General features: G+C 36.2%; 10 protein-coding genes, 1 long non-coding RNA gene and 1 other non-coding gene across 19 annotated transcripts; 4 read left to right on the forward strand and 8 right to left on the reverse strand.

The window, feature by feature from the left end:
- Window positions 1-11,304: 11,304 nt before the first annotated feature.
- On the forward strand, window positions 11,305-16,522 carry LOC110819588 (Transducin/WD40 repeat-like superfamily protein). Its single transcript, XM_022048828.2, has 10 exons — window positions 11,305-11,708; window positions 12,003-12,108; window positions 12,631-12,691; window positions 12,806-13,089; window positions 13,790-13,929; window positions 14,401-14,475; window positions 15,168-15,258; window positions 15,593-15,796; window positions 16,010-16,054; window positions 16,131-16,522. Exons 1-10 carry the CDS (start codon window positions 11,496-11,498, stop codon window positions 16,214-16,216), a joined length of 1,305 nt encoding a protein of 434 aa, XP_021904520.2. The 5' UTR covers window positions 11,305-11,495; the 3' UTR covers window positions 16,217-16,522.
- Window positions 15,956-19,131, reverse strand: LOC110819441 (methylsterol monooxygenase 1-1-like). Of its 2 annotated transcripts, none has more exons than XM_088219840.1 (5): window positions 18,768-19,131; window positions 17,652-17,974; window positions 17,432-17,579; window positions 17,281-17,313; window positions 15,956-16,870 (listed from the first exon to the last, which is right to left on the reverse strand). In XM_088219840.1, exons 1-5 carry the CDS (start codon window positions 19,092-19,094, stop codon window positions 16,829-16,831), a joined length of 873 nt encoding a protein of 290 aa, XP_088075966.1. In that variant the 5' UTR covers window positions 19,095-19,131; the 3' UTR covers window positions 15,956-16,828. The 2 variants fall into 2 exon arrangements, with proteins under 2 accessions (XP_088075966.1, XP_021904318.1); XM_022048626.2 differs by lacking the exon at window positions 15,956-16,870 and adding an exon at window positions 16,918-17,195 and having other exon boundaries at window positions 18,768-19,130.
- TRNAK-CUU (transfer RNA lysine (anticodon CUU)) lies at window positions 16,702-16,774 on the reverse strand. The gene has a single exon. It is a non-coding gene; the product is annotated as a tRNA-Lys (tRNA).
- A 4,115-nt stretch (window positions 19,132-23,246) lies between the features above and the next one.
- On the forward strand, window positions 23,247-26,018 carry LOC110819440 (Tetratricopeptide repeat (TPR)-like superfamily protein). The gene has a single exon (XM_022048625.2). The coding sequence runs from the start codon at window positions 23,330-23,332 to the stop codon at window positions 25,979-25,981; it is 2,652 nt and encodes an 883-aa protein (XP_021904317.2). The 5' UTR covers window positions 23,247-23,329; the 3' UTR covers window positions 25,982-26,018.
- A 56-nt stretch (window positions 26,019-26,074) lies between these two features.
- LOC110819442 (glutathione S-transferase 2-like) lies at window positions 26,075-29,150 on the reverse strand. Its single transcript, XM_022048627.2, has 10 exons — window positions 28,960-29,150; window positions 28,703-28,802; window positions 28,538-28,594; window positions 28,005-28,090; window positions 27,640-27,711; window positions 27,209-27,262; window positions 27,050-27,125; window positions 26,877-26,938; window positions 26,453-26,512; window positions 26,075-26,356 (listed from the first exon to the last, which is right to left on the reverse strand). Exons 1-10 carry the CDS (start codon window positions 28,975-28,977, stop codon window positions 26,258-26,260), a joined length of 684 nt encoding a protein of 227 aa, XP_021904319.2. The 5' UTR covers window positions 28,978-29,150; the 3' UTR covers window positions 26,075-26,257.
- Window positions 29,151-29,924: 774 nt separating this feature from the next.
- Window positions 29,925-36,859, reverse strand: KU80 (Ku80 family protein). 2 transcript variants are annotated; one of them, XM_022048763.2, is made up of 12 exons: window positions 36,676-36,859; window positions 35,973-36,065; window positions 35,768-35,819; window positions 35,307-35,438; window positions 33,786-34,189; window positions 33,197-33,483; window positions 32,899-33,094; window positions 32,565-32,771; window positions 32,230-32,397; window positions 31,809-32,141; window positions 30,462-30,592; window positions 29,925-30,208 (listed from the first exon to the last, which is right to left on the reverse strand). In XM_022048763.2, the coding sequence occupies exons 1-12, from the start codon at window positions 36,688-36,690 to the stop codon at window positions 30,145-30,147; spliced, it is 2,082 nt and encodes a 693-aa protein (XP_021904455.1). In that variant the 5' UTR covers window positions 36,691-36,859; the 3' UTR covers window positions 29,925-30,144. The 2 variants fall into 2 exon arrangements, with proteins under 2 accessions (XP_021904455.1, XP_088076123.1); XM_088219997.1 differs by lacking the exons at window positions 35,768-35,819; window positions 35,973-36,065; window positions 36,676-36,859 and having other exon boundaries at window positions 35,275-35,414.
- Window positions 36,860-52,127: 15,268 nt separating this feature from the next.
- LOC148253689 (uncharacterized) lies at window positions 52,128-54,276 on the reverse strand. Its single transcript, XR_015819055.1, has 2 exons — window positions 53,333-54,276; window positions 52,128-52,352 (listed from the first exon to the last, which is right to left on the reverse strand). It is a non-coding gene; the product is annotated as an uncharacterized LOC148253689 (long non-coding RNA).
- A 1,347-nt stretch (window positions 54,277-55,623) lies between these two features.
- Window positions 55,624-57,274, forward strand: LOC110825819 (DUF1499 family protein). Of its 2 annotated transcripts, XM_022056337.2 has the most exons (7): window positions 55,625-55,826; window positions 55,930-55,986; window positions 56,101-56,226; window positions 56,395-56,467; window positions 56,585-56,677; window positions 56,758-56,871; window positions 56,971-57,274. In XM_022056337.2, the coding sequence occupies exons 1-7, from the start codon at window positions 55,636-55,638 to the stop codon at window positions 57,022-57,024; spliced, it is 708 nt and encodes a 235-aa protein (XP_021912029.1). In that variant the 5' UTR covers window positions 55,625-55,635; the 3' UTR covers window positions 57,025-57,274. The 2 variants fall into 2 exon arrangements, with proteins under 2 accessions (XP_088076036.1, XP_021912029.1); XM_088219910.1 differs by having other exon boundaries at window positions 55,624-55,826; window positions 56,758-57,068.
- A 204-nt stretch (window positions 57,275-57,478) lies between these two features.
- On the reverse strand, window positions 57,479-61,478 carry PBF1 (N-terminal nucleophile aminohydrolases (Ntn hydrolases) superfamily protein). Its single transcript, XM_022056338.2, has 7 exons — window positions 61,295-61,478; window positions 61,099-61,206; window positions 60,311-60,392; window positions 59,278-59,407; window positions 58,990-59,132; window positions 58,815-58,901; window positions 57,479-57,851 (listed from the first exon to the last, which is right to left on the reverse strand). The coding sequence occupies exons 1-7, from the start codon at window positions 61,339-61,341 to the stop codon at window positions 57,777-57,779; spliced, it is 672 nt and encodes a 223-aa protein (XP_021912030.1). The 5' UTR covers window positions 61,342-61,478; the 3' UTR covers window positions 57,479-57,776.
- Window positions 61,479-63,156: 1,678 nt separating this feature from the next.
- Window positions 63,157-65,117, forward strand: LOC148253690 (protein cornichon homolog 4-like). The gene is made up of 4 exons (XM_088219828.1): window positions 63,157-63,228; window positions 63,327-63,508; window positions 63,786-63,908; window positions 64,982-65,117. Exons 1-4 carry the CDS (start codon window positions 63,157-63,159, stop codon window positions 65,115-65,117), a joined length of 513 nt encoding a protein of 170 aa, XP_088075954.1.
- Window positions 65,118-73,467: 8,350 nt separating this feature from the next.
- Window positions 73,468-80,597, reverse strand: LOC110825816 (AT-hook motif nuclear-localized protein 7-like). Of its 4 annotated transcripts, XM_022056332.2 has the most exons (7): window positions 80,497-80,597; window positions 80,259-80,352; window positions 79,332-79,737; window positions 78,244-78,311; window positions 77,321-77,452; window positions 74,473-74,634; window positions 73,468-74,108 (listed from the first exon to the last, which is right to left on the reverse strand). In XM_022056332.2, exons 3-7 carry the CDS (start codon window positions 79,672-79,674, stop codon window positions 73,824-73,826), a joined length of 990 nt encoding a protein of 329 aa, XP_021912024.1. In that variant the 5' UTR covers window positions 79,675-79,737; window positions 80,259-80,352; window positions 80,497-80,597; the 3' UTR covers window positions 73,468-73,823. The 4 variants fall into 4 exon arrangements, with proteins under 4 accessions (XP_021912024.1, XP_088075843.1, XP_021912023.1 ...); XM_088219717.1 differs by having other exon boundaries at window positions 74,473-74,580; window positions 80,259-80,529; XM_022056331.2 differs by having other exon boundaries at window positions 80,259-80,527.
- A 2,237-nt stretch (window positions 80,598-82,834) lies between these two features.
- Window positions 82,835-88,780, reverse strand: MAP65-4 (microtubule-associated protein 65-4). 2 transcript variants are annotated; one of them, XM_022056335.2, is made up of 13 exons: window positions 88,623-88,780; window positions 88,087-88,179; window positions 87,730-87,927; window positions 87,361-87,612; window positions 86,966-87,175; window positions 86,726-86,881; window positions 86,431-86,590; window positions 85,772-85,923; window positions 85,601-85,688; window positions 85,260-85,333; window positions 85,076-85,150; window positions 84,745-84,997; window positions 82,835-83,359 (listed from the first exon to the last, which is right to left on the reverse strand). In XM_022056335.2, the coding sequence occupies exons 2-13, from the start codon at window positions 88,156-88,158 to the stop codon at window positions 82,920-82,922; spliced, it is 2,130 nt and encodes a 709-aa protein (XP_021912027.2). In that variant the 5' UTR covers window positions 88,159-88,179; window positions 88,623-88,780; the 3' UTR covers window positions 82,835-82,919. The 2 variants fall into 2 exon arrangements, with proteins under 2 accessions (XP_021912027.2, XP_021912026.2); XM_022056334.2 differs by having other exon boundaries at window positions 84,724-84,997.
- Between the last annotated feature and the right edge of the window lie 17,332 nt (window positions 88,781-106,112).

The following is a 106,112-nucleotide window of genomic DNA, read 5'->3' on the forward strand; positions in this document are numbered from 1 at the left end:
TGTCCAACAAAATAAGAGGCCCAGACCGGTGATCCAGGCTCCCCCTCAAGCTCCAGGGGCAGCATGTTGCAGGATCTATCAGCACTGTGGCAGGGATCACGGGGACCGACCATCTTATCGTCTCAACAACACCTATCGCATATGTGGTAGTGCCCAACACTATGCGAGAGAGTGCCCGAGGAACCAGAACCAAGGAAGACCTCCTTTTCAGGGCAGGGTTTACAACCTCACACAGCAGGATGCCGATGTCGACCCGGACGTGGTACAGGGTATGTACACTATCTGTGACCATATTGCTCATGTTTTATTTAACACTGGTGCATCGCATTCATTTGTTTCACATGTTTTTGCATCTAAACTTAATGTATCATCTAATAAACTTGATTCAATGTTGTTTGTATCTACTGTTGGAAGTGAAACACTATTAGGGAAAGTTGTCTACAGGGCTTGTGCCGTGGAGATAGTAAATAGAAAACTGAGTGTAGACCTAATAGGGTTAGACACGGGGAATTTTGATATAATTTTAGGGATGGATTGGCTAGCGGCGTATCACGCCACCATAGATTGCTTTAATAAGAAAGTTGTATTTAATCCTCCTAATGAGGAGCGATTTACAAATTAATAAAATCATTTGATACTTATTCCTTGATGGCAAGTTTCCTTAATTTTAAAGTATTTTAACCTTGCTATTTTCTCTAACTAGGCAAGCCCAAAAAGGAAATTTGTATCCAAGAGATTCCAGTAGTTTGAGACTTTCTAGATGTGTTCCCGGACGAACTGCCTGGATTGCCAGTGGACAGGGAAGTTAAGTTCACTATAGACCTACAACCAGGCACTCAGCCCATTTCGGTTGCTCCTTACTGCATGAGCCGCGTTGAGATGGAAGAGCTGAGGAAACAGATCACTGAATTACAAGACAGTGGTTTTATTAGACACAGTGTGTCTCCTTGGGGTGCCGGAGTCACGTTTGCCAGAAAGGGAGATGGAATGTTGAAATTGTGTATTGATTACAGAGGACTGAAGAAGATCACAATCAAGAACAAATATCTTCTTCCCAGAATTGACAACCTCTTCGATCAGCTGCAGGGTGCGCAGGTCTTCTCCAAAATAGATCTACAATCAGGTTACCATCATGTGAAAATAAGAACAGAAGACATCCCCAAAACGGCCTTTCGAACTAGGTACGGACACTATGAGTTCCTAGTCATGCCATTTGGGTTAACCAATGCTCCAGCCATCTTTATGGATCTGATGAACAGGGTCTTCAGAGAATTCTTGGATCAATTTATTATTGTGTTCATCGATGACATCTTGGTATACTCAAAAAGCAGAGAAGAGCATGCTTACTATCTAGCCCAAGTTTTGCAGGTCCTCAGAAAAAAGAAGCTATATGCAAAGTTGAGTAAGTGTGAATTCTAGCTTGAGAAGACCGCCTTCTTAGGATACATCATATTGAAAGAAGGAGTATTAGTGAATCCCGAAAAGGTTGAAGCAGTACTTGGCTGGAAAAAGTTGACATCAGTTAAGGAGATCCGTAACTTCCTAGAAATGGCAGGTTATTACCGTAGGTTCGTCGAAGGATTCTCTAGTCTAGCAGCTCCCCTAACCCGGCTCGCAAAGAAGAATGTCAAGTTTGAGTGGAATGAGGACTATGAGATTAGTTTTTTAAAATTAAAGGAGTGGCTGACCACTGCACCCGTACTGACTTTACCGAGTGGATCGAGGGGATATACATTTTATAGTGATGCCTCCTATCTAGGTTTGGGTTGTGTCCTGATACAGCATGGGAAGGTCATAGCTTATGGGTCTAGACAGTTAAAGAATCATGAGAAGAATTACCCCACCCATGACTTAGAACTGGCCGCAATCATACACGCCTTGAAAAACTGGCGCCATTATTTATACGGAGAGACCTTTCAGATCTATACCACTCATAAGAGTTTGAAACACATATTTACCTAAAAGGTTCTCAACATGCGTCAGAGAAGATGGATGGAACTCCTTAAAGACTATGATTGTGATATCTTGTATCATCCGGGTAAGGGCAACGTGCTGGTAGATGCCCTCAGTAGGAAAAGTACAGGTATCTTAGCCCATTTAATGGTATCAGAACGCAGGTAAATTGGGGCCACACAATAGGTTCAGCTTCAGGACCTGAAGAGAGTCGCATGTTTGGCCATCTGACCGTCCAGCCCGAGTTAATACAGAGAATAAGGGAAGCCCAGTCAATTGACCTCGCCCTAATAGCCCGCAAGAATGATGCAGAACAGGGAGTGAGCTCAGAATTCCGAATCTCTGCCGATGGGTTACTCAGGTTCTAGGACAGGGTGTGTATCCCAGACGACAGTGAGTTGAAGAGAGACATCATGACAGAATCCCACAGCTTGAAGTTTGTCATACATCCCGGAAGCACCAAAATGTACCAAAGCATGCGACCCCGATTTTGGTGGAATCGAATGAAGAGGGACATAGCTGACTTTGTATCTAGATGCTTGGTATGTCAGCAAATCAAGGCAGAGAATCAATGCCCATGCGGGTTACTTCAGCCCTTACCGATCCCGGAGTGGAAGTGGGAACATATCGCCATGGACTTCGTAACGGGATTACCCAAAACACGTTCAGGACATGACGCCCGTCTGGGTAATTATTGACCGGCTTACCAAGTCTTCCCACTTCCTAGCTATCAGGATGACCGATCCCTTGGACAAGTTGGCAAGAATGTATATCTGGTAAATAGTCAGATTACATGGAGTTCCAGTGACAGTGGTATCCGACAGGGACCCCAGGTTCACTTCTCGGTTTTGGAGTAGCTTTCAGCAGGCCATGTGAACAAAGCTATCTCTCAGTACTGCCTTTCATCCTCAAACGGATGGACAATCATAAAGGACAATCGTACACTTGAGGATATGCTCTTAGCTTATGTTCTTGACTGTGGAGGCCATTGGGACGACCATCTACCCTTGATAGAATTTGCCTACAACAACAGTTACCAAGCGAGCATTGGCATGGCTCCGTACGAGGTATTATATGGGCGCCCATGCAGATCACCGATTTATTGGGAAGAAGTGGGCGACAGAAAATTGTTCAGCTCAGAGTTGGTGGAGGAGACCACGTCTAAAATAGTTAAAATCAGAAAGAACATTCAGACGGCTCAGAGCATGCAGAAGAGTTATGCGAACACCCGGAGAAGAGATTTAGCGTTTGAACAATGCGACTGGGTGTTCCTTAAGGTCACTCCTTTCAAAGGAATTAGTAGGTTTGGCAGGAGGGGAAAACTGAACCCCTGATTTATTGGACCATATGAAGTCTTAGACAGGATTGGTACTGCCGCCTACAGACTAGCACTGCCTCTAGAGCTCTCCAAGATCCACAATGTGTTCCATGTATCCATGCTACGTAAGTACAATCCGGACCCCCTCTCATGTCTTGGTTCATGAACCGCTTCTACTCCAAGAGGACTTATCTTATGAGGAAGTACCAGTCGGTATCATGGACCGAAAGAGCAGAATACTCCGCAACTGAAAAATATCATTTGTAAAGGTAGTGTGGCAGAACTACTCGCCAATGGAGGCTACCTGGGAGCTAAAATCAGACTTTAGAGCCCAGTATCCCCATTTATTCGACCAAGAGTAAGAGGTAAATTTGGGGGACCAAATTTCTTTAAGGGGGGAAGAGTTGTAACGCCTAAAACTTTTTTTTTTAAATTTTTATTGGAATTTTGTTTTATTTTATTTTATTTTAATAATCAATTTATAAGGTTTTAATTTAATTTAATTTAATTTAATAGAAATAAAAATAATAATAATAATAAAACGGGGTAAAATTATTTTTGAGATTTAATTGAAATTTATTTTGGGAACAAGGGGTGAAACTTTAGATTCTGAGGGTGTTTTTTAAAAAAAAATCGAAAATCGGGAGTCAAAATGCAATTTAAAAAAATAACACCACGTCAGCAGCTACGACAGCAACCCGGTCAGTAGCCCCGGCCAACCAGGACACGCCACGTGGCAGGGATGCTGACACAGGGAGCCACGTGGGTGATCTGCGTGCGTGCGATTGGACGACCCAGATCCGTTCCCGCGCGCACGGACGGCCTAGATCAAGAGCGCGTGCGAACGACCCAAATTCATTCTCAATTTAATTGTGATTGGACGGTCCAGATTAGATCATGATAGACGGTTCAGATTAAAAGGAGAATGTTATAAATAATCGCATACATACCCAACCCCAAACCTTAGCCTCCAGAACCCTCACCGGAGAAGACGACCTAGCCACCGGAGCCACCCGCCGCTGCACCGAAGGATTTTTCGGCCGCCAAACGAGGTAAAATTTCTTCTCTTGGCTCGTTTCTCGATGCTGAACCTCCCTGTGGCCAAATCAGAGTCAAACCACCGATCAATTGGCCAGAAAACACCGCCGAAGTCCAGCGGTGCCGCCGCGAGTTTCCTCAATTTTTGCCTCCGATTAGGCCCTTCCTGGTTCCCGTTCGATGTAATTTTTATACCACTGTGACCACCGTCCTTTTCTCTACAGATTGACCAGAGCAAAACACTAAATCGCAACTCGCGCCGGAGGAGCCACCGCACCCGAGAGCTTCGCCGCCGGTAAGTCTCGGTTTTCTATAATTTTTTGGCCCATCGAGGGCCCTAGGGGTGTTTTATCATAGGAACCAATGCAAGTTTGACCGAATTCAGCCAAAAAAGGTCGAAAATGGCCAACCTGAGGCGGATCGCCATCATGGGCGAGGCTACCGTCGCCAAAGCACAACGGAGCCGCCGTGCCGGAATTCCGAAATTGGCCTAAAAGGCCCTGGGTCTGATTTGGGATTTTTTTGGGGATATGTGCAGGTACCAGAAGTGTGTTTCAGTTTCCGGAGAAAAATTCAGGGAATCTAGGGACTGTCTGTAGGCACAGTGAGAACCCGATTTCAGACTCCGAATTAAGTAAGGATCCCTCTCTCTATTTTCTATCACGACATTAAAGCTTAATAAATGATAAAACGATATTTTATGAATTAATAGATATGTATAATTAATTAAGATTGCTAATGGGGCCCGAACCTGATGTATTCGTCGGTCTGTTCTTATTTGATTTATTTTACAGTTTTAAATGCATTACGGTATCTGATCTATTTATTTTATTATTTTGAATGCATAAATCACGGTTTCATTTATTATGATTTGAATTATTGTAAACCCGATGTTGTGTTGCCTTGTTGGTGCCCATTACTGGTTTACGTATTTGTGTTTGATTAGATAATTGAGATAAAGAAAAATAGAAAAAGATTTGTGAATTGATAAATGGATAATGTCGACAGCCTAACTAGATATCTTGGGAGGTGGTGGACAGACCGGGTCCATAGGGAACCTTACCGGGAATATGGTCTCTCATATCGGACGGGGGTATGGAGACTTTATGTGTTTTGGTGCTCATACCGGACGGGGTATGGGGACGGCCCGTTTCACCCTCATATCGGACGGGGTATTGAGGTTTATTGTAACACCCAAAGATTTTTCTTTTATTTTTTATTTTTATTATTTATTTTTATTTTTATTTTATTTTAATTTAATTTGGAATTTTGTTTATTTTATTTTATTTTAATAATTAATTTATAAAGTTTTAATTTAATTTAATAGAAATAAAAATAATAATAAAATGGGATAAAATTATTTTGGGATTTAATTGAAATTGAAATTGGAAAAAAGGAGTGAAAATTTGGATTATGGGGGTGTTTTTGAAAAGAAAATTGAAAACCGGATGTCAAAACGCAATTTAAAAAAATAGTGCCACGTTAACAGCCGCGTCAACAACCCCGGCCAACCAGGAAACGCCACGTGGCAGGGACGCTGGCGCGGGAAGCCACGCGAGACGGAGACACGTGGGCGATCTGCGTGCGCGCGATCGGACAGCCCAAATCAAAAGCGCACATGGATGGCCCAGATCTTACGCGTGCGGACGGTCCAGATTCGATCACGCACGGACGGCTCAGATCACATCGCGATAAACGGCCCAAATTTATTTCCAATTTAATCGCGATTGGACGGCCGATATTAAATCATGATGGACGGCTCAGATTAAAAGGAGAGGGTTATAAATAATCGCATCCACACCCAACCCCAAACCCTAGCCGCCAGAACCCTTGTTGGAGAAGACGACCCAGCCATCGGAGGAACCGGCCGCCACCACCTGCCGCCACACCAGAGGATTTTTCGGCCGCCAAACAAGGTAAAATTTCTCCTCTTGGCTCGTTTTTCGATGCTGAACCTCCCTGTGGTCAAATTAGAGCCAAACCACCGGCCAATTGGCCGAAAAACACCGCTGAAGCCCAGCGGCGCCGCCGCGGGTTTCCTCAATTTTTGCCTCTGATGAGGCCCTTCTCGATTTCCATTCGATGTAATTTTTATACCACCGTGACCACTTCCTTTTCTCTACAGGTTGACCGGAGCAAAACACCAAACTGCAACTCGCGCCGGAGGAGCCGCCGCACCCGAGAGCCCCGCCGCCGGTAAGTCTCGATTTTCTGTAATTTCTTGGCCCACCGAGGGCCCTAGGGGTGTTTTATCACAGGAATCAATGCAAGTTTGGCCGAATTCAGCCGAAAACGGCCAACCTGAGGTGGATCGCCACAGCAGGCGGCTGCGCCGTCGCCGGAGCACGGTAGAGCCGCCATGTTGGAATTCCAGAATTGGCCGAAAGGGCCCTGGGTCTGATTTGGAATTTTTTGGGGACATGTGTAGGTACCGAAAGTGTGTTTCAGTTTCCGAGAAAAAATTCAGGGAATCTAGGGACTGCTCGTAGGCGGAGTGAGAACTCGATTTCAGACTCTGAAACAAGTAAGGATCTCTCATCTTATTTCCTATTACGGCATTAAAGCTTAATAAATGATAAAACAGTATTTATGAATTAATAGATATGTATAATTAATTAAAGTTGCTAATAGAGCCCGAATTTGATGTATTTTTTGATTAGATGTTGTTTGATTTATTTTACAATTTTAAATGCAGTATGATGTCTGATGTGTTTATTCTATGGTTTTGTATGCATGAATCACAGTTTCATTTATTATGGTTTGAATTATTGTGAACCTAATGTTGTGTTGCCTTGTTTGGTGTCCATTACTGGTTTATATATTTATGTTTGATTAGATAATTTTGATTAAGAAAAGAATGGAAAAATGTATGTGAATTGATAAATGAATAATTTCGACAGCCTGACTAGATATCTTGGGAGATGGTGGACGGACCGGGTCCATAGAGAACCCTACCGAGAACGTGGTCTCTCATATCGGACGGGGTATGGAGACTTTATGTGTTTTGGCGCTCATACCGAATGGAGTATGAGGACGGCCCGCTTCACCCTCATACCGGACGGAGTATTGAGGTTTATAGTTTTGGCGCCCATACCGGACGGGGTATGGGGACGGCCCTGGTATTAAGTTATTAATCTGAATAGTTCACGTGTAGCAGGGACCCCTTATGGATCCCCATGGATACTAGTAGGCTGATAAAAGAGGAAATTTATTGTCTGATGATTGAAATACAAAAGTATGATATGTGTTATGTTACAGAGTGTGCATGATCTTATGATATTTATGATATTATTATTTCTCATAAGTTGTTTTCATGAATCTCACTGAGTTAAGTGGATAGTAAAGATTTTTATTATTGATAAATGAGTTTATTATAAATTATGCTCCATTGGTCGTTTTGTTTTCTACCCACCTTTACTTCTGTGACAGTGAGATAGTATGATGTTTTTACTGGGCTAGTGTAGCTCATTCCTTACTTAACCATTTCAGATCAGGAGGACTTGGTTCTTGAGCCCGTTCTGCAGGAAGACGGCGAGTAGAAGCCAAAGAATTTATTAACTTTCCTTATAGCATTCATTCATAATATTTTCTTTAAGGTAGTTTATTCTTTCATACGTTAATTTGTTTTGCTTATTGTGTAAGGGATGTTAATCATAATCTATTTTATTTCACTTCCGTACTTATAATAAATATATACATTTCCTTTTTATTTCCGGGGCTGTTACATTTATGGTTTTGGTACCCATATCGGACGGGGTATGGGGACGATCCTGGAATTAAGTTATTAATGTGAATGGTTCACGTGTAGCGGGGACCCCCTATGGATCCCCATGGATACTAGTAGGCTGATAAAAGAGGAAATTTGTTACCTGATGATTGAAATACAAAAGTATTATATGTATTATGTTACAGAGTGTGCATGATCTTATGATATTTATGATGTTATTGTTTCTTATAAGTTGTTTTCATGAATTTCACCGAGATAAGTGGACAGTAAAAGTTTTTATTATTGATAAATGAGTTTGTTATAAATTATGCTCAACTGGTCGTTTTTATTTTCTACTAACCTTTAGTTCTGTGACAGTAAGATAGTGTGATGTCTTTACTGGGTTAGTGTAGCTCATTCCTTACTTAACCATTTCATATCAGGAAAACTTGATTCCCGAGCCTGTCCCGCAGGAAGACGGCGAGTAGATGTTTAAAGATTTCATAGTTTTATTTATAACATTCATATCTAGTATTTACTTTATTTAGTTTATTTTTTCTTACGTTTAGTACGTTTGAATTATTGTGTAAGGGATATTAATCAAAAATTTTATTTCGCTTCCACACTTAGAATTTTTCTTATATATATACATTTTCCTTTAAAATTTCGGGGCCGTTACAACATGCAACAACAGGAAACCCAGTATTCCCATATGCACCCTATCTATACAACCTAAGTCCTACTTTAATACCACCCTGGGACTACATCGAATCAACTTGTCCCGGTAAGTTAGTTATATTGCATATCAAATGTAACCGCCTTCCGAAGTCACCCCATGAGTACAAATGTTCTCACTCGTCACCAATATCGGCGACCAACACTCAATTTTCTACCTCTCGGTCCCTAATAGGCCACACACACGCACACAGATACTAACCTCTCCTGTCACCAACATCGGCGACCCAACCCCTTGCCCGTCAGAGTCTCCCGACCATCACCACTATCGGCGATCAATATACTCTTTCTAGGTAGCGACCTCCAATATCGGCGTCCCCCAATGCTTCCAACTCAAGGACCATACCATCTCGTACTCGCTTCACCATGTTATCTTGAGGCTCCTCCTATTCCTTTACCCGGTATATCGACCTTACACACATCTCCCCGTATAGTACACACTAACATTTTAAACATACGCCGATAACGTTCCCTCGCCAACCCTTAAATTTACAGCAGCTATACTAACCTACATACAACCCACACTCTCACACCACACAACTACCAACACACCTCTACTCCTATACCTTAAACCACGCCTTACAGGCCTCTCTTTTTCTTTCCTAATGTCTAGCATCTACACTCTCCTCCCCTTCTATACCTTCCTCTCCCTACGATCATACCGCGCCTCCCCTCTTACCCGAAACTCTTCACACAAACCGAACTCCTCTTCCACAACCCACTCTAAATACTCCTTGCACATTCATGAACTCTCCTCTCTCTCACAGACCTGACACCCCGCTTTCCTTCTTCTTCTACCTCCCATGGCCTGTTCATAATATCACAACTCACACACTCACCATCACAACACTCATCTCTCTCACAGAACACTCACCGAATGTATTCTTCCTTCTCTCTCCTCCCGCAGCCTCCTCCGCGCACTTCGCTCACACACACACAAACTCTCCTCACCATCACGAATCTCACTCACTCATCGACCTCCTTGGTCACTCTCTCTCTCCATGACCTTCACCATGTGCTTACACTCATTTTACACAAAATATCCACCCTCTCTCACAGACCTCTCCGACTCTCCAACATCTTCATTCTCTCTCTTCCTGTGGCCTCCTCTGTGAACGCCTCCACTATTCAACCTGCCATCCACACCCACCTGTCTCTACATCTTAGTTCTATTACTCTACATACTAACAAAAACCTAGATTTCTCAACCTAAAATCACAATCTCGAAATCGCTCCACACCTATACAAGAACTCAAAATTTTATTGTACTTTCCATCTCCATCTTCCTTCCTCCCGTAGCTCGCACTATTCCGGTCTTCCTTCCTGTTCACTCTTTTTTCTCGTTTCTCTCCAATCCAGCTCCTCTCTCTCTCGAACCTTCTCTTCCCGCCCCCGATCTCTCTCTTCTTTGTTTTCTTTCTTTTTCTTTCTTTTCTTTCTTTTCCTTTTTTTCTTTTTTTTTTCCTTTCCCGTCTCCTATTTATATCCCACCAGCCTCTCATCTTGCTCGTCCATCTCACCTCATCCCAACCGTCCACTTTTCCCTTCTCCAAACAATGTCATTTCCTCATCCACTTCTCCAAACGACGTTGTTTTCCTCCCCCTCTTCTCCAAACGATGCCGTTTCCTCCCCCTCTTCACCAAACAACGCCGTTTCACCTCTGAAATTCTCACCCTACCTATACATCTATACATACATGCCAATTTTCTTTTTTTTTTTTCAATTATTACACAGACAAATGGCATTGACTTATGACGCTGTCATTGCAGAAGTCTTTTTTATCTGTGGATGAAGTAATCTTTCTTTGATTTTATGCTTTAAATTTTTTTATTTTTAATTTTATTTAAAATAATTAAAAATAATTTAGATATCATATTATCATATGCTTAATATTTAATATAAATATTAATCTGATTAAAATATGTTATACATCTAATTTTAATTTACATAACACTTTTAACAACAATTTTAATGTGCATTAACAATTAAAGACTAATTATAATTTTTTTAAAAAAATACAGGCTAAATTTATAAAAAAATATAATATAATAATTAATTTAAATATTTAAAAATTGTATACGACTAATTTAAGTTTTATCTCATAATTTTTTTGGAAGTAATATTATTTAATTAGAGGATATAAGAGCAGAATAAAAAATCAACATTAAAAGTTTTAAATATTTTTTCCCTTTCTTTCTCCTAATTTAAGAGAATGGAAAATTAATTTTTTCAGAAGGAAAAAAAAAACTAGATGCTCAATATTTTTTTAATTTATTATTTTTAAAATATTTTTCTCAAGTAAATGGACTTTTTCTTTCTCACTATTCTCATTCCAAATATATATATATATGTATGCGTGTGTATAATTTTCCAACTATTTTCAATTTTTACATTATATTTATTTATTAAAATTAATGATTTAATTCAATTCGAATTTTAATTATGTGAATAAAAATAACAATATACAAATATTAATAAAATTTTAAGTAACTATTGTAAATAATTTAAATAAAAATAAAATAATTTAAGCCGAGCTTCAATTTTTATTCATAGCTAATTCTTGTCTTGGCCCCAATGAATGATCTCCGTCCGCATTTCCCTCAACCTTTCTATCGTCTACACCCCGCCATTTCGATTCCCAGAGCTCTTTCTATAACTCAAACATCCTCATCATTCAACTCTCTCTTTTTGACGAAAAGAAAGTAGAAGCTCTCTCTAAATCCTCTCTGGTTACTGTTCGAGAAATGGATCCAATTCTTCCGGTTACGGTGCTTTCGCTTCTCCTCGGTTCTTTGATTGCTTTCATTTTCCTGCAGAGCTACTTTCGCAAGAGAAGATCCGAAGTTCAATCTCTTTCCAACCCGGAGCTCCACGCGGATCCCAAGAAGCCTTCAAAGCCTCCTCAGTCTATCTCCAAAAGATCTCACTCCAAACCTCATTCTCATGCTTCTGATAAGGTTCTTGATCTTAGGCACTTCTTGGGTGCAGAGAGAAATAGTAATTGTGAAGGGAGACGAATTTCTTGTATCTTTATTCTTACTGAAATTATGAAAGAAAACCTGGAACTTTATAATGAAGACATCGTACTAAGCTATATTCCCGAATGGGGATTTTTTTTTTTCATTTAATTTCTAATTACGTTTTCTAATTTAATTTTCCTACTTCACTTGGTTATGAAAGAGGATTGTTATGGTTTAAGGGAGATTTTTATAGTGGATTCCGTTGGTTATAATTTGCTGATGGAAATGCAGGATCATAACAAGCGGCATCACCCCTTAGATGTGAACACTCTGAAAGGCCATGGGGATTCGGTCACGGGTTTATGTTTCTCTTCTGATGGAAGGAGCTTGGCTACTGGTAAGAAGTTCTTTTTTTTTTATCTTTTCCTCTTCTATTAAAATGCACAAATAATAGTTTCTGCAGCTCAAGTTTCTTCTCTAGCTGTAACTGTAGAAATGATTTGTTCGTTGACGGAGACTTCTGACTGGTTAAACCTGTTTTCTTTCTTTACTATGCTCTGTGATCGAGTCACCATTTTGAGTTCTACAATTTTTAAATGAAGCACAATAACCAGATCCGTTGAATGGCTTAGTTTCCATCAGTTTAATGAGAGATTGGAACATGTTAGTTAAATGGCTAGCCGTAGTTTGTAACACGGGCTTCTTCCAAATGATCAGACTTTGAGGTTGCATAATAAGCCTAATCACATTTACATTATGCATTTATGTAATCTCAATATTAATCAGCTAATACCTTCTTCCCACTTTAAAAGCAGCTCTTACATGGAGCATACATCTAGTAATTTTTGGTGATTTATTTATTATGATGTGAGTTTATTTCTACCCTACCTGATTATGATTTTTTAATGTTTGTCAACAGCTTGTGCTGATGGAGTGATCAGGGTGTTCAAGTTGGATGATGCTTCAAGTAAAAGTTTCAAGTATGCAGTGGAAGAATGCTTGTTTCAATTTCACGGCAGTCATAATGCTAGTAGTGCAAGTAGATTACCCTTGCATTTATTCTCATTTTATTTTCTTTTGTTCTTCTTTTTCAGATTTCTTAGAATAAATGTGCCTGCTGGGGGTCATCCAACAGCTGTTGCATTTTCTGATGGTCCATCTTCCGTAGTTGTGGCTTCTCAAACTCTATCTGGTAGTTCTTTGTATATGTATGGAGAAGAAAAACCCAAGGCAAATGAACAAGGAAAGCTTCCTCTTCCAGAAATCAAATGGGAACATCACAAAGTACATGAGAAAAGAGCAACGCTGACGCTATCTGGAGCAACTGCCAGCTATGGTACTGCAGATGGCAGTACTGTCATTGCCTCTTGTTCAGAAGGTATATGCTGTTAGTATATCCTGCATTAGATCTTATATTTGTTTTTCGCTTAATAAAATTGGGATTCTATAAATTATTTTAGCTGTTTGCTAATACATTATTTGTTAGGGATTGGGCTTTCTTTAATTGTTAGAAGAATTTATTACTGTAGCTTACCTTATAGGTGGCAGTTTATTGAGTGTACGGGCAGGGATACAGTGTTGGCACCGCAACAAGCGAACCAGATACCAGAATCTTTTTTCTCCCTTGGCTTAACTAATGTCAGAGAAACTTTTCTGTTTGAGTACTGATCTGGCATGTCACAAATTGCCATGTCACTATTGTAGATTTGGCTATAAAACCCTCTAGCTCAGTTGCAAGGCCTCACTACATTTTTGTGTTATCACTGAATGTTTTTTTAATGGCAGAGTTAACATCTGGGCTTTATAGCAATGTGTTTATTTTCTTGGCCTCTGTATTAATGGAAAAACATAAAGTTTTTCTATATAACATGATGAACATGAAATGTTTTTTAATATAAACAATCGTGAACATAAAAATTAATCATCACATTTCTCTCTGGAGATATGGCATCTTTCTTTTTTTTTTTAAAGGTATTGAACTCAAAATTACAGACTTTCTCCTCTGAATTGCATTTGTGTCTTCAGTTTAATGGAAGAGTACATGTTTTGTGTGCCTCAAATCTTTTCTTATTTTCTAGGGACCGATATCGTGCTTTGTCATGGGAAGACTGGAAGGATTTTTGGAAATGTTGACACTAATCAGTTGAAAAATCACATGGCTGCTCTATCACCCAATGGACGTTTTCTTGCTGCTGCAGCTTTCACCGCGGATGTGAAGGTGATTTCCCCCTGCACATCAACTTTGGTTATGAGTAGTTGCTAAATTCATATTAATAATGGAAAGTCTCTTGAAATCCTGCCCCCAGGAAAATCGGTGCTGATTGTGCTAACTGGTTGTTTGGTGCACATGGAAGGAAAAATACATAGTAGTTTGGATTGGTTGTGGTGTTTCTAAGAGATGGAATTTTCTGGTCGTTATCTTTTGGGGTTCCACCCTTTTTTAAAATCTTTTATATTTGTATCTGATCACACACTTTTCCTTTCTCTAATACCAACTTGGTTTAGTAATCCGTCTCCTTCAACAATTATATTTATTCAATATCTTTCGTCACTTATTCAAAGTCTTCAACATTTCCTTGGATTCTCTGCTAACTTCATCTTTAGCTTCATATAGGCAAAAGTAACTGTTTTTGCTTGAAAGTATTTAAGTCTGTGGAAAAAAATTTACTTTCTATTTGCGATTTACCAGATTTGGGAGATCGTATATACAAAGGATGGTTCTATCAAGGAGGTTACAAAAGTTATGCAGCTTAAAGGACATAAGGTATCATATTTACCACCTATAGAGTGTTTAGAATTGGTTTCAACTCCTTTCCAAACTTTCTTTTGTGTGCCTTATCTTGCTTTTTTTGGTTTTCCTTTGCTTGGGCATTTCCAAAAAAAAAAGAAAAAAGAAAACATGTGTTCATTTAGTTAATCATTCAATAAACGCTTTGTACAGTCTCAAGATATCAAAAAATGCTCCTATAACTTTTTTTTTTCACTCTATTCCAGCTATTATGCTGTATTATATCAAGTGGAATATGGCTAGAGTATGTGTAAGGTGGTGTGCATGTTATATACGTATATATAGATAGATAGATAGTGAAGGTAGAGAGAGAGAGAGAGAGAGAGAGAGAGAGAGAGAGAGAGAGAGGGAGAGGAAGAGGGAGGGAGGGTCGGAGTATGGTTACCGAGAGAGAGAGAGAGAGAGAGAGAGAGAGAGAGAGAGAGAGAGAGAGAGAGAGAGAGAGAGGGAAATGAGGAGGTAGGGAGGGTCGGAGTATGGTTACCTCATTATTGCACTTATCATTAATTCAAATTTTTGCTCTCAATAAATAAACAAATATCTTTTGAACTTTTGGACTTTATTAGCTTTTGTCCTTTAATTTATGTCTTTAGTAACTGATTCCTGGTGACCTGGATTTTCTTCTAATGCAAAATTCTTCACTCTCTCTCTCTCTCTTCTATGTCCAGAGTGCTGTGACTTGGCTGTGCTTCACTCCAAACTCTGAGCAAATCATCACCGCATCAAAGGATGGTTCGATAAGAATTTGGAATATCAATGGTTTGTGTTCTTGCATCTTTTGGCTTAACTGCTCCCTTCCACCTGTGTCCTCGCTTTCTATTCATATATGGAAGTCATGCACTGTTGTTTATATTGCCATCAAAATGGCAACTCATAATTTCTTCTCTGAATTGAGATTTGGAAGAAAGAAAGAAAGAAAAATATAATCGTGATAACTAAAATTTGAACATCATGTATTGAAAATCTTTTATCTGTCTTTTCAAACTTGGCTTCATCGTTGAGTTGGGTTTGGATTGCTTTTAAATTAGACTTCTGGAAGTTTCAATTCCAACAGTGTTATGCCTAACCCTTTTTCTACATGCAATCTTTGAAGTTCGCTATCATCTTGATGAGGATCCGAAGACTCTGAAGGTGTTTCCAATTCCACTTACGGATATAAGTGGCACTGCTTTCCACTATGATCATCTCAGTATATCTCCTGATGGAAAGATATTGGCAGTAACCCATGGTTCAACATTGCAGTGGTTATGTGTTGAAACTGGAAAGGTTTTGGATACAGCTGATAAAGCCCATGAAGGTAATCATGATTTTCTTGAGCTATAAATATTTACTTGTGTCTTTTTAACAGAATGGCTATAGCTGTCTACCCTGGATTACCCTCCGAAGGGAAAAAACTACTTGTTTAGTTCTTCCTTCAACAATATATATTGTGGGGTCTATTTTCGAAGTCCAGATATGCACGGAATAATTGCTTTTCAGGTTCATTATTGACAATAACCCATCTGTGCAGGGGATATTACATGCATTTCGTGGGCACCTAGGACCATTCCAGTTGGTAAATATCCTTGCTTGAAAGTTTATTATCTTATCTTTTCTATGAATAACGCGAGCTTTATCATGTTGTTCTACAGGAGATGGAGAAGCCTTGCTTTTAGCTACGGCCAGTGTTGACAAGAAAGTCAAGTTGTGGGCAGCGCCGTCCCTAGGTTCATCATAGAAGAGTGGTAGGTCTTTCAGTTCACTGATGCGAAGCGTTTGCATAACCATTTGACTAGAAATCAGGTGTTTGTGACTCGGAAGTCCTTAATTGCGGGAGCGGTAACCTGAGAAAAGATGTGTAGCTCTTTCAATACAGCCAAGAGTTATATAGCATGTAGTACTAGGTCTTTGCGGGCAAGACTTTCTATAGAAAAAAAAATACTATGTTGGTATTTTCTTTGAGAGTGATGTTATAAAAATTTTGTAGACTAAAGAAAGATTCATAGCCGTATAATGTCAATGGTTTTTTGCATGATTTTATTAATTTGATAACGTTATAAAGAACATCTAAAAGTTCAACTGGTTAAGCAAGGAAAAAAAAAAAAAGGAAAGGCGTATGCATACTCTTGTTGATTATTTAGATAAAATCTGTTGTTCTTAGTCATCGCAAAGGGTGCAAGAATTGCAAAAAGAATACGTTGGCTTGAGAAGTATTGCAAAACACGCCCACCGTGGGGCTCGAACCCACGACCACAAGGTTAAGAGCCTTGCGCTCTACCGGCTGAGCTAGACGGGCTGATGATTGCATGTTCCCAATTATTCTATTTGATGGTTGTTTGTTATTTAATTTCTATTTCCGGAAATCAAGCAGTCCCAGTAAGCCCTGCCAAAACTAAAGTTTATATAAAATAAGAAAAGAGGGAAGTAAATTAGAGGATGTTAACCATAAACTTATAAATTATTCAATCACATTATATATTTAGTACATAGAAATAACAAACAACTTATATAAATTGCACAAAGCACATAAGTTTTTGCAATAATACTCGTAGAAAGTAGTTCTGATTAGCTTTTATTTTAGAGAGCCAAAAAAATTTCCAGAAAATAAATACTATGTCATGTCATGTTATTTACTAAGTAGTAGCAACAAAATGATATTCAGTTTTTGGGCTTTGTTTGGGAAGTTTGCTCTTCATTTCTCACAGTTTCTCCTTCGCCTGTCACACATCACAAATTAAAAGGCAAATATATATATATATATAGATATAGATATGTAATTACATGAGAATGGAATCGTCAAACCTTTTTGAAGATAGCCTTTTGATAACGATAGCCCTGTGAAGAGAGATCATAATTATAGGTGAATTTAACTTTAATTCAGTGAAAACCAAACAAAGCCTTTAAACTTTTGTTCATATATACAAATTAAAGGTGTTGGGTTATGATAATGTACTTTGTCGGTTCCATAGATGTAATCACAGTAGGTGAAGACCGATGCGAAATTGTTTCCACATTGAGCTCCGACGTAGTGATGATAATCATGATACTCTGCTCCTCCATAAAATGGAATGAACTTTGCAGGACTCCATGGAAACTCATACCTAATCGTACTTAATTTAATTATGTATTTAATAATTTCAATTCTAAAAAAAAATTATGTTACTCTGACTGACCCGCTATGCGTTTCAATTGACTCAATTTGTCGTAAAACGAACCATAGCCAGAAGGTGAGGATGTGGCCGGGGACGATGGCGGGGCCGAGAAACGAAGGAAGGCCGAGCAGTAAAATCTCAGCCCAGTGAGCGTAGGGTGCGGCGAGCGCCATGGGAGAACTGAACTCGTGGTGCATTCTGTGGATCTTATCGTACGCCCATTCACAATGCAGTAACCGGTGGATCCAGTAGTTTGAGTAGTCCTCTATTAAGAAGTATACAAGTATTTGACATGACATTTCCCACCCGCTCGGCAACTCTAAATTGGTTCGGATCCCAACCCACTAAAACCGCCCAATCGAAACACAAATCAACATATATATATATATATTGTATTAAAAAAATATATAATTATACTATGTATATATGTTTAATTATTGTATTAAAAAAATAAATTAAGGTATTAGAGATAAATTAAATCTCATACGGATAGTAAAATAAATTATGTATGCTAATAAATTAGTGAGAAAATTAAAACAAGAATAAAAATCTCATAAAAAAGAAAAAAAATCTTCAAAATCGGTCAGAGCACCGCCCTGTCAAGGCGGAAGCTGCGGGTTCAAACCCTGTCAGTCCCGATCTACGATCCGATAAATCGATCAACTTAGCTCCGTCAAAAAAAAAAAAAAATCAATTTTTTATTCTGAGAGTGGTAAGAGAAAGATGAATTAAACGGTCATCGAAATTTTTATAAAAAAAAAAAAAAAAAATTACTTAAAATAAAATATAATTTTTATGAGATCAAACATCACTATTCTAATAATCTATTATATTAAATTATTATTCGTTAAAAATTAAAATTAAATTATTAATAATATGTAATCTTTAGATTTGAGTTCAATTTTTATATAAAATTTAATAATTATAGAGTACAAAAAAATTATAAAGATATGAGACTTTTGAAACAATTGGTAACAAACAATTTATTAAAATAATTTTATAGCTGGAAAAGTTTATAATACATTTAAGTGTAATTAATTTTAATTTTTGAAAAGAAATAAAAGATTGTAATAAATAATTCTTAACAAAACAAAATTGAACGAATTAACTAATTTTATCCGAATAAATTTAATTTACCTTCACGACGGGATAAGAGAAGACTTGCAAGAAGCCGACGGTGAGGAGATAAGTTCGAATAACACGAGTGTAGCAGGTGAGCATGTCCGAAAATGTGTAATTCTTGGGTTGAAGCTTGTAAATTTGTGTCTTTTTGGAGCAGAGGAGATGGACGAGGATGTAGGGGAGAGGGGCCAAAGTGTAAAATAAGAAAAATAAGGGGAGGTTATGGTAATAAAGAAGAAAATCGGGTTGTTTTGCAGAATATTTGAACCATAATTTCTCAGCTCCACTTAGCTCCCTCCCAAGAGCTGTCTCTGCTTCTTGTAGATTGGCGTAAGGTAGCATCTTCCTTGTTTGTTTCTTGTATGGGGAAATGAATGAGATGATATATATATATATATTTATATACTCATGAGGGATACATACATACATATATATATATATATATATATAGTGATTAAAGTAAATTATAGTAAACACGTTCTTCATCAATATATTATTTTTTTTTTTAACAGATTAAATGTATTTTATAAAATAAATAAATAATTTTTTGAATAAAAATTAAAATATTGATAAATTAAGTGGTGGACAGACATCAATTATAATAAAATTGATAAATATATAATTTAAAAAATAAGAATTTATTTTTTTCTTCAATTAGTTATACTTACTTATTTAGTACATTATTTTCTAAATTGGTTAAGTGTTTTTTTTAAAAAAAAAAAAAAACAAACGTGCAATTAATGAAAATTAATTTTCTAATATTTTGAATTTAGTTCAATTCTAAAATTTGCACTTATTTACCATATTTAGTTAATATAATATGACAAACCGCCTTCGTAAATAAACAAACAAATTTAGTACACGTAATTAATATTTATTTTAAAACTTAATACACACATATATATATATATATGTTACGATTAATTATTTTTACCATGTTTTAAATATTTTAGTTAATGAAAATATGATACATTCAATAAAAATTTAAATACAATATTTCATGCTTCAAAGAGTCTAAACATTTTCCATTAAGTAAAATATTGGATTTAATATATACATATATGTATGGTTACAGACCGGAGGAAGCAGGATTTGGTTGCATGACCATTAGTAATTAAGGATGAAATCTTAGAATCTACAATCAGTCCTTCCCATATCTTCCCCATACAATATTTAATGAGAGTTTGGTCACTCACCCACTTCAGCCTTCCTCTTTAATTAACTCAGTACTTATGGTCCAGATTCCTATCCTCTCATAATTCTAAATTTTCAATTACTTACCACAATTTCTATTCTTTTAGCCAAAATATATATAATTAAAGTTTGCTGTCTTATATTTTTGTACTTAAAAAAATAGTTTATTATTTTAAATATTTTATTATCTTTCGTATCATAAGATTAGATTAATTGTGTTATTTGAATTATTACTATTTAATTTTTTAATTTAATTAAATATATATATCATCTAATTAATAAAATATATAATTTTTTATTTTTAAAAATATTTTTATTGTTATCCAAATTTATCCTTTATAACTCAATAATTTTTTCATATTCATTGATTAACTCATTATTTCGATTTAGAGTTTACATTTCTTACACAATACTTTAGAATACCTAATAAAATTACGAGAATGTTCATTCTAAAAAAATCAATGAAAATTAAAAAAATAAACGAAAAACAAATAACTAAGCAATCCTAAGACAACCTTCGGTAACTTTTGAAGGAAGTTCAAATGGTGAACTATTCACAACCCTCTTATTGATCGGGATCTGAATGTTGGTCATCTTGATCTAAAATATTTAATGAAGGGATGAAATACACTAACCCAGTAAAAATATCACATTAATCACATATACGGAAAACTGAATATTGGTAAAAATCAAAAAAATAACAAACGGAGCCTTTAATTTAATGTAAATTCATTTATTATAAAGAAAGTCATTTATTCTATATTTGTGTAACAAGTCATTCCCAACAATAATTTATAAAAATTCATATTCATACACTATTATTTATCACATATAAGATAACAAAAAATGATCATTTTATATTTTTACCCACTTACCGGTATCTCTAAGGGTCCATATGAATGTCATCCTACTCGTGGACCCAATATCCAATTAAATAATTAATCGGCCATCCTCATACCCCATCCGATAATGGACATCAAACATTCTACCACTCGATATCCCGTCCAATATGAAGATGAACCATATCTCCCAAAACTTGTTGGTAAAGGATTTCTCAGCCCCATCTAACTGAAGTAACGTTCGCGGTAGGGTTCTCTATATACTGGATCCGTCTGCCATTTTCTGGATACCTAGTAAGTTTTTACCATACAAATTTTCAACCATGCAATAACTATATCTCATTTTATACTCACAATTCACTTAGACAACAATATAGTTTAACACAATTAAATTACCAATGACCGAAATATCAATATACAATGCAGGGGAAATAAATAACCAAAAAGACCCTAAAAATCATCAAATTTAGTTATGCATAGTATAATAGTAACCAAATATGGATAATACAGGAAAATAAATAGGAAATCGAAACGACCATGAACTAATCGATTTCGACTCTATTAGTGACCTATAATTATTTTTAAGGTTATCTAATTTTTTTATAAAATACACAATTATTAATTATTAAGCCTTAATTTACAATAACAGAGAAAAGTGTGAGGGATCCTTACCTGAATCGGTGTCCGAAATTTCAAATTTTCTATTGCACCTACTAATGGTATTTGGGTTTCATGAATTTTCCTGCGGAAATTAAAACACGCTTCACGTACCTAAAAATACCTCAAAAAATCCAAAATCGGTGTTAAAAATCCTTTCTGACCAATTTCAAAGTTCCAGCAGGGGGGCACCGCCGTGCTCCGGCAATGGCACCACCGTCCTTGGCGGTGATTTGCCTCGACCTGACCGTTTCCAACCAATGTTGGCCGGTTTCGGCCGCCTTTATACATATCCCTACGAAAACACGCTATGGAGTTTCGATTGGTAAAAAAAAATAAGAAAACGAAAACCTACCAGTGGTGGAGTTTTCTACGTGCGATGGCTCCTTCGGCTCACCTTCGCGGTTGGAATTTTTTCTTCGGTCAACATGTAGAAAATAAAACGATGAACATAACGGTAAAAAAATCGCACGAAACAGAAAACGGGAAGGGGCTCACCGAAGGAAGTTGTGGGTTTTTCTGCGACGGCGAAGTCGGACTTTGTCCGCGATTTTTGCCTCACCCGCATTTCATTTTGCTCCGATATGGCCACATGGGTGCTTGGAATTGAATTCTGAATGGGTATGATAATTTTTATATTTTTTAGCGGTCGGAGGTGGTTTCGGTGCAACGGTGGTCGGCGGTCGGCGGTCGGCTCTCTTCTCCAGCAACTGGTTCTTCTCCGGCGAGAGGCTACGGCTAGGGTTCGGGTTCAGTGTGATGCGAAATATTTGTACTCATATCACATTAATCTGGGTCGTTTATCGCGTTTGATTTCAATCGTTCGATCCCGCATAATGAGGAAACGAATCTAAACCGTTTATTGCGTTTAATCTTGACGATCCAATCGCGCCTAAGGAGGAAATAGATCCGGACTGTCCATGCGTGTGGAATCGCTTCTAGGTCGTTCGATCGCGGAGCACGCAGATCACCAGCGTGGCCTCTTGCATAGCACCGAATCAGCATGCCTTATCACATGGTATGCTCCAATTCGTCGGGCTTGCTGACTAAGCAATCTTATGTGACCAAATTTTTCTTATTAGCATTCTGACATCTCAATTTCTTATTTTTCTTTTAAAAATACCATCTGAAATTAAATTTTTATATTTTTTTTAAAAAAATTATTTTTAATTTCATCTCTAATATATTTTTTCATAATTTTACATTAAATTAAAATTTATTAATTTTAAAAATAAATTTTTTTATATATTTTAAAATGTTAAAATTAATTTTAGGTCTGGATATTACAACTACCACTAATTTCTAAATTCAAAAATCTTTTCCAACGTATTGAAATATTCAAATTTAACATGTTTTAAGATAATACAAGAATATGTACAAATTAACTTTAACTATTGAATTCATGATTAATTTATTAATATAATACTATCTTGGTTATGTAGTTGACATCATATACGAACTGATATTAAATTTAAATATCGTATTTAAAATTATTTGTAACAATACATTGAGTTATAAATTATTTGGAAAAGTATTGTATAGGAAGATTCCAAATAAAACAGGTAATTTACCCATACATATTTTCTCCTTGTATGTTTTTAATTCTTTTTAATCTTTTTAGTTAATTTTGGAATTATATGTTATTTAAGTATTTAATCTAACCTACAGAGAAACGATAAATGTTAAATCTAATATCTAAGAATTCACAATTATATTTTTGCTGTAATTTAGATTAAAAAATTAATATCAATATCTATTTTTCTTTCATTTTGCTATTACATATATATATATATATATATACATATATTCCTCTGTTAGTAAGTCAGCAGGGTGGATCACTTAAATTTGGATCCATCATACGCACACAGAGAAACTGGTAGCTGGGTTATGAGCTTCTCCCTGTTAGCAGATGGAAGCATGAGCATAACCCTCAGTTTCAGAACCCTAATAACAAAGAAGCAAACTCTTAAAACTTTCAAAACCTATTTATCCCCTAACCATCTTCCTCTTCGAATTCTCTCTTCACGTTATTTCACTTCCTACGCTATCCAAAATCGTCTTCCATCACAAGCACATAACCTGTTCGATGAAAGTTCTCAACAAGACCTTGGGCAATACAATCGCTTACTTTTTGATTGCTCTCGCAATTACCGCAACCAAGAAGCCATTAAAACCTTCTTGGGTATTCGTCGTTTGAATCTTCCTATAAATGCGTCGACTTTTTCATGTGTGTTTAAGGTCTGTGGCAGCCTGTTTGATGAGGTTGTTGGTAGGCAGGTTCACTGCCAATGTGTCAAGTTTGGTTTTATGGAGGATATCAGTGTTGGTACATCTCTTGTTGATATGTATATGAAAACAAATAATGCGGATGATGGGAGTAGAGTTTTTGATGAAATGGGGGAGAGGAACGTGGTTTCATGGACTTCGTTGCTCTCTGGATACGCTCAGAGTGGATTGAATCATATGGTGCTTGAGTTGTTTTCTAAGATGCTAATAGGAGGATTTGAGCCAAACCCATTTACGCTTGCAACTGTTGCAGGAGCTTTGGCCCATGAAGGGATGGGTGAATATGGGGTTCAACTTCATTCAATTGTCATAAAGAAGGGTTTCCAGGCAACCACCGAAGTGTGCAATTCTCTCATTAATATGTATTTAAAGTCGAGAATGGTTGGAGATGCTAGAGCTATTTTTTGGAGCATGGTGGATAAGAATGCAGTTTCTTGGAATGGAATGATTGCAGGGTATGCAACAAATGGCCTTGACTTGGAAGCCTTAAAATTGTTTTACCTTATGAGACTTGATGGTGTAGAATTAACTCAATCAAGTTTTGGCCCTCTTATTAAGATGTGTGGTAACCTTAAAGAATTGGGTTTTGCAAGGCAGCTCCACTGTAAGGTTCTCAAGGATGGGTTTGGATTTGATCAAAGCATCAGGACGGCGCTCATGATAGCTTACTGTAAGTGCAGAGAAATGTGTGATGCCTTGAAACTGTTCTCCATGATGCAAGAAGTACAGAATGTAGTGTCAAGTACTGCTATGATTACTGGGTACTTGCAGAATGGTGAAAAGGGAGAAGCAGTTAATCTATTTAGGCAAGTGAACAGGGAAGGCATTAGACCAAACCACTTTACTTATTCTGCAGTTCTAACAGCCGTACCTATTGTTTCTCCTTTCCAAATACACGCCCATGTTATAAAAGCTAATTATGAGAAGTTTCCTACAGTTGGAACTGCTCTCTTAGATGCTTATGTTAAGTTAGGAAATACCAAAGAAGCTGCAAAAGTTTTTGAACTAATTGACGAGAAGGACATAGTGGCATGGTCAGCACTATTGTCGGGCTATGCTCAGATAGGAGAGACTGAGGAAGCTGTAAAAACATTTATCAGGCTGTTGAAGGAGGGGATCAAACCCAATGAATTTACCTTTTCCAGTGTCATAAATGCCTGTGCTACTCCTACAGCAGCCGTAGAACAGGGGAAACAATTTCATGCATGTTCAATCAAATCAAGACTTAATAATGCTTTGTGCGTCAGCAGTGCTCTTGTCACAATGTATGCTAAGAGAGGTAATATTGAGAGTGCAAATGAAGTTTTCGGGAGGCAAGGGGAGAGAGATCTAGTATCATGGAATTCAATGATCTGTGGGCATGCTCAACATGGGCATGCAAACAAAGCTCTGAGTGTATTTGAAGAGATGAGGAGACAAAACATGGAAATGGATGGGATAACATTTATTGGCATCATAACTGCCTGTGCTCACGCTGGATTAGTGGTTGAAGGTGAAAGATATTTTACTATAATGAGGAAAGACCACCAGATTGATGCTAAAATGGAACACTATTCTTGCATGGTTGACCTGTATAGCAGAGCTGGAAGGCTAGAAAAGGCCATGAACATCATAAATGAGATGCCATTTCCTGCAGGAGCAACTGTATGGCGAACAATTTTGGCTGCTTGCCGCATTCACCTTAATTTAGAGCTGGGAAAGTATGCTGCGGAAAAGCTAATTTCACTTCAGCCACAAGACTCTGCTGGTTATGTCCTTTTATCCAATATTTATGCTACAGCGGGAAAGTGGCAGGAAAGAGCTGAAGTGAGGAAGTTGATGGACAAGAGAAAAGTCAAGAAAGAGGCTGGGTACAGTTGGATTGAGGTGAAGAATAAGACCTATTCATTCTTGGCTGGGGATGATTCACACCCTAGTTCAGATCAAATCTATATGAAACTTGAAGAATTAAGCACCCGCCTAAAGGATTTCGGTTACCAGCCTGATACAAATTATGTTCTTCAGGATATTGATGATGAACACAAAGAAGTCATTCTTTCCCAACACAGTGAGAGACTGGCAATAGCATTTGGGTTGATTGCCACTCCACCTGGAACTAGTCTCCAGATTGTTAAGAACCTTAGAGTTTGTGGAGATTGTCACACTGTAATTAAGTTAATAACGATGATAGAAAGAAGAGAAATAGTTGTAAGGGATACAAATCGATTCCATCATTTTAGGGGAGGCATTTGCTCTTGCAGAGACTTCTGGTGATGTTCTATTCTCGTTATATACTGAAGCTTTTACAAGAGGAATTCTAAAACTCATGCCAAGTCTTACAGATATCAGATAAGGGCTAATAGAGAATAAGAAAACACAACAAGAACTAATTGAACTCGGTTAATCATCTAAGTTACAGAAGAAAAATTAGCATAAAGTTACAAATATCACGCACGGACTTTAACTGCTGCAATTTGTTGGTATTGTCCTCATTTTTAACAGTTATGACAATATTGTAGTTGGTACTTTCTGGGGAAACCAACAAAAAATTTAGTGCACAGCATCAGGTTGTCTTTCTGGTGTTGAGGCTAGGAATTCTGGTAACACCTTGTATGATTCATAGATCCGACCTAATGTAGGGAACTTAGACTGCATAAATAGTTGGATTATATGAGCAACGAGCACTGGTATAGATGCTTAGACTGAAAACAAAAGTCGAAAACAAAAATCACTAATATGCTTTACCATATCAATATTAAACCGCACAGTTGCTATAGCAATCTGTGGAGCCAAAAATACATCAGCCTGCAAATGACAATTACCCACAAATGATTAGTCTTCTCCGAAGATCCCTGGCATATAGTCCTGTATATCTACCGATATTGCTTAAAACATCATATTTCTCATCTAGACGAGCAACATATTATATAAAGCTGAAAGTAAAGAGTTAGAGAATTATGACTTGTAACACAAGTAAGTTTGTCAATAGGCAGAATAAACAAAGAATAACATATTGTATAGATGTATTGGACGATATGTATATATGTAGACATGTAATGACAGTATATAATCCCCAGTCATACTAGACTGTCATTGCTGAATAACATAGAACTGAAACTAGTCTAACTGTAGTAAGGGATAACTGAGATATAGAGCATTATGAACAAACCATATACACTTCATCTCCTGTAGCATATCTACTGGCAAAATCTTTAACCAACAACTCAAGAGCTGCATAATTGCATTAAGAAGCTCAATTAAGTATATATCAGAAACCAACCTCCTGAAATTGAACACAGACGCAAAGACAACAACATTTAAGAATAGAAAGAGTTCACACACCTCGAAAACCTCTTTCTATACTCGATTGAGCCCACAACAAGCTCTCTTCACGGCCAACTTTTTCCTCGAGTTGTTTCTATCAAATACAGAAGAAGTGACACATTTAAATTTAACAAATGTATGCAAAAACAAGAATATAATGCAGAAAACGATATATACCAGCACAGACAACATATGAAGAGGCTGTATGCTAGAGCTGATAATGCTGGAGACCTGCCACACGTTAAGCTAATTAGTATTGCAGCCCGTGAAGAACATAACAGTGCAGAAACTGCACTTACACCAAAATATTCTTCTTATTACAAAAGTTATAAGGTATATGACTCCATAAATCCCTCCAGAGTCCATATTAAAGTATGAATAATTGATTGGACTCTTTCTTATCTATTTAAATTTTTGGAATAATTGGTTTAATATATTATTTAATAGATCATACGCTTTCACATCACTTTAAGCTTTTCTTCTTCTAATAGATTTAGAACAAATAGCTTGAACAAGAATTTCTAAGGTAATAATCTTATTGAAAAATCCACCAAACATTATCAAGAGTCCAAACCAAAATTCAGAACAACTGCTGGCCGGGATTTTACCTGAAGATTCAGGGCTCTTCTTTGTGGATCAGTAGGTAAAAGGGCTCTTTGTGGGTACTTCTCTTCCAAATACTAGGCAAGAATAGGAAGAATAAGTAAATTTTTTAAGCTTAGACATTGAAACAAGTAAAGAGATATATTTTAAAACATTCCCAGGCCACAAATACCAGACAGCATTTAAGAAATGATATATAGTGTCCAGAAATGTCGTTATGGTTAATTATTAGAGACTCCTGAATCGAAAGCCTCATTGCGGAAAGACCAACCCGACATTTTCCTCATGATACAAATTCAACACTATTATTGGGGAGTGTTTGTTTTGCTTAAAAACTTATATAATGGCTTTTCCAACAAAGAACACCTACCAGCAAGATTGCATAAGAGTCTGAGATCACCACATTGCCATCAACTAACACGGGCACAAAGTGCAGAGGATTTAACTTTTCAAACTCTGCAACTCAAACTTACTTTCCATTAGTTCTTCCTTTTTGTATCAAGATGACTTAATTACCTTCCGTTAGTCATTCGTTCTCATATTAATAGATATATAAGTCTCCATACCTATGCGCATAGACACAATCAAATTATAAGGTAGAAACAAAAGTGACTATGATAAATAACCAACGTATAGTCACAAACAAATACATGTCTTTATACCAGTCATCACTTGAGTAGATGATTGGTACGTCTCTTCTTTTATAAAAAGTTATAGGTTCAAAATGATACTTGCATTTTTAAGGTATTTTTGTAAAGAGATTATATTATGATTGATGTGTATGTTTCATCTAATTAGTGAAATGTATGAATCTGCGTCAGTTCGTGATTGGGCTGTTATAGTCTGATTTGAATTAAAATTTAAGAGACAGCACAAGATACATATTGTGACTTCCAAACCCACCTGGACTGAAGTGCTCCCCTTTTGCAAGGTTCACTGCTTTGTACTCATAGGAAAGCCCTGAAATTGATCAAACCCAGATACTCTTATTCATCCAAAGTAACCGATAAATTATGACGACAAGCACAAAAAGGAAAAGGCATCGGATGGAGGAACGCAATTGTCAACCTTTTAAGTTAAAGGCGAATCGAACACGCCATGAGCAGGAGCTCTGCCAGAAGGAAAACAGCACAAGCCTTGAATAACCTGAATCTTCAATATCTTTACTCTGCAAATTCAAAACCCAGCAGTAAAGAGCTTGAACAATATCTAAAGAGATCAGTTAAAGAAAGGAATCAACAGGAAAACAATTATCTCCTAGCTTCTGTAAGGAGATAGTTGAGATGAATTTTCAGAGTGAAACCCTAATTGGAGAAGATTAATACCTGGGTGTCGGCATCCATGATTGATGGCTTATCAAATATGGCGGAGTGAAAAGCTAGACTGATCTCAGTTCCAGGATCGTCTACCTTCTACTTTAAAATATTAACGAAGAAGAAAAGAACAAGACGAAGACCAAAAGTCGTTGACTTTACGTCTTTGTTGACCAACCAATTACCATCCGCCATCTTTGGACTAAGTTAGTCGAAGACAAAATTCAAACATGAACCTGTAAGGACGTTGACTTTTGCGTCAGTTCTTCACTTGTGTCTTATTTACTTCTAATGATATCAATTTATTATTTTTATTTCATTTACTTCATTTTATATAAAATTAAATTACAATAATTAGTTCGGTATTTGTCTTTAAAAAACGAAATTATCTGGTGGTGCATGTATTTTTCGTAATTCAAATATTATTTTTGTTACTTGTGATTAAAATGTAACGTTTCCCCCCAACCCCCCCCAACTAAAACTGATAATGTGGTATGTTGGATTTATTCACAGTTAGACTATAATTTTTTGTTTTAAAAATAAGAATATAATCGAACTAATTTTTAGTTTCTTGCACAGATTTTAATAAAATACAAAATAGAATTTACTCGGTTAATATACAAAAATAATCAGTATTTTTGTTTCTATAATAAACTCAAGACTCACAAAATTAATAAACATGTTCTAAAATTATAATCTACCTCAGGGTAATAGTAATTTTTTATTTAAAAAAAAAAAATATTTTTTATCAATTAATAGTGGATTTATATATTCAAATTCAAATTTTATATGTTCTAATGAAATTTAAAACGTATTTTCTCAGTTTGACTCAAAATTGTTTGTAATATTAATTTTATCATTTTTAAAAATTGTACAAAATAAATATAAATTTCCAAAAATAAAGTTCATTTGTGGCAACCGTAGCCTTAAAAGTAAATGGCCAATGCAAAAATGCCTAAAGGGCCTAACACAAACTATTAATCATAAATAAACATGGCCTTCCTTACTCATTAAGGATTTTCTTTTTTTTTTTTTTTTTTTTTCTTCCTTAAGTTGGTTCATTTTGCCAAACTAAGTATCGAAAGAAAACCTATACCGTTCTTGAAAAGTTTACAGACCGACCTGAACCAACCCCAATTCTGCCAAATTTAAGCTATCTACAATCTTCAAAATTCTATATTTATAGATGGAAGTACCCTACTGCTCGAATTTTGGCTCAGTTTTAACCAGAAAGCTTCTAGCCTCCTCCTCTGAAACATCACTGTTCAAGAACACAAAACATAAAAATAAACAACTGCTGGAAACAATGCAAGCAAAAACAATGCATGTTACTGAATGCTACAGTTGAAACAGCTTGGAATTGTTCGGGATGCAATTTTTATCATTTTGTAAGGAACTTGCATCTCTCATGCTTAAGAAATTGTGAATTTTTAGATGAATTCTATAAATAAAATTCTCTTGTTCTGAACTGAGCATAAAAGGAAAAAAATTTGTAAAATGTAGGGACATGGAACCTGTCTACAGCTTCTGTCTTGGAGATCAAAGTGACTTTTGCCGATGCCAGAAATTCCAAGAAAGCACCATGGCCTTTTGCCAAGCAGAGTTTCTGAAGATGGTGTAGGAAATCATTGAACTCCCCTGGTTCCTGCAAAGAAAGAGATTTACAAGTTAACTAATTCAATCTGAGTCAAATTGTCACTAGGGTCACTTAAACAATTTCATAAGCACACAAAGAGAAGCTACATCACTTCACGGTTAATAGGATAAAGAAGAATTCTTTTGTACATAAGTTTTTTTTTTCTAATTTTCATTTTCTTTACTTGACATGCTCATACAGAAAATTTTCTTAATTGAAAATCAAAACAATGTTTAGAAAATAACAGTTACAATGTTATATGAATTTGAAAAATATTAGAAAGCTATTATTTATATATTTTATGAAATTTCTATTTACAATTGAGTAGCATATATATGCATATTAACGTACCTGTCTATGCATAAACATATAGGTTGAGAAATGAAAGGTAGAAAAAAAATGTAACTAGAAGACTAGTATCTTCACTTTGTTCACTCAAGAGTTTTGTAGGCTACAGAAAATTTTGATTGTTGTAAAACTACCTGTTCATATATTCACGCATGTTTTTTACCTTTGATGTGATACATGATACTAAACTAGTTTTGATACATATCATTCCATTAAACAACAGATTTCAATCTCCAAATTCATTCAATTAAACAACAAATTTCAATCGCCAAAATTAACAGTTCATGAAAGATTAGCACCAAGGTTGAAGATGCTCAAATCCGGAGTCGGGGAAAAAATTTCAAAAGCATTTGGATCAGAGTTAAAAGAAAAAAAAAATTGACAGACTGACTGAGTTCAAATATCCAGCAGTGGATAAACTCCAAAATCAAAGTTGACCAATATGGCTTATCAAGAACTACAACTTGATAGTTGGATGAGGCCATGAGAAGAATGTTCATCATTTGTCTCCAGCATATAGTTCAAGGGCTTATCCAAGGAAATTATTAAGCCTTCAAGCAATAAAATGAGACCACAGAAAGATTGAGACGACCATCAAAACTTTTACCAAGACATTTTGGATCCCAAAGCCAAAAGATAGGGAAGGCGAAATTTGTGTGGGTGTATACAGACATACATATATCTATATATATATATATTAAATGCCAAAAAATTGGTACCTAAGTTCATTGCAGCCTACACAAAGGCAGAAGAAAATAACCAGAGAGAAGCATGTCAATTATCCATACCAGAAGGTAGCAGATTAGCAGCAATTATTCATGGAACATTATTTTAAAAAAAATTATAGTGAAGCATAAATCTAAACAGATAAACATACTTGTTCAAGGATGCAGCCTTTGCGAAGGGCAACTAAACACTCCATAGCTATAGCAAAATAATTATTTCCTTCTTGGGAGTTTTCCACCAGGTTAACTATTTTATTTTGCATATCCTTAAGGGCTTTAGCAATCCAATCGGCACTATCTCTGCGTGACATCATTGCTTCAAAATCCTGAACTGGGGTCATATCTCCAATTTTCTCAATCTTGGCCAGAGGTTCCTTTTCAATTGAGTTCACAACCTTAAAATCAGTTGGTATATCTTCATAACCATCTTCTTCATCTGACCCAGATGGCTTTTCTCGCAATAACCGCCTAGCCGATTTCTTCAGCTGCAAGGGAAATTACATTTTAGTACATGATATAACTGGAAGCAGCACAATTATCTTGCTTTTCTTCAAGATAATACAATAAAATCACCTTTTGATTCTCCCGAAGTTCAAAGCACTTATAAAAGGCATCAATGGTGGACTGACTTTCAGAAATAAGTTCGGGATCTGGTTCAACAATTTTCTTGAGAGCTTGGTCAAGTGGAGGTACAGCAGAATCTGGGTGCTTTGATTTCAACTCAAGATGACGATAAAATCGCTGGTTACATGTAACATGTTCCGTTAAGTCAGAAGCCGATAAGCAGTGTTAAAAGAAGCAAAGACTAACTTTCACCATTATTCAAACAGAATGGGGAACAGATTATCTACAGGGAACAGACTATTTTTCTCCATTTTTCAAACATAACCAGTGAAAACAAAGTTTACCTCTAAAACAGGATTTGGTGTAAAGTCAGGCTGCAAATATTCCTTTTTTCCAGATGTTGTAAGATCCAACATCATTACCAAGTTATCTGCTGCTTCTTGTTGCTGTTCGTTGGGCTGCCATGAAGCAGGAAAGTTGCTGAAAGAGGTGAACTGAAACTCTCGAACATCCTCCGCAAAAGGAAGTGCATTGAAGTAAAAGGAACCAGGCTGCGCAGATGAACCAGCAAATAAAACTTCACAATAATACAAACTGAAAAAGAACAAAGAACTGAGAATGCACAAATTAAGAGTGATAAGCAAACAATCCACCAAGAGACTTAGTGATGAAACCTACAACATCATCTCTTTCAGATGCATGGGGTGTCAAGACCCCCACAACAACATTCCCCTGCCCTTGTCTCCAGACGCAGCGCAAAATTCCAACCTTGTTCATTTCCTTCATCGCCCTCGCAATGGCAGAAACCGCAGTGATAGCCCTTACATTGCCCGGTTCCGCAATAAAAATATTGACATCTTTCATGTAATGGTGCCTTTGATTAAGATGATGGTAAAGAAAAAATCTCAATTAGTTTACCATTTTGATAAATATCAACCAAATATGCATATATATGACAGAAAGCATCTATGTCTACCTCATCACGTTTGAAGCATTAGTAAATCCCAGAAGCTTTACACCCTTCTCTGTCTTAAATTTGACAGCATCCCACTCAGCTGATGATATAGGAACTACTTGAGGTCCATAGCGATAGCCTTTAATCCTTTGCTCAGGGGGTACAACTTTACCAGAGTTTTCAACATTCTTATATTCATAATCCACTTTAACTTCGTGTGTGGCAAATTTATCAGTTGTAGGTGCTCTATCAGAATACTTTTTCAGGGTAGGGAACTTCTCCTCAGATGTTTTCTTGTAAACCCATACCTACCAGGAGTTGAAGTCATAGGAATATAAATTATTATCCATAAGAAACTAAAAATACTAGCATATAGAGATTCACAAGAGTTTTGACACGCATAAAAATACTAATTTTAATAAGAATATGAAAGATGCAAATTAGGTGCCACTTCATAAACTAGAACATTTAAAAAAGATACTTTCCTAAAACAGAAAGGAAGCAAACAAAACTACCTATATGCAAAAAGTAACACTTGTAATTAATCAACTACATGAAGTCATAAGAAATAAAAGCCAGACAACTACAGACATAACAACAGAAAGCTTACCTTAATCTTCATTTTTGGGGTGAGTTCAAGGTCACCCCTGAATATTGTAACTGGAGAGATGTTTCGAGTTCTAACTGCACCCAGCAATGAAGTTGGGTTGTCAACGTACACTGTTTTTCCACGTGCTTTTTTTGGAAACAAATTCAAAAGAAAATAATTTTCATTAATTGTTGTAATGTTAGCATTCTCACTTAACTTTCCCCTCATAATGATGCTCTCCATTCTTATGCCTTCAGCACTCATTCTTTCAGCTAGGATACTTGCTTGATCTTCTTTTGTTCCTTCATATGGATCTTTGATAGGACATAGTGCATTTGTGATCAGACACAGACGTTTCTTTCCTTTGTTTGTTGATCCATATTTCTTTATCAGCATATCCATCCCGACAACAAGTGCATCAAAGACTAGGAAAGTTAAGATATGTACCATGCAATAAATAAGGTATGCCATGATAAACAAAAGTCAGTCAATTAACTATTGAGAGGATTTCAATTCTTAGTGAATATCTAGTTAAACTTAGAAATGGTTTTAAGCAATAGATTAGGATGAAACTTTTCAAAAGAAATTGTCAGACTAAAACCAGCAAGAGAGCTAAGTAATACAGTATTCATATATTGCAAGACTTTTGCCAATGTTAAAACTGGGGCTGCAAATAAAGCAAGATGTTAGTCAAAAGACTCACACTAAGCTTAAAATGAAGCTCCACTCAGTATGAACTGCTGCTTAGTTCTAAACAAACCTACTTCACGTCATCATGTAAGCTTGCTTCCTATTCATACACGTACTTAGATCAATAGAACATTATGATCAATAGGTTCAATTTCTTTCAAATTTAATGTTTAAACTTTTTTTTGTTACAGGCAAGCAATTGCCTGTCAGGAGTTGAGCTTGAGTCACCCTGTGGGAGACCAGAAAGTGATAGATGGGACCAAATCCCAAAGGTCACAATCAGTTTAGAGTTAAATTTGATGCCCTTGAATGTTAACTATTTTACTTATGAGTAATAAGTGTCAGTTTTCATTAGATTAATAATTCAAAACTTTTTAGTCATTGTTTACAATAGCTTTTGAGCCAGTATTTAGTTTTCATTAGATTAAAAATTCAAGACTTTTTATTCTTTGCTTGCAATAGCTTTTTGGTTAGTATTTATTTATTCAAACCTGAACTTTAAGGAATCAGCTTACAAGCTCAACTCAATATGTTTGCATTAGTTGACCCATTCTAGTCGAGCGCAAGTAATTTCACATAAAATAAACTGAAGTTAAACAGCAATATCAAAGATTCTTCAACCTTAAAATTCAAGATAGCGAAAGCATCAAACCATGTCCAAGCAACCTAAATATTTGGTCAGCTTAATTGTTAGCGTCCCAAGCAAAAATTAAACACTAACACAAATCCTACACCAGCAAGCATGTACTTTTTGGTTGACAAAAAGGAATAAAATTGTCAATATATTATAACACTTATGATCCATTTGCAGAGCACAAACCTGAACAAGGATAAAGTGAAATTATAGGATACAATCCCCATCAACAGTTCCTTGAGGAAGCTGTTGCATAGAATCAAGGAGGTCTCCATCAACAACTTTGATATTTCTCAAGACCATAATATTGCCATATCCACCCACTTCCTTCGTAAGCTCATTGTTAGTCTCTAAAGATTGCAAGAGAAGATTGTCAACAAGGATTCCTTCAGATCTAATTTAACAGGAAAATATCCTCATCCTGAAAAATATGAAGCACTAAATCCACCAAAACTACAAGAAAATAGGAAACCTTTTTCATTCATTGTAAGGCATGTGAAGATGGGTACCCTAAACAATATGGGTAATCAACAAATCCAATGCCAACATAGAACACAGTATTAGAAAGAATGAAAGCAGTTTTTCTCTTTCATAATTCAATCGAAGAGTTCCAAATGATAGGGAAAGAAAGTGACAAAATAATATCACAAGCAGTATTCAGTAGAATAGTAAGATATACCTTCAGTTCCAAATATAACGATTCCAACTTCATCACTTTTGCTGTATATTAGCTGCGTATAGAAAGGCAATTAAAGTAATCATTGATAAAAACAATAAAACACCCCAAAAACACATGCACCGTCCAAAGAAAAGGGAACAGCAAGAAAAGGAGCAAACATAAAGGAAAGAAATGACTAAGGAATTGAAAACCCAAAAACAGATACCTTCTTCTCTATTAGCATGGAGCAGACTTTTTCAACCTCCGGAAGAATCCCATGCATTGAAGGACCAACATCAAGCAATAAAACAAGTGCCTCCTGTTCTCAAACATGTGCATAAAATCCATATTCATTACCTGTTCGTATAATTTCCTAACCAATGGACTCTACAAAAAAGAAAAAGGAATTGTGTGTTTGTGTTGGGGAGGATGCTGTAACCGCTATTTTCTTATTTCGAACTATGAAAAGAAGAAATCCTGGATATAAATGAAATTCCATAGTTGGCCATTCTTATCACCATTTCCCAAAGGACAATCTAAGGTCGCCTGGTTTTAATCTATCGAAGCATTTCATAATTTCAAACCCTAGATGAGAGACGGCTAACTGATGCCATAAACGATAGACTAAAAGTCCTAGGTAATAATAACATAATTTTGGAGCACGAGAACATTCGAAGACGCCAAATTAACAAGAACAATTAGCTAAAAATTCACCTCGCAATGAAACAAGAATTCATTGCATCATTTAAATAAAAAGAAAAAAAAGAGACCAATTTAGCGTCATGACGAACATGAAACCAAATGAGTAAACAAAAAAGAAAACGAGTACAAATCACATAGAAGAACATCTGGACACCTGATGAGAAACTAAACTAGAATAAACTTGTGACATGGGATAGAGAATGAGAGAACCATAATCGTTTTCTTACTCTATTCCGAGCCATGGAGAAAGGAGAACGAGAGCAGACCAAAACTTGTTGCAGAAGCTGGTGGTAGCGGGGGTTTGCACTTTTTTAAATGGTTGACGATGCTGGACACTTACTTCCTTTTACTTCTTCCCGCCTGGGGTACTAGCTTCCCCATTGTGAAACGACGCGTATTGTCACCTTCTGATTTTCTTTCCCGGAACACAGAACACCCCGTGAATTAACGGTCGTTAGATTTCTTGGGTCAGAATTTTTATATAATTTAAAATGTTTAATAATATAATAGTTTTAATTTTTTATTTTTTTAATTTATTTCTTGACTTTTTAGTTACTGTAATTAGTTTTTTCATCTTTATTTTTTGAAATTATGTATTGAATTGACTTATTTTAAAACGTCTTATTATTAAATTTACAATGACCCGGAGCAAATTTTTTAAAAGTAAAAATATATATTTTATAATTAAGCAATATATATATATATATTTATTATTATAATATAACATCATAACATATATATACACGTATAAAATACAGTACAATTTGAATTTACAATAAAATGTATTAGTTACTAAATTAAAAACTTTATTAATTGTTCCAATAAAAATTAAATAAAACACCTTTATGTAATATGAGTTAAAAGACAAAGATAGTAAACTTATAAGAGATTATCTTCAAAATAATATATATATTATTTAAAATATGAGAAAATTAATGATTTAGATTATATATTATTTATTTTTGTTTAAATTAATTTATTTCTCAATTTTTGATAAATTAATATTTATATTTAAAAAACTAATTTAATCTATTTATTTAATTTTCATATATCAAATTTAATAAATACATAGTTATTTTTTTTTTATAAATATGTAAGTTAATGTCATATAACATGTGTAACGCCTCATAACTGAAAGGAAGATAAAGACATGAATTGAATATGAAATGAAATAATAAAGTTAGAGTTTACATTACTTACACAAAATTTTAAAATAACCAATAGAGTTATAGGAATGACTTTTCTAAAACAAGTGAAAAATTAAGAAATAAATAAAAAATAAAAAATTAGATATCTTAGAACAACCTTCACTAACTTTTAAAGAGGGTACGGGTGGTGAACTATTCACAACCCCCTTATTGATCGGGATCTGGATATTAATTCGCTTGATCTGAAATGGTTAATGAAAAGGTGAGCTACACTAGCACAATAGGAATATCACACTACTCACCGATACAGAAATAAAAGTTGATAAAAATTATAAAAATAACTAATTGAGCTCTTAAATTAAATAAATTCATTTATTGCATATTTACCGTAGCGAAATTTTCAAAACCGACCTATAGAGACAATACCACAAACAACATCATAATCTCATATTCAATTAGCCAGAACAACAATTTTTTATTTATTTGTTTACTGGTATTCCTGAGGATCGATAGAGATGTTTAATCACGCGTGAACCCATAATAAAACTTGTCAACTAATCGGCCGTCTCCATATCCCGTCCGATATGAGCGCCAAAAGTATCTGTAATACCCATAATTAATTTTAAAATTTTTAAATTAATGTATAAAATATAATTTTTTTAATTTATGAATTTTATTTAATGTAAAAATTAGGAAAAATAGGTGAAGGAAGAAATTGAAAATAATTTTGAGAAAAATGGGTGAAAATTTGGGTTCTGGGAGTGTTTTTGAAAAAAAAATCAGAAACTGTGGGGTCAAAATATAGTTTAGGAAAAATGTGCCACGTATGACTGCCCAGTCAGCAGCCCCGACGAAGCAGAGCGTGTCGCGTGGCAAGGCACGTTGACACAGTGCCACGCGGGAGGCCACGCTAGCAATCCGCGTGCTCACGATCGGACAGCCGGGTCCGTTCCCTCCTCAGGGGCGATCGTACGGTCCATATGAAATCACAATAAACGGTCCAGATCATCTCTTATTTAAACGCGATCGGATGGTCGAGATCGAACGCGATGGACGATCCAGATTAAAGCGAGACGGATATAAATACCTCACTTCACACCAAACCCTAATCCTAGTCGCCAGCCCACCCGCCGGATAAGAAGAACTAGTCACTGGGAGATAGAGTCGACCGTTGTCCGCCGCCGTGCCAGAGCCACCTCTGACCGCCAAAAGAGGTAAAAAATTTCTCATTCCTCGAAATTCGATTTTGAACACCCACATGACTAAATCGAAGCAAAAGGACTGGCGAATGAGCCAGAAATCGTGGGTAAATTCCGGCGCCGCCGCCACGAGAAAAATAAAAAACCACCTCTGATGAGGCCCTTCTCGATTCCCCTTTCATGCTATTTTTCCACTATTGTATTCACCATTCTATTTTTCACAGGTTGACCGAAGAAAAATGATCAACCGTAAAGGTGAGCCAGTGGAGCCACTGCACCGAAAAACTCTGCCGCCGACAAGCTTCTATTTTTTGACTTTTTTTGGCCAACCAAGGCCTCTTAACGTGTTTTCTCGCAGGGATGAGTACAAAACTGATCGAAATTGGGCGATACTTGCTGAAAATGGCTAGTCCGAGGTAAACCGTCACCACGGGTGGTGGTGAAGTCGCTAAAGCACGGCGGTGTCGTAGTGCTGGAATTTCGAAATTGGCTGGAAGAGGGTTTTAATATCGATTTTTGATTTTTTTAGGATATTTCTAGGTAGTTAAAACGTGTTTTAATCTCTGAAGAAAAATTAAGGGAACCTGGAGACCGCCAGTAGGCGCAGCTGAAAGTTTAACGTTCCGACACCAATTCGAGTAAGAATCTCTCACCCTATTCTTTGTTATGGAATTGAAGTTTAGTTATAAATAATGTAATATTTTGTACAATTTAGAAAATTTCGATAATTAATCATATATTACTAATGGAGCCGGAACTGGTTATTATTGATTGTTGATTCTGTTTGATTGATTTTATTATTTCAAATGCATAATATTACACTAGAGTTGATATGATGATTCACTTGTGCTTTCTTGATGCATGTATTGCTTGTTTTGTATAATTTACAGTTAAATTGTGAAACTGAAAATTAAATGTAAATAGAAAATTGTTTGATTAAGTGAGTAAATGAATAGTAGCCTTACTGAATATCTTGTGAGATAGTGGATAGACTGAGTACATAGAGAACCCTACTGTGAACGTTGCCTCATACCGAACAAGGTATCGAGAATTGGTATTTTGACGCTCATACCGCACGGGGTATGGTGACAGCTCGTTTCGCCCTCATACCAGACAGGGTATTGAGGGATGATATTTTTAGCGCTCATATTAGACGGGATATGGGGACGGCCGATTAATTGATAATATTGAATAAGGATTCACGCATAGTGGGGACATCCCTGTGGACCCACATGGATACCAATAGGCAGGTAAAAAAAGAAAAGTTGTTATTTTGATTAATTGAATATGAGATTATGATGTTATTTGTGTTACTGTCTCTATAGGTCGGTTTTGAAAATTCCTCTACGGTAAGTATGTAACGAATGATTTTATTTATAATAAATGAATTTACTTAAATTAAGAGCTCCATGAGTTATTTTTATGATTTTTACCAACCTTCATTTCTGTCTCGGTGAGTAGTGTAACATTCTTACTAGATTAGTATAACTCACTCTTTCATTAACCATTTTAGATTAAAAGGACCAAGACCCAGATTTTAATCCACAAGAGGGTTGTGCATAGAATGCCTAGTTGTTTACTTTTCATTTATTTTTTTGATTTTTTCGTTGTTCTTTTAAAATATTCCCGTAGCCCTATTGGGAGAATATAAATTCCTAACACTATTATCTCACTTTCGTATTCAATTTGTAATTTATTTTCTTCTATGTTCCAGGCCGTTACAATTAGTATCAAAGTTGCGTTCTTCAGAAATATTCCTTACACAAAAATCCTAGGAAGCACCAAAGAATGAATTATCACTTAATCATTTCTTGTGAAATGCAGGTACAGATAGATTAGTAAAGGAAGACCCCCACTAAATCGAGCAACCTGGGAAGGTTCAATTCGAGAGGATGTTGACCGATTATTTGAAATGCTGGAGAGATTCATCACTGCCCAATAAGCTTGGGAAGAAAGGAGGGAGCTACCTGACCCTCCCCCACTACCATAGGTTGAGCCACCCCTGTAGTGGGAGGATCTTGAGCCACCCCGGTATGACTCTGCTCCTCCACAGTACCATCCGATACCACCACAGTATGATCTGGTGTTTTAACCACAATACCACCCGACACCACCACAGTATAGTCTGGTGCCCCAACCGCATCACCCGACACCACCACAGTACAATTTGGTGCCTCTATCGTATTATTTAGTACCACCACAGGGCCATCCAATCCATCCCTACCATAATCCAGTCCCTCTTCCACATGACTCAATTCCTCTCATGATGGACCAAGACTACATTGAGAGATATAAATGACTAAATTTATCTACTTTTACAAGAGGATCTTCTTTTGAAAAGGTCGAGTTTTGGTCAGCTGAGACAGAGAAGGCTTCCACGACTCTTGGGATAATTCCCGAACAGAGAGTCATACTTGCCATCTACATACTAGTGGGAGAGGTAGACCGCTGGTGGCAACTCAAGTAGGCCACCCTGTCCGTTCCAGTCACTTGGGAATAATTCTTGATGGCCTTTAATGTAAAGTACCTCTTAGAGTATCTCTTACATCTAAAGGAAATAGAGTTTGCACACCTGGTCCAGAATGACATGACTGTATTAGAATATGCTTGAAAGTTCCTAGAGTTGGGTTGGTATTTTCCTGAGAGCATGATGGATGAAGTCAGAAAGGCAAGAAAGTTCGAATGGGGTCTCCGTCCTGAGATCAGACAACAGTTATATGTGTTCGAGCTCAGTACTTACTCGGTTGTTCTGGCCAAAACATAGCTAGTAGAGAGGAACCTTTACATTTTTCCTCTAGTAGTAGGGAACCTCAAGCCCTCGGTTTCACACCACAGACTAGCACTTAGTACACATGTTCAGTAGAACAAGAGAACTAGCCCGATGACTCAGGCTCCTCCTTAGATTCCAACAACAAGATGCGGTAGGACTTATCAACATTGTGGCAAAGATCATGGTGACCTGCCCTGTTATCGCCTCAACAATAGTTGCATATGTGGGAGTGCCCAGCATTACGCGAGGGAGTGCCCGAGGAATCAGAACCAGACCAGACCTCCTATCCAAGGCAAGGCTTACAACCTCACTCAGCAGGATGCAGAAGCCAACCCAGACGTGATACAGGGTACGTACACCATCTGAAATCATCTTGCACATGTTTTAATTGATACTGGTGTGTCACATTCATTTGTTTCACATGCTTTTACACCAAACTTTAATGTATTACCAGAAAGACTGGAATCTGTGTTGTTTGTGTCTACTCCTGTGAGTAGGACACTACTGGGGGAGGTTATTTACAGAGCCTATGTCATAGATATAACGGATAAAAACTTGAGTGTAGACCTTATAGAGATTGACACAGGAGATTTTGATGTAATCCTATAAATGAACTAGCTAGCAGCATATTACACTACTGTAGATTATTTTCATAAGAAGCTTGTATTCAACTATCCTAATGAAGAGTCATTTACATATTAATAAAATTCTTTAACATTTATTCTCTCATGATAATTTTTTCTATTATTAAGTGCTTTAACTGCGTTGTTTTCTCTAACTAGGCAAACCTAAGAAAAAAATTTGTACTCAAGAAATTTCGGTAGTTTGAGACTTCCCAGATGTGTTTTCAAATGAACTACCTATATTACTAGTGGACAGAAAAGTTGAATTCACTATAGATCTTCAGCCAGGCACCCAACCTATTTCAGTTTTCCCTTACCGCATGAGCCGTGTTGATATGAAGGAGTTGAAGAAACAGATCAATGAATTACAAGATAGTGGATTCATTCGATATAGTGTGTCATCTTGGGGTGTTAGAGTCACATTTGCAAAAATGGAAAACGGGACGTTGATGTTATGTATCGACTACAGAGGTTTGAACAGGGTCACGATTAAGAACAAGTACCCCTTCCCAGGATCGATATCCTTTTTGATCAGTTGCAGGGTGCCCAAGTCTTCTCTAAGATAGACCTACATTCAGGTTACCATCAGACAAAGATCAAGGCAGAAGACATTTCCAAAACAGCCTTTTGAATCAGGTACAGACACTATGAGTTCCTGGTCAGGCCATTTGGACTAACCAACGCACCAGCCATCTTCATGAATTTGATGAACAAGGTTTTTAGATAATTCCTGGATCAACTCGTCATTGTATTCATCGATAATATCCTGATCTATTCAAAAAGCATAGAGGAACACGCTCACCATCTGACTCAGGTTTTGCAGGTTCTCAGAGAAAAGAAGTTATATGCAAAGTTGAGTAAAGATGGGTTCTGCCTCGAGCAGACTACCTTTCTAGGGTACATCATATAAAAGGACGGAGTGTCAGTGAACCCCAAAAAAGTTAAGGCAGTGCTCAGCTGGAAAAATTGACATTAATCGAGGAGATTCATAGCTTTCTGGAGATGGCAGGTTATTATCACAGGTTTATGGAATGGTTTTCTAACCTAGCTTCTCCTCTGACTCGGTTCTCAAAGAAAAACGTCAAGTTTGAGTGGAACGAGGATTGTGAAAGAAGTTTTTTATAACTAAAGAAATGGTTGATTACTGCATCTGTGTTGGTTTTGTCGAGTAGGTCAGGTGGATATACAGTTTATAGTAATGCCTCCTACCCAGGGTTGGGTTGTGTTCTGATGCAATATGAAAATATCATAGCCTATGGGTCCAGACAGTTGAAAAGTCATGAGAAAAACTACCCCACCCATGACATCATAACAGAGGTCCATATCTCAAAGTTTGTCGTGCATCCCGGAAGTACTAAGATGTATCAAAGTATGCGACTCCGATTTTAGTGGAATGGAATGAAAAGAGATGTAATCGACTTTATTTCCAAGTGTTTGGTATATCAGCAAGTCAAGATAGAGCATCAACACCCAGGCGGGCTACTTTAGCCATTATCAATTCCGGAGTAGAAATGAGAACATATCACAATAGATTTTGTGATATGATTGCCTAGAGTACGCTCAGGACTTGATGCCATTGAGGTAATTATTGATCGATTTACTAAGTCTTTCTACTTCTTAGCTATTAGGATGACCGACCCCTTAAACAAACTAGCAAGAAAGTATATCCGGGAGATAGTCAGGTTATATGAAGTGTCAGTGACAGTAGTGTCCGATAGGGACCCCAAGTTCACTTCTCGATTCTGATCTAGTTTTCAGTAAGCCATGGGAATGAAATTGTTCATTAGTACTACATTTCACCTTCAGACCAATGGACAATAAGAAAGAACGATCCGCACACTAGATGATATGTTCCGAGCCTGTGTTCTTGACTTCGTGGGCCATTGGGATGATCATTTATCTCTAATAGAGTCCACTTATAATAACAACTACCAAGCTAGTATTGGCATGACTCCGTACGATGCGTTATATGGTCGTCCATACAGATCGCCGATCTGTTGGAAAGAAGTGGATGATGGAAAATTGTTCGACCCATATCTTGTAGAGAAGACTGTATCCAAAATTGTTAAGATCAAGAAGAATATTGAGACGGCTCAGAGCAAACAAGAAAGTTATATGGATACCCGGATGAGGGATTTAGAATTTGACAAAGATGATCGGGTGTTCCTTAAGGTCACTTCTTTCAAAGGAATCAGTAGGTTTAGCAAGAGGAGGAAACTAAATCCCCAATTTATTAGGTCATTTGAAATTTTAGACATAATTGGTACCGCCACCTACAGGCTGGCACTGCCTCCAGAACTATGCAGGGTCTATAATATATTTTATGTGTCCATGCTACGCAAGTAGAATCCAAACCCCTTTCACATCCTGGCCCACGAGCCCTTTTTTCTCAAGGAGGATTTGTTCTGCAAGGAGATACCAGTGGGTATTGTGGATCGAAAGAGTAGAGTACTCCACAACCGAAAAATTTCCTTCGTTAAGGTCCTATGGCAGAATCACACATAGAGAGAGGCCACATGGGAGGTAGAAGCAAACTTCAGAGCCTAGTATCCCCAAATGTTTGATTAAATGGGAGAGACAAATTTGAGGGACCAAATTTCTTTTAAGCGGAGGAGAGTTGTAATACTCGAAATTAATTTTAATATTCAAAAGTTATGTATAAAATTTAATTTTCAATTTTATAAATTATTATTTAATGTAAAATTATGAAAAAATAGATGGAGGATGAAATTGAAAATAATTTTGAGAGAAAATGATGAAAATTTAGGTTCTAGGGATGTTTTTGAAAGAAAAATCAGAAACTAGAGGTCAAAATACAATTTAAGAAAAATATGCCATGTAGGACGCCCAGTCAGCAGCCCGACGAAGAAGAGCGCACCGCGTGGTAAGGCACGCTGACGCGGTGCCACGCGAGAGGCCACGTTGGAGATCCGTGTGCCCGCGATCGGACAGTCCAGATTTGTTCCCGCACGCGTGAAAAAACCAGATCCGTTCTCTCCTCAGACGCGATTGGACGGTCACAATTAAACGCGATGAATGGCCCAGATCCACTCCTATTTAAATGCAATTAGACAGTCCATATCAAACGCAATAAACGGCTTAGGTTAAAAAGAGACAGATATAAATACCCCTCTTCACACCAAACCTTAATTCTAAGCACTAGACCCCCTGCTGGAGAAGAAGAGCCAGTAGCTGGGAAAGGAGCTGACAGCTATCCACCACCGTGCTAGAGCCACTTCTGACCGCCAAAAGAAGTAAAAAAAATTTCATTCGCTCGAAATTCAATTTTGAACACCCCCATGGCCAAATTGAAGCAAAAAGACTGGCGAATGAGCCAAAAACCCGGGGTAAAGTCCGGCAGCGCTGTCGCAGAAAAAAGCAAAAATCGCTTCTGATGAGACCCTTCCCTATTCCTGTTTCGTATAATTTTTTCACCATTTTAATCACCATTCCTTTTCTATAGGTTGACCGAAGCAAAACACTGAACCGCGAAGGTGAGCTGGTGAAGCCACTGCACCGAAAAACCTCGCCGCCTATAAGCTTTAATTTTTTGACTTTTTTCGGCCAACCGAGGTCCATTAACGTATTTTCTCGCAGGGAATGGGTATAAACTGGTTGAAAATAGCCAAATCGAGACATGATTGCCTAGGGCATGCTCGAGACATGATACTGTCGCTGGAGCACGGTAGGGCCGTCGTGCCGAAATTCCAGAATTAGCTAAAAAGGGTTTCTAACACTGATTTTAGTTTTTTTTTTTTGTATTTCTAGATACTTGAAGCATGTTTTAATCTCCAAAAGAAATTTCAGGGAACTTGGGGACCACTAGTAAGCGCAGCTGAAAGTCTAGTATTTCAAACATCAATTTGAGTAAGAATCCCTCACGTTATTTCTAGTTATGAAATTGAAGTTTAATTATAAATAATATAGTATTTTGCATAATTTAGAAATATCAATAATCAAATGTTACTAATGGAGCCGAAACCAGTGATTTATTACTGTTTATTATGTTTCATTAATTGACTAATTTTACAGTTTCGAATGAATGATAATACACAGAAATTTATATTGTAATTTGATTGTGTTTTCTTAACGCATGTATTGCTTGTTTTATGTGATTTATAGTTAATTGAAAAACTGAAAATTAAAGATAAATGAAAAATTATTTGATTAAATGAATGGATGAATAGTAACCTTACTGGATATCCTGAGAGATGGTGAACGGACCGGGTACATAGAGAACCCTACTGTGAACGTTGTCTCATACCAGACGGGATATCGAGAATTAGTAATTTGGCGCTCATACCGGACGAGGTATGGGGATGACTCATTTCACACACCGAACAGAATATTGAGGGATGGTATTTCTTAGTGCTCATATCGGATGGGGCATGGGGACGGCCCATTAGTTGAAGATGTTGAAAAAATATTCACACATAGTGGGAACATCCCTATGAGTCCCCATGAATACCATTAGACTGATAAATAAGAAAGTTGTTGTTCTGACTGATTGAATATGAAATTATGATATTATTTATATTATTGACTCTATAGGTCGATTTTAGAAATCTCGTTACGGTAAACATGCAGTAAATGATATTATTTATGATAAATTAATTTTATTTAAATTAAAAGCTCTATTAGTTATTTTTATGATTTTTAACAACCTTCATTTCTGTGTCGGTGAATAGCGTGATGTTCTTACTGGGCTAGTATAGCTCACGCTTTCATTAACCATTTCAGATAAAGATGACCAAGCTCCATAACCCGAACCACAAGAGGGTTGCGAGTAGGACGTTCAGTTTGTTTACTTTTGCTGTATTTCTTTGATTATTAATTATTCTTTTAGAATGGTCATTCCCATAGCTCTATTGGGTATCTTGAATTATTGTTTAAGGAATGTAAACCTTAATTTATTATTTCACTTCTGCATTCAATTTATAATTTATTTCTTTTTAAGTTCATTGGTTATTACATATTTACTCAAAAGAATTTCAACATGCGTCAGAGAATATGGATAGAACTCCTCAAAGACTATGATTGCAACATCTTGTATCACTTGGGTAAAGGCAACATGGTAGCCGACGTACTCAGTCAAAAAAAGTGTAGGTATATTAGCTCACAAAATAGTTTCAGAATGCAGGGTAATAGGGGCCGCACAATAGGTACAACTTCAGGATTTGAAGAGAATCACATGGTTGACTCACCTGACTGTTCAACCTGAGTTGATCCAGAGAATAAAGAAAGTCCAATCCTCCGATTCAACCCAAGCAGCCCTCAAGAAAGATGCAGAACAGGGAGTTAATTCAGAATTTCGAGTCTCTGCCGATGGGTTGCTTAGATTTCAGGATATAGTATGTATTCCTTATGACAGTGAGCTGAAAAAGGACATCATGACAGAGGCCAGAGCTCAAAGTTTGTCATGCATCCTAGAAACACTAAGATGTATCAAAGTATGCGATCTCGATTTTGGTGGAACATGATGAAAAAAGATGTAACCGACTTTGTTTCCAAATGTTTGGTATGTCAGCAAGTCAAGACAGGACATCAACGCCTAGACGGGCTACTTCAGCTGTTACCAATTCCAGAGTGAAAATCGAAACATATCACAATGAATTTCATGATATGATTGTCTATGGCACGCTCGAGACATAATGTCATTTGGGTAATTGTTGACCGGCTCACCAAGTCTTCCCACTTCTTAGCCATCAGGATAATCGATCTATTGGACAAGCTAATAGGAATGTATACCCGAGAAATAGTCAGGTTATATGGAGTGCTAGTGACAGTAGTATCCGACAGGGATCTTAGGTTCACTTTTCGGTTCTGGTCTAGTTTTTAGGAAGTCATGAGAACAAAACTATCCCTTAGTATTGTATTACATCCTCATACCAATGAACAATCAGAAAGGACGATCCGCACACTGGAGGATATGCATTGAGCTTGTGTTCTTAACTTCGGGGGCCATTGGGATAATCATTTACCCCTAATAAAGTTCACTTAGAATAATAGCTACCAAACAAGTATCAGCATGGTTCCGTACGAAGCGTTGTATATCCACTCATGCAGATTGTCGATCTGTTGAAAAAAGGTGGGTGATAAAAAACTATTCGGTTCAAATCTTGTGGAGGAGACTGCAGCCAAAATATTTAAGATCAGGAAGAACATCCAGACAACTCAAAGCAGGCAAAAGAGTTATGCGGATATCTGGAGGAAGGATTTAAATTTTGAAAAAGGTGATCGAGTGTTCTTTAAGGTCACTCATTTCAAGGAAATCAATAGGTTTGGCAAGAGGAGAAAACTAAATTCCCTATTTATTTGGTCATTTGAAATCTTAAACAAAATTGCCACCGCTGCCTACAGACTGACGCTACCTCCAGAACTATCCAGGGTCCATAACATGTTTCATGTGTCTATGCTAAGTAAGTACAACCTAAACCCCTCTCACGTCTTGACCCACGATCTCCTTTCACTCTAGGAGGATTTTTCCTACGAGGAGGTACCAGTCAGTATTGTGGACCGAAAGAGCAGAGTACTCCGTAATCGAAAAATTTCTTTCGTTAAAGTCCTATGGTAGAATCACACACAGGAAGAGGCCACATAGGAGTTAGAATCAGATTTTCGTGCCCAGTATCCCCAACTATTTGATTGAGCGAGAGAGAGACAAATTTGAGGAATCAATTTTTTTTTTAAAGTGGAGAGAGTTGTAATACATGTAATTAATTTTAAAATTTTTAAATTAATGTATAAAATATAATTTTTTTTTTAATTTATGAATTTTATTTAATGTAAAAATTAGGAAAAATATGTGGAGGATGAAATTGAAAATAATTTTGGGAAAAAAATGGTGAAAATTTGGGTTATGTATGTGTTTTTAAAAGAAAAATCAGAAATTGAGGGTTAAAATGTAATTTAAAAAAATATGTCATGTAGGACTACCCAGTCAATAGCCACGACAAATCGGAGCGCGCCGCGTGGCAAGGCTCACTGACGCGGTGTCATACGGGAGGTCACGCTGGCAATCCGCGTACCCATAATCGGACAGTCTGGAATTGTTCCCGCGCGCGTGGACGATCTGGATTCGTTCCCTCCTCAGGCACGATCGTATGGTCCAAATTAAATCGCGATGAACAATCTATATTCATCTCCTATTTAAAAGCGATCGGACGGTCGAGATCAAACGCGATAGACAGTTCAGATTAAAGGAAGACGGATCTAAATACCTCACTTCACACTGAACCCTAACCCTAGCTGCCAGCCCCCCATCAGAGAAGAAGAACCAATCACCAGGAGAGAGAGCCGACTGCTCGTCGCCGTGCTGGAGCCACCACCGACTGCCAAAAGAGGTAAAAAAAATTTGTTCCCTCGAAATTCAATTTTAAACACTTTCATGACCAAATCGGAGCAAAAAGACTGGCGGATGAGTCGAAAATTACGGGTAAATTCCGGCAGTACTGCCACAGGAAAAATAAAAAATTGCCTCTGATAAGGCTCTTCTCGACTCCCGTTTCGTACAATTTTTTCACCATTATATTCATCATTCTGTTTTTCACAGGTTGACCGAAGAAAAATGGCCAACCACGAAGGTGAACCGGTGGAGCCACCGCATCGAAAAACCTTGTCGCCGATAAACTTTTTTTTATTATTTTTTTTGCCAATCAAAGTTCCTTAACGTGTTTTCTCGCATGAATGAGTATAAAACCAGCCGAAACTGGCCAAAAACGATCAATCTGAGGCAAACCTTAGGGACCGCCAGTAGGCGCAGCTGAAGGTTTAGTGTTCGGACACCAATTCGGGTAAGAATCCCTCACCTTATTCCTTATTATGGAATTGAAGTTTAATTATAAATAATATAGTATTTTGTATAATTTAGAAAATCTCGATAATAAATCATAGGTTACTAATGGAGGCAAAATTGGTTATTATTCAGTGCTGATCCTGTTTGATTGATTTTACTATTTCAAATGCATAATATTACACTGGAGTTAGTATGATGATTCAGTTGTACTTTCTTGATGCATGTATTGTTTGTTTTGCGTGATTTACAGTTAAATTGTAAAAATAAAAATTAAATGTTAATGAAAAATTATTTGATTAAGTGAGTAAATGAATGGTAGTCTTACTAAATATCCTGCGAGATGGTGAACGAACTGAGTACGTAGAAAATCCTACCATGAACGTTGCCTCATACCAGACGGGGTATCGAATATTGGTATTTTGGTGCTCATATCGGACGGGATATGGGGACGACCGGTTTCACCCTCACACCGGACGGAGTATTGAGAGATTGTATTTTTGGCACTCATATCGGACGGGGTATGGGGATGACCGATTAATTGACAATGTTGAATGAGGATTCACGCGTAGTGAGGACATCTCTATAGATCCCAACAGATACCAGTAGGCAGGTAAAAAATGGAAAGTTATTATTTTGATTAATTGAATATAAGATTATGATGTTGTTTGTGTTATTGCCTCTATAGGTTGGTTTTAAAAATCTCACTAGGGTAAGTATGTAATGAATGATTTTATTTATGATAAATAAATTTACTTAAATTAAGAGCTTCATTAGTCGTTTTCATGATTTTTACCAATCTTCATCTTTGTATCGGTGAGTAATGTGACATTCTTACTGGGCTAGTGTAACTCGCTCTTTCATTAACCATTTTAGATCAAGAGGACCAAGACTCAGATCCCAACCTACAAGAGGGTTGCGAATAAGATGCCCAGTTGTTTACTTTTCATTTATTTTTTTGATTTTTTCATTGTTCTTTTAGAAGGATCATTCTCGTAGCCCTGTTGGGTATTCTGAATTATTGTGTAAAGAATGTAAACCCTAACACTATTATCTCGCTTCCGCATTCAATTTATAATTTATTTTCTTTTATATTTTGGGTCGTTACAATACCATCCCTCAATACCCCGTCCGGTATGAGATTGAATCGGGTCGTCCCCATACCCCGTCTGGTATGAGCGCTAAAAATATCATTCCTCGATACCCCGTCTGGTATGAAGTAACGTTCACGGTAAGGTTCCTTATGTACCCGGTCCGTCCACTATCTCCCAAGATATCGAAAAAGACAACCATTTCATTAATTCACTTAACCAAGTAATTTTCTGTTTATATTTAATTTTAAGTTTCACAATTTAACTGTAAATCATGCAAGACAAGCAATACATGCATCAAGCAAACATAACTGAATCATCTTATCAATTCAAGTGTATTATCATGCATTTAAAAATGTAAAATCAAATAATTAGTTAAAACAGGACAAATAGTAATAAATAACCAGTTCCAGGTTCATTAGCAACCTGTAATTAATTATCGATATTTTCTAAATTACGCAAAATACCGTATTATTTATAATTAAACTTCAATTTCATAACAGGGAATAAGGTGAGGGATTCTTACCCGAATCGGTGTTCAAAATACTGAACTTTCAGCTGCGTCTACTAGCGGTCTCTAGATTTTTTGAAGTTTCTTGTGTAGGTAAAAACACGCTTTACGTACCTAAAAATACCCCATAAAATTCAAAATTAATGTTAAAAATTTTTTTCCAGCTAATTTTAGAATTCCATCATGGTAGCTCCAGCATACTCCGACAACGGCACCACCGCCTACAGTGGTGGTTTGTCTTGGACTGGCTGTTTTCAACTAGTTTCGGCTGGTTTTATACCCATCATTGCAAGAAAACACATTAAGGGAGTTCGGTTGGCTGAAAAAAGTCAGAAAATAAAAACTTACTGGCAGTAGGATTTTTCGGTGTGGCGGCTCCACTGGCTCACCTTCACAGCTAGATGTTTTTCTTCGACCAACTTGTAGAAAATATAATGGTGAATACAATGGTAGAAAAATCATATGAAACGGAAAATGAGAAGGGACTCATCGGATGTGATTTTTAGTTTTTTCCCTGATTGTAACAGCCCCGGAAAATATTAAAAAAAAAAGAAATGAGTATTTAAATATATCGAATGCGGAAGCGAGATCAAAATTTCAGTTAACATCCCTTACACGAAAAAACAAAAAAAAACGTACTTAAAATATAAAAGGTTAAACTAACTAAGAAAGAAAACTCGAAAATAAACTATGCGTATGACTACAGAGTCTCTAGGCATCCCCTTCGTCGTCCTCCTGCGGAACGGGCTCGGGAACCATGTCTTCCTGATCTGAAATGGTTAATTAAGGAGTGAGCTACACTAGCCCAGTAAGAACATCACGATATCTCACCGTCACGGAGATAAAGGTGGGTAGAAAACCACAAAAAGACCAATGGAGCATAATTTACAACAAACTCGTTTATTAACATGAAAACCTTTACCATCCACTTACCTTGGTGGAATTTATGAAAACAATATAAGAAAAACAGTAACATCATCATAATCATTGAATAATCTAAGCTGTAAAACATAACACTTATCACGCCTCTTGTAATTCAATCATTGTACAACATATCTCTTTTCTCATTTACCAGCCTACTAGTATCCGTGGGGGTCCATAGGGGTTCCGCTACCCGTTAATCTTTAACATTCATAATCAGTTTCCAGGGCCGTCCCCATACCCTGTCCGGTATGGGCGCCAAAACCATAAACCTCAATACCCCGTCCGGTATGAGGGTGAAACGGGCCGTCCCCATACCCCGTCCGGTATGGGCGCCAAAACCATAAGATCTCCATACCCCGTCCGGCATGTGAGACCACAATCCCGGTAGGGTTCCCTACGGACCCGGTCCGTCCACCATCTCCCAGGATATCTAGTCAGGCTGACCCCATCATACAATTATCAGTCTACACAATGTTTCATTTCCCTTTTCCTCAATAAGCATCATCAATTCACATTTAAACAAGCAAATCGTAATTCATGCCGAACAGACAATATATAGCATCAATATCCCAGTCATTCAACCCATAATTAATAAAACAGTAATATATGCATTCGAAACTATAAAATGAACACATCAAACCCTATAATGCATTTAAAGCTGTAAAACAGTGTAAAACAGGCCAAATAACAGTAAATCATCAATCACACTAGACTCGGGCTCCATTAGCAACCTTAAGCAATTTCACACATGCGTTAATTCAAGAAATACCGTTTTATCATTTTGAACTTTAATACCGTGATAGGAAATAGGGTGAGGGGTCCTTACTTGTTTTCGGGATCCGAATACGATTCACAGTGCGCCTGCAGGCTGTCCCTAATTTTCCCTGAATTTTTCCCGGGGAACTGAAACACACTAACAGTACCTGCACGTGTTCCAAAAAAATCCAAATTAGGCCCAGGGCCTCTTTCGGCCCAAATCGCAACTCCGGCACGGCGGCTCCGCCGTGCTCCGGCGACGGCGCCGCCGCTGGCGGCGGCGAGTCGCCTCGGGTTGACTGTTTTCGGCCTTTTTGGCCGAATTCGGCCACACTCGCATTGGTCCTTGTCAGAAAACAACCCTAGGGCCCTCGGGGGGCCAAAAAATCACGGAAAAGCGGAGCTTACCGGCGGCGGCGCTCTCGAGTACGGCGACTCTCCGGCGAGGTTCGTGTTTTGGTGATTTGGCTTCGGTCAACCTGTAGAGAAAAGAATGGTGATCACGGTGATATAAAAATTGCATCGAACGGAGGCCGGGAAGGGCCTCGTCGGAGGCAAAAACCGAGAGGGGGCGCGGCGGCGCCGCTGGGCTTCGGCCGCGTATTCCGGCCGTTTGGCCGGGATTTCGGCTTCGATTTGGCCATAGGAGGAATCAGTGGGGAAAAACGAGTCGGGGGTATGAAATTTACCTCGATCGGCGGTCGGAAATTTCCCCGGTGCGGCGGCGAGTGGCGGCGGGTGGCAGCGGTCGGCCTCTGGTTCGTCTTCTCCGGCGAGCGGCTGGCGGCTAGGGTTTGTGGTCTGGTGTGGGGGTTCTATTTATAACCCCTTGCCTTTTGATCACAGCCGTTCATTTCGTTTTAATCTGGGCCGTTCGTTTTTGATTGAATCTGGGCCGTCCGTGCGTTTGAATCTGGGCCGTCCGATCGCGCGATTGATCTGGGCCGTCGGATCGCACCCACGCGGATCGCCAACGTGGCTCCTTTTGGAGTGACGCGATCTTGCCACGTGGCAGACCCCGGTTGGCCGGGACTGCTGACCGGGCCTGCTGACGTGGCTGCTGACGTGGCCCCCCCCCCTTTTTTTTTTTTTTTTTTTTTTTTTTCCTCCTCCTTTCCGGGTGCTACACTGGTGGCGCCGCCGAGTTTTATCTGCGGTTTCCGGCTCATCCGCCGCTTCTTTTGCTCCAATTTGGCCATGGGGGTGTTCAAAATTAAATTCTAAGGGAATATTTCTGGCAATCGGAGGTGACACCAGCGATGCGGGGGCGCAGTCGGCTCTCTTCTCCGGCGACTGGTTCTTCTTCTCCGGCGGGGGCCTGACAGTTAGAGTTTGGATTCGGTGTGAAATAAGATATTTATACCCATCTCCCTTAAATCTGGACCGTTCATCGCATTTGATCTCGACCGTCTAATTGCGTTTAAAGAAAAAATGAATCTGAACCGTTCATCATGATTTGATATCGACCGTACGATCACGTTTAAAGAAGGAACGAATCTAGGTTATTCATTGCTAGCACGCGGATTGCCAGCGTGATCTCCTGCATGGTACCGAGTCAGCGTGTCTTGTTATGCGGCGCGCTCCAATTCATCGGGACTGCTAACTGGGTAGTACTACGTGGTGTATTTTTTTAATTACATTTTAACCCCCTAATTTTTTATTTTTCTTTCAAAAATACATTCGAATCTAAATTTTCACATTTTTTTAAAAAAAATTATTTTCAATTTCATTCTACACCTATTTTTTTCTTAATTTTATATTAAATAAAAATTTAAAAATTTAAAAATTAATATATATATTTTTAATTTTAAAATTAATTCCGAACTAAATTTCGAGTTTGGATATTACAATATGTAACATTGAATGAAAACAATTAATGTAAATTTTCATGTATTAACAAAATAAAATATAAAATAGAAAAAGTAGCCTATACTCCTTTAATTCCTAAGCTCGTAACTTCATAAATTTATTATAAAATTATCACTTATATTTTTTGAAAAAATTGAGAAAGTTCGGATACAATTTATAACTAATCACACTTTAAAAAATAATTATATTTATTTTATATAATTTATTATTTCAATATATTTTTTTTAAATATTAAATATTAATAGTAAAACACGATTTAATTTGTAAATAAACCCAATTTTCAAAAATGGACGGAGAAATGCGGTCCACTATTCGATCAAAAAAAACAGTAAGGGGAAAAAATTGTACGGAAAGAGTAACCGTGGACGGAGAAAAAAGACAAAGAAAATGTGGTCAAAGAAAATATTCAAGAAAGAAACGGCGCCGTGCCTCGAAAGTGGACTGGTTGAGTTCTGGTCCAATCAAAGCGCAGGCCCATATATAACGCAGAAAGGATAGAGAGAAATGACGACCAGAACCAGAACCCGAGCTCGAGCCGGAACAAAAGCAGCAAAAATGGCTTCAATGGCATTGCCAAGTGCCTACTATTACTCCAAGAATTACAGAAAATGTCATAACGGCTCCATAGTTTCCCTTTCCGTCGTCTCTCAATCTCAAAATCCCGAAGACAAACTCTCTCAACCAATGGCTCGAAGGTACTCTCTTCTCTTCTCGCTACTTTTATTCATTATGCTTATGTTCGCATACATAAATTTTAAGCTGCAGCTGAAGTTTCTAAACTAATTTGAAATTGAAAAGAGAAATAATACTGAGGAGCAGCGAATTAGCAGTATTCGGCGCAATCTTCCAATTCAGGTAGGTGTTTTGTTTTTCTGATTCAATTTCCGGTTTTCTCTTCTCTTTAACTCGTAAGATTTCCGGTTTCCAATTCGTAGTGGCTCAATATGGAGTATTTGTGATTGGATGCAGTGGAAAAAAGCCCGAGTACTTGGGTGTGCAGAAGAGTGTACCGGCATTAGCACTTTGTCCAGCTACGAGGAATTGCATATCTACTTCCGAGAATATCAGTGATCTCACCCATTATACTCCCCCTTGGTATTCTTAATATTCGAAGTTTAATTTTCACTTGTGCAGAAGAAATTGTTACTTAGTCATGCAACTCATCTTGTCCTGTTTAAATATAATGGGTATATTCATATATTCGAGTTAAGCCTTATGGAAAAATTAAGATGCCAATGGAGGGAAATATCAAATATTTAACAGGAATTACAATGGAGGGAGTGCTAGGAAAAGACCAGTGAGCAGAGAAGTAGCAATGGAGGAGCTTATTCAAGTGGTAAAGATTTATTTTATTTTGTTCTTTTTCTCTTTTTCCTGCAAGAAGCAAGAGTGGTTGAATAGGCAAACTTCAAAGAAGGTGAAAGCCTAAAAACGTGAATCACTTCACTTGCAGATAAAGTCCACAAAACCTGACAAGTACAGTCCTCGCATAGTGGAAAAGAAAGACGATTATGTTCACGTGGAATATCAAAGTCCAATTTTGGGGGTACTCATTTTTCATACATACCATTATGTTCACAGATAAAAACTACACATGTTTCTATTTGGTTCTGATTATTGCCACAGTTTGTAGATGATGTCGAGTTCTGGTTTCCGCCAGGGAAGAACTCCATTGTGGAGTATCGATCTGCCTCCCGACTAGGGAATTTTGATTTTGATGTCAACAGGAAGAGAATCAAGGTAAAGTCTTCACAAATTCTTGCTTGTTTCTTTTCTGTTTGTCTTCAGAAAGGCAAGTAGTAGATAAATGTGTCCATCTATGTTTGGCCTTAATGACAGACATTGCGACTAGAATTGGAGAAAAAAGGATGGTCTTCTGCAGAGAGTTTCTGAGAGGCCATGCTTATTCATGCAACGTATTGCTGTGTACATCTTCAATGAATTTTATTGATGATAGGGTAGGCAAAAAGAAATTGAACAAACAAAACATGGCTGTTATTCCTGATTGTTCAGAAAGGGCAAAATTCATGATGTACTGAAATCATTTGAAGAAATTAAGTGCTGTACATGCTGATTATATTTAAGGTTTTTTGAGTGAAAAAAATAATAATGATAAATTTCAATCTCCGAAGATCTGCTACAATGGACTCTGGTGTCTCAAAAACACTCACACTTACATTTTACAGTGATTTGGTAATATTTTATAATAGTTAGAAAACTAAACAATATTAGAGAGATTCAATAATTATTAAATGTTACAAGGTTATTATAAAATATTAGTTACTACATAGTCATGACACTTAAAAATTCTGATTCTATGCATCAAATACCCCTTAAATAATCAATATAAATAATGAAAACCACTATCATTCATGAAATTGCCTCTTGCCAAGTGAAGGGCAAAATAGAGCAACTTTTGGACGAAGTCAATTACATATTTTCAGGCAATATCATGGTTAACATACAAGAAACTTAAGATCGAAACTGGAATGACTACTTCAACATTTCCTTTTAAAATCAAGTGCAGTTTTCCACTTCTACAAGCAACAGAGCAATCACAAGAATAAACTAAAAGACCCGCAACGGGAAGCCCCATGGTCCTAGTATCATTTCACTGGCACCAGCAGCAGGTTTTTAGATAGAGCTTAATCTTTCCTGAGTTCCATGAACTCAGTGCGGATGCCACCAGCATTTAGGACAACAATTTCCACCCTATCTCCCTGTTGAGCATCCGTTAGACACATTATACGTAAAATTCATATCCAAAGCAAGCAAACGGTGTAGGACAATATCTGACTAAAAGCTTTGATCTTAACATCAATCGCAGGCAATATGGAAACGAAGAAAGTAGCTTCCACCTTGGGCATTAAGGGGGTGCTCAGCCTTTTTTCTTGTCAAAGTGAGCTTATTAGTTGCTAAAAGGGACTCGAAAAGTTTCGGTAACTATTTGGTATAGAGTGCAGAGATTATAAACTACGCAATTACTGCATATAACATGTATGATTAAAAGGTCGAGCAACTCAACAGTATGAAATGAATTAAGCAAATAAGCAACTCAACGGTATGAAATGAATTAAGCAAATAACTAAGTCAATATAAAATTATTATGTTGAACTAATTTATTTTCTAATTTATTTCAAGTTAAGAAATTTGAAGTTCTAACAGACTAAAAAAGTATCTAATAACTCTATTCATTAAGAATAATTAATTTTGAAAATTTGAAAAGTTATAACTCCTTTTACCAAACATGTAAACGGGAATATCAAAAGTCAGACACAACACATGCCAAGATTTTTGTCATACTTAAATTCACATATTTCTAGAAGAAGAAACTCTCCTAAAGTGGCGAAGCGAGCACCTACAGTCCAGGAAGGCATGCCACTAACTTCCATTGAAACCAAAACATGCCAGAAATTCGTTTCCCAGACATGTCCTACATACTATAATCTCTATTTTGAAGCATAGATTTAAAATGCAAGGGTCCAAACAAAATATTCCTAGTAGAAAAGGACAAAGCAACATTACGGTAGCAAAGACCACAAAAACACTTAAAGCTCAATGGAACAGCAATTTGCAATACATCACTATAGGGCAAACACGAAATTTAAGCATTCAACAGCAATTTCACAATTCAAGAAAACAATGTACATCTAGTTGGAGGAAACTAAAGAAAAGGAACTTACAGTATATATGTCCCTCTCAGTTGCAGATGCAAAGGCAGTTTTGACCAAATCAATTGCTTCAGATTCTGAAAGTGGAGTAACAGCGTCCTAGAAAGAAAATGAATTATGAGGGAAATATGTAGACTAAGATATCCTGAAGCATAAAGGACAAAAACAATAAAATTTTGCAACAAACCTGTGCAGGCAGTAAAAGAGGGCTGGGAGACTTTAACTGGTTATCTAGGAAGGGCATGATTAATGTAGCACCAGAACCTTGGGAGTTGTATCCAACCTTCTCATAGGAACCGACTGCATCGTATGTAAAAACACAACCCCTTCCTGAAGTTTTAAAATAAGGATAGCGTGATCACTTATGATTTTTTTCAGAGGGAAAGAGTGTTTATAATGGTTGTGGAGACAAGAATGTTCTTTTCGCTAAAATAAAAGGTAGCTTTAAACATGCATCCATAAGGTAAACATTTACCTTCATTGTCGAGGCCACCTAAAACATTGAAGGAATAGTAAGGAAAGAACCGTTTGTAATAGAGGGTGTTTGAAAGCAACTGAGCCATTGCAGGACAGCTCATTTGCTTATTATGCTGATGCTGATATATCTGCATTTTGAAGAGGACCAAAAAAGAAATTGAAAAACTATGGCATCAGTCCAACTAGAATTTATCCAACAATAAACTAGGGTACTGGACATAAATCCTACATAGAGAATCACAGGTATTTTTCCAGAAAAGCTCAAAAGTTTGAAAGTGGCATAACTTAATTGATAGATGATCATTTCTAATTTTCCAGGGAAAAAGAATAACACCATATATTGGATAGGGGGAAGTGGAAGGAAAGGAAAGGAAAGAAAGAGAGTTCACACTCCTTTGTCTTGTTTGGATAAAAAATAATAAGAAAGAGTTTCTTTTTCCCTTAAAACTCCAATTTATCTATTCCCTCTATTGGAGGAAGATGAATGGAAAATAAACGAACAACAACCTCAAAAGAAAAATTTTCTGCTTACTACCTAACGTTTCATTCTATTAATAAGTATGGTTGACTATTTTCTTATCATAATCATTTCTTTTCTTTTATAAACCCTTGTAGCAATTCTTTCATTTCCTGTACTTCCACAATTTTTAATATCCGAAAAAATGAAAAAATGCTTCCTTTCTTTTCTTTAAAAACAATTTTTCTTTCTTTTCATTTCCTCTTTATTACTTTACTAACGGTTACCCACTCACAGAAGAAAGTATTAGAAGTAGGCTCCAAATTCTAGATAGTCAGTCATCATCCCAGTATCCAAATAAACTAGTTCATTTTGTCAAAATATAGTAATTGATCAATCAAACACTAGATATACAAATGAGAGATTCACATATTAACCCTTAAAATCTGCAGAAAAAAGGGAAGACAATAGAAGATGATAGACGGATCCCTACATGAAGATACCATATAACACTTTTTCACAGATGATGATGAAAAAGTGTAAATATAATATTAGACTGATGAAGAAATCTCACCAAGTGCCTTGCTTTCAATAACTTCTGTAAAGCTCTCACATCAGCTTGAAAACCAGAAGAGGCCATCACACATTTCTCCGCTCTGCAAGGTCAAAACAGATAAAAAAATCCTATCATAATTATTTACACATAGGAAATGTTATGATTGAAAATTTCCTATTTACATCCACATAAACATCAAGAATCTAGTAAAACAATAATCTAAACATTAACTGAAGGCCAAAAGACATAACAGAACATTCAATCTAACATGGAAACATTTATGATTGACATTATCCTCTGTCCATCCAGATAATCATCAAGAAACTAGTGAAATAACAACATTTAGCAAAGGAACGAGCTCATTTTTCTATTCCCCAATATGTTGCTAATTACTAGTATAACCCCTAGCGACCTGCATAATTCTGATAATGCAATATCAAACACTGCAATCAGGAGCTATAAAGCCAGTAAAAACGTAATGAAGAAAATTTGATCTTCCTCCACTCTTTTATTGTTTGTAGAGAAATTCATCACGTGAAAACAAAAATGAACAGTTTCTCTTCCCAGATAAACCAAGACAATTCTCTATGCAGTAGAAATTAGTATAATTTGGTAAACTAACCACACAGCAACACCTAAATTCTCATAAACCCTAGCAAGGGATGAAGAATCCTAAATAACATACCAAAGTCAAGATAAAGCATCTATCCCATACTAATACATGCACAAAGCAATGAAATTACAGAAACCGGATTAATAAGATAATCTGACGAGGAAACTAAGTATATCAAAGCAAAGGAGCATACAATGGATAAATTTTCGAGTAATCGCGGGTGAGAATATTGTAGCCAGTGGACATTCGGGTATCAGCAGCGATAACACAATAATCAGCTCCGGCAATCGCAACACAGGTTCTGCAAACACGAAGGTTATAAAAGATCAAACATTTGCACTGAAAAGTTAAGTAGTTACATTGTTCTAGTGTATAGAGCTGTTGTATACCCTCCATTGTTATCGTATGGTGACCAGTTAGCTTGTTGCTTGGTCATGGCGAATGGAGAAGCGAAGACAGAGAGACAAGTAACAGGAGATGAGAGACGACAGAATTAGGGTGAGCGAAAGTAGAACCGAAATCTAACGAGTTCAATTCGTATTTCTTCTTCAGATCTCACTCTGGCTTTGCCAACAAGAAAGGGATGGAGGGATTGCGAACTAAACGACGTCGGATCAAAAGCCCAATTACGGGCCTACGCACTCCTGACTTCTGAATTCTGGTGAATATTGGTGGGTCTAAAAATATTTTTTTTCAAGAAATTATAAAAAATGATTTATACTTTTATTATTTGTCAAATATAATTCTAATTATTTATTTGAATAAAAAAAATTTATTATTTTTATAATAAATTATTCAAAAAATTAAAATTAATAGATTTATATATTATTATGTACTAAAATTAAAGACTGAAATAATAGAAAATCAAGATATTTATCACTTGTCCTAAATATGACGCAGAAGAAATCAGTAAACACATCTTTTTAGAGTGTAGAAAAGGTAAAAAATATTGGGAGATATTAGGTATTGGAATCCAAACAAGTCAAGTCTATTGATATCCATAGCTAGTTGGAATAGGTTTTTACAATGATACCCAAACAAGAGATCGTATAGATTCTATGTTGCATGTGGTGGATTTGAATCAAAAGGAATGGGTTTGTGTGATCAGGAAAGTTGTTTTTTAATAATACATCTATCTATTTAATGAAAAAGTTTTTGAGTGAATGGAGGAAGGCGAGACAGGTCAAAGGGAGATTTGACTACTCAACGAAGGTGATCTTCTACATACACGTCGAGTTGGCAACCTCCAGATCTAGGATCATGAAAATATAATGTTAATGATACACTGTTTCATAACGGCTTTAGATGGAAATATGATACAATTAAAAGAGATACTTAAAGGAATATTTTGATAACTTTATTGAATAGGATCTCGGATTATCGTTTTTCCTATCTAGTAAAATTATTGAACTGTTAAAATATCTTACAATACGTAATTATCAATGTTCTTGGACTAGGTATCTTAGAAATAGATGCTCGGTAATTAAATTGTATCATGTTATCTACAATTGAAGATGATTATGAATTTTGCCTTATCATCAAAGACTACAAAATCTTACTCAATTAACAACTCGACGTAACACTTAGTTGGATTTGGTGACAAGATAATAAGTTGGCACACATATTAGCAAGAACGGCGAGTTGTTATCATAATTTTTGAGTTTTGGAGTCTTTATCTTCAGACATTAGTGTACTGCTCTCTTAAATCTTAATGAATTTAGTTATTTTAAAAAAGAAAAGTTCATAGATTATATAGAGCATTTTCATCTATTTTTCTAATCAATTATTCAAAAATAAAATTCTATGACAGAAAGATCTGAAATTAATCGATTAAATCAGCTGAACAAAATACATCATGGGCCTGTGTATTAGTCAAGCCCAGCCCATTAACCCCTCTGTGAGCTCCCGCGTTAAATAGATCTTGTTTCTTAACTCGAATAAGATGAAAATGGAGGAATCTCACATCAAATCTCCGCTACATTTCTCAATTCGAATCCCTGACGACGATACAATTAGACTAAGATTATTAAATCAGGTCTTGATGCTATCCATGTACTAGAAATAAACTGTTTCAAACGGTGCTTTAACCATAATCACTGATATAACTTTTAAGAGATAAAACAGATTCTTACCCTGTTGATGATTGATCATTGATTATCCATGGTGGAGTAGAAATTTGTTCTAAACCATTTTTAAATCTAGTGATTAACGAATCGCACAGATTCACAGAGAGATTAGGAAGAGAGGGGCAATGAGCAACATCGTTGGTTGGCTACTAACCTTCTTTTTCCTTATATCACTTCTCGCCATTATCGCTTATCAGGTAACTCATCAAATTTCTCTCTTTCATATATAAATATATATATGTATATATATAATGCTCCAAGGGTCTTAACATGTTAATTTTTCTTGGGGTGGCAGCTGACGTGTTTTGCAGACCTAGAATGCGACTATATAAATCCATACGATTCAGCGAAGCAGATAAACATGGTTGTTTTGCCAGAATTTGTAGTACAAGCAATCTTGTGCATCGCTTATCTCGCAACAGGACTCTGGTTTTTTTGCCTCTTGTCTCTCCCATACCTCTACTTCAATGTCAGGCTGTAAGTTTTCCCTTGCAAACCATTTTCTCTTAATTGATATCATGGAGTAGTGACCGAGGTCTATATTATATAAGACATCCACGAACAATGCAAGATGTTGGACCACTTGGCTTGAAATCAATGGAATTTTTTTGCATTATCTGTAAATAGTGGAGGAAAATTGCATCATTAAGTGATGCAATCTGAATTAGAATTGGGGGTTTTCAGTAGTGTGATTCTAAATAGCTTTCTGGTGACATGACCTTTATTTTATCTGACATTGTAACCCTGTAATCAGGTATGCAATGAGACAACACCTAGTAGATGTGACTGAGATATACAATCAGATGCACTGGGAAAAGAAGCAAAGAATTTTTAAGCTTGGTTATCTTATAATCCTCATGGTCCTCTCTATATTCTGGTATTTTTTTCGACGAAACTTCTCTATTTTATCGGACTGGTACTTATGATAATAGAACTACTACATATTAAAATATAAATAATAAATATATGTCTAATACTTTAAAAAATTAGTTCAATTCTATTATTTATATATAGTATATATTTTTTTATGTATGATTAGAGTAAGTCTATTATTTAAATCTTTGATACTCTATTTTTACGAAATTTAATGGATTTTCGTGTGACCAGTTAAAGTTATTATGAAAATCGATTAAACAACATTAGTTAATAACAAGAACTTTAATGGTTGATTTTGCTCCTTTTTAAGAAACTAAATTGTTGGTACATCTTCCTTTTCATGTTTGATAGGTTGCTTTGGACCGCAGCAGTGCGAGATTGATCAGCCATCTACTTTCTACTAATGCCATGTTCACCTACAGTATGTTTTAAGAAATTCTGATTTAAAATATTTTAAATCTATACTGAAGTTAACTAGATGATAATATTTATTAGTTTAGACAATTTTTTCACATAAAAGATATTAAATAGGAAATATAACACTAAATTTACTTTATTATTTTGATAATAATAGCAATAAAAATACATGCAGCAATGGCATATCAATAACTTCAAAAGAATCATGATAAGATAATAAGAGAACTGATTGCTGCTTGATATACATTAATATCAATGCATTTAATGTCTTTACCTATGTATCATTTGAATCTATGGTAGGTTTTCTTCCAACTCTATAGTCTTAATTATGTCACACAGTATTCGAACTTGATGTTTTAGGTTTAGAACTAAGCAGTTTCATCATCACTCTATTTGTTTTTTAGGTTTAGAACTAAGCAGTTTCATCATCACTCTATTTGTTTTTTGTTTGCATCTAAAATTACAATTCTGCCTTTCTGTGATTTTTACTTTTGTTTGTCTTTTAGTACAATCGGACGTTTTAATTGAGTTTGTATTCCCATACAAAGTTGATGTGAGGGGCATTAAAATATATATAAATAGCAAAGTCGATGTGAGGTACTTTCATCGATAAAATCTTTTGAGATTATCAATCATTCAACTCTATTATTTTGTCAGGATGTTGAACAAGTTAAGAAATGGAATTCTAATGAATTCTTGGATAGGTATATTGATCCTAGAGAATTACAGAGGTTTTCTGTGGGGATCTAGGTGGGGATTTTATGGTAGTTCTGCTGATGGAAAGTTTCAATGACGGGGTCAACAGATTTCAGATGATTTCTTTGGTGCCATTTTCTTATGATAAAAGACGTGAGGTACTAAAAAATCAGCAGCCTCCAATTCCACTCTGCTCTTGCCCCTTCCTCTTTGTTTCCACTTTGCATTTTGTTTTCCTCAGTAAGAAACTCAGGAAAAAAAACTTTCTTCTCTTAAAGAATTCTCACCAAGTAGTAAAATCTTTGTGTATATAATGTTTGGTCAAGTAGATCTGACATTCAACCACAACTGACTACTGTTATCAGATAATTCTAGGACTATGTAGTGGGAATATCACAATGAATTGTTGCAGAACAGAGCTTAGTAGAACCAATAAGTATTAGATTTCATCTCCTTCTGATTCACAATCTTCAAATATTTTATCTTGTTCATAATTGACATAGACCTAATAATAGTTCTTAGTTGCATGTCCTGCTAGATCTACTTTCCAGAAGTTACACAAATACTTTTAACCACAAGAATCCAAGGAATGTGTCTCTTTTAGCTGTCAGAATCTGGACATGAATTCTTTTCCTTCTAGTTTCATAAACGACCTCCAAATTTTTTTGTTTTCAATGCTCTTTGCTTATCACTTACAATGTTTAGGATCGGATATCTTTTTTGTATATAGGAAATGTATTCTTAGGATCATTTGAATACTTGATTTTAATGTGTGATTAAAATACATTGATCACTCGCCCTAGAAAAGATTCTTATAATTATTTTGCTTATTAAGAACCAAGTTTCTATCCTTTAATGCTGAAGTCCCTTCAATTGTTGAATTCTTTGACCTGGTAAGGTCATGTGTGTTTTGTCATTATGGAACATGTACTCATTATAAACAAGTACTAATCAATGACTTCTTGAAAACAAAAAGTACATTCTGGGTTAAACAATAAACCATAAATATTGCGTAATTGATTGAGCATTATGAATATATTGGCACATTTCTTCAATGTAAATAAAATTTTTAAGTTTAATACTTGGATTTAATTTGGAACGAAGCATAAAATTTCAAAAATAAATTAAGAAATATTAGTCAAATAAAGATTGATAGGCAACTTAAGAGTTAATAGTGAAAAAAAAAAGATTGAATAAGTAATGAAAGAGGAAGAGAATTTAAAAACTTCATTAAATATATTATTATTTAATTTATAAACTTTATATAAATAGTAAATAGTGAATAGAAGAGTATTTATGAGTTAAAACACAATCAAATAGTAAAAAAAGGCATATATATATATATAAGAATATACAATTCTTAACAGCTATGTTTTTGTTAGTAGCAATAAAGATAAAATTAACCCTTTAGATTCATAGGTAAAAGCAAAAAAAAATGGTAGATTCATTTTTAAATGAATATACTTGATTTTTTTAAAATTAATTACAAGTTGATTCAAAGAAAATAATAACATCCTAGTTCCTACCCTTTACTGTTATAGTACATTAATGTAAATTTCGGATAAAATATATATGTATCATAAGAAAAGAAAATCCAACATGCTGCAACCATTATATGATCATTAAAGTAGATTTAGAAAAAAACTTACGGTAGATTAAATTGATATTTCATTGAGCATACCTTTATCAAGTCTCATTTTCCTCTTAATTAGATTCAATGTACAATGAATTGCATTCATACTCCCTCCATGAAGATTGCCATTAACCACATCATTATTGACAATTTTTCTCCCTCATAATATTTGTCAAGAGGACTTTTTCTCCCCTTATAATTTTGTTTTTAGTATCAAAAAAATCGAACACCTAATCCGTTATAAAGTTGAGAGTAGAGAATAAAAACAATTGAAGATGAGACATAATAGCCCTCTATTTTTCCACATCTTTTTTGCCAAAAACATGTTAATCTTTGCTAAAGCTTCTATGAATCAAATGTAAATCATTGAGAATTATTTCGATGCATTAAGTTATAGCTTAGGTTAGAAAATTAGCCTCTCAAAATGTATAATCTTTGTTTCTTATAATATCCGTAGGGAAATTGTATGTATATTAGTACCATTAGTATTATTCCGCTCACAATGTACATCAGATGATATTTGAGAGTTCCCTTTCTCCATACCCATACTAGTAAGAATACATATAGGGAAGTTGTTGATAAAATTCAAAAGAAGCTTGCAGGCAGGCAAATATCTCATCTTTCGATGGTTGAATGATGTCAAACATATTTTATTAACTATCCCATCCTTCACCAAGCAAACTTCCCTATTGCATGCTTCTTTAACGTCCTATATTGATAGACTTACTCTTGACTTCATTTGGGGATCAACCATCGATCATAGACCTCTATACATTTAATGAATTGGGATAGGATTTGTAAATCCAATTAGGATAGTGGTTTTAAAGTCCAAAAGATGCATATCCAGAATGAGGCATTTTTGTTAAGGCTTAGTTGGAGACTATTGAATGAGTCCAATAGTTTTTGGATGCAAACTCTTTAGGCTAAATATTTTTCCACTTGAGATGTACTAAATATTAAGAAATCTCTTTTAAAAGACTCACTAAGTTGGAAAAACTTCTTAAAGGAGATTAGAACACTTAAATTTGAACTTCGTTGGAATATTAGGAATTGATAGGGTGTACATGGATTGATTGTTGAATTGGGGACAAACCCCTTAATTGCCTACACGCTGATCCTTCCCAATGTTAATGGACTTGAAAAAACTATTTGGGATTACACGTATCCCAATAGATCTTAGTGCTACGAGGATTTCACGATCCTCCTTTAATGGTTGTGCCTTGAGATGACTCATATTAAGGTCAGGCCTAACAATCAAATTTCTGATAAACTTGTTTGGCCTCATGCCTTTAATGGCAATTTCACGATCAAATCTAACTATATTTTTATGTCGTCTCCTAACAGGTGAACAATTGAATCTTATTGAAAATCTATTTAGACCTTCTTGGTACTTGAGCAGTTCATTTGTTTATTTGAATCTTGGCTTTTAATCATTTGCTTATTAGTACTAAAAAAAATGAAGACACATTGTTTATGGTGTAATTGTCCAAAATATAGTGACCACACGGAAAGCTCGCTATAACTCACTTAGTGTTGTCTCATGGCAAGATAAATATGGTCTAAGTTAATTGATGTTTGGTATTCTAACATTTTCTCATTTCTTCCTTTTGATAGGTGGTTGGTATAGAAATAAAAAATGAATATTAACTTCTATAGTATCATGAGCTGGACGGCGATCTTTCTCATTACAGTGTGGATCCTATGAAAGAAAAAAAATGAGCACATTTTTAAGGGTGAGGCAAATCACTTTACTATTTCTAACTCAGGTATTATTTAGTTGTGTTGGAGTTCCAAAATGCTTATCGTAGATCCCACAATCAACAAGTGATGGAGGACCCCTCCAGGTCCCCATAGGTTGGCTGAAGGTAAATGGTTCAAGCTTAATACAGATGGTTATACTCGTGGCAGTCTTGACCCTACTACTGTTGAGGATCTTATTAGAGACAATATAGGTTATTAAGTGAGTGATTTCATGAGTAACTTGGATATAAGCCATGCGATAAAAGCTGAAGTCTATGATGTCTTCTAGAGTCTGAAGCTTGCTTTGAGTAATGATATTCGTAAACTAATTGTTGAAGCTAACTTCCTCTATGTAATGAAAGAGGACGAGAATTTAAAATTTTCATTAAATATATTATTATTTCATTTATAAACTTTATATAAATAGTAAATAGTAAATAGAAGAGCACTTATAAGTTAAAAAAAATAATCAAATAGTAAAAAAAAAGCATAAATATATATAAGAATATACATTCCTAATAACTATGTTTTTGTTAACAGCAATAAAGATAAAATTAACCCTTTAGGTTTCTAGGTGAAAGCAAAAAAAAAATGTAGATTCATTTTTAAATGCATATACTTGATTTTTTTTTCAAAAACTAGTTAAGAGCTTATTCAAATAAAATAATAACATCCTTGTTTCTAGCCTTCAAAGACTGCCACTCTACATTAATGCAAATTTTGGATAAAATATATATGTATCATAAGAAAGAAAAATCAAACACGCTACAACTATTATATGGCAATTAAAGTAGATTTGGAAAAAAATTATGATAGATTAAATTAATATTTTATTGAGAATACCTTCATCAAGTCTCATTTTTCTCCTAGTTAGATTCAATGTACAATGAATTGCATTCATACCCCCTCTGTGAAGGTTGCTATTAACGACATCGTTATTAACAATTTTCCTCTCTCACATAATATTCTTCAAGAGGACCTTCTCTTCCCTTGTAATTTTGTTCTTTGTATTGAAAGAATTAACTATTTAATCTATTATAAGGTTGAGTAGAGAATAAAAACAGTTGAAGATGAGACATAATAGCCCTTTATTTTTCCACATCTTTTTTGCCAACAACCTGTTAATCTTTGCTAAAGCTTCCATGAATCAAATGTAAATCATTAAGAATTATTTCGATGCTTTAAGTTATAACTTAGGCTAGAAAACTAGCCTTTCAAAATGTATAATCTTTGTTTCCTAGAATATTCGTAGGGAAATTGCCCATATATTGAGTACTATTAATATTATTCTGCTCACTACGTACATTAGATGATATTTGAGAGTTCTCTTTCTCCATACCCATACTAGTAAGAATACATATAGGAAAGTTATTGATAAAATTCAGAACAAGCTTGCGAGCAGGCAAATACTTCATTTTTTGATGATTGAATGATGTCAAACATATTTTATTAACCATCCCATCCTTCACCATACAAACTTCCCTATTTCATCCTTGTTTAACGTCCTATATTGATAAACTTACCCTTGACTTCATTTAGGGATCAACCATTGATCATGGACCTATATATTTGATGAATTGGGATAGGATTTGTAAATCTAATGAGGATGGTGGTTTTAGAGTTCGAGAGAGACGCATATCCATAATGAGTATTCTTGTTAAGGCTTAGTTAGAGACTATTGAATGAGTCTGATAATCTTTGAATACAAACTTTTTGGGCCAAATATTTTTTCACTCGAGGTGTGCTGAATATTAAGAAATCTCTTTTAAAAGACTCATTAAGTTGGAACAACTTCTTAAAAGATATTAGGACACTTAAATCTAAACTCTGTTGGAATATTAGGAATTGATAGGGTGTACATTTCTGGATTGATTGTTGCACTAGGGACAAACCCCTTAGTTGCCTACACGCTGATCCTTACCAATGTTGATGGACTTTAAACAATTGTCTGGGACTACACGTATCCCAATAGATCCTGGTGCTAGGAGCATTTCACGATCCTCCTTTAACACTTGTGCCTCATGACCAAAATCCTGGTAAACTTGTTTGGCCTCATGCCTTAAATGGCAATTTTTTAGTCAAGTCTACCTATATTTTTTTGTCGTCTCCTAACAGCTGAACAATTGAATTCTATTGGAAATCTATTTGGACCCTCATGGTACTTGAGTTGTCCACTAGTTTATGTGAATTCTGACTTTTGATCATTTGCTTACTAGTACTGGAAAAAAAATAATGACACATTGTTTATTATGATAATTTTCCAAAATGTAGTGACCACACGAAAAGCTCACTACAACCCACTCAGTGTTGTCTCATGGCAAGATAGATATGGTCTGAGTTAATTGATGTTTGGTATTCTAACATTTTTTTTATTTTTTCCTTTTGATAGGTGGTTGGTATGGAACTAAAAAACGAATGTTAGCTTCCATATTATCGTGAGCTAGAAAGCAATCTTTCTCACTACAACGTGGATCCTGTGGAAGAAAATAAATGATCACATTTTTTAAGAGTGAGTCAAATTAATTTACTATTTCTAGCTCAGGTTTTATTCAGTTGTATTGGAGTTCCAAAATGCTTATCTTGGGTCCCACAATCAACAAGTGATGGAGAACCCCTTTAGGTCCCCATAGGTTGGTTGAAGGGCTCCACCTTCTAAATGGTTCAAGCTTAATACGGATGGTTCTACTCATGGCAACCCTAACCCTACTATTGTTGAGGATCTTATTAGATACAATATGGGTTGTTGAGTGTGTGATTTCATGAGTAATCTAGGTACAAACCATGTGATGAAAGTTGAAGTCTATGGTGTCCTTTAGAGTCTGAACCTTATTTTGAGTAATGGTATTCGTAAATTAATTGTTGAAGCTAACTTCCTTTATGTCAAACAACTTCTTCATTAGATAAATACTTGACATAGTTCTTCTACTTATTTAAAGAGGCAATTGAGAGACATGTTCACTCTTTATTGAGATATTTAAATTTTCCACACTCACAGAAAAGACAACTCTTGTGCTAATCATCTAGTTATTCGGGCTCATGAGAATCTCGTTAGTTTTACAATCTTAGCTCATGCTCATGAGTAGCTTGACTAGTTTTTATACTTAAATTAGTATGACATTGTTTAGTATCGTCTAGTTCGTGTTTAGATTTTATATTATTTTTTCATCTTTTTATTATAGCAAAAAAAAAAAGCAATATATACATCCAATATACAATATTTACATGGACCAAATTCGCATATTCATGACTTGACCTCATTATACATATCCAACTAGAGCATCAATAAAATCCAACCGTAGTTTTCTCCTTTCCTCGAAACCAGAACCATCAAAGACTTACAAACAAACCCATAAATAAAGAGATGTTACATATTAAACCATCATCATTTCAATCATGTATATGGATGAAATCTATTAAATATTTCAAATAAAAGTAGGTGAATTCGAAAACTTGATTGAAAAAACTAGTTAAACAAAACTCTTCACTTGTAACTCAATGAAAGTAATTAGTGAAACCTTTCAATAAATAGCTCCACTAGCCATTTGCTATTCACCTTGGCTATGAATTCCTCCACTCTCTTCTCCAACTCATAGTCATCATTTTCACCTTAAATGTCAACACCCTTAGTGTCAATGCCATTGTCATTATATTCTTCATAACCATCGTAACCATGGTACTTGTCAACACCTTATTCATATTTTCTTGCTTTAGCATTATATGAAGGCAAAAGAGGAAATAACATGCCAGAGTTACCGGAAAATGGCTTTGAGCTCCCAAAAACGAAAATAATAATGAGGTTAAATATCAAGAACATCAGCCAACAACTAGATTTGACCATAACTATGAGCTGGTAGGAAAGGAGGCTGTGATGCTTAGTAACACAGACTTGGAAGGAAGAAAAGGTAATAAAATCAACAGATATTTAAAACACATGGGAGATTCGCAAGTATAGGCAATCTTGTGAAACTCTGTAGGTAGGTAGGACTGGTAAATCTCTTGCTCTCTCCTCAGCTCGGATATATTTTTGGTGCCCATTTTGCGTTACCCAGTTGACAATTGAGGAGGAACATCTCGTTAACGAAAGTTAACCATATATAGAAGGTTTACTAGAAAAATTTAGCACAAAAGCCAACCTCCTTTTGTTTCTCCATTACAAGTGTCATCGTTCAGATATGTAAAGACAAGGATATGTATTGTTTAAACAAGTTTGCGCCTCGTTAGCTTATGGTTCATCTAGATACTGAGAAATTTCCCATTAATACTGTTTAGAAATGAGAAGGAAGAAACGGGTGAAGAAAGTGATGTTTGCAGCTACTGCATATAGCAGCCCAAAAGAGGTGGCTGGTTCAAACATCCGTGATACAATTACATAAACATTAAAAAGAGCAATTAAAAGACCAGATAAGGATGTCTCCTTACATATGTCGTATACTATTTGAAAGTTGTACAAGAATTTAATGAGTAATTGTATCTTAGACTAGGTACTAAAACCACTAACATTGACATTTTGCATTGACCAACCATGGCTTTGCATGCGAGTCTCTGTCTTTTTTTTTTTTCTTCTTTTCAGTATATATTACTACTACATTAGTATTAGCATGTAATAGCTAAAAAATTAGTGCTTATAAATAACTATGTAAGTTCAAACTTCCTGCAATCTTTTGTTATCTTCTATTCCATAACCACAAGCCTCTCTTCCTCATATCTGGCCAGTCCGGGTTGAACTCCATATAGTATTTAAAAAAACTACTAGAAGATTAATAAAGAAAACTAAATTGCAGAGTGCTCTGTACAGCAAGGAGCAAGAGCACTCATACATAATATATGCATGAATATGTGAATATAGCCATCAGAAAGCTAGGATGAATATATGCACCATGAAAGATGGAACATAGTAGTGTACAAAGACCATAAACCTTGCTTCAGTTGTCCCCACGCTTCCCCAGGTTATTTCCAAATCACAGGTTCAAATCGCATTAATCAAAACAGTTTTTAATCCTTAATCAGAAAACAAAAGTAGAGAGATCATAAAAAATTTCTAAACTACTGTTCAGCCATCCAACAACATTTCCAATAATCTGGAATTCTCGAAAAATCTATAGAAAAAAAATTAAAAAATTCAGTTATAAGATGTGCAAAGCAGTTGTCTACATCTGAAGGATTTGATTTCATAACTGCACTACTTAACTAGGCTAACAATCAGATGTCCTGCCGGGAACCAGCTAGTGAATGTCATGCCTGATAAGACAACTACTGAAACTAGCTGGAAATTTGAAGCTGTAGTCCTACTCAATCCTATACTACTAGTTCAATAAGTTATGCTAGTAAATATATAAGCAAAGTAAAATCCAACTCTCTGTAGGATAGGAAGATCAGGGATCCATCATGGTCAGTAAGACACCTTGAGATGCAGTCTTGATGCTAATCAAATTATCCTGCAGGAAGGGATATGTTAATATCAGTTGTTGAATTTCTTGGTTCCTGCATGGTGGCCCAGCTTTCTCTGTGGAACGATGGAGAAGCAGCAATATTTTGCTTTGAGGCACTGGAATTTTGTTGTGTGAGTCCGCCAATGCCCTCTTCTACTTCCATGTTAGCCGATAGGGAGGCTGGTGCAGTAGTTACTGAAACAACAGTAGCAGGTATTGATTCAATCTTTTGTCTCTTGGGTTTCTGCTCTTGGTGGTCACTTGGTAGAAAACTGCCTATCACAACCTGAAAGCAAAAGTTAGGGAAGTAGGGAGAATATGCATCAATGTTATTGTTTAAACCACTAAATATGAACTATGACCGGGGACGAAACAACTTGCAGAATTTTCATGGTCAATCCAGATTTATATATATCCGGATTCTTATAAAGCAGGCCACCTAAGCACTCTGGGCTTTCTTTATTTTTCTTATTTCAATTAGCATGCTTAATTTATAATATCATATACAGATGGTCTTGACAGTCTTGAGTCCGGAAAACCTATTTGTGATCAAATATAAAAATACAGCAGCAAAACCATCCAAAGAAGCAGTGATGCCCAGGATAGCAATCTGTTTACAATAATGATAAATGAAATCTTTGATTGCCTACCTGCACAGGGCTAGCAGCAATCAGAAGTCCAGCAACCCCTCCCCCTACAACACGACCATCAGGGCTAGCCAAAGAAACACTCATCCCACCTGATCTGCTTCTCGTTCCCTGGCTTTCAGTGGGCATGAATGATCCAGATAAAGAAAGTATTTCAAAACGACCCTAAAAGGAATGACAACAAAAAATTGTAGGCACTAATGATCCAGAAAAAGAACGTACTTCAAAAAACGACTCCACTAGCAACAACAACAAAAAGTCAAAAGCAGATTCTCTCAAATGCAATTAAAACTTAAAACAGTAGCAGAACTCAATGTGCTTAAAGTTAGAGCCATATTAACTGCTCAAAAAGCAGTAAGTTTTGCAGGCACATAACTGCACTTGCATTTAACAGCACAGACCACCTGAAAAATACTCATTATGTGCAACATATTTACATGATAATAATGCATTTCAATATGAACCTTATGTTGTCACAGCCTACACTGGAGAGTAATAGACACACTGATGAATCTTCACATCTCTTCAGCTCACAGTTCAAAGGACGGAAGAGGTGAGGACAGGGATGTAGAGGACAGAATGACAGGAAATTTCAAAAGAAGATAAAAACACAGGATGAATGCAATTGCAAATTGCTAACAAATCAAGTAACAATTGCTACCCAAGAAGGAAAAGATTTAGGTTGTGTTATAGACATCAGAAATATTATGAGATTCTAGAAATTTCACAAATCACAAATGAAATTTTATGGAATGATTCTGTCTTTCTTGACCTTTCAACATCCATTACCATTCTTCCTCAGAATGAAAAAGGAAGATAAAGAATGTGAGACCTTTCTTGATGAAAAAAGAATAAAACTTAAGGACCAACTTTTCCAAGTAATGAAGTATAGAGAAACAAGAAGAAACTTTGTACCAATTTCTTTGGACGAGTCTTTACAATTCCCTCTTACTCTTTCACTTTATTCAACCAAAAACATGTTAGTCATTAATGATTATCATATCAGCTATCCAATCATTATTGGAGTGTTCAAATAATCTCCTGTATCAGCTTCCATAGCTCATTCATGAGACCTGAACCACTAGACTTTTGTCCAAGAGCATTGTTTTTTTTTTTTTTTGAAATAATTCATCCAAGAGCATTATGTTCAGTCATTACTCCAAATTCTCACTTTCAATGCAATAATCATTTCCTTCTTCCATAAATCAAACTTCTTTACCAAGTTTGCTGCATTTACATCAGACCTTGTGAGCTTTGAAAATTTGCTGACAATTTCCATAATAAGTATTTTTCCATGAACCCAAGTTTTCAATGAACAAGTCAAATCCTTCACCAAGATGAAAAGGGGACTAAACTAAAGGACTTGTCATTCAAACTTACAATTCAATCCAAATAAGAAGGTTACAAGTTATAACAAATAGAAAAGACTTATCAGTCAAATTTCCAATTATGTCTTCCTCTTAATTAACTAATAGAATTTTTACTAATAATAATGAAGTACCATAATGATGAAAGATGGTTCCCATATGGATTCAAGTGATTATCTGTCAATCAAGCTCCGGTTTACCAACTCAAAAATGCATTTTAAGCTGCAAATTAGTTTTGGGATGTACCAACCTAGAACACCTTAGGTTCCATTTGGTACACGAAAATGTTTTGTAGTTTTTATTTTGTAAATTTATGTGTTCCATTCACAAAACCATATAAGTTAGTTAACAACAAAGAGAATGAATGATAGAAAACATTAAAGGGTTTATTGTTTTCTAAAAAGACTATTACCTTCATACCTTGATTATTATACAAAATACTACTCTTACATATTTTTATGAATAAACAAGTATAAACACAATGGATTTAGAAAATGAAAGCTATAAAAGATTTTTATGTATCAAACAGCCTAAATTTTGTATTTGTTTTCAACTGAACATCTTGCTTTTGTTCAACTTAGGATTATAGTTTATAACTTTTCTGCATGGAATCATATTCTTCCTCAACATTCTTGTATTTGTTTCCAATTGAACATCTTGCTTTTATTCAACTTAGGATTATAGTTTATAATTTTTCTGCAGGGAATCATATTCTTCCTCGACGACTACACAAATGAATAGGATTTAGCAACATTCCGTCTCCATCTAGCAAAATCTCTGCCAATTCATATCAGATTTTGCTAGAGCAGAAGTTATTTGCTGTGCAGACTTCAGAGCAGACCTTTTTAAGAGATGTACCACAATCCTCATAATGATAAAATCAGTGAAGCTATACTAGAAAATAAGGAATAGGCTTTAGAAGCTACATTTAAGATGCTAAATGAAATGTAAAGCAACAAAGATCTAAAAACTTTTGGTTAAATATGCTAAGGGCCAAGCATTTGCACAAACATGGAATTAACGGTCCAACGTCTTATTCCATAAAATAAGGTCTGATGATTCAACTGCATTCAACTAAGGGCATGTAGAAACTAAACACTAAACACCATTAATATTTCCAACACATGGCATGTTACATCAAATAAAATTAACATGTCAGCCCTAGCTAAGTCATCATTCCTTTAGCTTTTAAAAAATAAAAATATACAAAATTAAGTAATGCATCAATTAGGATTCGCATAGCATGTACACAAATCATGGTAATTGATAATTTTTCGTACCATGGCATGCCACCTTGATAAAATATAAACAGTGTTAAATGTGCAAGTATGTAAGTCCTTAATTGAACACAATGAGTAAGTTAAACCATTGATTGGATATAATAAAAAGTTGGACCATCGATTCCACATTTCTGCAAATATTAGGCCCTTAGTTGAGCATTTAGCCAATTCATCTGCAGTGAGCTGAAATATAAATAGCCAGACCTCATATGTCAAAGTACCACCAGAAGAATCAGGCTGCCGGAGGGTAACATTAGAAATTAGTCCATTAGCAGACAGGATACAAATAGCTCGAGGTCCTTGTTGAGAGAATGATATGATCTTCATGGTAACATCCTTAACATCCAAAAGAAAAACGCATAGAGAAAACAGATTAAAATTGTCAAACCAATATCAAATTATTATGCCTGAAGGGGCATCTTGTGCAAAAGAAAGTGCCAAAATTGGACAGTCACAATTTAATTATGGGAAGCAAAGCTTCTTTTAAGCAGCATAGCACTAATGCAGATGCTTAAAGTTCATATGCAGATATATCATGCAATCATTAAATATCGCAGACGTGAAATCTAACTGATAATTATGAAAATTTAAGAACAGGTAACAAATTAGGAGGGTGTTTGGGGTTGCTGGAAAAGAAGTACTAAAAATGCTTTAAAGTGCCGATTCAGAAAATATGCAGTTATGTATTTGAATAAAGATACTTATTACAAGAAATAACTATATATTGTATTGCATATATGCACATGCACATATATATATATATATATCAGAGGGTAAGAGTGTAAACAGGTAACTGAATATATTAAGAAAATAAGCACTTTAAACCAATTCATAAAAGTTAAGAGGGGAAATACTTATTTTTCTCAGGCTTAAGGCTGATCATTGGTAACAGATGCTTAAAACTGCTTATAAGCACATAATAATAAGAACCAAACACCTCTAAAACTCCCAGGATAAGCTATTTTGTAGTGCCCATGGATTCTTTTGCAACTTTAGTCTAGCAATTTAGGAAGTTAAAAGAATCTCCTTTATGGTTTAATGGGTGAAAATCCTTTGAAATATTTAGTCACAAGCAAAAATCCTGAAAAGATGAAGTTAATATCTTTGTTTGACATTGTAAACCTTACCTCACCAGCATTAACAGTGATAACATGAGGAGTAAAATTTGTACCAACAGAACTAGCAGCCCCCTCACCTAAAAAACAACATTAGAGAAACAAAAATGTCAAAAAATTCACATCTGAAATGCATATAATTCCAATCTTTCTTGTCATAGTAGAATTCTGAATCAGAATAAGGCATTAAGCAAATGTATTCTTGTTTTAAAGGCTTCTTGGAAGTAAACTGCAAGTTCCATTTTTACCAGTACCTTTCCATTTTTAACTCATGTTTATTAACTAAAGATATCAAGTAATCTAGCACCTTTAGCAAGTTCCCTTAAGTTGAAGTCATCAAGGAGCATTTTTCATATCCTTAGGTAGCAAGAAGTAAAATTTTTTTACCATGTAGATAGATGTGTATATGTATATTCACATTTATGTTCGTAAGTAGAATATTCCTTTCTCTAAGTCCAACCCATAAAAGACCAACTTTTTTCATTCAAAGGACCAGCTTTGTACTGTCAAATCTAAAAAAGAGCATCCCATAAAAAGCCCCCAAACAAACTTTAGCAAGCATATAGCAAATGCTGACTTCATGCATGGAATAACTGATTGAAAGATTCTTGGCTATGTTTGGAACAAATTCAGAATTTTTGTGGGATTTTTTTGTAAACTTACACTTAGTTTAGCTAGAGAATTTAATCCTTAAAATGATGAAAGAAAAATAAACCCATATAAAATTTCATGTAAAATTAAAACAATCTATTTTAAATTCCAACCAGTTCCACAAGAAGTTTTATCTTATGTCAATTTTTCATCACCTTCTAATTTAATTTACATCTTCTCATAGTTGAAATTTGCAAATGAATTCCCAAAATTTTGGAATTTGTTTTAAACATAACTTTCACATTGATCCGACTTCAGGGAAATTCATTCTAAAATTATAACATATCCAACTAAATAACCCAACTTTATGGTGATTTTCCACAATCTAAATCAGAAACAAGGAATAGTTTATAACATGTGAATCAAAACCATAACCTTATCAACTCAAAACACAGCAAAGCAACAAGCCACAGTTTCAAATCAAAGAGGCACTTTGACGTGTCCATTACCAGAAATATCCAATCCCAATTTCTTGAGCTGCTTCTGGAAACCACTCAATTTCCCTCTTCCCCGCTTTCCTGCAGAGAAATCACCAGCAGGTGGGACTGAAGATGAAATCGGCATGGGGGATAATGCCGTGGCTACTGTCCCATCCGGTCCATATTTCCGCGGTCGACCTCTCTTCTTCTTTCCCAGAGTTCCTGTCAATCCTACACTAACAGGTGAGGCATCTACAGGCGGTGATCCTGCAAACTGGCTAGGATTTTCAGGCCGTGGAGCCATATGATAGGCTGATGGGGCCTCTGCCCCTATCACCGTGACTCCTGAGCTCATGCCTTCTCTTGCTTCCATGCATCAATTTTCAAATTGTATAACCCCCAGAATCCAGTTCTCCACCAAAGTTACAGACTCATGCTGGGACCGCCAACAAAGATATCAATAAGAAAAATCAGTGCTAAGGGAAGAACAAAGAAATCCTAATCATCATTCCTTAAACATAGATATATGGATATAAGGAAATATGTATCATGAATAGTTCCATCAGCCTCTGTAAACCTACTATCCAGTTGAATGCTTTGAAGAATGAAGAAAGAACGACAAGAATTCCGCAAAGATCTGAAGTAGTGATATTTGAACTCAACATCAGTCTGTTAAAAGCGGAAATTTGTAAAACCAAAACTCCATTAAAACCTTTAAAAAAAATCAGTAAAAATCAGAGACAACTCCAACCAGAACCAAAAAATATTTATTTAAAAAAAACGCATCATGTGATAAAGAAAAACAAAAACAGAGACCAGCTAAAAATCAAATCGTGACTATAGATCGAACAAACTTTTAAAAAAAAAAAAAAAGCAAAGTTTAGAAAAGAGAAAGAAAAAACAAACAAACAAACAAACAGACAGACAAAATCTTTCTCGAAACCTAAAGATCATAACCTGACGGTGCAGCAATGACTTCTCTGTCGTGTAACTTTTTCACATTTGCAAACCTCGAGCAATACTCCAGAGTCTAGAAGTTTCTTTGATTTGACTGAAAGAGACGAGATGTTTCAAAGAAAAAATCAAGGTACGGTTAGTAAAGAAGAAACCTGTTTGTTTCCTGAGAAAATGATTTGTCTGAGAAAAAACGAGAACCGGTCCCCAAGTGTCGGGAAAACAGCGGAAAACACCTTACCGGTTTTTCCTGGACTGAACAGAGACTGGTGAGGAGAGATGAAAAAGAAAATGAAAACAAAAATAAAAAATAAAAAATAAAAAAATAAAGAAATTGAAATATAAAACATTTAAATAATATGAAAATGATTATTTAATTAATTGCAAAGACCGATAAATGAAATTGGGTTAAAGGTGAATTTCACGTCCGTGAGGAAATTGAAATTTGAAAATTTAATAATTGACCAAAACGGTAGAGTTTTGTTTAAGAAAAAAATTAATTTTTTTTTTTTTTAAACATAATTTTTTGTTTTTTCCATTTAAAGCTGCGAAGGTTGTGTTTGGCGGACCGACCTTTTTGTTTTCGCTGACCTGCTTTTTGTCCTTTTCGAAAATTAAAAAAGACAGGGGGGAGGGGGTACTAACTTACGCCCTTCACTCCGTACATTAATAACGATTCTGCCACTGTCTTACTCGAGCAGAGAGGGATGGTTGCGTCACCTGCGGGTGAGAAGTCAGGTGGCTGACAGCTGTGAATTATCCGTAATTGGATACTCCGACCAACGACAATTGTACGTATATAATGTACTTTCCTTTGTCGGAAGGTTTCGCACGTGTTGAAGCAGGTGCCAGGTAGTATGGATTATCTGCACCAATCCTCTAAAAGATTGCGCACTACAAATATAGAGGGATAATTTTGTGCTGAAGCATATATGTATATATATATATATATACTAGATTATTTTTAATTTTAAGTAACAATAGAATTCAAATTCTATTGATAAATCATAAATTAAAACTCGATAATTTGAGGAGTTTTGACCTATTTATGTTTAAATTATTCTACTTCAATCCTATATATCTGAAATTAAATGATCATATTTTAAAAATCCACAAAAAGATTTAAGATCTAACAAAACGTGGAAGATAATTAGGTATTTGGGTTAAAGATAATTTAAATTAAATTAAAAATAATTAATATTGTTTTTAAATACTCAAATATAATTTAAATATTTTAATTTTTAATTAAATATAAAAATAAACTAAACTTTTGACATAAAGAAAATTTTAAAAATTAATGTAATAATTTTTAAAAAAATATATGTAAAAAAAGAAAATAGAAATTATGTATAGATCACAATCTTATATAATGATTGCATAATATCCTCCGTAGATAAAATTGATGATTAGCAGATATTATTATTTTAAAATTAAAGAAAATGGTATTTAATTTAATTTAATTATTAATGAGAGAGAGAGAGAGGGAGAGCCGTGGTCGACAAATATCCAAAATACAATGTCTTCTTCGGAGGGTCCATCACCTTTACTTTTATTTTACTTACAGAAACAAGTGTCAGGCGTGGGAATCTACACCTTTTTTTTTCGTCCTTTTAATGGTTTTTTCTTTCTTTTATTAAACATTAAAATATAAATATAATTTTTATTTTTATTTGGCATAAAATTAAAAAATATTTAGATATACTAATTATTATTTATTATTATGTTCGTAGTTACCATTATTTTTTAATACTATATTCGTAGATATAATATAGATTAATACTCAAAACATTAATTAAGTAATGTGAATTATGACTTTAAAAAAGTTAAAATTTATAAGGTACATAGACTTTCTTTTAATAAAAATTTATAGTAATTTATTTGAATAGTTTTAAATTGTAATTTTTTTTTATATAAAATATTATTTATTATTATATTTATACTTATCGTTATTATTATTTTTTTTAGTACCATGTTTATACATATAATACCGATTAATAGTTAACTAATTAAATACGTACGATGAATTAATTATTAGAAGTAATGAAAGTTTATAAGATATGAAGACTTTCTTATAATGTTCTAAATATATTAAATTAATATAAAAATATTAATCTATTTTTTAAAAAACTAAAAAGTTAGTCTGAACTAAAATTTAATTTTACATATTACAGTCAAATTAAAAAAAAAAATTATTTGTCGTTTCATTAACACATTAAAATTACATATTTATATTCAACCATTATTTTAAAATTGTCATCATATATAATTTGTTAATTAAAAAAGTCTTATTTCTGATTTGTCTTTTGTCTATTAATTTAAGCATAAATCATAGAGAAGCTATATTTTGACTTTTTAAATTAAGGAGTGAAAATACATACTAACATGTAAATAATATATAATGTGTTTAAAAATAATAAAATGTTAATCAAAATTTAATTATGATTTAAGTTGTAAAGTTATAAATCCATGAAATTGTAAAAATGATTATTGTAATTTCACACTTGAGAAAACACCAAACATCAACTATATAATCTTAGATTACCTTATTATGCATAACTAAAACAACAAAATAAAATAGATAATAAAAATATTTTATCTATATAAAAAATAATATCTCATTATGATCCTCAAATTGTGTAATAAATTATACTCGTAAAATAGTTTCTAGTCAATTATTTTACGTAAAAAAATAGCTCTTACCTCTTCAAACGAGTATTCAACTCCTTCTAAATATTTTTTTGGTGGATATTTTGTAGTATAAGACACATAAGATGGAGTAGTTGTCTGGATCGAAACACTGGCCACAGTTGAAGTAGTAGGTGCTTGGATTTTCTTCGGGCTTTTGTTGTTTTCCTCTTCCTTGCTATTGAAACTCGATAGTAAAGGTTCTAAATTTGGTATCTTGCATAGGGGAAGTGTTTCCTTTTGTGATTTTATGTGATCTTTTGAGGAATTTGCGATGTTGGTATTATTGGATGCCAATGACAACGGAATAGGGGATAGAGGCTTTCGAATTTGTGGCGAATTTATTTTGCCACCATCCTTTGCACCACTAGATGAATGTTTCTTTGTAACATGTCCAAAAATATTTGAACTCTTTCTTCCTGTATAATATAGAGGAAAAAAAAATACACACACCTAAAACTAAGCATGAGTAATTCAATTACATATATAATGTATTTTAAATGAATACAATACATATGTAGCATCATGTGCCTTTCTAATATCTTATTAATATATTAGTTATTAAAGTTTAAATATATGTGCATATTGATGTTAAACACACTTTCACAATTTTGTAATTAATGATAAATAAAAGATTGAAAACACCACTCTAACAAAGTTTATAGTATATTAATAAAAGATCATGAAAAGTAAAGGGAGAATAGAAACGAGAGGAAAAAGAAATAGGAAAAATGAATAAGAAAAAAGAGTTGAATAAAAAGAGAGAAACTAGACTTTTGAGAAAGAAATGCTTAAAATGTACTCAAATTACTATTGTTATTCTAATCACCTTTGTATTAAGATAGCTAAAATGAAAGAGTCAAAATAACTAACAACAATTTTTATAATCGGATATATTTGCTATTTGATATTGCTATCTTTTTTATTAGTAAGAAAAAAAAAATAACTGACGTCTTATGATTAACACCCTATTCAGATATGAAAGAGCATAAGTTGACAACTTATAGTTATCATTTGCTTTAGCATTCAAATCCTAGTAGTTAGAAGATTTTTTATTTTACCACTAATAAAACGTCATCTCATCATAAAAAATTAAAATAAAAAGATAAAATTCAAAACAACTCATATGATATAAGTAATATTATGCCATCAATTTACTATCTAATATAAGAATATTTAAGAGTTAAAAAAATTTTCTAATGCTTAAATATTCCATCTTAAAGAAATTTCTTTTGGACAGTTATTAAATACATAGTTACTTAAGTAAAAGATAATATTATGAGGGTATTTGGTTTAACTAATTTTTTGAGTTATAAAAATAAATAAGAATAACTTGTTTAGCTCAAATTAGTTTAAAAGTTCAATAATATATATATGTATATTTAATCTGCAAATTACTATAGTTTTTGGAAAATTGGCCACGTTACAATTAAATTTCAAAAGTTTTTTTGTTACAATTTTATGCTTATATTACATTTTTTTTTTCTCCTATAAAGGTTTAAAACTAGTAACAAGTGAAAATCAATCTCATAATATTGTTAAGAATAATTAATTTGTTTTATTTAAACTATTCTATAAAATTTTATCTATAAAATTTATCTATAAAATTTTATTTTTTATTTTTAATATGTTGGCAACATCTATAAATTAAATAAAAATAGAAGAATGGAACATATTTTTCACTCAATTTTTAAATAGCAAACCTAGCATAAATTATGAAAATAAATGCAAACAAACAGCCCATATAACTAACAGATAAAGCAGTGAGAAAAGAAAAATGTACCAGAAGAGTGCGCTTCAATACCTCCAGACTGATTGTAGCTCAATTTGCTTTTCTGATTCAAACCATTTTCTTTCCTGATAGAGAGCGCATGAAGGGGAGCCTTTTCAGGTTTCAAGTTCTGAAGCATTGCTCCACCGATCGAGAGTTTCCTGTTGTTCATGACTGCTCCTATTGAAGGTCTGGAAACCTTTCTTCCACTTTTTGATGGACTGGGCTTTGACCCGTAAAGGGCTTCCTGCTCTGCCATAATTTGACCCTGAAGTTTCTTCTGGTCCTGAAATTTGCCACAATTTAAGCATTCGGCCAATTAAGAATTTGAACCTCGTAAAATGACTGGAAAAAGTGTCCATACCCTCTCTCTTTGCCTCTCGAGCTCTTTCTCTTGCCGTAAGCTGCTGTAGGCTTCAAGCGTAGAAAGAAGTGGTACCTAGATGAATGATACCATCCATATATAAGTTAAAATAAACACCTGGTATAAAAACTCAGAGATGCATGACATTGTAATGGCATTGAAAATCTAGCATATAGATGCTTACACCATCATATAAGAACTGGGATCCTTTTTCTTTTTCCCAAGCAGTGACTTTTGATGTCAACGCCTCAACCATTACTGCTCCAGGAACAACCAAGTTAAAAATAATTTAATAGACTAATTAAATATGTTAAGGGCGTTCCTAAAGCAATCTGTTTTTAGCTACCTCCCTTCTTGCTGCTTTTAAAATAATATTACTGTACATCCAGTGATTATTTGAAAATTTATTAGATTCCCCACAAAGCGGACTGAGATGTTTAACATCTTTCACTTCTATATAATCTTTGTTTGTTGAAGAGAATCAGAGATCAAGTTAAGAGGTTTTTTTTTTTTTTTGCATGATACCTGGAATTTTATTGACCAGTGCACGAGCTTTCTCAGCATGTTTCAAGGTTAGATGTGCACCTTTTCCAGCATAATATCGATTGTCGTCCTGAAATTCTAAAAGAAAGTTAATAGACTGAACCAAGGGATAAGAAAAGGCAAGTATACTTTGACGGTAAAACGGTGATCAACCCTGTTGTATTCCTCCAGCCAACACTCTTCTTCACGTGCTGCTAACCATTTGTTCACCTTCTCAAGCACTTCTTTCCTGCTAAAAGCCTCCCCCTTTACCTTTGCGATTTGCAGCTCAATTTGTTCCAGCAAATACTCGGGGTCTTTGGCACCTGCAGAACAGTGATTGACTGATTGCTTTAGTTATAATAAAAATCTTGCATTAAGAGCTAGTCCTTAGAAAATAGGAATTGGAATTCTAAGAAAAAGATATTATTACATAAAATGTAAATCTCCAATATGAAGTGTGAGTTTCAAGTTTCTCTTTTAGCTCTTCATTAACGTTATTCGTGGCAAATGGTCTAAAAAAAAACACTAAAAGTAATTATTTTGAAGATTTAAAAGAAATTACTTAATATTATTTTTTATATTAGGGTTAAACAAATCCTTGCATGTGTAGTACACATTTATATAAGCAAACAGGCATAGAAAAGTTTTATAGCGTTAAGTAAATTAAACTTTCCATTTATTCTAAAGACTTACTAGAAAAAAGGGATGTACCTCATTACTTCATTTTTAAAATGCGAATGTTCCTTTGCCCAGGAGATAACGATAATAAACCAACTTCAAATTGACAAGGATAATGCTACAAGAAATACTAATTTATCCTAAATCTTTACCAGATTCTATAGCTTCACTGGAATATTCAGCTCTTGTAAGTGCTTCTGTGTCCATGTGAGTTCTCCTGCAAGTCTCTTCTAATTCCTTCTTCTTTTTCAGAAGCACCTCCTTGATTTTAGCTGACTTGAGCTGTTCCAGCCTCGCCACTTCCTGCTCAACCTGCACCGAGAGAAGAATCCACAAAGAGTTATAAATATGTTAATTGCCCCTGGACCTCCGCGACTATAGCAGATGAAATCAAGAACAAATTTAGCAAACACGCATTTGAGCGGCTTTAATTTTAAAATTACGTACATGACTGAGGAAGTTTGTTGAAAGGATGTCAGGCTCAGTAATTTCTGGTTCTGAAGCAATAATTTTACTGGTAACATTCTGAAACATCTTCTGCTCCTCCGTTGGTGTATTCAACAAATTCCACAGCTCCACCAGGTCAATGGCGAGATCTTGAAGCTGTAAGAGGTACAACCTAGATGGTGAAAAGAGCCAAGTGAAAAGAAAATGGAATTTCAATATGTCCTGTCCATGAATACTTACCCTCTGAATTCTGTGTGCCTTGACCTTCCTCAAACTCTGTATTTTAGCAGCCAAGCTGTCAATTGTTTTATTGCTCACGTCCTTCATTTCTTCATTTTCATCCAAACTCGGGTGTATCTTGCATATTGTGTCTTTGAAATCCATACCGAGCACCACACAGAAGGGATTTAAAGTGTTTAGGTGGTCTAGCACCTGCTCCAGACGGCTGCTCTGCAAGTGATGAATGATAAAAACCCGTTAAAAGAATCCCAGAATAGACTTTACGCAAAGAAAAAGGAAATAGTGAGTTCCAAGTGAATAATCATGTCTTCTTAGCATGAAAAACCAAACCCGTCATCACCCCTTTGGTTCGCTACATATCCATATCAATGAGCAAAGGAAAGAGGTTAGGAAACCTTCTCGTTTTGAAAATCAGCCAACTGGTCATGTAATTCTTCCAGCTTTTTCAATGATAAGTCCCTCTCTTCAGCGAAATCCTCCCAGAGATTTTCTGTAGACCTCCCAGTCTGAACTGATATTTTCTGTAACTGGTTCTCAACTTCGACAAATTGGTTCTTCCTCTCCAACTTCCTGACACGAATGTCCTCTAATCTGGTCTTGATGGATTCGAGCTTCTCTTTCAAGTTTCCCCCAACTTCCACATCACACTGAAAATAAAAGGATGGCTATGAAAAACCGTGAAACAGCCCAAAATTTCGTAATTACTTATAAAGAGGTTTAAACGTTTAATTTGTTTCTTCAGATCAGATCATAATTACACTTACATGCATGTGTTGCTCCCCCATTGAAGAACTGATATCTTCAATTTCAACTTTGCAAGCATCAATTTGTTTCTGCAACTGGAGTTTGTACGCGTTGGCATCATCTACATTTCTCCCATACACTGCGAGACACTCCTGTTCAATTTGAAGCAACATTGCATCCCTTTCATCATCAGATTCTCCGATTTCTCGCCACAACTCCTGATTGAAGAATCCACAGCAACATATTAATTCTAAGCCGAGCAAAATGAGTCCAGAAAAAGAGAAGACAAACATAAAGAACGTGGGGGCTTGGGAGGGGATCGGATTTCAGAGGAAGATTTATATAAAAAGAAATTCGAGATAGAATTCCAGGAGAACCTGTAGTTCGTGTATCAACAATTGACATGCTGTCTCCATAGTCGCAACGTGAGCGACAGAGCGGGCTGACATCTCCTAACTTCGTAGCAGAATCTTGACCATTAGGAAAAAAAAAAAAAACACAAGGGAACAAAACAAGGTTACTCAGCTCTGCCAATAAAAAGAATAACATTCAAACCATGGATTCCCTACTTTCCACACTATTAAACATGTTAAAGCCTAGGTCATCTTCTTACATGACATGCGATTTCTATAGAACAGTGAATTGGGAATTTGAAGCAAAATGACACGTTAGTACATATATATATATATGCAAATATATAGATAGCATACACTTTAATCTGTAGGAAACTTATCAATCAAATTTCCCTTTTCTTGCCTCGCACAATAAAAAAGAAGGGGTAAAAGAAGTCCAATAGATTCTTTCTATATAAGAACTGGCTCAAAGATTTTCCTTCATTTTCCTCCAGATTCACGCCAAACAGAGCACTGATATTAAGCAGCAAGCACTAGAAAGTACATTCCAGAAAGGATACCTGAATTAAGCGCAAGGGAAATGGCCGGATAATACAGTACCAGTTCTGAGTGAAGTAAGACTGGAATCGAATTCTGTTTACAGCGTGATTATATATTGTTAGAGATGGGATTCGGATTCGACGAGAGAGAAGAACGCTCTTGAATTTAGAGAGGGGAGGAAGAAGGAGCCGTTATGTGGGGAAAAGTGATAGGATTACACGTGGCACTCGATGGTGCGATGTTGTTGACGTGGCAATATCAGGATCGTAAAAATTATATATAAGCTGCTGCCGGATAAGAGAACGTCGGAGTTCCGTTTCTCTCTCCTTTTTTTTTTTTTTTTTTCCAATGAAAGGGATTTTAGGTGGGGAATAAAATAGTTTTAAAATTCAAATTAGTGATTTAAAATCTAGAATTAATTTGGGAAATTTGGAAATAAAGTATGATGATCAAGAAAAGATTAAGGAAATCAAATAGATTTTGAATTGCTTTCATATTAAACTACCAAATAAAAAGTTTAAATTAAAAACACTACAACCATTGATGAAAAACAAAAGGTTTAAAATAAGTGAAAAAAAAAATTGAAAATTAAGAATATAAATTTGAGTATCACAAAAATATCCTTATTTATTGGATATTTTATTCGTTATTTATTAGAATAATTATATTATTTAAAAATGTGTATGTAAAGAATTTTACGAAAAATCATTGATATGAATAAAAAATTTTGAAATTATAAATAGAAGGATTAGGGTTGTGATTTTAGGCTTTTTTTTGTTGTTGGTATATTATCTAGGAAGACAAAAGGAGAACTTGATTTTGCTGTTAAATTTCAATTTTATGAGAAAAAATATATATGTAAACATGTTTGCATTTTCTCAATATTAAATTGAAGAAAAAAAAAAACCAATTTGTGATATAACTTAAACTACTAAAGTAATTATCTATTATAGCTTTATTATAACTCTATTTTTTTAGTTTAATGTTGTTTTAAATTCAAACTTAACCTTAAATTTATGTATGATCATTTCTAGGCGTAAAGGTGAAGAATGACAAATATTAGACTAGAATAAAGAAATTGAAATGAGGTAAGATTAGATAAGATAGATTGGGATTGACCGATTTTGTTTTAAAAGACTCGAACTGTTCAAAAAATTTCGAAATTATCAAATCTACTCCAAATTTAAAATAAGTTGTTCTATTTTGAGATTAAAATTATTGTTTATATTTGAGTTTGTTTAAAGTCATCCTAAACTTGATCTATTGTTATCATATTATGGTATTATTTTGCTTTTACATGTTTGCCCCATCCTAGTTCTATCTTTTTCTTTCTCCTTATTTCTCTCTATTAGAGATAGACATAAAGACAAGTTACTCACTAACTCATCATTTGAAAATGAATGAAAATTCATAATCGACGAAGTATGAGGAAGTGCATGTATGAAGTTTTAAATCTAAAATAGGATGAACTTAATGATATATGTAACACCCAAATTATTATTTTTATTTTTGTATTTGAATTTTAGTTTAATTTTTTATATATTTAATTTATAAGATTTTAATTCAATTTAATTTAATGAAAATAAAAATAATAATAATGATAAAATAGGGTAAAATTATTTTTTGGATTTAATTGAAATTGGTTTTGGGAAAAAGGAGTAAAAATTTAGATTCTGGGGGTATTTTTGAAAAGAAAATCGAAAACCAGAGGTCAAAACTCAATTTGAAAAAGTTGTACCATGTCAGCAGCCCCGGCCAACTAGGACACGTCGCGTGGCAAGGAACGCTGACACGGGACGGGCCACGTGGGCGATCCGCGTGCGTGCGATCAGACTGCCCAGATCCGTTCCCGCGTGCACGGACGGCCCAGATCTCACGTATACGGACGACCAAGATTTAATCCCAAATAAATCGCGATCGGACGGTCCAAATTAAATCTTGATGGATGGTTGAGATTAAAAGAGGAAGGGTATAAATAACCCCACCCACACCCGACCACAAACCCTAGCCACCAGTGCCTTGTTGGAGAAGAAGAACCAAATGCCGGAGGAGCCGGCCGCCGCCACCCGCTGCCGCACTGAAGAATTTTTTGACCGCCAATCAAAGTAAATTTTCTCCCATTGGCTCGTTTTTCGATGCCGAATCTGCCTATGGCCAAACCGGAGCCAAACCATCGGCCAATCAGCCGAAAAACCCCGCCGAAGACTAGCGGCGCCGCCGCGGCTTCCCTCTGTTTTTGCCTCTGATGAGCCCCTTCCCGGTCTCCGTTCGATGCAATTTTTATACCACTGTGATTATCATCCTTTTCTCTACAGGTTGACCAGAGCAAAACATCAAAACATGACTCGCGCCGGAGAAACCGCCGCACCCGAGAGCACCACTGCCGGTAAGTCTCGATTATTCGTGATTTTTTTGCCCACCAAGGGCCCTAGGGTTGTTTTATTACAGGGACCAATGCAAGTTTGGCCGAATTCGGCCGAAAACGGCCAACCGACTTTTACTAATCAACTGTTTGATTAACAGAACATGCGAACAAATTAAATAATATTTGTGTTAAAATTTTTCTCACAAAAATTTAACAGAATTGAAAGAAAAATTCACTCAAACTTTTTATTTTCTTTTGGTGTGCGCACGACTACAGGTTTTTCTTCTCTTATTAGGCTTTAGCAATCACCTTCTTTCCATATATATATGTAACACCCCAAAATAAAATTATATGTGATTTAAAATTAATAAATATGATTTCTTAATTTATTTTTCATTTAATTTAGGGTAAAAATGAAGTAAAAATTGGAGGATGAAATTGAAAACAATTTTGGAGACAATAGGTAAAAATTTAGATTTTGTGAGTATTTTTGAAAGAAAAATAAAAAATCGGGGTCAAACAGCAATTTAGAAAAGTTTTGTCACGTGGGACGCTCGGTCAATAGCTCTGATCAATCAGGACATGCCGTGTAGCAGCGGATGTTAACGCAGTGCCACGCGGGAGGCCACACGTGTGATCCGATTGCTCGCGATCGAATGGCCCAGATCTGTTCCCGTGTGCACGAACAGCCCACATAAGTTCCCTCCCCAAATGTGATCGGACAGCTAGCTTTGAACGTGATCGGACGGTTAAGATTAGATCGCGTTGGACGGCTCATATTGAATTGTGATAAACGGTCCAAATTCACTCCCTATGTAATCACAATTGTACGGTGTAGATCAAACATGATGGACGACCCAGATCAAAAGCAGATGGATATAAATAACCCTAATTTACACCAAACCTCTCGCCGGAGAAGAAGACCCGGCCACCGAGAAGGAGACCGCCGCCACCTGCGCTGCACCGGAACCCTTTCTGATCGCCAAAAAGGTAAAAACTTCCCCTTTTGCTCAGAATTTAATTTTAAACACACCCATGGCCAAATTGAAGCATAAGGACCAACCAATGGGCCGAAAAACATGGGTAAAGCCTGGTGCCACCGCCGCGGAAAATTTCACAAAATGCCTCCGATGAGGCCTTTTTTGATTTTCGTTATGTGTAATTTTTTCACTGTTGTAATCACTGTGTCATTCTCTACAAGTTGATCGAAGCAAAACACTCAACCGCAACGTGAGCCAGAGGACCCGCTGCACCAGAGAGCTCCGCTGCTTGTGAGTTTCGATTTTTTGTATTTTTTCGGCCAATCGAGGCCCTTTAACATATTTTCTCATAGAGATCAATGCCGAATTGGCCAAATTCGGCCAAAAATAACCAACCCAAGGTGGATCACTGCCGCGGGCAACAACACTGTTGCCAAAGCACGGCAAAGTCGCCGTGCCAGAATTCTGAAATTAGCCAAGTGGGCCCTGGGATTAATTTTGAGTTTGTTTGGGACATTTGTAAGTACTATTAGTGCGTTTTAATTCCCAAAAAAAAAAAATTCAGGGAACTCAAAAATTGTCCGTAGGTGCAGTCGAATAGTTTAGCTTTTCGAGCACCAAATCGAGTAAGGATCCCTCATCCAATTCTCTATCATAGAATTGAAGTTTAAATAAATAATAATACGATATTTTGTGTAAATTTAGAGAATATGCATAATTAATTATAGATTGCTAATGAAACCAGAACTGGAAATTATCTACTGTTGTTTGTTGATTGTTTTTACAGTTTATATGCATGATGGTATCTTATTCATTTGTTTTATGGCTTTAAATGCATGTATGATTTATTCTATATGCTTACTGTCGAATTGAAAAAAAATAATGTTAAACGGTAAAAATTGTGTGATGAAATGAATAGATGAAAAGACAGTCTTACTGGATATTCTAGGAGATGGTGGACGGACTGAAGACATAGAGAATCCTACCGTGAATGTTGTCTCATATCGCATGGAGTATGAAGACTTGATAATTTGGCGCTCATACCGAATGAGGTATGAGAACGGTCCGCTTCACCCTCATACCGAACGGGGTATTGAGGTTTGGTAAATTGGCGCTCATATCGGACGGGGTATGGGGACGGCCCGTAATTGAGAATGTTAAGTGCATGGGTTCACCTGTAGCGTGGACATTCCTATGAACCCCTATAGATACCAGCAGACTAGTAAAAAGAGTGATAGTTATTGTTTGATTTATTGATGATGGATATATATTTATAATATGTGCTATGATTGCTGATTATATTTGGCATCATGATCTATATAATCTTATTATCTGTATAGATTATTTTTATGAACTCCACTACGGTAAATGATTTTATTTATAAAAAATGATCTTGGCTAAATTAAGAGTTACATTAGTTTTTTGATTTTATACCAACCTTTACTTTTGTGTCGGTGATATAGTGTGATATCCTTATTGAGTTAGTGTAGCTCATCCCTTATTTAATCATTTCAGATCAAGAGGACCAGGTTCTAGAGCCTGATCTATAACGACACAAAAGTTAATTATATATTTCTAATTAACATCCCTTACACAATAACCAATAACGTATTTAACGTATGAAAGAATAAACTAACTAAGGTAAATACTAGTAATGAATGCTATAAATAAAACTATGAAATTCTTAGACATCTACTCGCTGTCTTCCTGCGGGACGGGCTTGGGAACCAAATTCTCCTGATATGAAATGGTTAAATAAGGAATGAGTTACACTAGCCCAGTAAAGACATCACACTACCTCACTGTCACAAAAGTAAAGGTTGGTAGAAAACAAAAACGACCAATGGAGCATAATTCATGATAAATTCATTTATCAATAATAAAATCCTTTACAGTCCACTTACCTCGGTGAGCTTCATGAAAACAACATAAGAAAATAATAACATTATAATATCATGAAATCATACACACTTTATAACATAACACATATCATACATTTGCATTTCAATCATCAGATAACAGATTTTTCTCTTTTATCAGCCTACTAGTATCCATGGGGATCCATAGGGGTCCCCGCTACACGTGAACTATTCACATTAATAACTTGATTCAGGCCGTCCCCATACCTCGTCCGGTATGGGTGCCAAAAACCATAAACCTCAATATCCCGTCCGGAATGAGGGTGAAACGGGTCGTCCCCATACCCTATCTGGTATGAGCTCCAAAATACATAAGGTCTCCATACCCCGTCCGATATGAGAGACCACGTTCCCGATAGGGTTCCCTATGGACCCAGTTCGTCCACTATCTCCCAGGATATTTAGTTAGGCTGTCAACATCATCCATTTATCAATTCACATACCTTTTTTTATTTTTTTTATCTCAATTATCCAATCAAATATAAATACGTAAACAAGTAATGGACACCAAACAAGGCAATACAACATCGGGTTCACAATAATTCAAACCATAATAAATGAAATCGTGATTCATACATACAGAACCACAGAATAAACACATCAGACACCATACTGCATTCAAAACTGTAAAATAGATCAAACAACAACTGACTAAAAAATACATCATATTTGGGCTCCATTAGCAACCCTAATTAATTATACACAATTCATGAAATACCGTTTTATCATTTATTGAGCTTTAATACCGTGATAAAAAATAGGGTAAGAAATCCTTACTTATTTCAGAGTCTAAAATCGGCTTTACACTGCGCCTACGGGCAGTCTCTAGATTCTTTAAATTTTTTTTCTAGGAACTAAAACATACTTCTGGTACCTACACGTGTCCCGAAAAAACTCAGAATCAGACCCAAGGCCTATTCGGCCAATTTTAAAATTTTGGCACGGCGGCGATCCACCTCGAGTTGGCCGTTTTCGGCCGAATTCGGCCAAACTTGCATTGGTTCCTGCGATAAAACAACCCTAGGGCCCTCGGTGGGCCAAAAAATTATGAAAAACCGAGACTTACCGGCGGCGAAGCTCTCGGGTGCGGCGGCTTCTCTGGCGCGAGTCGCGATTTGATGTTTTGCTCCAGTCAGCTTGTAGAGAAAATGACGGTGATCACAGTGGTGTAAAAATTGTATCGAACAGGAACCTGGAAGGGCCTCATCGGAGGCAAAAACTGAGGGAAGCTGCAGCAGCGCTACTGGACTTCGGCGGTATTTTCTGGCCGATTAGCCAGTGGTTTGGCTCCGATTTGGCCATAAGCGGATTCAGCATCGAAAAACGAGCCAATAGGAGAAAATTTACTGCGTTCGGCGGTCGAAAAATCCTCCGGTGTGGCAGCAGGTGGCGGCGGCCGGCTCCTCCGGTGACTGGGTCTTCTTCTTCGGCGAGGGTACTGGCGGCTAGGGTTTGGGGTTGGGTGTGAGTGAGGTTATTTATAACCTTTCCCTTTGAATCTCAGCCGTCCATCGCGATTTAATCTAGACCGTCCAATCGCGATTAAAATAGAAATAAATCTAGGCCGTCCTTGCATGATTCGATATGGGTCGTCCGCACGCGTGAGATTTGGGTCGTCCTTGCGCGTGAGATCTGGGCCGTCTGCACGCGTGAGATCTGAACCGTTCGATCACGTGCACGCGGATCGCCCACGTGGCTCCGTCCCGCGTGGCGTCCCGCATCAGTGTCTTTGCCACGCGGCGTGTCCTGGTTGGCCGGGGCTACTGACTGGGCTGCTGACGTGGTACAACTTTTCTAAATTACGTTTTGACCCCCCAATTTTTGATTTTCTTTTCAAAAATACCCCCAGAATGCAAATTTTCACCACTTTTTCTCAAAATTATTTTCAATTAATTTTCAAAAATAATTTTACCCATTTTTGTCATTATTATTTTTTTATTTCTCATAAATTAAATTAAATTACAACCTTATAAATTAATTAATAAATAAAATAAAATCAAATAAAATTCCTTACTAAAATAAAAATAATATTTTTTGGGGTGTTACATGATCTGCAAGAGAATTGCGAGTAGATGCTAGATTTCTTTATTTTCTGTTTATTTTTTTTGTTTCTTGTGTTTCTTTCAAAATGATGAATTTCGTAACACTGTTTGGTACTTTAAGTTACTTGTGTAAGGAATGTAAAACCTGAACATTTATTACACTTCCGCACTTTAATTATCTTTTATTTCCTTTGGATATTTTCGGGGTTGTTTCAATATATATATATATATCACATACATATATAGATGGCATGGGTAGTTGTGAAGTCCTTTTGAACTTCTTTATCTACAAGTCCAAATTTGTAAAGGCTCGAAACTTAAATGAAAATAAATTTATAATTTAAATGTAGAAACGAATAATAAAGTTAGAGTTTACATTTCAAATACAATAATTTGAATTTTTCAGCATAACTACGTGAATGTCCCTTGTAAAAGACAAATGATCATTAAAGAATAGTGAATTTATGCATTTTAGGACAACCTTCACTAGCACTTGAAGGGAGTCCAGAAGGTGAACTACTTACAACCCTCTTGCTTATCAGGATCTAGATCTTGGTTTTTTTATCTGAAATGGTTAATGAAATGGTGATATATATAAGTTTAGTAAAAATATCACACTAATCACAGATACGGAAAATCAAATGTTGGTAAAAATCAGAAAATAATTAATGGAGCCATTGCTTTAAGCAAATACATTTAACTTTAAAATTTTTTACTTAATATTTACCGTTACGGTTTCTCCAAAATCAACCTATGAAGATAAATATCTAAATGACATTTTAATTTCATTAATAGGATCACAATTCTTTCTTTTTTGACCTACTTACTGAGACCCCTAGGGTCCATAAGGATATCCCTTTACTCATAGATCTAGTATTAAAAATTGATAATTAACCCAGCCATCTCCATATCTTATCTGGTAATGGGCGCCAAAAATACCATCACTTCGATACCTCGTCCAGTATGAAGGTGAATCAAATCTCTCAAAATCTTTACGGTATGGGACTTCTCAGTCCTGTTTAACTAAGGTAATGTCCATGGTAGGGTTCCCTATGTACTGAGTCTATCCACCCTTTCTCAGGATGCCCAGTAAGCTTTTCTTTATTTAGACTCTCCAAATAGCCACTAAAGCATACCAACGTCTCATGTCATATTCACTGATCCATTTAAATGACATTTAAGAAAGTAATTTAATTTATCATAAGCAATAACCAAGTAATCAGATAATCAGATAAATCATGCAGGGAAGGACCAAATAACCCAAATAATCAAGAAGACTATAAAAACTATCAATGTAAATGTGCACAGTATAATAGTAAGCAATTTACGCAGTATAGAAAAATAAATAGGAAATTAGGACAAATGTAAACTAATTAGTTCCGACTCAACTAGTAACCTGTAATATTTTTAGAATTTTTTTAATTTTTCATAAAATACAAAATTATTAATTAGTAATCCTCAATTTAGAATAGGGTGAGGGATCCTTACCCGCATCAGTATTTCGAAATGTCAAACTATCCATTACCCCTTCCAACGAGTCCCGAGTTTCCTAAATTTTTCCTATATGAACCCAAAATACTCATCACATATCTAAAAATACCTAAAAAATTCAAAATCGGTATTAAAAATCATTTTTGGCCAATTTTAGGGTTTTCACACAGCGCTGCTCCGTCCCCCGCAGCGGCAGTATGCCTCGAACTGACCGAATTTGTCCAATTTTGACCGATTTTAGTCAGTTTTATATGTATTCATGCGAAACAATACATTAGGGGGGCCTTGGTTGACCAGAAATCATAAAAAAACTAAATCTACTAGTGGGGGGGGGGTCTCCGGGTGCAGTGACTCCACCAGTTCTTCTTCGTGACTGGGGTTTCTTCTTTGGTTAACTTGCACAGAAAAAGACGATGAACACAATGGTTGGAAAATTGTGTGAAACGGAAAATAGGAAGGGTCTCATCATAAGGGATTTTGGGTTTCAGCTGCAGCGGCTCCGCTGGGCTTTGCTGGCAGTTTTCGGCTCACCCCTGCCCTTTTTGCTCCAATATAGCTATGGGGAGACTCAGAATCGAATTTCTAGCTGTATGAGAGAATTTTACCTTTTTTGACGGTTGGCGGTGGCTCCGGCGCGGTGGCGGCTAGGGGTCGCTCTCCTACTTCAGCGGCTGGTCCTTTTTCTCCAGTGAGGGCAGGGCAGCTAGGGTTAGGACTGTCCTACGACATGATGTTTATATACTCACTTCGAGTCGATCTAGGCCATCCATTTGCGTTGACGTGGAACGAGGAGAACCATTTGATCTTTGTTTGTTTAGGCTAATTGCGTGGACGAATCTGGACTGTGCATCGCGATTGATCTCGTCAATTCGATCACGCCTAAGGAGGGAACGAATCTAAGTCATTCACGCGCGCGGGACCAAACTTGAGTTGTCGGATTGTTGTGCATGCAGATCGCCCGCGTGACACCTACGTTAGCGTATTTTGACACACGACGTACTCCGGTTCGTCGGGGCTGCTAATTGGGCCGTCCCACGTGGCCAAATTTTTTTTTTTACACTTTGACCCCGTGTTTCTAATTTTTCTTTCAAAAATACTTTCTAAACTTAAATTTTTACTTATTTTTTCCAAAATTGCTTTCAATTACATCCATAACCTATTGTTCTCAATACTTTAATAAAATAAAATAAAATTAATTTTAAAATAATTTTTTTATTTCTTTTTATAGTGCCAAAATTGATCCCAAGCTAAATTCCGGATTACAAAATTAATTTGGACTTATCATTTTTTTCACTCAATTATATATATATATATATATATCATATATAAGGTCCAACTTCTTCCTATACACGTCCAAACCAATTTGGACTCTTTTTTTTTCAACACCTAATTATATATATATATATCATATATATGTTGTCTTTTATTATTATTATTATTATTTAATAAAACAATTTTATAAATCAATCCAATTTAAAATTTGATTTTACAATAATCTTCATTATTACAATAATCACACATATTATATTATTGATACTAATAATATAATAATCAAGAAATATAAATATTAATTTTTTATTTCTAAAATAGAAAAATTCAATTTGTTTACAATATTAATTATATCATCTGTAGTAGAAAAGAATACAATAATATTTCATTTAGATTAAAGACTCTATTTGTAACTCCCGGAAAATGTAGAAAAAAATTGATTATTTTATTTTAAATATTTTAATTAGGTTTTTTTAAAAAAAAGCACCACGTCAGCAGCCACGTCAGCAGACCCAGTCAGCAGTCCTGGCCAACCAGGACCTGCCACGTGGCAAAACCACGTCGACCGGGGACGGGCCACGTTGGCGATCCGCGTACGCGCGATCGAACGGCCCAGATCAAGCGTGCGCACGGACGGCGCAGATTAAATCAAAATGGACGGCTGAGATCAAAAGGCAAAAGGGTATAAATAGAACCCCCACACCTGACCACAAAAACCCTAGCCGCCTGCCCTCGCCGGAGAAGACGAACCAGACGCCAGAGAAGCCGGCCGCCGCCACCCGCCGCCACACCGGGGAGATTTTCGACCGCCGATCGAGGTGAATTTCATACCCCCGACTCGTTTTTCCACGCTGATTTCTCCTGTGGCCAAATCAGAGCCAAAATCCCAGCCAAACGGTCGGAAAATACGGCCGAAATCCAGTGGCGCCGCCGTGCCCCTCCTCGGTTTTTGCCTCCGATGAGGCACTTCCCGGCCTCCGTTTGATGCAATTTTTATATCACCGTGATCACCATTCTTTTCTCTACAGGTTGATCGGAGCCGAATCACCAAAACACGAACCTCACTGGAGAGCCGCCGCACCCGAGAGCACCGCTGCCGGTAAGCTTCGGTTTTCCGTAATTTTTTGGCCCCCCGAGGACCCTAGGATTGTTTTATCGCAAGGACCGATGCAAGTGTGGCCGAATTCGACCGAAAACGGCCAAACTGAGGTGAATCGCTGCTTGTGCCGTCGCCGGAGCACGGCGGATCCCCATCTATTCAATCAAGAATAAGAGGCAAATTTGGGGACCAAATTTCTTTAAGGGGGGAGAGTTGTAATGCCCGGAAGAGGGGGAAAAAAAAAAAACGCACGCCACGTCAGCAGACCCAGTCAGCAGTCCTGGCCAACCAGGACCTGCCACGTGGCAAAACCACGTCGACTGGGGACGGGCCACGTTGGCGATCCACGTGCGCGCGATCGGACGGCCCAGATCAATCGCGCGCATGGACGGCCCTGATTAAAACAAAATGAATGGTTGAGATCAAAAGGCAAAAGGGTATAAATAGAACCCCCCACACCAGACCACAAAACCCTAGCCGCCTGCCCTCGATGGAGAAGACGAACCAGAAGCCGGCCACCGTCGCCCGCCGCCGCACCGGGGAGATTTTCGACCGCCGATCGAGGTAAATTTCATACCCCCGACTCGTTTTTCCACGCTGATTTCCCCTGTGGCCAAATCAGAGCTAAAATCCCGGCCAAACGGCCGGAAAACACGGCCGAAAGCCAGCGGCGCCGCTGCGCCCCTCCTCGGTTTTTACCTCCGATGAGGCCCTTCCCGGCCTCCGTTTGATGCAATTTTTATATCACCGTGATCACCATTCTTTTCTCTACAGGTTGACCGGAGCCGAATCACCAAAAGAAGAACCTCGCTGGAGAGCCGCCGCACCTGAGAGCACCGCCGTCGGTAAGCTTCGGTTTTCCGTAATTTTTTGGCGCCCCGAGGGCCGTAGGTTTGTTTATTCACAGAAACCAATGCGAGTGTGGCCGAATTCGGCCGAAAACGGCCGAAAACGGCCAACCCGAGGCGAATCACCGCCGCATGCGGCGGTGCCGTCGCCGGAGCACGGCGGAGCCGCCGTGCCAGAGTTGCGATATTGGCCGAAAAGGGCCCTGGACCTAATTTGGGATTTTTTAGAACACGTGCAGGTACTAGTAATGCGTTTCAGTTCCCTGGGAAAAATTCAGAGAAAATTGGGGACAGCTTGTAGGCGCACTGTGAAGCCGTGTTCGGACCCCTAAACGAGTAAGGACCCCTCACCTTATTTCCTATCACGGTATTAAAGTTCAATAATGATAAAACGGTATTTCTTGAATGATCGAATGTGTGAAATTGCTTAAGGTCGCTAATGGAGCCCGAGTCTAGTGTGTTTGTCGGTTAACTGTGATTTGGCATGTTTTACAGTTTTAAATACAGTATGAGGTTTGATGTTTTCATTTTATAGTTTCGTGTGCATATTTTACTGTTTTATTGATTATTGGTTGAATGACTAAAATACCGATGCTGTATGTTGTCTGTTTGGCATGAATTACTATTTTGCTTATTTAAATGCGAATTGATGATGCTGATTGAGGAAAAGAAGAATGGAAGATTGTATAGATTGATAATTGTGTAATGTGATCAGCCTGACTAGATATCCTAGGAGATGGTGGACGGACCGGGTCCGTAGGGGACCCTACCGGGAATGCGGTCTCTCATACCAGACGGGGTATGGAGACCGTATGTGTTTTGGCGCCCATATCGGACGGGGTATGGGGACGGCCCGTTTCACCCTCATACCGAACGGGGTATTGAGGTTTACAGTTTTGGCGCCCATACCAGACGGGGTATGGGGACGGTCCTGAAATCTGATTACAAGTATTAAGGGTAACGGGTAGCGGGACCCCTATGGATCCCCATGGATACTAGTAGGCTGGTAAATGATGAAAAATAATTGTGAAATGATTGAATTGCAAAGGCGTGATAAGTATTATGTTACACAGTTTATATGATTTCATGATGATGATAATGTTATTGCTTTCGTATATTGTTTTATAAATTTCACCGAGGTAAGTGAATGGTAAAAGGTTTTATTACTGATAAATGAGTTTATTGTAAATTATGCTCCATTGGTCTTTTTGTGTTTTCTACCCACCTTTACCTCCGTGACGGTGAGATATCGTGATGTCCTTACTGGGCTAGTATAACTCATTCCTTATTTAATCATTTCAGATCAGGAAGACATTGTTCCCGAGCCCGTTCCACAAGAAGACGACGAAGGGGACGCCTAAAGACTCAAAAGTCATATTCATAGCTTGACTTTTGAATTTCTCTTTTAGTTAGTTTGATCTTTTATATTTTGAGCACGTTTTTCTGGTTTCAGTGTAAGGGATGTTAATCGAATTTTGACTTCGCTTCCGCATTGACATTTTTAATAGTCATATTTCATTTTAAATTTCGGGGGCCGTTACATCGGTGACCTGCACGGACGCCCGTATAGCGCCTCGTATGGGGCCATGCCGATGCTTGCTTGGTAGCTGTTGTTGTAGGCAAACTCTATCAGGGGTAGATGGTCGTCCCAATGGCCCCCGGAGTCAAGGACACAAGCTCGGAGCATATCCTCAAGCGTACGAATTGTCCTATCTGATTGTCCATCAGTTTGGGGGTGGAAGGCAGTACTAAGAGACAGCTTTGTTCCCATAGCTTGCTGGAAACTATTCCAAAACCGAGAAGTGAATCTAGGATCCCTGTCGGATACCACTGTTATTGGGACTCCATGCAGTCTGACTATCTCCCGGATATACATTCTTGCCAACTTGTCCAAAGAATCAGTCATTCTGATGGCCAGGAAGTGGGAAGACTTAGTGAGTCGGTCAACAATTACCCATATAGTATCATGTCCCGATCGTGCCTTGGGTAGTCACGATACGAAGTCCATGGTGATGTGTTCCCACTTTCACTCTGGAATCGGTAAAGGCTGAAGTAACCCACTTGGGCGTTGATGTTCTGCTTTGACCTGCTGACATACCAAGCACTTAGATACAAAGTCGGCTATATCTCTCTTCATCCCATTCCACCAGAACCGAGGTCGCATAGTTTGGTACATTTTTGTACTTCCTGGATGCATGGCAAACCTTGAACTATGGGACTCTATCATGATGTCTCTTTTTAACTCACTGTCGTCTGGGACACACACTCTGTCCTTGAAACGAATCAATTCGTCGGCAGAGATCTGAAATTCTGAGCTCACTCCCTGTTCTGCATCCTTCTTGTGGGTTACTAGGGCGGGGTCGACTGACTGGGCTTCCTTTATTCTTTGGATTAACTCGGGTTGGACTGCTAGGTGGCCCAAACAGGTGGCCCTCTTCAGATCTCGCAGTTGAACCTGCTGCGTGGCCCCAATAGGCCTGCATTCTGAAACCATCAAATGGGCTAGGGTGCATGCACTTTTCCTGCTGAGGGTATCGGCTACTACGTTGCCCTTACCTGGATGGTATAGGATGTCACAATCATAGTCCTTGAGGAGTTTCATCCACCTTCTCTGACGCATGTTGAGATCCTTCTGAGTGAAGATGTGCTTCAGACTCTTATGATCGGTGTAGATCTGAAAGGTCTCTCCATACAAATAATGGCGCCAGGTTTTTAAGGAGTGTATGATTGCGGCAAGCTCCAAGTCATGGGTAGGATAGTTCTTCTCATGATTCTTTAGCTGTCTAGACCCATATGCTATAACCTTTCCATGCTGCATCAGGACACAACCCAAGCCCAGATAGGAGGCATCACTATAAACTGTATACCCTCCTGATCCACTCGGTAGAGCCAGCACGGGTGCAGTAGTCAGTCGCTTCTTCAATTCTAAAAAACTCCTTTCGCAGTTCTCATTCCATTCAAACTTTACATTCTTCTTTGTGAGTCGGGTTAGAGGAGCTGCTAGACTAGAGAACCCTTCGACAAACCGGCGGTAATAACCTGCCATCCCCAGGAAACTGCGAATTTCCTTAACTGTTGTCAACCTTTCCCAATCAAGTACCGCTTCAACCTTTTCGGGGTTCACTGACACCCCTTCCTTCGATATAACATGTCCTAGGAAGGCGGTTTGCTCGAGCCAAAATCCACACTTGCTCAACTTTGCATATAACTTCTTTTCCCTAAGTACCTGTAGGACTTGGGCAAGATGATGAGCATGTTCTTCTCTACTTTTTGAGTAGACTAAGATATCATCGATGAACACGATGACAAATTGATCCAAGAACTCTCTGAAGATCCTGTTCATTAGATCCATAAAGATGGCCAGGGCGTTGGTTAGCCCGAACGGCATGACGAGGAACTCATAGTGTCCGTACCTGGTTCGGAATGCCGTCTTGGGGATGTCTTCTGTTCTTACCTTTACCTGATGGTAACCTGATCGTAGATCTATTTTAGAAAAGACCCGTGCACCCTGCAACTGATCGAAAAGGTCATCAATCCGGGGAAGAGGATATTTGTTCTTAATTGTTACCTTATTTATCCCTCTGTAATCAATGCACAGTCTCAACGTTCCATCTCCCTTCCTTGCAAAAGTAACCCCGGCACCCCATGGGGAAACATTGTGTCTAATGAAACCACTATCTTGTAGCTCAGTGATCTGTTTCCTTAGTTTTTCCATCTCGATGCGACTCATTCGGTAAGGAGCAACCGAGATGGGCTGGGTACCTGGCTGTAAGTCTATGGTGAACTCCACCTCTCTGTCCGCGGGTAGACCGGGCAGTTCATCCAGAAATACGTCTGGAAAGTCTCGGACTACTGGAATCTCCTGAATACAAACTTCTTTCTTGGGTTTATCTAGTTAGAGAAAATACAAGATTAAGGCACTGAGAATTAAGACAACCTGCCATTAAGGGAAAATCAGTACTGAATAATTTTATTAACTTGTAAATGGCTCCTCGTTGGGAGGGTTAAATACAATCTTTTTGTTAAAGCAGTCTATGGTGGCGTGATACGCCACTAGCCAATCCATTCCTAGGATTACATCAAAATCCCCCATGTCTAACCCTATCAGGTCTACCCTCAGTTCTCTATCTGCTATCTCCACGGCACATGCCCTGTAGATAACCTCTCCTAGCAATGTCTCCCCCCCAGCGGTAGATACAAGCAATAATGAATCAAGTCTATCAGGTGATACACAAATTTTGGAAGTAAGAACATGTGAAATAAAAGAATGTGATGCACCAGTATTAAACAAAACATGAGCAATGTGGCCAGAGATAGTATACATACCATGTACCACGTCCGGGTCTGCGTCGGCGTCCTTCTGGGTAAGGTTGTAAACTCTGCCCTGGATTGGAGGCCTTCTCTGATTCTGGTTCCTCGGGCATTCCCTTGCATAGTGTTGGGCACTGCCGCATATGCGATAGGTGTTGCTGAGGCGGTGGCAGGGTTGGTCCCCGTGATCCCTGCCGCAGTGTTGGCAGATCTTCCCGCGTGCTACCCCCGTAGCCTGAGGAGGGGCCTGAACATAATGATTTTAACCACTTCAAATGAAAATTTGAGTAAATAGTAAAATATCAGGTGTGAAAATGCCAAAAACGAAACTGACTCATACATCAAAAAATAAGAAGAAAAACCCATTCTATCTAAATAAAAATAAAAAGAAAGCAATGGAGAAGATAGAGAGAGAGCGAGAACGAGAAAAAGAGAAAAAGAGCGAGTAAAATCAACTAGTAAAATAAAATAAAGAGCATAATAAAAAAAAAAATCCTCTGTGTTCATTTCACTCATAAATGAACCACTTTATAGGACTATAAAATCTATTGAGCATGTAAGAGAGTAAGAGAGAGAGAGAGAGAGAGAGAGAGGAAACTTAACTGAAATTGCATATTATGAATTTAATTTCTTGTTACTTAAGTGGAGATTGGAGAATAATTTTGTTTTTATTGCACTGTCCAAGGTAATATTAGTTTTTTTTAAAAAAAATATAAAGGTTAGACTGAGTTTCTAACCCTTGTAGCTATCTCAAATAAATAAATAATTATTATAAAATATTTATTTCGCTCATAAGTATAATAAACTCGCTAAAATATAACTTAATGTTATTATTATAATTCTATCGGCATATTAATAAATTAAATTATCGATTTTACTGAATTAATTATTACAAATTAGTCACTAATATCTCATAATACATTTAATTTAAAATCAAACAAAAGATCTTAACCGACAAATAATACATTATTGGTGCAAAAGATGTTATTATATTTAATAGTTAAACTAATTATTTAATTAAATGTAATTAAAATTATTAAGCACTCAATTATTTGAAAGAAAAAAATTGAATTTATTGACAAAAAATATAATAAAAAATCAATAGAACAAGCAACCGCTTTATTAATTATGAATACTTTTACATGTTTTTATAAAATTACAAATTTAATATTAATTTTGTATTTTG

Source organism: Carica papaya, chromosome 5 (genome assembly GCF_054855325.1).
Source record: "Carica papaya isolate Zhongbai chromosome 5, ASM5485532v1, whole genome shotgun sequence".
Taxonomy (NCBI): Eukaryota; Viridiplantae; Streptophyta; class Magnoliopsida; order Brassicales; family Caricaceae; genus Carica; species Carica papaya.

What these genes read in the sequence shown, in the direction of transcription:
- LOC110819588 (XM_022048828.2), top strand. Translation starts at nt 11,496, where the DNA reads ATGGATCCAATTCTTCCGGTTACGGTGCTTTCGCTTCTCCTCGGTTCT. An exon ending in GCTTCAAGTAAAAGTTTCAA is followed by an intron (nt 12,692 to 12,805) that starts GTATGCAGTGGA and finishes CTTCTTTTTCAG; the next exon opens with ATTTCTTAGAATAAATGTGC. An exon ending in AGCTGATAAAGCCCATGAAG is followed by an intron (nt 15,797 to 16,009) that starts GTAATCATGATT and finishes CCATCTGTGCAG; the next exon opens with GGGATATTACATGCATTTCG.
- LOC110819441 (XM_088219840.1), bottom strand. Translation starts at nt 19,094, where the DNA reads ATGCTACCTTACGCCAATCTACAAGAAGCAGAGACAGCTCTTGGGAGG. An exon ending in TCTCTTATCCCGTCGTGAAG is followed by an intron (nt 17,975 to 18,767) that starts GTAAATTAAATT and finishes GGGCGGTTTTAG; the next exon opens with TGGGTTGGGATCCGAACCAA. An exon ending in TCAATTGAAACGCATAGCGG is followed by an intron (nt 17,580 to 17,651) that starts GTCAGTCAGAGT and finishes AAGTACGATTAG; the next exon opens with GTATGAGTTTCCATGGAGTC.
- LOC110819440 (XM_022048625.2), top strand. Translation starts at nt 23,330, where the DNA reads ATGAGCTTCTCCCTGTTAGCAGATGGAAGCATGAGCATAACCCTCAGT.
- LOC110819442 (XM_022048627.2), bottom strand. An exon ending in TTCATATGTTGTCTGTGCTG is followed by an intron (nt 27,126 to 27,208) that starts GTATATATCGTT and finishes TGTATTTGATAG; the next exon opens with AAACAACTCGAGGAAAAAGT. An exon ending in TATAGAAAGAGGTTTTCGAG is followed by an intron (nt 26,939 to 27,049) that starts GTGTGTGAACTC and finishes GCAATTATGCAG; the next exon opens with CTCTTGAGTTGTTGGTTAAA.
- KU80 (XM_022048763.2), bottom strand. An exon ending in CCCCAAAAATGAAGATTAAG is followed by an intron (nt 33,484 to 33,785) that starts GTAAGCTTTCTG and finishes AACTCCTGGTAG; the next exon opens with GTATGGGTTTACAAGAAAAC. An exon ending in AACTTCGGGAGAATCAAAAG is followed by an intron (nt 32,142 to 32,229) that starts GTGATTTTATTG and finishes TTTCCCTTGCAG; the next exon opens with CTGAAGAAATCGGCTAGGCG.
- LOC110825819 (XM_088219910.1), top strand. Translation starts at nt 55,636, where the DNA reads ATGACGACCAGAACCAGAACCCGAGCTCGAGCCGGAACAAAAGCAGCA. An exon ending in TCTCAACCAATGGCTCGAAG is followed by an intron (nt 55,827 to 55,929) that starts GTACTCTCTTCT and finishes GAAATTGAAAAG; the next exon opens with AGAAATAATACTGAGGAGCA. An exon ending in ACCCATTATACTCCCCCTTG is followed by an intron (nt 56,227 to 56,394) that starts GTATTCTTAATA and finishes AATATTTAACAG; the next exon opens with GAATTACAATGGAGGGAGTG.
- PBF1 (XM_022056338.2), bottom strand. Translation starts at nt 61,341, where the DNA reads ATGACCAAGCAACAAGCTAACTGGTCACCATACGATAACAATGGAGG. An exon ending in TACTCGAAAATTTATCCATT is followed by an intron (nt 60,393 to 61,098) that starts GTATGCTCCTTT and finishes TTGACCTTGCAG; the next exon opens with AGCGGAGAAATGTGTGATGG. An exon ending in CTGAGAGGGACATATATACT is followed by an intron (nt 57,852 to 58,814) that starts GTAAGTTCCTTT and finishes GATGCTCAACAG; the next exon opens with GGAGATAGGGTGGAAATTGT.
- LOC148253690 (XM_088219828.1), top strand. Translation starts at nt 63,157, where the DNA reads ATGAGCAACATCGTTGGTTGGCTACTAACCTTCTTTTTCCTTATATCA. An exon ending in TCGCCATTATCGCTTATCAG is followed by an intron (nt 63,229 to 63,326) that starts GTAACTCATCAA and finishes TTGGGGTGGCAG; the next exon opens with CTGACGTGTTTTGCAGACCT. An exon ending in ATGGTCCTCTCTATATTCTG is followed by an intron (nt 63,909 to 64,981) that starts GTATTTTTTTCG and finishes TTATTTTGTCAG; the next exon opens with GATGTTGAACAAGTTAAGAA.
- LOC110825816 (XM_022056332.2), bottom strand. Translation starts at nt 79,674, where the DNA reads ATGGAAGCAAGAGAAGGCATGAGCTCAGGAGTCACGGTGATAGGGGCA. An exon ending in ATTGGGATTGGATATTTCTG is followed by an intron (nt 78,312 to 79,331) that starts GTAATGGACACG and finishes GTTGTTTTTTAG; the next exon opens with GTGAGGGGGCTGCTAGTTCT. An exon ending in TCACTGTTAATGCTGGTGAG is followed by an intron (nt 77,453 to 78,243) that starts GTAAGGTTTACA and finishes TTGGATGTTAAG; the next exon opens with GATGTTACCATGAAGATCAT.
- MAP65-4 (XM_022056334.2), bottom strand. Translation starts at nt 88,158, where the DNA reads ATGTCAGCCCGCTCTGTCGCTCACGTTGCGACTATGGAGACAGCATGT. An exon ending in AGGCACACAGAATTCAGAGG is followed by an intron (nt 86,882 to 86,965) that starts GTAAGTATTCAT and finishes TACCTCTTACAG; the next exon opens with CTTCAAGATCTCGCCATTGA. An exon ending in CCCAGTTCTTATATGATGGT is followed by an intron (nt 85,151 to 85,259) that starts GTAAGCATCTAT and finishes TCATTCATCTAG; the next exon opens with GTACCACTTCTTTCTACGCT.